Source organism: Alnus glutinosa, chromosome 3 (genome assembly GCF_958979055.1).
Source record: "Alnus glutinosa chromosome 3, dhAlnGlut1.1, whole genome shotgun sequence".
In the NCBI taxonomy this organism is placed as follows: domain Eukaryota; kingdom Viridiplantae; phylum Streptophyta; class Magnoliopsida; order Fagales; family Betulaceae; genus Alnus; species Alnus glutinosa.
Window position 1 is genome coordinate 6,675,495 of NC_084888.1, and position 142,146 is coordinate 6,817,640.

Below are 142,146 nucleotides of genomic sequence, written 5' to 3' on the forward strand. Positions count from 1 at the left end.
ATTCTAGTTCTGCTTCATCTAGGCCTAGTCTATTGGATACCAATATGGGTTCTAGTTCTTCAACTATGGGCCCTCAAAATCCTAGTGCAGCTCTCCCACCAAAACCTAAAAAAAATGAGCAAACATCATCGGTTTGGGAACATTTTACCAAGTTAGAGTCGACTGACCCCGATGATCATAAATCACAGTGCATTTATTGTAAGAGGGAGTTTAATTGTCACCCTAGAACCCATGGTACTTCATCTATGCTACAACATATAAGGAAAAGTTGTAAAAAATTTCCTGATAGGTTTGATAAGACACAATCGAAGTTGAGCTTTGAGGCTAAGAGGGAAGGACATGCGGCAATGGGTGAAGGATCTAGTGGTAACCTTGTGCTTGCTAAGTTTAATGCTTCAAAAATAAGGGCAGCACTTTCTAGGATGATCATAGTGGATGAGTTGCCATTTAGATTTGTGGAAGGTGAAGGGTTTCAGGACTTTATGAAAACAGTTGAACCTAGGTTTTCAATTCCTTCCCGTTTTACTATGATGAGGGATTGTTTTAAGTTCTTTATGTCTGAGAAAGAAAAGTTGAGGGGAATGTTCTTGACATCTGGTGTTCGGGTTTGTCTTACCACTGATTGTTGGACTTCAATACAGAACCTTAATTACATGTGTATTACTGGTCATTTTATTGATAATGAATGGAACTTACACAAAAGAATTTTAAACTTTTGTTTAATTCCTAATCACAAAGGTGAGACCATTGGGGGAAAGATTGAGTCGTGTATGCATGAATGGGGCATTGGTAGCATTTTCACTATCACGGTTGATAATGCTTCTTCCAATGATGCTGCTTTGGAGTACTTGAGGAAGAGAAGTGCTCATAAGCCTAGTGCCGTATTAGAAAATCGGTTTATGCATGTGAGATGTTGTGCACACATCTTAAATCTTATTGTGACTGAGGGGTTGAAAGAGGTTGATGAATCCATTATGAGGGTTAGAAGTGCGGTTAAATATGTGAAGTCTTCTCCTGCAAGATTTGAGAGTTTTAAGATTTGTTTGGAAAGAGAAAACATTAATTTCAAGGGGTTGTTGTGTTTGGATGTTCCAACTAGATGGAACTCTACATTTAAGATGTTGGAAGGTGCAGAAAAATGTCAAAGTGCTTTTGAACTTATGGAAGAGTTGGATGGATATTATTGTCCTACGTTGTTGGATAGCAAAAACGGTTTAGGACCTCCTAATTGTGATGATTGGGCTCGTATTAGGGTTTTTCTCAAGTTCCTTGAAATTTTTTATGAAGCCACAATGCGACTTTCGGGGTCTTTGTATGTGACATGTAATATGTACATTGAAGAAGTTTCTGCCATTCAACTGCATTTACAAGAATATTGTGACAGTGATGATTATATATTGAGTTCTATGGCGGAGAAAATGATGTTGAAGTATAAAAAGTATTGGGGGGATCTTGATAAAGTTAATGTGTTGTTGTTTGTTGCTATTATTCTCGATCCACGGACCAAGTTGGTATCATTAGAATGTTGGTTCAATGATATTCTTGGTGCTGAGCAAGGCAATGATATGATATTAAAATTGAAGAACTACCTTAAGAAATTGTTTGATCACTTCAACACTGGAGAAAACTCTCAAGGTGAACATAGTGGTGCACTTCCTCAAGGTTCCTCGGGAGAAACTGGGAAACGTGCCTATACATTGATGAATAGGTACAAAAACCTCATGACTCCTAATAGTGATGTTCAATATAAATCGGAGTTAGATCGGTATTTGATGGAGGAGAATGAAAAACCGAATGAGAACTTCGATATTTTAATTTGGTGGAAGGTGAATTCAACCAAATTCCCAGTACTATCCCACATAGCACGTATTGTGTTAGCCATTCCCATTACTACAGTTGCTTCAGAGTCGGCATTTAGCACTGGAGGGCGTGTATTGGATCCTTTTCGAAGTTCATTGGCCCCAATAACGGTTGAAGCATTGGTGTGTACACAAAACTGGTTGAGATCAAAACCCATCAATGGTTATGACACAGAGATGGTTGAAGATCTTGAAAGTTATAAGCTCGAGTCAGGTAAGCTTTTAGGCCTTTAGCTTTCTATTATTCACTTCTTAATTTATTTTGTTATTTAAATATTCTAAATTTCTAATTATCGGTTCCAATTTTTGTAGAAATCAATTTGAAGAACATCAATCTTTTGCTTGAGGAGGATTAGTGAAGTGAAGATTCAATCCGATTGGGAGATGTAGCGGATGCTTGATGCTTTGGAACATTTAATATTTGGGTTTTATTCATCTTGTAATATTATGTTATTTGCTTTGTCAGTAATTTGTTCATTTTATGGGATTGAATTTCTATTCGTAATTAGCAGTTATGTGTAATATTTGTAATATTATGTTTTTGCTTTGTAATCTGTTTTTTTTTTTTTTTTCAATTTTTTTTGCACTAAGTGATTGAAAACATTGCAAGCAAAAATGCTTTCTTTCTTCTTTTTAAGTTTTTTTCTCCTCACATTTTAATAGATGTTGGGATTTTAATTAAGGTTCAATTGCAACTTGCAATTTGCAAGGGTGACAGGGAGTACAAATAATGGATTATTAATTTGGATTAGTAAATTTTGAACATAGGGATACTTATAAAAAAAAAAAAAAAAAAAAAATTTGAACACAAGGTTAATGGGTCAAAACCCGCGGGGATCCCCGCATACCCGCGGGGATCCCCGCCCCGCAACCCCGCCCCATCTACACCCGCCCCGTGCGGGTGGAGGGGGTTTCCTGCGGGGTGCGGGTTCACTTTGGGGAACCCGCACCTCTGCGGGGCGGGGTCAAAAAATCCCCATCCCCTCCCCCCCCCGCCCCATGCTCAGCCCTACTTGCACTTATTATTTTCTCTCTCTCCCTTTCTTTTTTTCTTTCACACTATCTCTCACACAATTTGTTAGTGTATGTTAAGGAATCTGATTTAAGAGATTTATTATAATTATTGTTATCTCTTATAAAACAGATTTGAAAGTAATCAAATTTGATTGTAATAAGATTTTATGGTAATTTACTCTACTTATTTACCTAAACTCACTCTTCTCAATTCTCCTATAAATAGGAGCATCATGTATTGTGAATTCATCAAGGAACAAAAATAAAATGTAGCCTTATTTTATTATTTTCGCTATTGTCTTTATTTTTCTATGTGATTATCTTTTCTTTCATAAACAATATTTAAAGCAAATAGAGAGTAGAATAAAGAATCTATTGAAATGTGCATGAAAAAAATGAATAACTAAAATAAAAATTTATATTTTTTTCGTAGCTATTTGGCTAATCCTAATGGGGATGCTATTAGAGAATGGCTAAGTCTGAACATGCAAAGGGTTTTAACCACAATGAGAGGGACATACTGAATTGTAGCGAAGACAAGAAGGAAAATATATAGGGTTGGTCCCCTCTCTCGGTGCTAAATTTCTAGCTACAAAGAAAAACAATGCAGGGTTGGTCCCCTCCATCGATGCTAAATTTCTAGCTACAACAGAAAAACAAAATGTAGAGGCAGTGACATTCATTTTTGGTGGTTCTTCATCATAAAACTAACTTCCAAGATGGAAAACAAAATGGCAAGGAATTAGAAACAGAAAGGTGATGGCATCGACTGTGGCATTTCTCCTAGCATATCTTGTCCATGTCCATGACATGTTGCATTGTCATTGTGCCCGATCTATTCTTCTTTCCACACTCACGTGAGTCTCTCTTTTGTCAAGACATGTTGTATTGTCATTGTTTCCTCTAGCTACCGGCAAATACCACCTACCCAATTTATTCTTGTTGAAAAAAAAAATGCTCAAAAAGATTTCATGCCCATAATTTGCCCAATTCCAGCCATAGTAGCCACTTCCAATCAAAGTTAATTAACGATGTCCAAATATCGGCCATAGTAGCCGATATTGGCCACACTCACCGATGTCCAAGTCCCGACCATAGTACACTACAAAAATTTTTGCATTTAGTGGCGTGTCTACAGTAATGCACTTTTTGACACCTAACTAATTAGTGGCGTGTCAAAAAGTAACACCTCACTAAAATAATTAGTGGCGTGTGGGACTGACATGCCACTAAATTTGTGGCGTGTCTAGTAGCCACGCCACAAATTTAGTGGCGTGTCACTCCAACACGCCACAAATTAGTGGCGTGTCTCTCCGACACGCCACTAATTTAGTGGCGTGTCACTCCGACACGCCACAAATTTAGTGGCGTGTCACTCCGACACGCCACTAATTAGTGGCGTGTCTCTCTGACACACGCCACTAATTTTTCGTTTTCCCCCCTTTTTTCCTCTACTCACCCCCTATTTATTTTCGTTTCCCCCCCTCCCCATTTTCTCCTTCTATCTTCTCTCTTCTCTCCTACACAGGTACGCCTTTCTTTTTTCTTGTCTTCCTTTTTTTTTTTGTCTTCCTATTATATGTGTTTACAGATAAACAAATTTTCTGTAAACAAATTTTCAGGATTTTGAATACATAAAGGAACTCCGAAGAGCTAAGAAACACGTAAAGGAGCTTTACTTTGCAAATTATTTCTGATTTTTCTCGTCAAATGGGTGAATGTGACAGTGAAGATAATTATATCTCTAAGGAAAAGAGTCAGAAAAATGCTTTTATTTGAGGAAAAGTATGGCAAAATGATGGCTTACGACGGCTAATGTCAGTTTGAAAGAAGCAATGCATACGTTCCTTTCAGTTTTCCTATAACAATTTTGGCTTCAATGACTCAGTACACAGCATATCCACACAAGTGCAAATCCAAATCTTTCGTTTCTCAGCACTTTTAACTCATTGATCGAATGAGTGTATAACAAATTTTTTTTTTGGCCACGCCAGAATTAGTGGCGTGGCTGTATAACATACAGGCCACTAATTAGTGGCGTGTCAGAACGACACGCCACTAATATTTAGTGGCGTGCCAGAATGACACGTCACTAATTAGTGGCGTGCTGACCAGTGACACGCCACTAAATAGGAATTACTGACTCCTCGATTACTGACCTTCTAGAAAGGCCACTAATCAAAGGTCACTATTGTTTAGTGACCTTTCAGACATCCTGAAAGGCCACTAAAGCTATGTCACAAAACCTATGTATTTTTGTAGTGGTAGCTGATGCCGGCTAGAGTCGCCGAAGTTAAAGTTTCGGTCATAGAAACCAATGTTTCAATTTAGGCTATAGTAGCCATTTTTCTTTTCTAGCCCTTTGATGTTCAAGACCAAACCTCGACGTCTGTGATCTACCGTTAGATTTGCGAGGGTGTATTAAGACAAGAGTTACAATAACTCAAGAGATAAGAGTTACAATCATTCAAGATACAAGGGTTTACATGCACTCAAGAGACAAAAGTTACAAGATGATAAATTCGATTTATTGTTGTTAATGTAGAAGTAGAAGAGAATTGTAACGTTTAAACTTTCTCTATAAATAGAGTCTTGTATACATCAAATAAATCAAGCAAAAATATTGTAGCAAGAAAAAGGCTTTGATGTATAGATGTAGACCATACGCTGAATCTCTGTCTCTATTTATTTGTTCTTATCTCTTTGCTAGATTATATGATCTTACATCCTTGTCTTCCATTTTCATCTGAAATTCTGGATACTTCGATTGTAGATATAGAAACAATATATATTTAGTATATATATTGCTACAAGGTAAATTTGTTGCTATGTCATTTAAAATTTTTAAATGACATGACACCGTATACATTATTAGATGTAATAAAACAAAATGTGAATTGTTAAGGAATTCTCTCAAAAGTTGGATGCGACAAAACAAGAGTTGGATCAAAAAATGAATCCTCTTTATTTCAAGCGGAAAGAAAAATAATGATGACCCTAAATAAATGAGTTGATAGACGTAAGTTTAAAAGGTTTGCAACTTTTTAATAATGAGTTGCCAGGTCCTACGTCACCATATAGTGTTCAAGTTTGCTGCGTCATATGATCGATGTTACTAGATATTACTATGATATCATTTGTTACAAAAAAATGTTAACCACATATGTGATATTACCTAATTAAAAGAATGTTACAACTAAAAATCCTTGGAATCATTTAAATAACCTAATTGCACTTAATAAGAAATTAATATTGTAAGACTTAACATCTATGTAATACCTTCACAATCCTTCAGCTCGGTGTGAAACTTGATTTTTCAGGGTGTTATACAGAAGTAATATTACAAACTACACTCTCATCTAACTCTCATCCCACTGGACTGATGTGGCATTGTCATGCCCATCAGCCTAATGAGATGAAGGTAAATCGACTAAATAAAAATATAGTATGTAGCATTTACCGTTACACAAATTATGCCTTAAGAAAACAAAAAGAAAAAACAAGAACATTGGGGGGCCCTTGGTTGACCCTATAATCCACAAATTAGAGCCGGGCTCTCTCTCAGCTAAGAGGTAGATCGAAGACATTTAGGGTCCTCTTTCATGCCCCTATCATGTTTGAAAAGTTCTCTCTTCTTTTTCCTTTGCTTTTTTATTTTGGTCTGCAGAGCAATTAAATGAATCCAAACCATTACTGTATATCCCCTGTAAGTAACCAGATGCCTGAGGTTCCTGACTCATGGATTCACCTCGGGAACCACATTAAATAATAAATAGCCCAGCACACACACAAAAACACGCATGGAAGTGCAACACAAACACATATAGCAAGAGTGAAATTGAAATGATCTTATTTTAACAAGACGAAGACAACAAATAATATTATTTGAGCTCTCCATCCATATCACAAGATGAAGGAAACAAACAACATCCGATTTTCATATTGTTTTTGTCAGCACAGATATGTATCTGTGAAGCTTGTCTTGCTTCACAAGACAAAAATTTACACAAACAACCACAAGAAAGAGGCCAGTGAAATAGGACAAATTAGTACAAGTTGTGCTTGATCTCCTACCAAGTACTTTTAGCTCCCTGCAGCTCCCTGCTCGCTTCCTTCTCTTTCTTTCTGTGCAAAATAATCATTTTTCTGAAAGTAAAAAAGTAGAAGTTCAGGCACCCAAAAGTTTAGTTAGTAATAAAGTTATTTTTCTGAAGAGGGAAAAAAAAACAAAAAAGAAAGAATATATATATATCAACAAACCTATTGATCTTTTGCAATGAAGAACCGCCTCATAAATCGAGCTCTCCATATCACAGCAATCACCTGTTGAATAAACTATACTTTGTCGCGGAGATGCCTGTGGTGAGTTGCTCCAGCTCTTAACTTCCGACACTCTCCTATCAATATCATCAACTCTAGTACATTTTCTTGAGCCCTTTAATATTTTATGGCATAAAGGTCTGAGACATCCAAAACACTTCTGCAAGATTCGCTCCAACGGTTTTTTCCATCTTCTGAGAAAATAACAGTTATCTTGAACCACTTGATCAATAGCAGTTCCGGAAGTAGAGGATGAAGATAAAGGCATGGCGGGATTGTTATTTGAGGCATTGGACAGCTCTATCCTTGATGGGTCGACAAATACAGGTTTCATGACGCCGTTGAAAAAAAGCTCATCAGCATGAGCAAGAGGAAGAGATTGGGATATGGGAATTTCGAAATCAAAGTCCTGGGATTCTTCCGAGCATCTCTTCGACTTTTTCATCTTGTAGTCCGATTGTTTCGAGGTGGCTGCATGAGAATTATCAAGTGATGCTCTAAATGGCCTGTCAAGTCCATCCAAAGTGGGTCTTACGTTTGACAACCAACTGTATGAAAAACTTTCAGTCGCTAAAGGCTGTGAGGCTTCCATGGTCTTTAGCAACTGTTTATGCATAAGGATAAAGAATGACGAAGACCTTATATACTCCTTGAGGGACAAGCTCACATGATTGGTATCTTAAGAGTGACCACAAGACCATGGTGACCACAAGTGCACGCATTGTCTATGCTACCAAATGCCAAGCAGCAGACAGATGGAACAAGAATAAATATGCAAACTAGTTTCTCACTGCTCCCTATCTATTAACGTGTTATTATTTTATCTTTTATTTATTTATCACTAAGTTATATTTAATTCAAGCAGAATATCATTCATCCTTATTGAAATCCATTCATATATATATTTTTATATATAAGTACTCATATTCTTTTTCCCTTTTAAAATTAACTTTTCTCTAACATAGAAACAAAAAAGAAGAGAGAATGGATTACCTGCAACAACTTTACACTAGCTAGTAGTATGCTTTGACAATCCAACTTCCTCACATAGCAAACTAAGCAGGGAAACTAAGAGTCCTTTGTCTTCTTGGTGTTGAAGTATTAGATTTTGAAGTGGGTGTTCAAGAGGTGCTTTTAAGATTGTCAGAAACTTATCTACAGCCAACACTTCAGACCAAATCCACAAGGACTCAAACACTGTAGCAGCTACAACTCTACGCCAAGATAAGAGGAAGATCGAGTTCAAAGTCTTGTATTTCATACTCATCTACCATAACAGACTTGTTTATATATACAAAGCCTTCACCAACGTTTGTGGTAAGACAGTACACTATAAAAACAGATCGAGAACTTCATTTATGGTACTAAGATTTTTTATATGGTGGTCTAGAGGTCATCTCAAATTTTTAGAACAATTTTTTTTTTTCAAATTAGATTTTGGCCATTAAACTGTATGTTAAATTCCAACTTCATCCTTTGAATTATCGATTGTGTCAATTTCGTCCTTGATATTTTGAAAATGCAATGTTATATACCTTTGTCTTGCCTTGCCCTTATAATGTGAATGCTAATGTCAATATATATATATTTTTTCCCAATCTCATCTATCTTCGTATTGTTAACATGACATGTTAGGACACAATAGGGCTCACAAAGTCAGAGAAGACACCAGAAGCCCCAAGCGAACAGTGTGTGCCACTGACTCTTCTCTCTGATTTTCTGAGTCTTCCTGTAGCTTAACATGTCATGTCAATAATACAAGCGCATGTTAAAAAAAGGAAAAGAAAAAGAGAGTCTACCTAGCTTGTCAATAATTGCCATTTGCATAGCAATAGGCTAATAGCAAGAGAGTGGAAGAGTAGCATTAAAGCATTTTCGAAACATTAAGCGTTCAATTAATACAATTGATAGTTCAGAGACAAAATTGCAGTTTAATTACATAGTTAAGGGACCAAAATCATCCAGGCGACTAGAAATGGAAACCGACTAAAACCAAATTTGTTTGCTTTTAGAAATTAATAGGTGAGAGTGATAACTGTTGCATCAGATTTAAGGGATATGTTATGTGCTCCTACCAAAATAAAAAAATAGGTGAAAGACATAATCAATCAGCACTATATAGAAGACAAAAGGTGACAACTTTTCTGTATATAAATATGTTCCGAAGAACCTCTGAAAGATCAATATATGGACATTTAATTGAGTAGAATGAGGAGCAGAGCCCCCATAAACTACAGGAAGAGTCAGCCGAACACAAAGTGCCTGCAGTCATATAGCTCTAAGGAGGATTTTAATGAAACCATTTTGTCATCAATTACCAACTTGCTCACCAAATCAGACTGACACCTGACAAGTCCAAACAAAAGGGTTGTGCACAGCACATTTAACAGCCATTATAGCAATATTGAATTTGAACATTAATACAGAAGAAGACCCTGAAAGAGACAAGTTCTACACCGACGCTTTATTTGGCTGATGAGGAAAAGTAGGAAAGTCTATGAGTACAAGTTCTGTTCGATCGCTCAGGTCCTTGATAGTAAAAAATTTTTTTTAAAAAAAAAAAGAAGAAGAAGAAGAAAAAAGGACTTTTAATCATTTGCTTAGCAATCAAACAGTGCCCATTAACAAGACCGTGAAATTTCTCATAGCAAGCAAAGAAGCATTAATCAAAAGCAGCATAAGCAATTATTCCACTTCGAGACTATTACATGCATACATTAGAGGGTATTCAGATTTCTAGACACTGCTCTCGATGGAAGAACTGTATCCTGTTTGATCATCATAGAATTTGGACCACAGCATCACACCTCCATACTTGGCGGAACCTTTAATGGCCGGAAGCACTTTAGAAGTTAGATCGGCAACAGGAATGAAGCCACTTCCAGCTGCTTTAGGTGCTGCAGGAAGTCCTAACAAAATTTTGGTGGCAGGAATAGAATTCCATTGCTTCCATGCGTTTACAAGTTTGTCAATACTGCCTGATGTGTATTGGCATGGAGGGTTGTTATAGAACTGCACCCATACATAATCAAATAGGCCTGTCTTAAGGGCACCTCCCATCCATTCATCAGGGAAAGGGCACTGAGGGGCTGCTGTTAAATATACTTTCTTTCCTTGTTTGCTGTAACCAGAAATATACCTTGCAAGCTCATCCCAGTGTTGGGCTGTTCCATGTAGAATAACAAAGTCAATTCCATCCAAAACAGCGTCTCCAAGAGGGCGAGATGAAGAATGGCCCCCCAAGAAGTTATTCCAAAGATAGTCTGCAACTTGTCTAGCATCGTCAGTTGAAGAAAGGGCATAGCTCCCTGCGTCTCCTCCAATAGAGAGCATCACCTTAATTCCTTTTGCTTGACACGCTTTTATGTCAGAGCTGAATCTGGTGCATTCGTTATTGCGTGGATCACAGTGGCCGGCAAGGTTGATCATTGGTTTTTGACCATTGCCAAATGTTGGAAGGAAAGCTATGTTAACAAAGGCATACTTACCAGTGGCACAAGCCTGTGCCAAACTACCCTCATTTCCATTCTGACCCCAGTAGATTGCGATTTCACCAGCACCAGCTCCTACCACTAGAATTGAAATTAGTGATAACATGGAAGCCAGTGAGATTGATGAATTTGATGCCATAGTGCACTGGATTTTGCAAGTGTCAGAGAAGCACATCTTGTATATATAGGAGGAAAGTGATCTGATGACTCTGTGTTTCTGCAGAAGTGAGCGCGGTTTGGCAGTCACTTGGTCCCACTAAATTTGCTTCATTTCCATGGTTGTGGATTAAGACAGGCGACTTACTGGAAATGAGTCCACTAATTTCCACATACTTTGATGCTAAGTCAAGAGAATCAAGAAAAACACACCCCATCATGGCCAAATTCTGTGTTGGCAGTCACTTGGTCCCACTAAATTTGCTTCATTTCAATGGTTGTGGATTAAGGCAGGCGACTTACTGTAAATGAGTCCACAAATTTCCACATACTTTAATGCTAAGTCAAGAGAATCAAGAAAAACACACCCCATCATCACGTGACTCATTACTGGAAAAAGAGAAACACTGCCGTATGAAGGAGAATTCTAAGCAGATATTAGCTGATATTTCAATCGTTGGCCTTATTTTCCATGCGAAATTTACTTGGAAGTTAACAGCTGAGTCTACTTCCAATAAAATGCGGTACGAGGTTTTAACAAATAGTTCCATGTGTCGAGAAATATTCTCGATAGTTAATAAATAGGCCTGACAATCTATGTCAGCCCATTTTTTATTTTCAGTCCCCAGAAAGGTCAGCTATACGAGCCCATCAATTAACCGGGCCACGTGATCCACCACATGGCAAAGCCCAAGTCCGAGTAATCAGCGAGAGGCCACGAAGAGATTGAGATCCTGAGATATCCGAAAGTGTTTCGGAAATGTTGAGGCCCACGTTCCGGATACATGGGAATCCCATGTTCTGGACCGTGGAGACCCACATTGCAGATGCATGAAGACCCATGATCCCATGTTCCGAGTTCATGGAAACCCACGATCACAAGATCAATTCCCTCCATATCCAGGAGAAATTGATTCTCACCCTTACTATATGTTAGAATATATGGAAAATATATTATATTTTCCGAATATTCCATAATTGGTTGATTTAACACTATAAATACACACAGATATTCAGGTATACCCTAGTTGAAATTATTGTGTTTAAAGCATTACTACATATTCTCTCCAAAACCGACTTAAGCATCAGAGTAGGCATTCATGTGTGGAGGTCGGATGCATGTATGTGTGAATTTTGCAAGAGAAATTCTAAAATAAGGGAAGAGGAAAATTGATAGTTTCATGGTGGAGTTGCTGCAAAAGATTTCACAAGGTATGCAAGCAAGCTTTGACATGTTGGAAGGTGAAATTTTAATGGAGAGGCTTGGAGATGGAGTCGAGACTGGGGTTCGTCCCTTCAGTGTCTTCTCTGCCATTTTTTAGTATAAATTTATTGTGAAACAGTTTTGTAAGAAATTTTTTACAAATTCATCTCTACAAGTAACATGTATCTTTCAGCATATAGAAGAACCACCTTCCTTCCCCTTCCTCTGCTGCGGCCTGCGGCGCCTGCCGGTGTGTGACGTGTGTCCGTGCGTGCGGGGAGGGCCGATGACTGGCGACGACTAGCGAGGTGGCTAGTGGCACGGCTGCGGCGCTCAGGGCAGGGCTGGTGAGTGCACTGAGTGGTGGCTGGTGATGCGGGCTGGCTAGTGGCACTGTGGCAGGGCTGCTGCGGCGCTCAGGGATGTGGTGCTCACTGCTCAGGGCTGCGGCGCTCAACGGCTCAAGGACTTACAAACCTAAAGAAGAAAAGTTTAGGGTTAGGTTAGAATTTAGAGACACTGCCTGCTGTGTTTTTTATGTTTTTCGCCGCCCCCCCCCCCCCCCCCTTTTCCTTTTTTTTTTTTTTTTTTTTTAAACCTGCGGGGCGGGGGCGGGGACCCGCAAAAATTCAAGGGTCCCCCCCGCAACCCGCCCCGCACCACGCGGGGGGGCTAAAAAAAACCCCTAAACCCGCACCATGGGTGCGGGTTTTGGGCTCTACGGGGCGGGGCGGGTTTTGCGGGGATTTGCTCACTCTTAAGTTTGGTCACTCCCTGAATCCTTGAGTGGCTAACAGAATTACCCCGTCAACCATTTTTTTTTTTTTGAAAGAAAAAAATGTAAAATTAGTACTTGTGGCTTACTTGATTTATAATTAGTTCTATGTACTATCAAACTGCAAAAACAAAACAAAAAAATTATACAAATATTAAAAAAAAAAAAAAAAAAGGAAAGAAGGGGGGGTCATGCGCCACCACCGGCCTTTGGGATTTCCTTTCGAGTCACGCCCTTTTATTATTATTATTATTATTATTATTAGGGTTAAATATATTTTAGCCCCCAAACTACCACCCTTTCTCCGGATGATCCCCCAAACAACCAATACTTAGATTCTGGCTCCCCAAACTACCACTTTCTGATTTTTTGGCCCCATCCGTATATTTATTCCGTCAATTCTAACAGAAATTGGCAAAAAACCTGAAAATACCCCTCCCTTAACCGTAGGAATTTCAAAGTGTAGGAGGGATATTTTCGGATTTCTGTTTAAAATTGACGGCATAAATGGACGGATGGGGCCAAAAAATAGAAAGTAGTAGTTTGGGGGGCCAGAATCTAAGCATTGGTAGTTTGGGAGGCCATCCGGAGAACGGGTGGTAGTTTGGGGGGCTAAAATATATTTATCCCTTATTATTAATAAAAAAATAAATTTTTAATTTTTTTTTAATTTTTATATATTTTTTATTAAGAGCGACACGTGTCGCCATTTTATTAGTGCTGAAGTGACACACTAATGGAATACGTAAAATGTTTTGACGGAATTTAACTGCAGGGAGTAAATTAATTTTTTGGCATACTCCAAGAACTTACGAATTCATTTTGATACAACAAAGAGCTAATTGTAAATCAAGTAACGATATAAACTGATTTTGTATCTTTTTTTCTTCTATCTTTTTTTCCTAATTTTTTTTCTTTGGTTGAAAGGTAAATTGGGTATTTCAAGTAAAAAAAATTGCACATGTAATGTAAGCCACGTGTAATGTTAGACACTAACAGAATGTGCCAATTGAAAAGAACAGGCAGTTTGAGGGCATCAAGTGTCACAAATGATAGTTTTGACATTCATGGGAGTTAGTATATATTTTCTCATATTTTTAAAAGACCAATATATATATAGTAAATACTTAGGTGATGAATGGTGATCAGTTGATAGAGGTGATCATAAGAGCATTCCTAATAAGCTCTTTAATTTTATTTTATTTTTTTCTAAATTTTAGCTAAACAATCTACTTTTCTTATTTTATCTATTACTTTTAAAAAGCTTCATATATCAAACTCTCTAAATATTTTTTTTTATTTTAAATATATATTATTTTTTTTATTGATTTTGATAGCAACCACTTTAACAACTTTAACTACCATAAAAAATTACTCCAAATGTGTAAAATAAATTTTATCCCAAAAAAGGATACCCACAAGATTTATCTTTTCAATGTAGAAGCAAAAAGTCTGTTCCTCCTTCATCATGAAATTCTGTTCTCCTCTCCCCCTTCAAGCACATCTTAAATTAAAAATCACCAAATATGAGAAAAGACAAAAACTCATTTTCCAAATTTGAAAAATTCAAAGAACATGGGTTTGGGTTTGGGTTTGAGATTTCAAAAAGTACGATTTAAAATAACGATTCGAAAAAATGATTTTTTAAAACACAGTTAAGCGTTTGACAAAATCGCAATTTAACCTTTAAAATCGCAAATTAGTCTTTAAAATTATGCATTTTAAAAAAAGCATCATCTAACCTGTGATTTGAAAAGACAGATTTTCTGTGTTTTCTTTTTTGGATAAAAGATTTTCTGCGTTTTCAAATCGTAATTTTTAAAAACGCAGTTTATAAACGATTTACGTTCTACGATTTGATTTAAAATCCCACTTATTGTCTACAAAATCGCAATCTCAAACGCATACAAAATCGCAATTTAACTTTTAAAATCGTAAATTAGCCTTTAAAATTATGCGTTTTCAAAAAAACATCTTACATGCGATTTGAAAAGGCAGATTTTCTGCGTTTTAAAATCCCAATTTTTAAAAACACAGTTTCTAAACAATTTATGTTTTGTAATTTAGTTTAAAATCGCATTTACTGTCTACAAAATCACAATCTCAAATGCATCGGAAGTCTAAATCTCTTCAAGAATATTACATGGTACACTAAATCGAATCCAAGACAGGGAAAGACAAAGTTGAAGAAACAAAAACCTTTCTTGGCCAGCAGTGTCCCAAATCTGAGCCCTGATAACCTTGCCATCGACTTTCAAGGTCCGACTGGCGAACTCGACGCCAATGGTGGACTTGGACTCTCGAGGTTAAACTCGTTCTTGGTGAACCTGGAGAGCAGATTCGACCTGCCGACCGAGTCCCCGATCAGGACCACTTTGAAGAGGTAATCGTAGTCGTCGTCTGCTCTGTACCCCGCCATTGTCAGCTATCGTAACAAGCTTTCCTCAACAAAATGGAAGAGAGAGAGATTTGCAGGAAAAATGAAGAAGGGGGAGAGCCGGAAACAAACAAAAAAATTATAAAATATTGAATAACTTGTGAAATTTGTGAGCCAAATTTAAAGTAAAATTCTGACCAAGTCAATAGAGAAATTATAAAGAGTTTACTGAGAGCATCTTTAGTGAGCTCTTTATTTCAAAATTTTCACCAAAATTTGGTGAAAATCCCAAAAAAGTCCACTCCAACAAACTCTCTATAATTTTTCTATTTTAGCTTTTATTAGAATTTCACTTTAAATTTGGCTCACAAATTTTTTGAGTTGTTGAATATTTTATTATTTCTCTTTCCTTTTACTTTACTTTCACTTTTCCTCTCTCTTCATTTGTTAAAAGTGCTTGCTTAAAACCAATAAAAAATGGGTTGTGATTCATGCACAACTCTTAGCACAACTAGTGCACAACTCTAAGACACAATAGGGTGGGGTCCACACTTGGGTTTCACTCCATTGTACATTGGAGTTGTGCTAAAGCTGCCTTTTTAACATTTCCCATAAAAAATTAATATTTAGTTGAAATAAAGAAAGATTTAGAGAGTTTGATGTAGAAAGACATTTTAAAGTGATAGATAAAATAAAATAAAAAATAGATTCTTGAGCTAAAATTTAGAAAAAATTTAGAGAGCTCACTAAGAATGCTCTGAAGTAGGCTTTTTTGAGATTTTCATCAAATTTTGGTGAAAAATTTGAAATAGAGGGCTTACTAGAAATGCTCTAAATGTTATATGTTAAAATTCTATAAAGATGTGCTATATATTATTCTCCTATCTTTCTCCTATTCTCTCTTATAGACTAAGTAAACTCACAAAATCAATGGTAATTTTAAAAATTGGAGTACAGAAGAAGAATAGAGGAAACTCAGGAAAGAATGAATCATTTCTATTTCTCTTTCTCTTAACTATTCTAGGCCGCACGTCGGCACATGGACCTCAAAAACTTCCAAGAAAGCAGTGAAGTTCCAGTTCCTCCCTCAGTTACTAACTTTCCAAGTAAATTTCGCATGGAGAAAGTATCTGCTTAGAACTCTTCTCCATACGGTAAACGGTAGTGTTTGTCATTTTCCAGTAGTACGTGAACCACTTTAAGATGGGGTATGTTTTTGTCGATTTCACTGTATCTGGTCCAAAGGGAAAGGATGAATAAAAGCATCTTATGCGTGGCCTTCATATTCACCTAAGTTGCGTTGTTGTACAAAAATAAATTAGGATAATTGCACCGTTGATTTTTAGGGTTGGTTATAATTATTTTTCACTCTCTATGGTTCAAAAAGTTCATGAAATGTCATCATGCATGCAGTGGCTACTGGTGCTCCACAAATCACTCATGTTCCTATAAGGTGGATACCACCACCCCTGGAATTTTCAAGACCAATTGGGATGCATCATTGGATTCAAAGACGCAGAAAATGGAGTTAGGGTTGATAGTGTGAGACACTAATGGCCACGTGCATGCTGTGGCTTGTTATACAGTGGATGCTTGGGTGGAGCCAGTCATTGCAGAGGCGCTTGCCGCATTGTGTGTTGTTGAGTTTTGCCGGAACCGTGGAATGGGTTGTATAGTTTTGGAGGGGGATTTGTTGTGCAAATTTATTTAACTCGCAAATGTACGAATCGTTTGCAATATAGCATTTTGCAAGTGCGAGGTTGATCTCATAGGAAATTGTGTTGCTAAAAATCAATCTCTATTCAAACTAATCCAATTTTAACCTAATTCCAAATTTAGGGTTTTTAAACAAAATAAAACATGAACTTAACAAATCACAAGATAGGGTTCTAAGATTTTGAAATCCACACCCACCAAATTATAGCAACATATTCTCTTATTCATCAACACATATTTGAAGTTCTCACATACAAATCTTAGGTATGCTCTACTTTGCTTCAAAAATCGTTGAAATCATTCAATGAATCCATTTTTTACACAAATCACAAAAGATACTCGGTATTTTCCAAATCATCCATTGTATCCATTCAAAGAACAAATCACAATATATACCTGGTTTTTCACCAGATCATCAAATGTACCTGTTGAATGAAACAATGAATACCCAACGTTTTGATAAATAAAACCCAAGCAATCAATTAAGTGAGACAACTTCAAGTCATCATTTTTATCCGGAAATCACAAAAGATAACCAAAAATCATCTCAAAAATTGAATGGAAGTAGAACAATGAGAAATCAAAAGCCTATAAACTCAAATAGCATAAACAAGCATGAAAACATAGTTTCTCTTCAATGGTGAAGTTTCATCATCAACGGTAAAGTTTCATCATCAACCCTAGATGAGAGTTTAGCTATACAAGACTAAGGAAAGCGTAAATAAACAACAATAATCCATTAAAAATCAAAAGAACTTACAAAATATGGAAGTTCTAGGTGAAAATCACCCAAGAACCCTAAAATCTACTGAAAACGGCACCTAAGGCGCTCTCCAAGCGGCCTCCCCATCCAAAAAAATGGGAAAAAAATGGTATTTATAGAGTTAGTTAGAGTTTCTGCGAATCCAAGTCAGCACAAAATCGATTGATCGATAGGCAAAATGTGCTCGATCGACTTGAGATGCGATCGATCGACGTCGATTGAGCACATTTTTCCCGACATCCCAGCAATTCTGGATTTCCCAGCTTTCTATGTATTTTCATTTGAAATTTGCCATTTTTCTCTTAATGTTCTGCAAAAACACCAAAACTAACTAAAACTTTATAAAATAACAAAGCCAAAGGTCTAACTAGTGTAAATTAAAGGGTTCAAATATATAACATTTAGAACTCATCAAGATTCTTTACAGGTGGTCCATGCCGTCCATCAGCCCGGTTTGATCAGGAACATGCATGGACAAATTCCGGGAGATATCAGAGGGATCCTGAGGTCTTTTTCTTCATCATATGAGATATGCCATACTAAAAGGGGAGGTAACAGTGCAGCTCATCTTCTTGCTAAAGGGGGAGTTCATAGTGCTACTGATAGTGTATGGATAGACTGTCTACCGGATTTCCTTAGGGATGTTGTAATTTCAGAGTCCTCGACTCTGCCTCTGTAGAGCATTTTTGCTCTTTGGTTTTCATGATATGAATGGAAGCAGTAATTATTTAAAAAAAAAAAAACTATTCTAGCTAGCTAGGCCGCACATCGGCACATGGACCTCAATAACTTAAGTTCCAAGTAGAGAAGTTACAGTTCCTCCGCCAGTTGCTAACTTTCCAAGTAAATTTCGCATGAAGAGAACAAGGACAAAGATTCCAATATCAGCAACCGGCCAGTTGGAGTTGGGTTAAAAATAAGTTTCTGCTTAGAATTCTTCTTCATGCGGTAGTGTTTGTCATTTTCCAGTAGGGAACCACTTTAAGATGGGGTATGTTTTTGTCGATTTCATTGTATCTGGTCCAAAGGGAAAGGATGAATAAAAGCATAATTCTTATGCGTGGCCTTCCTATTCCATGAGCAAAGCTTTCCACAAATTTTCCACATCCTTCAATGCTAAGTCAAGAGAAAGTAATCTACTTTTTCACACTATATTTTCACACTTAATGGTTAATGTGGCATGTTTTTAGTGATCAACACTTTTACTTTTATAAATAATTAATATAAAAATACACTCAAAAAATGTTATATCGACCGATATAAAACTGGTGTGATAATCTAATATGAAGAGTAGCGTTAATTTCTCTTGACTAATTAGCATTAAAGGATGTGGAAATTTGTGTAGATTTCCAATGAGTCGCCTGCCTTTGTTCACAACCATTGAAATGAAGCAGAATTAGTGGGGCCGGCTGGAAAACCACTCTCACTTTGCAAACACACAGAATTTGACCAGTAAGTGATCTGAACACTATTTTCCTATCCTATATATACAAGATGTGCTTCTCCGAACACCACAAGCAAAATCTACTGCACTATGGCATCAAATTCAGCAATCTCACAAGCTTTCCTGTTATCATTAATTTCAATTCTAGTGGTTGGAACTGAAGCTGGTGGAATCGCAATCTACTGGGGTCAGAATGGAAATGAGGGTAGCTTGGCACAAACTTGTGCCACAGGTAAGTATGCCTTCGTTAACATAGCTTTCCTTCCAACCTTTGGCAACGGTCAAAAACCAGTCATCAACCTTGCTGGCCACTGTAATCCAAACAGTAATGGCTGCACCAGATTAAGCTCTGACATAAAATCATGTCAAGCAAAAGGAATTAAGGTGATGCTCTCTCTTGGAGGAGGAGCAGGGAGCTACTCCCTTTCTTCAACTGACGATGCTAGACAAGTTGCAGACTATCTTTGGAATAACTTCTTGGGGGGACAGTCCTCATCTCGCCCTCTTGGAGATGCTGTTTTGGATGGAATTGACTTCGATATTGAAGGAGGAACAACCCAACACTGGGATGAGCTTGCAAGGTATCTCTCTGCATACAGCAAACAGGGAAAGAAAGTATATTTAACAGCAGCCCCTCAGTGCCCTTTCCCTGATGAATGGATGGGAGGTGCCCTTAAGACAGGCCTATTTGATTATGTATGGGTGCAGTTCTATAACAACCCTCCATGCCAGTACACATCAGGTAGTATTGACAAACTTGTAAATGCATGGAAGCAATGGAATTCAATTCCTGCCACCAAAATTTTCTTAGGACTTCCTGCAGCACCTAAAGCAGCTGGAAGTGGCTTCATTCCTGTTGCTGATCTAACTTCTAAAGTGCTTCCGGCCATTAAAGGTTCTGCCAAGTATGGAGGTGTGATGCTGTGGTCTAAATTCTATGATGATCAGACAGGATACAGTTCTTCCATCAAGAGCAGCGTCTAGAAATCTGAATACCCTCTAATTCGATGCATGTGATAGTCTAAAAATGGAAGATTTCCTACATCTTCCATATGTATTTTCTCCACGGCTATATAATGCCACGAATAAAAATATGCATCTGTTTGGACCATCTATTCATCTCTTTAACCAACGTTTATTTATTTATTTTAAAAAAAAAAATCATTAACGAACAATGCAAAGCACTCAAAATTATTTTTACATGTATATCAAATCTAAACGCTTTTACAAGCAAAATCAAAAATCAAAAACTTTAACAAACAACTCAATGTTATTTTTACATTTACATCAAATCAAAACACTTTTTCAAACAACAATTTGATATGAGTATATTACTAATCAATTAATTATCCATAGGTGATGGGCATTCTAGTCTAGCCCAACAAAATATAATTTAGGGCCATTAGGGGCTTATTATCCCACTCACCAAGCCCAGGCCAAACAACTAGTATAGTGGCCTAACCTGCCTTAAATTGCATTTATATTTTCAATCCTAACTCCTAAGATTAGAATAGTTTTGAATATGGTATAATAAGTTTACTGGTTTGACTGTTGAGTCAATGGTGCAACCGCTGATTCAATAGTTAATTCTATTAAATATATGTGTAAATAAATTAATTAAAGAATATATTAAAAAAAATGTAGAAAAAAGTTGATCAACGGGTACTCGATCCAACCATTAATATGCAAGTATACTATCAGCACTGTTTTAGTTTGATTTGAGTTTATTATTAGGGAACCCACCCCTTTTTCATTTATACGATCGTCCACTTCTTCTATCACAAGTGGAAAGGATCTTCCCATGTAATCATTTTCCTTATTCAATTAGAAAAATAAAAAATATATATATATATATACACATGCAAGTATATTACATATTTGAAATTAATAAAAATTGACAAAAAAATAAAAAAACGGTTGTAGTTTGATCTTTGAGAATTAGGCAAAAAGAGCCTTAGAGCTGATCCTTTTAGAGGAAAGGATGAGGTTGAAGAAAAAATGATCCAGAAAAAGCCTGAGATTTATTTCTAGTATTGTGGAGGTAAGTAAAACAAGTATTTAAACCTAAATTTTAAATTGGGTTTTATCTATTGGATTGCTTAATTGCTTAAACAAAAACAATAGATATCTATGGACTTCCTTATTTATACTGTATATTACAATAGTTAGAGGTTTTCTTCTCATAATTTACTTATAATTAATAATTTGTTATAGAGATTGAAATTGTTTTTGGCCTTTTGAACAATTGTGCATTTGGGATTTCGTGGCCCGAAATTTACTTGGAATAATGGGCGGACAGATCATAGCTTTACAAAGAAAAGACTAGACAGAGCTGTGGCAAACAAGGAGTTGTGTGATTTCTTTGGTGAAGCTGTTGTACAAGTGATGGCTGACAGAAGCTCTTATCATAATCCTATTTTCATCTCCTTTAACCCAGCTGGGGCTCACAGAAGGTATAAGGACAACACTTTTCGTTGTGAGGCCAGTTGGGCCCTGCATGCAGATTATAGAAAGGTTATCAAAACAACTTGACAGGAAAGGCCTCGACATGGAGATGCGTGGAGGGTTGTACAAGGGAAGCCCACAAGATGTCAAAACACACTTCAGCGATGGGTGCGAAAAACTGTGAAAACAATGGCGGAGATTGTCAAACAAAAAACAAAGAAGCTGGCTAAGGGACAACAGCAGGATGGGCCAACAGATGTAGCAGGTATAAAACTCCTTCAAAAGGAGTTGCATGTAATTATGGAGCAGGGGGATTTAAAATGGAAACAAAGAGCGAAAGAGAATTGGCTTAAAGATGGAGACCGCAATAAGTAGTACTTCCTTGCTTGCGCAAATAGAGGAAAAAAGGTAACTTGATATCACAAATCCTGGATGAAAACGGTCAATTGTACACTTGTAATGATGATATTGTTAGAGGTTTTGTCCAATACTATCAGCATTTATTTACTACAGCAGCACCGAATAACATTGGTGCATGCACCCATGCAGTTAAAAGCACAGTGAGCCCAGAGATGAATTCGCAGTTCCTTTCTGTATTTACTGTGGAAGAAGTCGGTCACGTTTTGAGTCAGATGGAACCGCTAAAAGCCCCTGGGCTCGATGGATTTATGTCTGGTTTTTATCAGCAAAACTGGGCCACAGTTGGTGGGGAGGTATTTACAGCTGTCCTTAGCTTTCTAAATTATGGAAATTCCGATGAGACGATCAATGCCACCAATATAACACTTATCCCCGAGGTGAAGAAACCAACATATGTCTCGGAATTCTAGCCTATTGCTCTCTATAATGTGATCTACAAATTGATAGCTAAGGTGTTAGCTAACAAATTAAAAAGGGTTTACCCCAATGTTATTTCGGCGAATCAGAGCGCTTTCATCTCTGAACGATTGATTTCTGATAACATTTTTGCAGCTTATGAGACGCTTCATTCTATGCAAACCAGATTGTGAGGCAAAGTGGGGTATATAGGTAATAAATTAGATATGAATAAAGCATATGATCGGGTGGAATGAGATTTCCTATAAGCGGTAATGCAAAGAATGGGTTTTGCGAATAAGTGGATCAGTTTACTCATGACTTGTATCCATACGGTTTCCTATGCTATTGTGGTGAATGGTCAACCTGTGGGAAGAATTACACCGTCCAGGGGAATCAGACAATGGAATCCTATGTTTCCTTATTTATTCCTGATGTGCGCCGAGGCATGGAGCTCTCTTCTTCATCATGCTGAATCCTCTTAAGTATTTTTCAAGTGTTCCAACATCTAAAAGGGATCCCCACCTTAGCCATCTATTCTTTGCAGATGACAATCTATTATTTTGTAAGGCAAATTCAATGGAGTGGCGCAAATTGATGAGACTGCTAGAAAAGTATGAAGGTGCATCTGATTAGAAGCTTAACAAGGCAAAAACTTCCATATTTTTTAGCAGGAATACAAGTTCAGCTCGACAGCAAGAGATTTCCCTGTTATCTGGCTTTCCAGCCGCAAATTGGTATGAGAAGTATCTGGGAACCAACTTTAGTAGGTAAGTCTCGATTTAAGGCCTTCAAGAGTATCAAAGATAGAGTCTGGCGTCTACACACTTGGAAGGTTAAATTCCTTGCACAAGCCGAGAAAGAGATTCTTCTGAAAGCTGTGATCCAAGCTATTCCAATGTTTAACATGAGTATCTTCCAACTTCCACTTGATCTTTGCAAAGAAATTAATGGAATGATGCAGAAATTTTGGTTGGACCACCTGGAGAACAAGGCTAAGATGCATTGGATGAGCTAGGAACGAATGGGGATCTCAAAGAATCAAGGAGGTTTAGGGTTTAGAGATTTGGTGTGCTTCAACAAAGCTCTTCTGGCCAAACAATGTTGGAGACTTTTGAAGAACCCTAATTCACTAGCTGCTCAAATCATTAAGGCAAAATACTATCCACAATCCTCAATTATGGAGGCCACTTTGGGTACACGACTATCATTTGCATGAAGAAGCCTGATGGTTGCATATGGTGTACTGAAAAATGGGCTAGTATGGAAGGTGGGAGACGGAAGGTATATTCGCATATGGGGCGACAAATGAATTCCGATCCCAATATCTTACTCAATTCAATCCCCACCACGAATTTTACCAGTGGATGCCAAAGTGGTAGAGCTCATAGATCAAGATACTAAGTGATAGAATACAACCCTTATTAATGGAATATTCTAAGAGGGGGAGGCTCACACTATATGCCAAACCCCGTTATGTCCTATGTTGATAAAGGATTCCCTCATTTGGCACAGGACATCAAGTGGAGAATTTTCAGTTCGCAATGCGTATCATGTGAAGAAGGATTTGCAAGCCATTCGTCGTAGTGGAAGATTTCAAAAAGATGATGAGAATTTATTTTGGAATCTCAAAATACCCAATGCAAGTAAAATGTTTATGTGGAGGGCTTGTACCGATCTTCTTCCCGCTAAGAAGAATCTATTAAGACGTGGTGCAGTCCCTGATGCCCTTTGTCCAATTTGCACAAGAGAAGAGAAATTTTCCAGCATACTCGTTGAAGCTGTCCTTCGGCTCAAAATAAATGGGGATACGTACCAAAAAAGATTCAAAAAGGTATAGAAGGGGGGCATAATTTTATCCAACTTTTTGAGTACCTTATAGAACGTTGTGACTTGCAGTAAATAGAGCTCATGGTGGTTGTGGCTCAAAAAATATGGTTTTGTAGAAATAGGGTGGTGCATGGAGAAAGCGTTTATTCACCCTAGCTCAACAACTATTTCGAGAAGCAAGTTTGACTCTTGATGAATTGTCAGCAGTTCTATCCCTACAGAGTCTTCCCTTTTATGGCAGAACCCTCCCACAAGTATGTATAAAGTTAATTGTTATGCAACTATTGATTAAAAGAACGGGCGGATTGGAATTGGAATTGTTGTTTGTGATCATGACAGTGTCGTTCTAGCTGGACGCAATGCTACAAAGAATGTTATGGTTGAACTTGTTGTCGTTGAAGCTTTGGCAACTTTTTATGTTATGGATTTGTGTAAGGAACTGAGCTTTATGAATATTATATTGGAGGGAGACGCCCGCCAATCATGAATGAAATCCAAATTGGCTCGAGTCAATTGAGATCTTGAAGTATTGACGAAAATGATTATTATTATTATTATTTTTTTTTAAGTTGTAAAATTTTTGAGAGTATTTATTTACATATTAATAGTAGAGATCCTCTTTTAACCAAATTCGAGTAAAGGAAACTTCCTCAAATCTGTTTTACACCCCGCACGTTGTGGTAAGTGAGCAAATTGAAGTCGTTGAAAGCGACACATGTCCAAAAAAGAGTGGAGCCAGACGAGAAAGTTCTCCATTTTGCTGCCTCGGCGGACCCTACGACAACCAGTGTAATTTTGAGGTCTACGAAGAATAAATAGGGTCCCACACGAGGCAGTTGCCATGTGCGTGCACCGTAGACTGAGCTTTTTTTTTTTATTTTGACAAGTCATTGTTTTTTTTTTTTTTTTTTGGTCTATTGTTTGTGGAATCCAATTTAAATCCTGAATAATAAACCAATAATTATTTTTTATTTTTCTGAGTTTGACAAATGTGGTCTTGCTGAATAGTCTCTAGTCGTCAATGAGGTGCTTCTTCTTCTATTGTCTACAACCAATTTCGACCGGACCAAGTCTGTACGAGAAGCTTCAGGAAACTTCGGGACGAGCCTATTGCTAAAGGACAAAAACAAACCGGTTTATAAATTTTTTTTTACAACTCACTTATAAAATTAATACATATTTTTTAACATATAAAAAATACATATTATTTTAATAAATGTATTTTTTTTCTTTTTTATATGTCAAAAAAAAAAAATTCGAATTAATGACTTCGATTTCGTAAAACATAATTTTCAATCGACTGAACTATCCTTACAAATAATAATTATACGTTTTACATAATTTTTTTAATAATATTAATAAAATAATATATAATCTTCACATACTTAAAGAAAGATATATATCAAACTTTTATATATATATAGTACGAATTTCCTATCAACTTTTAGGAAATTTCTGTACAAAAATATCCTACCTAATACGCTAATTAATGCCTAGTTGCTGAATAATTTTTCCTAGTCGATTAGCAAGTTGAAACGCGCTCCCAATAAGCCATCAATGAGGAAGGCAACTAAAGTAGGAGTGGTCCCCAGTGGTAGAATTGCGTGGTCGTGGTCGTGACTCGTGGCACATGGGAGCCTCTCACATTGCCGGTCAAGTGTCAAGTGGATTAAAACGCGTGATTTGTACGGATGTGATGCGACCGCCTCGCACAAATATCCAGAGCAATGTGGGGCCTCACGCTGCTCAGAGATAGTAGAGAATCTTTTATTGGTCATATACCATTGAAAATAAAAAAATATATACCGCTCACTTTTTTTAAAATCAACTTTCAAATAATAGAATGCCGGTGCCGATTGCCAAACATGGAATTGGCCGTTTCTCAACGTGGTTTCCACTAACCAATATGATTTTCTTTTCTTTTATTTTATGCCAATTGGGTTTGTTATTATAAGCTATATACTTTCATAGTTCCTATAATAATAATTATTATTATTGTTATTGAATAATTGTAGCTTTTTTAGCTGAATACCACTTTCCAATAAATAAAGAGACAATGCGTATATTTAGGAGATACAAATCAACACTTTTGACCCGTATACCACAAAAATTAAGATTCTCAATCTTAATCCAAATAGCGAAGAGTTGATTGGGATCCATATTCCTTGTAATACTCAATGTTGTAGAAGCTGCGTGGGATTGTTTGAGTGCGATTTTTTTTTTATTATATTCTATTACTTTTTACTACATTTAAAATTGTGAATATTGAGAAATAGAATTGTGAATATTGAGAAAAAGTACTTTTTTAAATTATGCTTGAATGACTAGAAAATTTGAGACAAAATTAGATAAAATTTTAATATAATTTAAATTTAAAAAACCTACCTATACATGTTTTTAAAAAATAATCAAAAATAAAATGATATCCAAACATACCCTATATCTTCCAATACAAACTGACATTAATACAAATTAATCACAAGTTACTAAGTTAATGCTCCATAGGTTATAGACTCCTGAGATCTTCAATAGGAGACATAAACTCATTGGCGAGTTTGCATCCATCTCTTAACCTGCAACAGAATCTATGTAATTGTAGGGTTATTACAAATACATAAGCAGATTAATCGGTCAAAGATCTTAATAAATATCAAAATCATTCTTCTTATTATGAGCATACTTTTAGAGTGCATCTCTACTCGTGATTATAATAACAGTTGTTAAAGTAATGATTATATGATTAAATTTGTATCTTTTTATCATTTTAAGTTTTTGGAGATAATCATTTAATAACAAGTATATTTAACTTTTTTATAAAAATAAGTGTCTTTTTATATAAAATCATAACCGATAAAATAAGTACCGTAAATAAAAACTCCATTAGCTTTTCCTTGGCATTTTCTTTTAGTACATATAACCTGACGCCCACTTTATTACGTATCTTATTATTTTTTTTAATGCACTTCTTATTCTTGTTTTTATTCTCAGCACCAAGACTAGTTCTCGCGCTGGCTCCTGGCACCCACACTTAATTACGTGTATTATTCTTTTAATGCAACATGTATGTATTAAGTCTCGTGATCATGATGCATGACATATTTACAAATTTTAAATATCTTGTGATCATGGCACGGCGGTGGCGCGGTAGTCCATGCCTGATATCATGCACGTGAGTGCATGGCCACTAATATGATAGCATAGGCATAATCCTAGGTATTATTTTATTAACTAAATTCTCATTATTTATTTCAAAAAAGTAAAGGTAAATCTATGTACGTCCTCATATTGTCATTAAGGTAGTAACCGTAATATGATTGCATATTTACGTAATCACACTCCTATTAGTGCATTATGACATCATAATATTTACTCATATTTTTATACGTACCGAGCATTACTACAACATATATATATATATATATATATATATATATATATATATATATATCTCAAGAATTATAACAACACTACTTTAAAATTTTCAATTAATTTCACTCACGCATTACAATAAGGCTATTATAATTGTTTTTCTATAATAAATTGAATATATCAGCATTATATGAAAATATAGACATACACATAATCGAATGCAACGATGAGAATAACTCATTGAACCATTTTGTAAAAGTTGTCTTCCAGAGTTCCTAAACACTATATATTCACCAAGCATCGCATCAACAACTCCACCCTCTCTCTCTTGCTCTCACTTTCTTTTTATTTCATCTAAAAATAAATAAATTTAGACTCTTAAGTAATCTCAACCGAACAATTAATCAAATATGTAAAGCAATAAAAAGAATTAACACAGATATTTAATTACGAAGTGAAAACTCTTTGTACCAATGAGAAAAATCGTTCCGGAACAACTAAATTCAGGAAATCAATTATAAAAAAAAAAATAGCTAATTACAAGAAATTCATACTCATAATCTTTTGTAGACTCACTCTCTTGAATTATAACAAACGCCTACTTGTCTGCCTCTCTTCTAGACTCTTCTGGAGAGTTCTTCTATTGATTCCATCATTGGAGCTATTCTCCAGTTAGACTTCAATGGTTGAATGGTTGAACAATAAATACATGAAACACTTTAAGAGAGATACATATAAATGTTTATGCGTAATAAACCTTATCTTAACATAATGAAATTCTTTACAGGAATTTTTAAAGAAACACTGCCTAGAAGACCCGACCCTTTAAATAGGTTCTGAAAATCTTAAAACAAGTCAGGACTGGATTTCTAGGCGGCGATTACATATTCTCAAGAATATTTTGTTGCTGAAAATCCGAATATTTAAAAACAAATAATTATGCAGAATATTTTTCAAATCACAACTTGTTCCTTTTCTTGATAAATATTCTACAATATCCCCTTATTCAACTCTTTTATTTCTTGATTAATATTTAGCAATATTTTTTTTATTTGGCTCTTTCCTTTTTTAATTAATATTTTACAATATTTTTTTTCATTTTCACTTTGCTATTTTTTTTATTGAATAAAACAAATGAGTTTTGACACTGAATTTACCCATATTAAAAACCCAACATCCTCATTTCTCTATTTTCTCTCATATTTCTCTTTTCTTTCTCAATCTTTAGTTCCTTTTTTTTTTTTTTTTTTTTTTAACTCTCCTTTCCTGCGCACAGACTCTCACTCCCACCTCTCAGCTCTCACTTCTTTCAAGTGAAAAATTATCTTCACTTTGGCGTGAGAGAACCTTGGCCCCTTGCACGTGGGACGCATGTCCCACATGCATTTTAGGGGGACCCAAGTCCTGCCACTTGCTGGGGCGCCAGCTGGGCTCTACTGACTCTTTTCTTTTTCTTTTTTTTTTTGGAAGATGATCGACACAAAATTTTACGAGGCCCAGATCTCTTCAAGGAGAATTGATTAAACGGTCCCCCCTCCCCCTTGATTTTTTTCTTTTTTTTTTTCTTATCGATTGAAATTGATTTTTTTAATATTAAAAGGAGGAGATAGGACGTCCCCTCTCTATCAATTCTTCTCTTCAAGATGAATGTTTTGACGTGCAATGCAAAGCGGTTTGAGTTCATTAGTCCTAAATTTCAAGGTCCTGATAATTGTTAAAATGTCTTCTATTGATAAGATTAATTTGATTTGGGTTTTTTTATAAATTATAGATATTAATTTTTTTTTTAAGACGTCTTTTGAGAGTAAGTTAGGCTCATCAAACTTTTACATAATATCATAACAGATTTCTTAGACGATGATGAAACTTTCCCTCTTGATGTTGAACTTGTGTTTAGTTAAAAGTTGTCATACGTGATTGCTTGTTAAAGTATCTTACGTCGCTAAAATATACATGATTTGGGCACTTTATAAATCATGTACACTCTTCTTCTCTTAAAATGTCTTTTAAAAGTGAATAAGGCTTACAAACTTTTCCGATAATTTAAGTTCAATTTTCATTTTTTATTTAATTTGGCCCGTAAATGAACTCCAATCAAATCTAAATTTTGGTAATTTTTTCATTGAAAAATTCACCCGAATTAACCTTTAATTTTAGAGTCGCACTCTTTTTGATGTGAAATGGTAATAAAAATGATAATATTTTATTATCATTTATTTTCCACTTTAATATTTTTCTATGATAATTGATTTTTCTCATGTATTACTTCATTCCATAAATTTCAAATATAGCCTCTCAAAACTTTTCTTATTTTTATACAACCTTGTCACTCTAAGAGAGAGAAGGTCTGTATTTTCTAGTGAGAGAGAGTAAACCCAGTTGAGATCTGTTTCGCCGGGGGGGGGGGGAGGCTCCATGTCTCCCCCTCCTGGTGCTAGTGTTCCCCTGGCCGTTAGGGCATGGGGTTTTTGTCTCCTAGCCTTGGCTGTAGGAGTTTTTGTTCTTCCCAGTGTTTGTACCGGTGGAGGTTGTGGGTTTTTTCCTTTTTTCTGTTTCTGTTGTTTTCTTGTGGCAAACAGTGATTCCAAGTGCTGGCCCGTGAAGAACGGTTGGTGTTGGAGGATTTCCGGTGGAGTTTCGTTTCAACGCCAGATCTATCAACCTCGGCTGGTTATTCTTCAGCAAGAACTTTCCTAAGGCGATGGTCGACCTCTTCTGGTCAGGATGGTCTTTTTTCGAGGCTGTGCTGTTCGTCCATGGTCGGTTGTGACCTGCACGCGCCGACGTTTCAGTTCTTATGCTTTTGCGTGTGTGGGCTACAACTGTTTTCTCCGATCTCGGAAGATGCCGATCTCAGCTTGTGGAAGTCGTCTATTGCCTGGAAGGTTCCCGGCGAGGGGGCGTGTTTTACATGCGCCATCTCCGGCAGTCGTTTCTTGCCGGTGTCTGCTGTCTGGGTTCTGTTTGTATTTGTTCTGTTTGTGTTGGTGTTCATTTGTACATTCCAGCTTGTTAATCACAGTCTACCGGTGGGTAGCTGCTTCAAACCAGGTTTTCCTGGTTTTGTGTTCAGAGATTCTTCATCTCTGTTCACTTCGACGGCCTTCCGGCCCTGTTTCTGTTTAGATTTGTTATTGGTGCCTTGTTTGTATTGTTCTCTTCTCTGGCTTGTACCCCTTTCGGGGAGTTGTTCTTTTGGATTGAATGGAAGAAGAAAACGGCACTGTTCAAAAAAAAAAAAAATATAGCCTCTCAAAAGCACGTATTTGTCCAATTAATAATATATTACTTAGTAAAATATAATTAAGACTGGTAAATATAAATGAATATTTATTTTCATAAATATTCTCACACTTCCTAAATAATCCAAGCATTATTATTTACTCTTAAATTTCTAAATTAATACTTTTATATTTGAAAGTTAAAATTCAGGGTGTTATAGGTGTGTATTGTCATATATTAGTAGCCCAATCGAATTCGACCTATGGTGGCCCACGCTACTAAAAAAGTCGTAATGGTAACCCATCGGTACATGATGCGCATGTCACAAAACAACTATTAGATCCAAGACCAAACATAATGATAAACCTCTTTGAACATAGAGCTAGCCATTATAATAATAAGTTCATGCACGTTATTCCAAACATACTAGCGTACCATGTCATACGATGTAATTTATTATTCACTGTCTTTTACATTAATGCATTTACAAACTCATTATTTTCATCATCTTGTTATTCATCGTTCATTTTTCACAAAATAAAGTTTACATCAATCTAAAATGTATTGCATGTGAGTTATAAACATGCATGTTTAATATATAAAATAATAATGCTATGCAGAAAAGTAATAATAAGTATCCACATGAGTTTTACTAACTTGAGACATATGGTCCACCCAAAAAATTCTCATGAGGCTTTAGACTTTGAAATCTGCGAAACGACCTTATGTAGTCATAGATTTAAAGAAAAAAACCCTTAAACCTAAATTGGGGTCAAAATAGTCAATATGCCTTGCCGTTGATCGTTCGAGTATAATGCCGAACGTTCAACAAGGAGACAACTGAAACTCAACTATACTTTGATTTGTTGATGATGCTAAAGTTAATGACAGAGAGTGTAATGACGAATTGCATTCAAATGGATCACATATCAAAATTGTTATTTCTAGCCTTTTAGGCTTCTGGCTAGGGGTTTTATTCCTCTCTTTTAATTAAAGATTGAATTTAATTAAACGAGTCGTGTCGTGTCGCTTATTTGAATGAATCGTGTCAGAATTAAGGAATTTAACCTGTTTAGATAAACGGTTCATGTTATAATTTATCATTAACGAGTTGACGGGTCAAGCAGGTCGACGCAAACCCGGCATGCAAACCTAGATCCCCAGCCCTAGTTGACCAACATACAATCATAAATTCCGAACGAGATTTTATTGGGTAATTGGCCAAAATATAGCCATAGACCTATATCAAACTACTTGGGGCAAATTGATCAATATGTGGCCATGTACCCCTGACCAACACTGCATAATGGGCAGCCAGAATAGGGCCATGAATGAGGAATCCCGCAACAAGCCATTGAATAAACGACTGCCTATATATTGGCATCTCTCGAAGGGCATCAATGAATTCGGCCATCTGACTCAAGTGTTCGAAGTCAGGCATATTGTCACAAATAGCCTCACAAAGGCAGCCGTTGTATGTCCTTGAGTGACGAGGACAACGAACCATGTTCAAGCTCAATGCAAAAGGGGCAGGAGTACCCCTCTCTCACCTGCCCAAAATGGCCCTATCACGAGCCATGGTGCCTCAGTACCGTTGATCCAAAAGATTGGCATGAGTGTTGGGCTTGATTCTCTTTTCTATTAAGAACTCATGCCCAAATTCAAAAGGTGCCCCAAAATATTTGAATAATTATCTATCTTTAATCTTAGAAAAATTATGTTGCAACAACCCTTTCGTGTTTTTATATATTTTTACGTTAACATTCCAATTTTTAATTTAATGAGAGCATTCACAATGGCTTATTTATTTCTCAATCTAAAATAGCTAACCAAAAACTGACTTTATCCAGTTTAGCTAACAAGTTTTAAAAGGCATCATCTATTCGATTATCTATTCTTAACTTTGAATCATTTAAATATTATTATTATTTTTTATTTATTTTCATATTTCTTTCCTCACCGAAACCACTAGAACTGGAATCAGCCCCAGAAACATCTAGAACCAGAGATGGACACTCAGCCCCAACAAATGGGTATGGCCTCGTCGTCAATCGCTGCCAGAAGGAAGCCCATGGAGCTAGCAGGCGTGTCCATAGAGGTCCCGAGACGGAATGAGAACTTCAAGGACGAGTCGGTTTGCGACTCGCCGGCAGTTCAGAGCGGGTTCAAGTCGCCGATGAACATAGAAATTTTCAGAAAAATTATAGCTGAACGGGGGAAGAGAGAGAGAGAGAGAGAGAGAGAGAGAGAGAGGCCATCTGGTAGGACCGTCCTTTTCGCCTTTTTCTCGGTGAACAAACAATAAAAGAATAAACATATATGTGATGTAATGTTGCACTGTTCGCAAATGAAGGCTAAATCTATTATAGCTTTTGAATAAATTAATGGAGGGCATTTTTAACACTTTTACCATCTATTTTAACCAAAAATAAATTTTACACTGTGAATGCTCTAAAATTAAAATCCTTGTCGTAAATTCAGATGTAAATAACAAAAGAAAATGAGCCATATCATTTGATGTTAATAACAAAAGAAAGACGAGGCATATCAATTTTAGTATTTTACAGTTTCTTCTGTAAAATACACGGTAAAACAATGCCAAAACGTGCCGTAAAATTTGAGAAAATGGCATTAATAATTATAAGAACATTTCTTTCACCTTTTTTCTTTGTGGCCACTACAAGCAAGTGATTATTTGAAGCAAATTTGATAAAGTCATCACGGTGATAATGACTTTTAACACATTCGAAAAAGTAAAAAGAAAAAAATCGGAAAGCTTTTAACACCTTGTTTGGCTGGCATTTGAAAATCGGTCCAAACATCAGGCATGTGAAGCACCCTTCCCAAAAATATCTCAGATACTTCAAACCAGAATGATTTTTTTTTCCTCCTGTAACCGCGTGCACGATAACTTCATCGCCTTCCCAATCTAAGCCGCCCAAGTACCTTCATCTGATACACCATGCGGGTCCCCAAACCCAAATCAATGGTCAAAAGTCAAAACCGTGAGTTAACGAAAACAACAGGTTACTCCCTTGGATAAAACCCCTAATTTCCGTGACCCGCAGGTGCACCCAACATTCTCCTCCTCAACGTTCCGTAGTTTTGATAAAACCACCACGTACGAACACGTTAACGCGTGTCTCGTTGTGAACCTCTGCTTCGCTGTACAGCCTGTACGATATATAAAACCTTCGTAGGGATAGTTGCTCTAAACCAGATTATAACGCTGAGCCCAATTGTTGTTGAAAGACAGAGAGAGAAGGAGACGAATCCAAATCAAATCAGGTATATCCCTGAAAATGGGTTTGAGGTTTTTTTCATGAAAAACCACCCCATTAATCAAAAAGGGTATTTCTTGATTTGATTTGTTTGTCTCTGTAACCAAATCTCTCCGTTTATGTTATATTTTTCGTGTTATTCTCATTCTTAGATTTGCATTGGCATCTACTAACAAAATGGAGGCGGAGAAGAAGTATGTCACCGTCGAGGAGCTCAAGAAGCACAACAAGCCAGGGGACTTGTGGATCTCCATTCAGAATAAGGTTTACGATGTCTCTGACTGGATTAAGGATCACCCTGGTGGCGACGCCCCTCTCCTCGGTTTGGCTGGCCAAGATGTCACCGACGCTTTCATAGCGTACCATCCTGGCACCGCGTGGCAATACCTCGACAGGTTCTTTACTGGGTATTATCTTAAGGATTTCAAGATCTCAGAGGTGTCCAAGGATTACAGAAAGCTTGCCGCTGAGCTTGCCAAACAGGGCTTGTTTGAAAGGAAAGGGCATGGGACTATGTACTCCCTTTTATGCATTGCTTTAATGATGTCCCTTGTTGTTTATGGTGTCTTGTGCTCTGAGAGCGTCTTGGTTCATTTGGGTTGTGGTATGTTGTTGGGTTTACTTTGGATTGAGGGTGCTTATGTGGGTCATGATTCCGGGCATTACCAAGTAATGTCAAACCCCGTATGCAACAGAGCTGCGCAAATCTTTTCTGGGAATTGCTTAACTGGGATAAGCATTGCTTGGTGGAAATGGACTCATAATGCCCACCACCTTGCTTGCAATAGCCTTGATCATGATCCCGATCTCCAACACATTCCAGTCTTTGCCGTGTCCTCAAAACTGTTTAATTCTGTAACATCCTGCTTTTATGGGAGGGAGATGAAGTTTGATTCTCTGGCTAGATTCCTAGTCAGTTACCAGCATTGGACATATTACCCAGTCTTGAGTGTTTCACGGGTTAATTTGTTTGTTCAGACACTCTTGTTGTTGTTCACTAGGAGGGGAGTACCTAATAGAGGATTGAACATATTGGGAATCCTAGTATTCTGGACCTGGTTTCCTCTCCTTGTGTCATGCCTGCCCAATTGGAGCGAGAGGGTGATGTTCGTGATGGCGAGTTTTGCTGTGACAGGGATCCAACACAATCAGTTCACTTTGAACCATTTTTCGGCGGATGTTTATCTGGGACATCCTAATGGGAATGATTGGTTTGAGAAGCAGACAGGTGGGACTTTGGATATTTCTTGCTCGCCATGGATGGATTGGTTCTTTGGTGGATTGCAGTTCCAGCTTGAGCACCATTTGTTCCCGCGATTACCGCGGGGCCAGTTGAGGAATGTTTCTCCTATTGTGGAGGCTTTATGCAAGAAGCACAACTTGCCTTACAGAAGTATGTCCTTCTGGGCTGCCAACGTATCCACCATTAGGACCCTCAGGACCGCTGCCCTACAGGCTCGCGACATGACTGGCCCTGTCCCGAAGAACTTGGTGTGGGAGGCTTTTAATACTCATGGCTGAGACAAAGGCCTTGTTTTTTGGTTGGTATTTTCATAAATTTCCCTGGCTTGTGCCTGTGCCAGTGCCAGTAGGATGACTATTACTTCCAAATTTGATATCATATCTCATATACTGTGCTTCTATTTGAGATCCAGATTTTGAGATCCAGATTTATTTTCTTTGTTTTTTTTTTTTTTTTTTTTTTCTCGTTTAAAACAATATACTAGATGATTTTCCTCCATTACCACAGAGTGCTAAGCTATGCTTGATATTTCTTCACGTTGTGGGAATTCTTAGTACCATAGTGATATTCTCTGACTGGCAGTTTTATATATTCTTCCTAGGAAATTCTACATGTTGATGAGAAGAAAGTTAATTTATTATCTAATGTTTACAGTTTTTCTTTAGCATTTTTCCTTCAATACCCTGTGTTAAGATTGATATCTCCAATTGAGCATACTTTGAAATGCTGTTGAGGTGCCAGGCTATTGGATAGTTTATATTGCAGTAAAACAGAGGACGTGCTTATTTCTTATAGATTTATATATTAGGTCAATGCATGCAGAAAAAATGGAGATAGTTGATACTGGAACCCTTTAGATATTTTTTTTTTTATGTAACTACGAGACTATCATATATCTATGCCTGACTATTGAGGAATGAGTTTTTCACGCCACATTGTATGATAAGCCCTTTGATAGCTGGTAGCACTTCTGAAGTCGCATCTATTGTTGGAAGCAACTCCTGAGCGGCTCAGGGGATGGAAGTTTCCTAAAACAGCGCTGTTGACATCTTTTTCGGATGCCTTTCCAAAATTTAACATTCCCCACAATGCCAGGGGTGTACAGCGTACTGCTATCAAAGGATTTTAACAGACTTTGAACCGAAATAACAGGACCTGTCTATCTTATTGCGGCATTCGAAAGGGTAAAGATTGTCCTTGTGTTGTCCGCACATCTGTTAAAAGGGAAAGCTTAATGTATACTGCCCTACCCTCCAATTCTTTCCCCACGTCAATCCATGGCAAGTTGAGACCTGTTTAGCATCCTTTAAGGATCTATGACAGGCTTGACAGCATTGATCCCATCTCCTCGCCTGATAGTACCACCATCACCTTCGTGCCACCTGCTTAACATAAAATTATGTAAAATCTCATGCTAGTGCACCCACAATTATCTAGATCACAATGACAGGCTAGGTTGATTATATCTCAAAAGGTGTGCGACAAGGTGCCTCTGTTCCTTTAAGACCTTCCAAGTATTAGTAGTCATTTGAAAACAGAACCCTTCTGTCGCAGCACTGGCATTTGTAAATAATGTTGGTAATTACTATCTGGACATTAACATGACACCATTTTGACTGATGGCTGTTAGAGTTGATCTACATGATAGATAAAAGTCTTATTTATATGCGATACTAGGGTTGATCTAAAGATTTCCTTCTACTTTTTTCTTCTTCTACATAGGTGTTTTCTTGTATACTAGAGTTACGTCTCTCTGCGCTTTTGATATGCATTACACTACTTATACAAAAAAAAAAAAGAAAAAGAATTCTTATTTATATGCAACAGAGTTAAACAAATGCCTTCTGCCTATACCAGACCACGCCTGATGAAATTTTCCTGTGTTTCTTATTTTCATCTTCTGTTTGCTTCCATCTCATCCTAAATATGAACTCAACTTCATCTTATGAAACTAAATGTAAACATATGTGGTCAAGTACTGAAATTCTTCTTGTTCAAATGGGAGGTTGTTGTTTAAGCATGCCATCAAGATCTGAGGGAAAAGATAACCAAAGGGAGAAGAAGGTTGATATGCATTACACTACTTATCCAAAAAAAAAAATGATTTCTTATTTATATGCAGCAGAGTTAAACAAATGCCTTCTGCCTATACCAGACCACGCGTGATGAAATTTTTCTGTGTTTCTTATTTTCATCTTCTGTTTGCTTCCATCTCATCCTAAATATCAAATTTAACTTCATCTTATGAAACTAAATGTAAACATATGTGGTCAAGTACTGAAATTCTTCTTGTTCAAATGGGAGGTTGTTATTTAAGCATGCCATCAAGATCTGAGGGAAAAGATAACCAAAGGGAGAAGAAGGTAACATTTATCACCAGTACACAATTCTGCTTATTATATTGATAGAACACAAGTGGAAGAGATACAAAAACACCCATCGAGGAAGTGATCTTGGATACAAATATCAGAGTGACCTAGCTATATATTTAGACATGGCTCTTGATGGAAGAACTATATCCAGATTGGTCGTCATAATACTTAGACCACAGCATAACACCTCCATACTTGGAAGAATCCTTAATGGCTGGAAGCACTTGGGAAGTTAGATCAGATGAAGGAATGAAGCCACTTCCAGCTGCTGTAGGAGCAGCAGGTAGTCCAAGGAAAATCTTGGCAGCAGGGATGTCTGAAGTCCACTGCTTCCATGCATCTTCCAGATTGCCAATACTTCCAGGAGTGAACTGGCAAGGAGGGTTATTGTAGAATTGGACCCAGACATAGTCGAAGAGACCAGTTTTCAGAGCACCTCCAATCCAAGCATCAGGAAAAGGACACTGTGGAGCCGCAGTCAAGTACACCTTCTTTCCCTTCTTGCTGTATCCAGAAAGGTACCTTGCCAAGTCATCCCAGTGCTGGTTGGTGCCCCCTTCAATATCAAAGTCAATTCCATCCAAAACAGCAGCACCAAGTGGGCGGGAGGAGGACTTTCCCCCCAAGAAGTTATTCCAAAGATAAGTAGCAACTTGTCTGGCATCCTCCGACGAGGTAAGGTAGTAGCTCCCCGCCCCTCCACCGATCGAAAGAATTACCTTAATGCCTTTGGCTTGACATGATTCTATGTCGGAGCTTAAGCTGGTGCAACCATTGCTGTATGGATCGCAATGGCCAGCGAGGTTAATCATAGGAGTCTGACCATTTCCAAAGGTTGGTAGGAAAGCTATATTCACAAAGTCATAGTTTCCTGTGGCACAGGTCTCTGCCAAGGTGCCCTCATTTCCATTTTGACCCCAATAGATTGCTATTCCGCCTGCATTTGAACCCATTGTCAGTGTTAGCATTACTAAGCAGAGTAATGCTGCTGAAATTGGTGACTCCAATGCCATTTTTCTGAGACCCGCTGCAATTTGAGCCACTGAGTAGTGTAGAGTTCTTCTTAAGCTCTGTTGCTTTTTTGCTTGGCTATGTTAGTGTAAAACATGCTTTATATAGAGGAATATGGCCCAATAGTGACATTCATCATCTTGTTCTCTTGCTAAAGAGTACCTGGCTGAAGGGTTAATTTCTTCTTAATTTCTTATGTTTTAATCTTAATAGTCTCTGATAAACGTACACGGTGCTGTAGATTTGAGACAATTCCCATTCTCCTTACTTTTGCCTTGTCTAGTTGTTAACTAATTTTTTTCATTTAAGGCACTTTTTTTTTTTCTTTGGAAGGCATGGGTCCCAACATGAACCATACTTAAGTTCCATATCTTGAATTATAATTTGGTGGCCTAGATTTCATTCTTTATGTTGTTTAGCATTGATTAACTAATTCTGACAATAAGATCAGTTTTGCCTCATCTTAAACCTCGTGAGGTTGTATTGTTCTCTAATAGGCTGTGACTTGTTAAATTTTTCTAAAAAGTAATGCTACTCTTTATATTTATTTATTAATATTCATTTTATATATGTTGACATGATGTGCTTTAAGTAGTTTTTTTTTAAAATAATAATAAAATAAAAAAAATTGTTGGGATGAGAAGTTACTTAAAACACGCAACATCAGCCGAATTGAAATAAGTGTGAAAAATAGCATTATACTTTGCTAAATCACGCTTTTGACTTGTCCTCTTCGTTTTCTTCAGCCCTTGTATATGGGAATATAAGAATAATTATGAAGGAATTTTCGAAGGGAAATTAAAATTATAAAATATATAAGTTCTTATAGTTTTCGATATCCAATTTGTTCCTTACAACTTTTGACTCCAGATTAGTAGTTCGTGCAAAAAAAAATAGTCAAGAATCTACTATTCGTGAGATCATGTGCCATTTTTTCTTCTATAATCGCCCTTTGAGAAGAACCGAGTCACTTATTTGACTTATTTTTTATCATTTATATGTATTTATGCACTATTTTACTTTGTGTTAGGTTTGTTGTTGGGGTGTTTATCCTTTTTTCAGTTTTAAGATTGTCAACCCGCTCTTCATTTCAGATCAAGAGTGAGAATGATCATTCTTGTAATCCTTTTCTTTACTCAATTAAGGAAAAAAAAAAGTTTTAGAATGAAGTATTTAATTTTAAAATTGATTGTATTCGAATAAAAAAATAAGATTAAGAATCTTAAATATTCAATTAACGGATAATGCAATATACGGTTCTTTTTCTTCTCTATTTTTTTTTTTAGGGAAGAAGGAAAATATCTTAATATTACTCTAATATGACTTACAAAAAGAACACTACTCAACTCAACAGTATCACACTATGTTGACGTGACATTATCAATCCACCCTTAAGATTAGCCACATGAAAGGTTTTCCAATTTTCAAAACCTCCCAAATGCCTTCTCACAAAAACTCTTTTCTTTGTCTCCGTTCATTTCCCTTTGAAAGATGATTATGGTAATACTGACAGTTTTATGAAGAATTGGGTACAAATACAATCGATTACACAATAAAGGAAGCTCCAATACTTTAGGGATCAAAATCATCTACAATCCCTAAGATATTTTATCCAGTCATTATTTAAATCCTAACAAATTGTTCATATCGAAAGACCAAGATCTTGTCACATCGTCAATCCATTACAACACTCTCAAAAAATGAGTGAAAAATAAAAGAAAAAACAGGCTAACGGGGCTAACAACGTTTGAATGTATTCTATTTTCACACTTTTTACAACACAGCAGCGAAAGAGTCCTATGACTCCTATCATCATTCATCAGCCCCCATTCTCTTCACATACATTAACGTGCCATTTCACTCAGGTTTGTTAGAGGTGATCTACATGATGGATTAGAGTTTTAAGTATCTTGTTTATATGTTCAACAATGTTACACAAATTATGGCTCAATCAGATTTGAACAAGTGTTTGAGGTTTTCATCATTTAAGCCTTTATTGTGCGGCTTCCAGTGACCAAGTTCTACTATATAGTACTACTATATATGGTCACGCTCAAGTAAAATAGCTTCAATTGAATATCCTCCGTGTGCCTTTTTTTTTTTTAGTTGAAAAAAAAAAAAAAAAAAAGTTACACAAATGCCTTGGGCCTTTGGTGGACAACTTTCAATGAAACTTTTTTGTGTTATGACTTTTATCTCTTGTTTGCTTCTGCCTCACCTTCAACATCAACTTAACGTCATCTTACTAATTAAACCAAACTTAGACATTTGGCATAGTGCTGAAACTCTCGTCTCATCTTGACTGATTAACTTGAAAATATCTCCTAGTTATTTTGGAATGGACAAAAATTTTATCAAAACTGGGTTGGAGGTTTATAAAGCTGTCATCTGTTTTTTAGCATGCGAGAAACACATGTTTTTTTAATAACGTGTGAGAAGCACGTACTTCTTAGTTCTTTTATATAATTTCTCTAAACTCTTTTATAATGTTATTAAAAAAATACATTCTTCTCACATGCTTAAAGGACACATGACAATTTTATAAGCTAGGTTGAAAGAAGTTTGGAGAAAAAGTAATGCTAAAAACCAGACCTTCATCCTACTGGGCCGATGGATACTGCCATGTCAATCCGGATGAGAGTGTGGTTTTTAACGTCTCTGATATCTCTTGAAGGAAAATTCTGTCGTAGGTGGAGTATGCTCATACAATTATCTGAACTTCAACAAATATGACATGGCTCTTGATAGAAACAGCATTTGATCGTTAGACTTTACAACAATAGTGCTTGCTAAGCCTAAGCATGCCATCAAGAACAGAGGGAGAAGATAGCCAAAGGGAAGAAGAAAACATGTAGCAAAACACACAACGCTGAATATATTATATATATGCATACATGATATTAGTACATATAGAGAGAACACAAGTGAAAAATGCAGAAGCCCTTCATCTAGGAAGTCACTTGGATGCAAATCTCACATAGTGATCTGGATGTTCAAACATGGCTCTTGATGGAAGAACTGTATCCAGATTGGTCGTCGTAATACTTGGACCACAGCATAACACCTCCATACTTGGAAGAATCCTTAATGGCTGGAAGCACTTGGGAAGTTAGATCAGATGAAGGAATGAAGCCACTTCCAGCTGCTGTAGGAGCAGCAGGTAGTCCAAGGAAAATCTTGGCAGCAGGGATGTCTGAAGTCCACTGCTTCCATGCATCTTCCAGATTGCCAATACTTCCAGGAGTGTACTGGCAAGGAGGGTTATTGTAGAATTGGACCCAGACATAGTCGAAGTGACCAGTTTTCAAAGCACCTCCAATCCAAGCATCAGGAAAAGGACACTGTGGAGCAGCAGTCAAGTACACCTTCTTACCCTTCTTGCTGTATCCAGAGAGGTACCTTGCAAGTCATCCCAGTGCTGGTTGGTGCCCCCTTCAATATCAAAGTCAATTCCATCCAAAACAGCAGCACCAAGTGGGCGAGAGGAGGACTGTCCTGCCAAGAAGTTATTCCAAAGATAAGTAGCAACTTGTCTGGCATCCTCCGACGAGGTAAGGTAGTAGCTCCCCGCCCCTCCGCCGATCGAAAGCATTACCTTAATGCCTTTGGCTTGACATGATTTTATGTCAGAGCTTAAGCTGGTGCAACCATTGCTGTATGGATCACAATGGCCAGCGAGGTTAATTACAGGAGTCTGACCATTTCCAAAGGTTGGTAGGAAAGCTATATTCACAAAGTCATAGTTACCTGTGGCACAGGTCTCTGCCAAGGTGCCCTCATTTCCATTTTGACCCCAATAGATTGCTATTCCGCCTGCATTTGAACCCATTGCCAGTGTTAGCATTACTAAGCAGAGTAATGCTGCTGAAATTGGTGACTCCAATGCCATTTTTCTGAGACCCGCTGGAATTTGAGCCACTGAGTAGTGTAGAGTTCTTCTTAAGCTCTGTTGCTTTTTTGCTTGGCTATGTTAGTGTAAAACATGCTTTATATAGAGGAATTATGGCCCAATAGTGACATTCATCATCTTGTTCTCTTGCTAAAGAGTGCGTGGCTGAAGGGTTAATTTCTTCTTAATTTCTTATGTTTTAATCTTAATAGTCTCTGATAAACGTACACGGCGTTGTAGATTTGACTTCCCATTCTCCTCATTTTTGCCTTGTCTAGTTGTGAACTAATTTTTGTCGTTTTAAGGCATTGTTTTTTTCTTTGGAAGGCATGGGTCCCAACATGAACCATATTTAAGTTCCATATCTTGAATTATAATTTGGTGTGTCCTAGATTTTATTCTTTATGTTGTTTAGCATTGATTAACTAATTCTGACGATAAGATCAGATTTGCCTCATTTTAAACCTCGTGACGTTGTATTGTTCTCTAATAGGCTGCAATGACTTGTTAAACTTTTCTGAAAAGTAACGCTACTCTTTATATTTATTTATTACACTCATTTTATAATTTATATCGGCTGGTATGACATGTTTTTAAGTAATTTTTTTTAAAAAAATAAAAATAAAAATACAAAATTGTTGGGATGAAAAGGTACTTAAAACATGCAACATTAGCTGACATAAAATGAGTGTGAAATGTAGCATTTCTCTTTGCCAAATCTCGCTTTTGACTTGCCCTCTTCATTGTCTTCGGCCCTTGTATATGGGAATATTAGAATAATTACAAAGGGATTTCTGAAAGCAAATTACATATTACAAAATATATAAGTTCCTCTTCTAATTTTCGACATCCAATTTGTTCCTTACAACTTTTGACTCCAGATTAGTATTTCATGCAAAAAAAAATAGCCATGAATCTACTATTCATGAGTTCATGTGTCATTTTTTCTATTGTAATCACTTTGAGTGGCCCTTTGAAAATGATTGAGTCACTTGTTTGACCTATTTCATATCCATTATATGCATCTATGCACTGTTTTATTTTGTGTTGAGTTTGTTATTGGGGTGTTCACCCTCTTTTCGGTTTTAAAATTGTCAACCCTCTCTTCCTTTCCGATCCGGAGCGAAAATGATCATCTTTTGTAATCATTTTCCTTACTCGGTTTTGGTGGGGGGGGGGGGGGGGGCGCTAGAATGGAGTACTTAATTTCACAATTGATTGTATTCGAATAAAAAAATAAGATTAAGAATCTAAAATATGAAGATAGTGGTAATGTACTGTTCTTTTATTTTTCTTTTTTCCAGGGAAGAAGGAAAATATCACAACATTACTCTTATATAACTTACACAAAGAACACTACTCAACACTATCACACTATATTGACGCTACATTTTCAATCCACGTTTAAGATTAGCCACACGAAAGGTTTACCAATTTTCCAACCTCCCAAATATGCCTTCTTTTCACAAAAACTCCTTTTCTTTGTCTCTGTGCGTTTCCACTATGAAAGATGATAATGGTAATACTGATAGTTTTACGAAGAATTGGGGACAAATACAATCGATCACACAATAAAGGAAGCTCCAATACTTTAGGGATCAAAATCATCTACAATCCCTAAGATATTTTATCCTCTGTAATTATTTAAATCCTAACAAATCATATATAACGAAAGACCAAGATCTTGTCACATCGTCAATCCATTACAACACTCACAACAAATGTGTGAAGAAAAAAAAAAAAAAAAACAACAGGCTGACGGGGCTAACAACGTTTGAATGTATTCTATTTTCACACTTTCTACAACACAGCAACGAAAGAGTCCTATCATCATTCATCAGCCCCCATCCTCACAGCCCCTTCACATACATTAACGTGCCATTTTACTCAGGTTTGTTAGAGGTGATCTAGACGGTGGATTAGAGTTTTAACTTTTAAGTATCTTGTTGATACGTTCAACGTAGTTAAGATAAATTATAGTTTAGTTGGACTTGAAAGAGCGTCTAATGTTTTCACCGTTTAAACTCTTATTATGCGGCTTCCGACGAGTGGATGTTACTATATATGGTCACGCCTAGGTAGAATAGCTTCAATTGAATCTCATCCGTCTGCCTTTTTTTTTTTTTAATTAAAAAAAAAAAACAAAGTTAGACAAATGCCTTGGGCCTATGGTGGACAACTTTCAATGGAACTTTTTTGTGTTTCTGACTTTTATCTCTTGTTTGCTTCTGCCTCATCTTCAACATCAACTTAACGTCATCTTACTAATTAAACCAAACTTAGACATTTGGCATAGTGCTGAAACTCTTGTCTCATCTTGACTGATTAACTAGAAAATATCTCCTAGTTATTTTGGAATGGATAAATTTTTTCTCAAAACTGGGATAGAGGTCTATAAAGTTGTCATCTGTTTCTTAGCATAAGATAAACACATGTTTTTTTAATAGAGTGTGAGAAACACATGCCTTTTTTTTTAATAGAATTTCTCTAAACTCTTTTAATGATATTAAAAAAAAAATATCCTTACTTAAGGGACACGTCACAATTTTATAAACTTAGTTAGAGGATGTTTGGAGAAAGAGTAATGCTAAGAACCACACCACATCCAGCTGGGCTGATGGATACTGCAACAGTGCCACGTCAGTCCGGATGAGGGTGTAGTTTAATTTTTAACATTTTTCTTGAAGGAAAATTCTGTCGTTGTGGTGGAGTATGCTCATACAATTATCTGAATTTCGACAAATATGATAAGCCACTGGAGTTGGTACTTATTTTAGAAGTGGTGCCCCAAAAAGTTTTTTAAGCATGCAGAACTTCCCAAATGTATAACTCTGTTGGAAAGTAAATTGATATGCAAGATATTAAAATGATTCCATGAATTTGCAATTATTTTCTGTTTACACGCATCTATTTGGAGATGATTTAAATTTTTGACATGGCTCTTGAAAGAAACAGCATTTGATCGTTATACTTTACAACAATACTGCTTGCTGAGCCTAAGCATGCCCTCAAGATCAGAGGGAGAAGATAGCCAAAGGGAAGAAGGAAACATGAAGCAAAACACACAACGCTAAATATATTATATATATGCATAATGCATACATGATATTAGTACATATAGAGAGAACACAAGTGAAAAATGCAGAAGCCCTTCATCTAGGAAGTCACTTGGATGCAAATCTCACATAGTGATCTGGATGTTCAAACATGGCTCTTGATGGAAGAACTGTATCCAGATTGGTCGTCGTAATACTTGGACCACAGCATAACACCTCCATACTTGGAAGAATTCTTAATGGCTGGAAGCACTTGGGAAGTTAGATCAGATGAAGGAATGAAGCCACTTCCAGCTGCTGTAGGAGCAGCAGGTAGTCCAAGGAAAATCTTGGCAGCAGGGATGTCTGAAGTCCACTGCTTCCATGCATCTTCCAGATTGCCAATACTTCCAGGAGTGTACTGGCAAGGAGGGTTATTGTAGAATTGGACCCAGACATAGTCGAAGAGACCAGTTTTCAGAGCACCTCCAATCCAAGCATCAGGAAAAGGACACTGTGGAGCCGCAGTCAAGTACACCTTCTTACCCTTCTTGCTGTATCCAGAGAGGTACCTTGCCAAGTCATCCCAGTGCTGGTTGGTGCCCCCTTCAATATCAAAGTCAATTCCATCCAAAACAGCAGCACCAAGTGGGCGAGAGGAGGACTGTCCTCCCAAGAAGTTATTCCAAAGATAAGTAGCAACTTGTCTGGCATCCTCCGACGAGGTAAGGTAGTAGCTCCCCGCCCCTCCGCCGATCGAAAGCATTACCTTAATGCCTTTGGCTTGACATGATTTTATGTCGGAGCTCAAGCTGGTGCAACCATTGCTGTATGGATCGCAATGGCCAGCGAGGTTAATCATAGGAGTCTGACCATTTCCAAAGGTTGGTAGGAAAGCAATATTCACAAAGTCATAGTTTCCTGTGGCACAGGTCTCTGCCAAGGTGCCCTCATTTCCATTTTGACCCCAATAGATTGCTATTCCGCCTGCATTTGAACCCATTGCCAGTGTTAGCATTACTAAGCAGAGTAATGCTGCTGAAATTGGTGACTCCAATGCCATTTTGTTGAGACCCGCTGGAATTTGAGTCACTCTCTGTTGCGTTTTTTGCTTGACTATGTTAGTGTAAAGCATGCTTTATATAAGGGAGTTATTGCCCAATAGTGACATTCATCGACTTGTTCTCTTGCTAAAGAGTGCGTGGCTGAAGGGTTACTTGAGTTTCACAATCTTGATAATCACTGTTAAACGCACACGGCGTTGTACATATGCAGACAATTTGTGAGTTCCATATCTTGAAATTTAATTTGCAATTATGTCAGATCTGTCTCATCTTAAACCTTATGGTGTTTGTTCTCTAATAGGGTGCAACGACCTGTATACTGTCGTGAACCTTTTTCCAAATCACTTCTCTGACTTGCCCACTTCATAATCTTCAGCCCACATTTGTCAGAATACATTAATAATTACAGAATATAATGAGATTTGTGAGAGGAAATTATGGACTAATTTTCCATATGCAATTTGCACCTTTCAACTTCTCATTCCACATTCCTAATTCGTGTAAAAGTTAGTCAAGAATCTACTCTTCGTGAGTCCATGTCCTTTGATAGATTATTTAACTTCTAAATTTATTATAGGGTAAATTACGGTTTGTCTTTCCAAACTATCGCAAGATTTTCAAGTTGACCTCTAAACTACACAATGTTTTGAATTGCCCCGTGTCAAAATTGACCACTATTTTGGATGAAAAACTTTAGCATGTGCCTTGCACTTGCGTCTAAGTTTAACTTCCCAAATTAACCTCATTTTTTTTAAAAAAAAAAAAATGACGTAATATTTGTTCAAAGGGATAGTCACACGGCTACTCCCTATGTTTTTAGAAGAGTTATTGCGCAGCCACCATTCACTTATTCAGAGAGGATTGTTGCGCAACCATCCCCTATCAATTTAGAGGAGTGGCCGTGTGTCAATTCCCTACATGTTCAAAAAGGTGACTGTGCAACCAACTCACAGCATAATAGAAAGATGGTCATGCAACTGTCCCATCTATTCAAAGGGGTAGTCGCGCAACCACCCCTCTCACCTATTTAGAAAGAGTGGTCGCGGGGCCACCTCTAATTATTTAAAGAGGTAGTTGCGTGGCCACCATTCTAGCCACTCGCAACATAATAGAGGGGTGGCCACGTGACTAGTCCATAACTTAACAAAGAGGTTGACGGTATTATCACCCCCATCTTTTCAATGAGATTCCTATGCAACCCCTCCTTCATATGGGTGGCCACGCGACCACCCCTCTATCATGGTAGGGGTGGCCATCTTCCCTTGCTATTTTAGAGGCAATTTGGTAACTCGGTAAGCATACAAGGCACATGCTAATGTTTTCAATTCCTAATAACAGCTAATTTTGACACAGGAGGCAACTCGAAACTTTGGTGATAATTTATAAGTCCACGTTGTAGTGAGTTACAATTTAGAGATCAATTTGAGAATGTGATGATAGTTTAAGGAGACAAAAGTGCATTTTACCCCTAATTATACTAAAATTTAAAAAATACAATAAGAATCTACAACAAAATCACTGTCAACTTCAAGAGCATTTTGCAGTCTTAAACAGGTTCCTACGCTGATATACACTGAAGAAGACGCAAAGAAGCTCTAGCTTGATATTTGCTTAATTACTAATTAACGAATAAATCAACTTGCGGCTTTCAACCTGCACTATACATTTCTCTCAATATACATTGCTTAAACACTACTTGACGAAGGCTCAAAGTCATCTCTGAGTAATTACAACATGATAATATAGTTCATATTAGCCAGTGCTAATAATTAGGTCAACCAAGCACCACTCACTTCAAGTTATATATCAAGTTACACAATGTACCAGTTGAGGAATAATACTCGTTTATATACTATACAAAATATAAAAATACCTTATCAATACAATTAACTCAACCAAGCATACATAAGATAACTGTCAAACCTCAACACCATTTTGCAGACTAAACCAGGTTCCTACACCGATATAGATTCAAGAAGATGCAAAGCTCTAGCTTCATATTTACTTTGTCACTAATTCACAAATAAATAACTGGCATTTAACCTGCACTATACATTTACTCAATATACAATGCTTAAATAACACCTGAGTAAGGCTGAAAGTCATCTCTGAGTAATTACAACATGTCAATATCATATTAGCTAGTGCTAAGAATTAGATCAACCAAACACTACACACTTCGAACTGTCAACTGCAAGAACATTTAGCATTATAAACCAGGTTCTCACACTGATTTACACTGAAGAAGATGCAAAGCTCTAGCTTGATATTTACTTACATAGCACAATATATACCAAAATTTGTAAAGCACTTCAGTAATGATAAGTTCTTTCTGAAGATGGAGGAGAAGAAATTTCAAAATAAGTTGGTCTCGGGGTTGAGGGACAACCAAGACTTTGGATTAAATCCTCCACAGCCAGCACTCGAAACTTTGAAGGTGAATTGAAAGCGATGTTGTCAACTCGATGCTCGAATATCTTTCCTTTCTTATCGAATTTGTATTCTGAAGTGGCATCAAATTGACCATGACTCTCCCATGGGACTCGTGGGATGCCATGGACAGTCCATCGAACCATTATGCTGTTCTCCATGGGCTGCCACACACTAACGATGTCAACCCACAAAGCCTTAAAAAATATCCTGCCATGGAATCGTAGTGCCCAGAAAATTGATTTATAGTTCTGAATGCCACTAAAAGTATTGAGAGGATCTTTAAGTACGATGTCATCCCTGTCCAAAGTACAATGAAAATTATTAGCATATACTCGAGATGTTTTTTAACAAAATTCCATGTGATACTGATAGGCACAAATTTTAATGAGAGCTAGTGAAAATAAAAAATGCATACAAGTCTTGTCTAGGTTACTGGCATGTGCGTTAGACAATCAAATATATCATTCTTGCCATATATATGTGGACATAGATCATAACTGCAAACATTATAACTAAAATAGAGAGAGGAAAAAAAAAAAATCAAACATGATAACAACGTCTACATGATAGCCTAAAACGTTCTTACTTTCATCTATAGCCTCAACAACGCAAATAAGAACTTCTACACGATAGCCTAAAACGTCCTTCCTTTCATTGGCATCTATAGCCTCAACAATGCAAACTCATCCCTAAATAATCTGCAATAGCAATAGTTTGATATAATTTTGGAAAATCAACATACAACTAACTGGAACCTAACTGTTATGCAATATATATATAATCCTTCATTGTCTTCCGTGGTGTCATGCATTGAAAATTGGAACCTATCTGCAATTACACCATGACATGCATGTAGATTCAATGTATATCTCTCTATATATAATACACACAGGTTTGAATTTGAACACTGCAGTCTTTTTCCATGACTATTACCTAGAATTATTGTTCTCATCAAGGATAGTAATGACGTTAATCTGTCTGCTATCGTTGTTGACAAGTAACACCAATAATCTATCAAAAGATGCATGAAAAATACAAGCCCAAGATACAGAAGAATGCTACATCTTTTCCATGCTTTCTGTCCACGCATCCTTGTTAAATGAGATGCTCAAAATTACACAGTTATATTTTTTTTATAAGTAACTTTCATTTAAATATCCATATAGAGAAGACAAAGGAAAAAACTCACTACCTATCCTCAATAGCAAAAACTGTAATAAATACAGTTCAAAAAATCACAGCTAAGCTTTAGTAGCAGCGTATCACAAGTTTTTTGACACAGTCATACCCAGCTCCCTCTCCTCAGAGGAGATCCTAGATCAAATTTTTTTAAAGTGAAATTGACACAAATATCTCAACACATACTTTTGTTGAAGTATCATAGGCTATAGCCTTAAGTAGTGTTACAAAATCAAATGACTAACTTTATAAGGCACAATCTGGGTAAGCAGGCAGGCACTAAGACCATTGTGTCAAACTTATTTGTAGTGATGATACCGAATTAATTATAACAGTACTCCTAACAGATACATAAAGCATCTAATTTCTTAGTAAGTTACATGATGAATAAGTTTTACTATGACATAGAAATCAATCTTAACCCTCCCTGCGATTTTAATTTAACAACAAATGTGGTGGGGGGAATATTTCCAATACAATCACCGATCAAATTCACAAATTTAATTTACTTCTTTTTTCCCATCACATAAACAAGCATGATTCAACTATTTAGTAGTTTTTCTTTTATTTTCCTCCATCCTCAGCAACCAAACAGGCAGATTGCAAATGCAACAAACACAAGATGAAACTAAAATATATATATATATATATATATATATATATATAAAAAAAAAAATCATACCTATAGATATCGAAACTGAGCTCCCTGTAAAAGAGCTCGGGAAACTCCTCTCTCAGAGTCCGAATCGCATAGCCCACATTCACATAGTAACTCTGCTTCTCTTCCTCCTCTTTGCTCGGCTTCGAACCTTGCTTCACCGGAGCCGAGAACTGTCCGTACAAGCTCACACCTTGATCCAGCTCCGAAACCCTAACCCTAACCCTACCCCTAGACCCAGCCTTCCCGTTATTCCTCAAAGTAATGAAGCTTTTGGGATTCCTAGGATTAGGGTTACAGAAGAACTTCGGGAGAGTGGAAATTTCAGGTGAATGCATGAGAAGAGCCATCAAAGAGTAAAATTTTCCAAAAATGAAATTTAGAGGTTTCAAAAAGGAGAGATTAGAGCAAGGTCCAACAAGAAAGTAATTCCATTTCTAATGGAACTTGCTTGGCTGGCGAGGAAATGACAAAGGAAAAGGAAATCTGCTTGGATAATAAGTTCATGTTTTCGGATAATTGGAATTATCCAGTAATTAAAATTAAGAAAAAATGTGATTGGCAGTTGGAAATTTGGAATATGTCAGTGCTGAAAATTGACGTTAGGCTAATTTACTCCGATATGGGCCGTACGTCCGGATAAAGATTAAAGACTAATGAAACGGTCAATATCGCATCACAGACACTTAAAGTCCGCTTCCACGGCCCACGTTGCCGTTGAAGGCCCAAATAATGTTGATGTTTTGATCTAGCATTACTCAATTTTTTTTATTTTTTTATTTTTTTAATAATGTTGATGATAGTCATTATTAAAAGAAAATTTTAAAAATTAATTGAGATAATAATGTAACTTCTAACATTACTTTCTCTATATATATAAAGAGAGAATAAATGTGTATTTTTTGTCACTTGATTTGAGATTTTGACTAATAGCTATTTGAAAATTACTTATAAGAAAAAATTTAACAGAATCCATTAAAACGACACATCATCACCAATCATAATGTAACACAAATTACTTATAATAAAAAATTTATTAAAGAGCTATATATATATAAACATAAGCAAAATGTAAGGGTGGTCGAACCATCATTTTAATTAAGATAGAAGGTAATCAAACCACTACATGGCCAATAGAGATGGTTCAGCCATTCCAAACAACCAAATCTCGATTGAAATTAATTTTCAAGAGCTAATAATGTGTGTGAAAACCTAAACTGGAGGATCAACTTTGGCACAACCATTGTTTTCAAAGAGATTATCAATTTTCACTACTTTATAGTCGTTTGTCTGTTGAAGGGCCACAAATTTTCCAAGCAATGGGTACCATAGAATAAAGGTGTCAATTTTACGTAATAATACTAATCCATTGCATGAACCAATCATATTGGGTCCTCCTTATGTTGTGATGGAGCTATATTAGGCTATGGCTCAACCAGAGGATTGAAGCAAAACCATAGCAAGCTTCCAACAAGCAGGTGCTATTGTGATTGTTGCTGATGTGGCATGTTAACGTACTCTATCTGTAATACCCCAAATTTTTATTAGACAACATATTTTTTTTAAAACCAATAAAAATACCTATGTTTATTAATTAGTTTTTATTAAAAAGTAACTCTAGTTAAGTTAACTAGATAAAACTTAACTTGGGTTAACTAGATATTTTTTTAAAAGATTAACTTAGGTTAATCTAACTAGGATAAAAGTTAAACTTGGTTAAAAAAAAAAAAAAAAAAAAAAAAAAAAAAAAAGAAAAAAAGAGAAGAACTTGCACGGCAAGTTGTTTCCTTCTTTATTTATTGTTTTCTTTTTTTTCTTTTTCATCATCTCCTTCTTGCTTCTTTTAGTTCTTCTTCTTTCTTTCTTCTCACACGAGTACAGGGGGAGACAGAGAGTGAGCGAGAGACAGAGAGATGAGAAGAGAGAGAGATTCGAGGGATAGAGAGAGAGTGAATCAGGGAGAGAGATGCCGAGAAAGGGGGAGTGAGAGATCGATGGGAGAGGAGAGAACCGGCGAACCGTTGAACCAGGTGGCACGATTCTCCGGTGGATCGACGCCGGTGGGATCAGAACCCGATTTCCGGTGGTTCTGACATAGGCGAAGCAGAGAGGGAGAGTCGGAGGACATCCGACCGTTGAAGGATCCTCTGGTGAAGCTGCGGTGGCCGACCCTCCAGGAACCGTTTTCCGGCGAGACAAGGCGATTCCGGTGGAGCCCAGGCCGATTTCCGGCCGATCGTGGAGGACCCGAGTGACCGTGAGACCCGTGAACCTAGCCGAACTGTGACCCGAAACACCCAGAAACCCGATCGGCGACCTGAGCCGAAATCCGGCGACATTTCCGGTGGGTTCGACGGAAGGGCGATTTTCGGTAAATCTTGTAATTTTTTTTAGGAGAAAATTAGTATAGTGATTTATTGTGATTTCTACTGATTTTGTTAGCTAGGTTGATGGTGTATTCGGTTAAATGGTTCTTTGACTGTACATGTGGGTATATGAATTTGGGTTGTAAATTGGTTGGACTGAGTGGGCATTTTGGATTGTGTATTTTGGTTGAAATAGGTTTCGGCAGTGTGTGTGGGTAGTAGCTGTGTTCTCTGTGGGTGCTGTTTTGTTGAGTACTGTGTAGAGATTTTTGATTGTTGTGATTTTTCTGCTAGGTGTGCAGTTTGACTAAACCATGTAGTGTCATTTGTTTTGACAGCAGCCGTGTGATGTAGGTGTTGTGAAGTATTTCTGCTTGTGGTAATAATTGGCAGTGGGTGTTTGTGATTCGGTTCGGTGTATGATTTTGGAATGAGGGTCTTGGATTAAGTAGCCGTGTTGGCCGAACAGTGTTAAGTATGGGTGTTTTCTTGTTGATTTATAGTTTATGTGTTCTTAGGGCGGGCTGTATGAATTGCGGATTAAGAATACTTATTATGTTTGAAGATTTTGGATTGTTCAATTTTGTTGGAGATTTGTTAATTTATATTGGTTAATTTGAGAATAAACTCTGATTTTGCTTGAGGATGTTTGTTTTTTTTAATTAGGATTTTTTTTGAATAATTTTTAGTGCATTGAGTCTTGCTTAAAGGTTTGAGGATTATCATGTTTTGGACAAATTAATGAGAAATGAGTTTTCTCGTGATGGTTGGATGATGTTTATTTTGGATAAGGTTCTATTTTGTTGTTATAAACTTTAATGAGTTCAACTTAAAAATTGGTTTGTTTGAATATGAAGTTTCGGACTAAGGATTAGTAAATTCAAGGTAGTTGTTTTGGGTGGTACAATTTGGAGACCTCTTGATACATGTTATTTTTTTTAATTAAGTAGTAGGTTTCAGATTTTAGAATATTCTTCTAAGCTCCTTCTTTCGAATTATTAGGTAAAAGCTCAATCTCGACGCTAATGGAAGTTCAGGTAAGGGGATACAACACCGAAAAACCCCCAACAAGATTTTATTATAAATCTTTTGAAAAAGTGTTGGGGAATTTTACAAAACGTTGCTCATGTGATTTTTAATGCCAAGCTTTATTTCTCATATGATATTGTTTAAGACTTTTGAGCATAAATCACAGTTTTGGTTAAGAGCATTTCTAAGAATTATGATTTACGCATAATTATAGTTAAGACTAAGAGTATTTCAGAAATTGTGAATTATGCATACAGATATGATTAAGAGCATTTTTAAAGTTTTGATTTATGCATATATGATCAAAGGTAGTTCAAAGTTATGAATTATGCATACTTACAATGATGAAAAAGAGAGCATTTGAAAGATATGATTACAGTAAATTCCAAAGTATATGATTCTATTCAAGAATACAGTTTTGAAAGAAAAGAGATTCTAAAGTTAAATTCTGCACATGACTACAGTTATGAAAACGGCTCTTACAGTTTTGAAATAAAGTATACAGATAAAGCAGAGCCCACAGTATTACAGAAAATCGTTCATGTGCAGTAACTGTTTAACCTTGAGGCACTATTACAGCTAGGATTGGTACCCATAGGGTAGCATGGCAAGCATACCATGTGTTGGTGTGTGCTACCAGCCGATGTTGGCCTTCACCTAGGGAAGATCCCCAACTCGGAACCGGCTCTCCCCTGTGACGACAGGCTGAGTCCATAGGTCTGTGTGACAAAAGCCAACGTGCTCCGCTCACGGGTAACAGCGGTTTAGAGTCTATAAGAGGTTAAACCACAGAGAAAGGATTAAAGAGAAAACTGATAAAAAGAATATACTGGAATAAACTGTCATTCTCATTTATAAACTGTCATTCTTATATCATTATTCATATTCTACAAATTCTATTGTTCATATGCTAAGCCACCTGTCCTAAAACAATACATTTCATTTTATGAATCATGCTTTAATATGTGTTTTCTTATAAAACATAAACAGTCTAGCATGTCACTTGTCAGATAATTTTCATAACTTGAATCTCCAACTTATACTCGGTTGAAAATCACATATCATATTCATATTTCTAAACATCATCATAAATCTTAATATATCCAAAAACACTTAAATCATTTAAAATAAATTAAAATCAATATACTATTGGTTTAGGTTGTAATTCAATTTACTTTATGCAATTCATCATATGTGGAATTAATTCTTAACAGTGAGTAGAATAAATCTGTCATTATGAAAATGACTAAAGATTATGGCATAAAGGTTTATAGCATGTTTTATTTCCTCTGGTGTTGTATTTTCCTTACTGAGTTGTCGAACTCACCCCTTCTTCCTCCACCCCTCTCCAGATGATAACCGTAAGACGAAGTCTTTTTCTTGAAAGGGCGTAGACCTCGCTGAGAGCGATAGTTCGTGATGAACCAGCCAAACCCTAATATTGTATAGTATGATTTGTTCCTTTTGGAGTTCATGATTTTGTATAGATTTATAAATAGAAAGTTTTAAGAGGGTAGAAATTTTTTTAAATTTTTAGTTGTAAATGCACGCTTTCATTTATAAAATTTGTTTTTTAGCACTTAAACTCACGTTTTCCCTTATATACCAAAACGGGGGCGTGACACTATCACATTTTTCTAATAGTAAACACATTGAACTATTTTTCAACCCTTCAAGCTATAAGGACCAAAAATGCATTTATCTTTACAAAGAGCAATGCTAAAAATCACATTTTTTATTTTACAACTATTTCACAATGATGACATGTCAATCTCAACTAACCTTTGGATTTGTTTTTGTTACAAAAAAAAAAAAAAAAATTACATATATAAGGATTGGTTGTGACTACCACATTTACATAATAAGAATAAGTGAATACCTTCAATAAGGATGGGCTGTAAAATCCTCACTTTACAGCAACCAATTATAAGTGGACAACTCATTAAAAACCAAAAAATACAATAAACAGAAAAACACCCAATATTTTCCCTACTCATCTTTGTTCTTCTCTAATCTCTCATGGAGCCTCCATCGGATCCTTGCCTAAAGAACTAACAAGGCTGGCTGAAGTTGCCGCCGGAATCCATGGAGCCACCGTTCGAATCCGACGACAGAGACAAATCCGGCTACAAAGAAAGAGAGATCCGTCCAATGACAAATCCCGACCCCGACCCAAACCCCAACCACCAGGCCGACCCAGATCCAAACCCCAATCACCATTTCCCCCATTTCTGCTCTTCAGCCCCTCTTGGTCGAATCTCCGACCAATGCCCATAACAAGATCCGCCTCTTGTGTTGACGAAACTGGCACATATCTGGCCATTTTGGGCCAAACCGGCACAGATCTGGCCGCTCCACGTTCCGGCGTAGATTTGGCCAAAAACGGTAAATGCTCCATTGAGAGAAATGAAAATTTTAAAGGTAAACGCATTTGGCTATGGGTATGGAATTGTGGCTATTGTCTGCGGTTTCTATTTGGTGAAAGTCAGAGGTTTCTTATTACTATGGGCGACTGGAAATTGGAAAGCACAACTACGTTTCTCCTTTGACGGCAGAACTCCATCCATGATGGCGGTGGCCTTCAGCAGAATCTGACGGCGCGTGGGGCTGAAGAGGTGGTGGTTTTTTAAGGCCAGTTGGACTCTTGAAATAAAAATTGGAAAGTTTCCCATGATTCAGTGCTTTCATACATATTGTATTTTAGTCATTTAAATGATGTGTCAATTCTTTATTGGAAGCTGTAAAACATCATTTTTACAGCCCATCTTTATAGAATGGGCTCTCATAAAATAATTATGCGATTAAAATGTAATTTCTACATTAGTCATAATTAAATCCAGATTAATGCAATTTTGTGAACCACTCTATGATCCATATGCTTGCTGAAACGGATGGCTCAATCAATTTTGCTCTTGAGGAGCGTTTTCTTTAGGGAATCGGACCAAAGGTATAATTGTAAATGAAATGCGCCATTGAGATGGAAGATATCAAGTGAAAACAACGGGCTAAGAGAAATTGGTACCGGCAAGGGGATCGGAATACGCAATATTTTCATGCGTGGGCGAGCCAAAGACGTCGAGCCAGTTTTATTAGCTCAATTAAAGATCTCACGGGGAATATATGGACAGACCAGGATGATATAGGAAATGCTTTTTCCAATTATTTTCAGCAGCTTTATTCTTCAGAAGGAGTCTCTGGAATTGAAGAATGTACCAATTTGGTTACCTCCAGGGTATCCCTGGATATGAATGCCATGTTGTCAGCAGTTTTCACACCTGAAGAGGTTGACCAAGCTCTAGCTCAAATGCATCCTCTCAAGTCACCGGGTCCGGATGGTTTTGGAGCGAGCTTCTATCAAAAACACTGGCAGATCGTTGGTGATGAGGTTAGAAAAACTATACTGGATTTTCTTAAGTTGGGTGTATTTGATCAATCTATTAATTCTACTTACATAGCCTTAATTCTTAAACTCACAACAGCCTTTTGTGTTAGTGAGTTTAGGCCTATTAGCTTGTGCAATGTTCTTTATAAGCTAATATCAAAAGTGCTAGCAAATAGATTGAAACAGGTGCTACCTTCTGTTATTTCACCATTTCAAAGTGCTTTTGTCCCAGGTCGGCTAATCACCGACAATGTATTGGCGGCGTATGAAGCTCTACTCTCGATGAATACGCGCATGAGGGGCAAAAAAGGCTATATGGCAGTGAAACTAGATATGAGCAAGGACTACGACCGGGTTGAATGGTCGTTTCTCAAAGCGATGATGAGGCGGTTGGGATTTACGGAGTGCTGGATTTCTGTGATTATGAGATGTGTTTCAAGTGTGTCCTATTCGGTGTTGGTGAACGGTGTCCCTTATGGTAATATTAGGCCATCTAGGGGACTTCGTCAGGGGGATCCACTATCACCCTACCTGTTTTTGTTGGTGGCGGAGGGGCTGAGTACGATGTTGGTATGGGCTGAAAGGGAGGGTAAAATTACTGGAGTTCCATTCTCAGGTGGTGGACTTTAGCTTAGTCACTTGTATTTTGCCGACGACAGTCTCCTTTTCTGTAGGGCCAACTTCACTGAATGGGGCCGTCTGTTGGGGATCCTAAGTTCGTATGAGAAAGCATCTGGTCAGATGCTTAATGCAGCAAAGACTTCGATCTTCTTTAGTAAGAACACTCAAGCAGAATTTAAAGATTTCTTGAGGTCCTCCGCTGGGATTTCCATCACTTCAAGTTATGAAAAGTACCTAGGTCTCCCAGCATTGGTGGGTCGTTCTAAGTACAAGACGTTTGCGAGGATTGAAGGTAGAGTGCGTAAGAAGATGGATGGGTGGAAAGAGAAATTTCTATCTCAAGCCGGAAAAGCTATTCCTACTTACAGTATGAGTGTTTTCCAGCTACCCAAGAAACTTTGCAACTCACTTAATTCCTTAGTGAGTCGTTTCTGGTGGGGTAAGAATTATGAGAGCAAAAGGGTACCCTGGATGAGCAAAAGGCTCACTTAATTCCTTTGGAAGTTTTCAACAAAGCTTTATTGGCAAAACAAGGGTGGAGGTTGATGAAATTTCCAAACTCTTTAGTTGCTCAAATATTGCGAGAAAAATATTATCCAGATGGGGATTTTTTGAAAGCTCTGGTAGGACAGCGTCCTTCTTATGCATGGCGAAGCATAGTTCAAGCTCGAGAAGTATTGGAGAGGGGAATTGCTTAGAGGGTGGGAAATGGAGAACTTATTCGGATTTGGGGGGATAAATGGCTTCCTCCTCCACAATCCAGCTTGATTCATCATCCTCTCCAAGGCTTAGCATGTGATGCTCGGGTCTGTGAGCTCATAGACCCTCATACGAGATGGTGGAATTATGATCTAATACGAACTATATTTGAGCCATAGGAGGCAGGGCAAATCTGCAATTTGGTTTTAAGCCCTTTAGGTAGTGCAGATCAAATTGTCTGGCAGGGTACAAAACATGGGCTATTCTCGGTAAAAAGCGCCTATCATTTGGAGATGCAACACAGGAAGCAGTCTAGAGGTGAAAGTTCAAAAACAGGGCTGGTGGAAAGGATTTGGAAGACTTTATGGAATCTGAATGTGCCGCCAGTTGTGAAGCACTTTGCTTGGAAGGTGTGTAATAATATTCTTCCAACCAAAGTTAATCTATTTGCTAAGAAAATTGTCCCGGATCCTTTGTGTCAATTTTGCTTTAGGGAAGAGGAAACTATTGTCCATCTCTTATGGTCGTGTCCTTCTTCCATGGCTGTTTGGCAAGAATGCTCGAAAAGAATCCAAAAGATGGCTTTCAAGGTTATTGATGGAAGGTGCCTTGTAGAAGGATGGTGGCAACAGTTAGAAGGGGTGGATTTTGTTTTTACTATTTTCTGTGGCAAGACAATTGTGGCTCAGGCGTAATGCCTATATTTTTTAGAATTCTTTTATGCCCCCTCTGCAGGTTATACACAAGGTGAAGGCTATTATTGAGGACTTTGATGGAGCTAGTGCCAAAATGGAGAAGGAAAGGAGGCTCTCAGGTCCTGGACGTGTCAGATGGCAAAAGCCTCCTGTGGGGATAATGAAAATTAACTGGGATGCAGCTTTGCACAAAGAAAATAAACACATGGGAGTAGGGGTCGTTATCTGTGATGATAAGGGAGATGTTGTGGTAGCTCTATCCAAGATTGTTCCCTACATTGTGGATCCTCTCACTGCAGAGACAGTGGTTGTTTGGCACGCTGCTAGGTTGGTTTGTGAGATGGGTTTTCAAAATGTGCTAATGGAAGGTGACTCCCTGAGTGTTATTCAAGAATTGCAAAAGCAGGGTCCTAATGGGAGTGGTTGTGGACAATTGATTATAGATACAAAGTCTATTCTGTCTAGCTTAGATTCTGTTAGTTTTCAACATGTTAAAAGGGATGCTAATAAGGTGGCACATTGTTTGGCAAAATTTGCCCTTTCACAAATGTTAGATAAAGTCTGGGTGGAGGATTGTCCTCCTATCATCCAGCCTATTGTACTTGCGAAACAAGCGGAAGATTATTGATTAATGAAATATCCTCTTTTCTAAAAAAAAATAAATAAATAAAAATGAAATGCACCAGAGAAATGTTGATTTTAACCGTTGGTTTCAGCCGAGGTTTTGTTTCTTAGCCTTTGGATCAAGCTTGTTGTTGTATTGGACTTTTTGGCCCATCTTTCTTGATGGCTCAAGCTTGGGCTGGCTCATTTAGTTATATGGGCCCAAAAAATGTATTTGTGTGAATGGGGGCTTAGCTCTGGATCCCCTACAAATTACAATGACGTGATTCAAGATCTACAAATATTCAAAAAATTTATATTTAGGAGTAGTTATTTTTTTATGCCTATTTTGAAACATATTTGCTTATAATTTTAAGGTATATTAATGCAAAAGCAAACTTTTGACTCCCATTTTTTTTTTTTTAGTATTTTGTATTCTCTTATCGCAATAAACACATTAATTAAATAACTTAAACATTATTGGGATATGGACCGAGTAGGCAGCCCATATCCTTAGGTTAGCCCTAACGACCCCGGAGTCCATTCAAGTGAGGTGCGGGCCCACCAATCGATCACCCATGAGCGGAAACCACTCACCTCTAGATACATTTGGGTATCCATCATAAATAGGCTAGGGTTGAGTATTTGCCCATTCGTTCAAGGCGATCGCTAGGAAGGAACAATGGATTAAAACCCCTTCATGATTGAGTTCTATCTATAGCCCTCTATTACAAATGGAGGGCTCCGACTGACAACAAGGGACACGCCCTGCTATATAAGACCCAATAAACAAAATCGATTGATGCGAGTACGAACCCATTGCCTGATAGGTAAGGGAGGCATTGATTGATTTGACAAGACCTGCTCCTTAAAATACATTTAGGCCATACCCTCCTGGAGCCTCGAGATCTATTGTACTCAATGATTGTTGGATTGCTTCAAACATGATTGATTTGATAGCTAACAAACATCTAATTGGATAGTTAAGCCGCTTAATGTAGGCACAAAGGGGACTAAGGGGCATAGACATGACTAGCTGCCTAAGGCGGGTACGAAGGAAATAGGGTAGACATGGCCACTCAAACGACTGAGGAACTATAAAAGCAAAAATAAAAGATAACGGTAAGGGATCTTTTATTTTTTTCTAACAATTGAACAGTCTACCATTTTTTCTTATGTTTTTTGTTCTCAAACACCATATGACTTAGGCATCAGAGATATCTCCCGCCGGCCCGCTCTGACAAATTCCTTTGTCTAATTTCATTTCTTTTGTATAAATCAAAGGTTAATGATACCCCTTCCAAATGGTGTAACCAAACATCAAGAAAAAAAACATAAAATACTTCTAAAAACATAAAAATGTTTTTTCCTTTTATTTATTTATTTTTTTTTAAAAAAACTTCCCACAACACATTAAAAACTTCCTTTTTTTTGTAATTAAAAAAGAAAAAAAAAATTTCTTCCTCTGACGTTCTCTGTGACTTCGGGGTGAAGCTGTTTGTCCTCTCGTCCTTTAGGGCTGGGAGTTGTGTTCTGGGATGCACTATCTCGTTTTTCCAGAGGTCGGTGACATTCTCCAGTGTTTTCTCTAGAGAAATTCTTGAAAGGTATACTATGGAGGAAGAGTTGTCTGAAATGTGGGGGAAGTTTTCCTTATTAGAGGATGAAGATGTAGGAGTTTCCTTAGATATTTCTGATCTAGACCCGTTGGTGGATCGGGGAAAGGTATGTCTCATTGGAAAAATTCTGGCAGACCGTATAGTGCCAAAGGAGTTCTTTAAGGGCCCTTTACGGAGGGCTTGGAGACCTGAGGGATCGGTCTCATTTCGGGTGATAGGTGAAAATTTGTTTATAGCTGAATTTGAACATGCTTGGAAAAAAGATAGAATTATGGAGGGGCGTCCCTGGTTATTTGATGGAAATCTTGTTTCACTAGCAGAGTTTGATGATATAACACCACCATCTAAGATGAATTTTGACAAGGAATCTTTTTGGATGAGAATGTAAAACCTCTCGCTTGCTTGTATGAGTAGAGAAGTGGGTAATAAGATTGGGAGTTCGGTGGGAGATGTTGAATAGATAGATATGCTGGAAGATGAAGCAAGGTGAGGCGAGTTCCTCAGAGTTAAGGTTCTCATGGATTTATCTAAGAGGTCGGAAGTTGCACCTTCCAAACCAGTCTACTTGGGGGTAGCTTTCAAGTATGAGCGACTACCCAAATTTTGCTTCAAGTGTGGTGTTATGCGCCATGGGAAAGCAGGGTGTCTCAGACAAGGTAACCGGCAATTCGGCAAGAATGAAGAGCTCCCCTATGGGAACTGGTTAAGGGTAAGTTACCCGATACGCCGAAGAAATATTGGTCCTACCCAACCGAAACAAGGAAAGCATGAAAGGGAAGCTGGAATTTCACAATTCTCTGGTAACGATGGGAGTATTCCAAACCATAGCCTGGTTAAGACTTCACCGGTCGGAGTTTTTCAGGCTGGAAGTTCCAGTGGAGTGTCTAAAAGTGCACAAAATTTGAGAAATCTTAAGGCAGCACTACAAACAAGGCCTGAGACGAAAAATCCGGAGTGGCAGAGACAGGGTAGAAACTCTGATGTGATGGAAGGACGGGATGGCCATACCCAGTCCGTTCATATGAAAAATCAGGAGCAGACCCAGACTCTGTGCAAAGTGAGTGATTCGACCAGACCAGAGAAGATTTCCTTGGATACGCAGAAAAGAAAAAATGCGGATAATATGGAAGGACTAGAGGTCCTTCGGGGCTCTGCTCCTCTCATGAGGAAAGTCCAGCTGGATGGAAACAGTAGGAACGAAGAAGAGTCTTGTAACAAGGACGAATTGATGGATATTGAGAAGGGAAGCGAGGCTAATGCAGATTAGAATCTTAGCGAGACTAAAAGTTGTCCTTTGAATAAAAAGGATGTGATGGAGAATACAGAAGCAGATGAGGCATCTAATGGGGGCAACTTGGGAATTTCATCTAGTAAATTTCTAGGCACGTGGGATCAAAAGCTGGGACGTATGACTTGGGAGCGGATGAATGAAGACCAAGATATCCAGCTAGACCTTGATCCTCGAACCCAATCCTACTTTCCACGCGTTAGTTCGTTAAGCTCGGATAATCCAACGCAAACTGAGAACCCCCCACGTAAGACGTTATCTCTGGAACGTTCCTCTTCCCCCTTGAAAGTGCAGAATAAGGCAAGTAGCAGAAGTACTAGAGCTCCAGGTGCGACTTGTAAGAAAAGAAATAGAGCTGGTAGATCAATGGGGAAACTGAGTGTCCCAATAGAAGATGATGATAATCCTAGCTATGTCGAGAGAGTTGATTGTGAGGAAGATGTACACTTTTCAAATAAAGGCAGACAGGTTAGTGGCGTTCTTGGGGTGGCTCAATGTGAAGAGGCAGGAGCTGGGGTACAGCCCCGCCCATTGCCATGATTTGCCTCAGTTGGAACTGTCGGGGGCTTGGGAACCCCCGGACAGTTCAAACCCTCAGAAGGTTAGTGAGGGAAAAGAAGCCCGTTTTGGTTTTCTTAATGGAAACCAAGATTATGCAGAATAAGAGTAGTTTGTTGAAGTCAAAATGGGGTTTTGATAATGTTTTTACGGTGGACTATAAGGGTCGCAGTGGGGGGCTAATTTTGTTGTGGAAGACGGAAATAGAAGTCGAGATCCAAAATTATAGCAGGCGCCATATAAATGCAGTAATCTAATGCTCCAATGAAGAACCGAAATGGAAGTTTACTGGGTTTTATGGTCACCCAGACGCTAATAGACGACGCGAAGCTTGGTCTTTATTGCGCTGCTTGGCTAATTTCTCTCCAGAACTGTGGTTGTGTATTGGAGACTTTAACGCAATCATCTCCTCTGTGGAAAAATATAGTTCATCCTTTAGGCCTTCACCACACAACTTTGAATTTCAACAAGCTTTGGCTGATTGTCATCTGGTAGATTTGGGTTTCCATGGTCCTAAATTTACTTGGACAAATGGTCGTAGTGGCACTGAACTGATTCGAGAAAGACTTAACAGAGCAGTAGCTAACGCAGAATGGAGAAGTTTTTTTAATGTTACAGAAGTCAATATGCTAGCTCGATCAATTTTAGACCACAATCCACTCTTATTATCTTGCTCCAATAGTCAAGAAGTAAAGTGGAAGAAACACAGATTCTTTAGATATGAGGCGGGTTGGGCAAAGCAGAAGGAACATGGGGACTTGATTAAGAGAGCCTAGCAAACTGGGCCTTCGCAGGGTGATCAATGGAAGACAGTACATGGCAGATTGAAAAGATGTAAAAAAAACTCTAAAACAATGGGTGAGGAAGAAGGAAAATCAAACAGAGGTCAAAATTAAGGAGGTATCTCAACAATTGCTTGATGTTCAAATGATAGACTATGGATTTAATAATGCAGACGAGGCTCCTCTCCAGTATGAATTACACTCTCTGCTGGAACAGGAGGAAATCAAATGGAAACAAAGAGCTAGGGAGGATTAGCTCAAATATGGGGATCGTAATACAAAATTCTTTCATGCTTGTGCAAATCAGAAAAGTCGAAGGAAACTGATCTCAAAAATTATGGACAAGGATGGTAGAACTTGTACTACTCAACATGAAGTAGAGAATGCTTTTAAATTGTATTTTCAAGACCTTTTCTCTGCCGGGTCCACCTTGGAAGTGGAACAAAGTTTGGCTGCCCTTGAAAGAAAGGTCACTTCTCAAATGAATGAAAGATTGGTGGCAGACCTTAATGTAGAGGAAATCTCTCAAGCTCTGAATCAAATGGCTCCTTTAAAGGCTCCTGGTCCAGATGGGTTCCCAACTGCTTTTTTTCAACAGAACTGGTCTACTATTCAGGAAGAGGTCTGTTCTGCTATCCTTCATTTTTTTCAATACAGGGATGTTAGATGCTTCTATAAACAAAACCTATATTGCCCTTATCCCAAAAAAAACTTCTCCTGGAAATGTCACTGATTTTAGGCCTATTAGCCTTTGTAATGTCATCTATAAATTAATCTTAAAATTTTTGGCAAATAGGCTTAAAACAATCTTGCCTTATATCATTTCTCCTACATAGAGTGCTTTTATTCCAGGTAGGCTAATTTCTGATAATGTTTTAGCTGCCTATGAAGCTATGCACTCCATGCAAACCCGTATGTGGAGTAAGACAGGATTCATGGGATTTAAACTGGATTTAAGCAAAGCATATGATCGGGTAGAATGGAGCTTTCTGAAGGCTGCTATGCTTAGATTGGGTTTTGATGTCAAATGGGTTCAGCTTGTCATGGCTTGTGTGACCTCGGTGCAATATGCAGTCTTGGTTAATGGCAATCCAGGGGAATTTTTCTAGCCTTCACGGGGAATTCGCCAAGGCGACTCGATTTCTCCGTATTTATTCTTGATTAGTGCTGAGGTTTTCCGTTATCTACTATCACAGGTGGAGAAAAATGGTATCATTTCTGGTGTGCCCACCTCTCCAAGAGGTCCAAAAATCAGTCACCTCTTTTTTGCGAATGATTGTATCATTTTTTGTAAATCTAATTCTGTGGAATGGAGACGAGTTCTGAGAATTTTGGGGATCTTTGAGGCGGGCTCTGGCCAGAAGGTGAACTTGTTGAAGACATCTATTTTCTTTAGTAGAAACACTTGCCAAGATAGAAGAGCTGAGATTCGTAGGCTCTCTGGTTTGACAGAAACTAACAGATTTGACACTTACTTGGGGCTGCTTGCTTTGATTGGAAAGTCTAAGATGAGAGCTTTTAATAGTATTAAGGAAAAGGTGGAACATAAACTAACAAACTGGAAAGTTAAATTCCTCTCTCAAGCTGGCAAATAAGTGTTGTTGAAGGCTGTAGTGCAGGCGATCCCTACTTATAGCATGAGTGTTTTCTTGTTGCCAGCCTCACTTTGCAAAGATCTTAATCGGTTGATGCAACAATTTTGGTGGAAGCATATGGCAAACTCCTCAGGGATACATTGGATGAGTTGGGAAAATATGGGTAGGGCCAAAAAGATTGGAGGCTTAGGTTTTCGGGACCTCAATTGCTTCAATAAGGCTCTTCTTGCCAAGCAAGGTTGGAGACTTTACCAAAATCCCTCTTCTCTCATGGGCTGCATTCTAAAAGCAAAGTACTTCCCAAATTCTTCCTTTTTAAAGGCTCCCTTAGGCAATCGTCCTTCCTATGCTTGGAGAAGCATCCTTTCAGCTCGAGCATTATTACACCAAGGCCTTATATGGAGAGTTGGAAATGGTGCTTGTATTAATATTTGTGGGGATAGATGGATTCCCACTCCTACCTCTTATTCGGTTCAATCCCCTCCAGCTTTGCACTTAGTTGACAACCGTGTTCTTGCTCTTATTGACAAGGATTCTAAAAGCTGGAATTTGCCTTTGCTGCAGGCCTTATTCAATCCAGAAGAAGCCAAAGTCATAGCCTCAATCCCTCTCTGCCCGAATCTACCACCGGATCGCCTAATATGGCTAGGTACAAAAGATGGTAATTTTTCTATAAGGAGTGCTTACCATCTAGGCTTGGAAATTAAGGATCGAAAGAGAGGTCAAACCTCTCAAATTGAGAAGGGTACTGATGTATGGCGTTCCATGTGGAACTTTCAAGTTCCAAATCAGATTAAAATGTTTTTGTGGCGTGCTTGCAATGACATCCTCCCTACTAGGAAAAATCTTCTGAAAAGAAGGGTAATTGCTGATGATAAATGCCCTTGGTGTAACCTAGAGGAGGAATCTACAGCCCATGCTATTTGGTTCTGTCCAGCGACAAAAGATGTATGGAATGTAGGCCACTCTATTTTTCAGAAATGTGCCTTTGTTGAACATACTTTTATGGAGATTTTCCAGCTTTGTCTGAATCGTTTTGATAGGGACGAGATGGCTTATTTTGCTGCAATTGTTAGACGAATATGGCTGAGGAGAAATACTATGGTCTTTGAGGGTGTTCCTGAACATCCAAATAAGACCTACGCTGATGCTATAGTTGCAGTGGACAATTTCAAACGCTGCATCAAGGATGATCAGGACGAAATTCCACTTGAACAGGTTGAAGGTCAAGTTCCTCTTTGTTAGAAGACTCCTCCGGAGGGCACTATAAAAGTTAACTTTGATGCAACTATTAACAAGAAAACAGGTTTTACGGGTTTGGGCTTGACTGCTAGGGACTGTATGGGGAACCTGTTGGGAGCAAAACGTTTGACAAAACCTATGTTGTCTGATGCTCACGCTGCGGAGTTAATGGCAGCCTCTTATGCTGTCACTTTCTGCTTGGAAGTAGGCTTTTTCAATGTGATTTTTGAAGGAGATGCCTTGAATGTCATAAGGGAGGTGAACTCTAAACCCCTATTTCTTTCCAGAAGTGGCCATCTTGTTGAAGGAATTAAGCAAGAAGTGTATCATCTCAGATCCTTTGATTTTGTTCATGTCCCTTGAACTTTAAATGAGGCAGCTCATACCCTTGCAAAATCAGCAGCTACTAGTTTTTGTGATGATGTTTGGTTAGAAGACATTCCTTCTTGTATCTTTGATATTGTTGCTAAGGAACAACAAGTCCCTAGATCCTGAAGTTTTTGTGTTTTTGGGATCTATTCCTTACTGTTTTTTAAGTCAGTTTTATCTAGCTTAGGGTGTAGGGGTCATGTACCCTATTTTCTGTTTTCTGCCTTTGGGCTTTTCAATAATATATGGTAGCACATGCTACTTGTTCGAAAAAAAAAAAAAAAAAAAAACCTTTTGGTCACAGAAATTCATCTTAACAAAATCAAGAAATAATTCTATATACAAAATTCTTTTACAAACTAGTTCTAACCTTTACACTGCATTTAAAAAATATATATATTTTTCTCAAAAACAAACCTTTTAAAAATTGAATCTTGCTGAAGTTCTCCTCGGAGAGACGTTATTTAATCATCATCAACTTCATCATCATCATCATTATCTTCATCATTAATGTCATCATCCATATACGGATTCCCACCTCATAAAGGGGGACAGTTTGGTCATTTCACGGTGTCATAGCTGGACACAGACGATTGCCGTTGTTCTTTAATCAATGAAATCCACCGTCTCAATAACGCCTATCAACTACCCACGTACAACTCATAATAAAATGATAAATGAATAAAGTAGCTATATACTCCACCTGCTGTCATTTTCGCTTCCCATTAACTCCAAAATCGCATTTGCCGAGATTGCTTCGACCTCACTCTCACTCTCTCTCTCTCTCTCTCAAACCACTTGCGTATTAGCTCTCCAACCGGAACCTAACCCCAAATCTAACCCTTAATATATTCCTTTCTTTTTTCTTTTTTATTTTATCAATGCTCTCGAGCTCTTGCATTTCGTTCTTGTAGTTGACCGTGAAATTCATAGCGTCGATGATTGGTACTAGAATGGAAGTGGAGCAAGCGAGGCCAGTCAATCCGGCCATGACCTTCGACGAGGTCTCCATGGAGCGCAGCAAAAGCTTCGTCAAAGCTTTGCAGGTTCAGCAACTCTCTTCGCCTAATTTGTATACTAATGCATTTGTAGACGAGTTTGTTGCCGGGTTTTTGGGGCCAGATCTGGATTCTTGTTGTTTCATTGATCAGCTTTGTTATTCTTGGATTTCTTTAGTGGTCAAATTTTGTGCGATTATTTTCTTTACATTCATGGGTTTGACTTTTGTAACTTACGCCCTGTTTGGCTGTTATGAAATAAATATAAGGAAGAGAAAAGGGGTTGAAAATGATGGAAAATAATCGAGTCAACTGAGTCAAATGATTGTATTAGGTGGACTGGAATTGAGGCCTTTTAACCCATTATTTTTTCTTTATCTATTTTCTTGGCAGTCAGGAGAGGCATTAGTGTAAACTTTCTCATTTTGTGCATTGCATGTGGTCTGTTGTAATCTATGCTTCGTGTCAGTGGCTGCTGGGAAATTACGTGCTAAATTTGATGAATTCTGTTAACGAATAATGAGTGCGTTGCACTACTATGAGGAGATGTAAGGGTTATTTTGGCGCAGAGGGTGGGGCCCGGAGTTTTCCTTGCATACAAAGGATCGATAATTCGAATAGCTAGCCTTTGCAGAAATATTGCATAGATTGGACAAAGGATATATATATATATATATAACATTAGTGTAGTTCAAGATAGATGAGTGGCATTAGTGATGAATGCATCCATCGAGAGCTGGAGATAGCACACTTATTCAGGGACAAATGAGAGTAGGTGAACTGGAATTGCAAGACTAATTGACTTAAATCCGTTTAATGGCTCCATATATTTGGATGACTCTTCTTTCATTGCTGTGTACTATACCAGAATTTGAACCTTCAACCTTTTGATGTGCTCAGACGAAAAAGAAAAAAGAAAAAACTCATTTTGCTACTAAAATATTTTACTAGATGAGGTCTATTTATATGTTCCCTTATGTTCGAGTTATTTTCTACGAGGATATTAGAAGATTTTTTATTTTTTATTTTTTTATATATATAAAGGTTAAAAAAATACTTGAAGAATTAAATGCAAATAGTACTTTTTTAGAATAAAAAATCTTTTTTTTTTTAAAAAAAAAAAAAAAATGTAAAAAAAAGAATATCATATGTTTGCTGTTAGTTATTCCTTTGTGTACAAGGGCATATTAGATATGTTATATCATTTTGATATTTTTATGTGGCACAATTTCCCAAAATAGATTTTACCCATTTAGGCATTTTTAATTTATCTCACTACATGAGTCCTGAAAGGCAGGAAACTCATAACTTGTATCATTAAATTCATGATACACACACACACCACACACACACACACACACACAAAATATGCTATTTGTCAAGCTGTACTTGTTTATGTCACAGCGAGCAATATCAGGTATATGTAATATGGTCAGATACCTTTCATATTATCTATTTTTTTTCTGGGATTGCTTTGATTTCTTCTATTTGTTAAAAGATTTTTGTGCTTATGCCTATTAAACTCTTTCATGTAGTATTCTTATGAATAATTTCTTATGAATAATTTCTCGTCTGCCAATGTGGTTATGTTGTTTGAAGCAAAATTGTTGCTTTGATTCTAATCTAATTCTTTTGCTATTATTCCAGGAACTTAAGAACTTAAGACCTCAACTATATTCTGCTGCAGAATATTGTGAAAAATCGTATCTTCACAGTGAGCAGAAACAGATGTAAGACTACCCATTTCATTGTATGAGAGCTTATGTCATTTCTCACACTGCTGTTGTTGTATGAGAAAAACTGATGACCGTATGATCTTAAATATTTGCATGTAACTAAACCAATATCATCGTATCAAAAGAGATTCCTACGTGGCACTCTCCTAGACTAAGAATATGACTGAACTTCTATGATATTATCACAGAAGAAGTCGGGATGTCAATCAAATACTATCTAGCATCTAATGAAAAACTTAGAATAGATGCACTCAATGATTTTCAAAATTTGCATTTGGCATAAGTTTCTCACTAACATTGAAGAGTAGGACCCAAAAGTATATGAATGCCACTTGAAGAAACAACATGGTGAATAGAATAAGGGATAGAATTTTAAAGCATATGGTCTAACAAACATAAACCTTTAGATTGATTTGGAAAATTTTACAAGATAGGGCACAATTGTGGGAATGTAGGAGGGGCTCATGTTATGTTGGTCCTGACCTTTAATTTGCAACTGATATGTACATGCAATATATGTTAAAGATAGTACATACACATTTTTCTAAATTTTATGATGTGATTCAAAATGTTGAAAATAGACATGATGGTATATCGTTGTCCTAGATAGAGTTGGAGGCTGTGTGGCCAACCCCAAGAACTTAGGACAAGGGATACAAGGCTTTGTTAATTTTTTTGAGAGAGAATCAAAGATATCTTCATGGCAGAAAATTGGTTTTGTCTCAGGGTACTGGACAATCTGAAAGATTATGCTGTTCGAGCCCTGGTAAATGCTGTTGATCACCTTGGCACAGTCGCTTACAAGTTGACTGACCTCCTCGAGCAGCAAACATTAGAAGTCTCAACTATGGAGCTTAGGATTTCTTGTCTAAATCAGGTAAATTCCTCACATTGGTCTAATTGGATGTGCTATTGTCGAGGGATTGTTGAATTGATAGAGCTGAACCAACATGAATTCTTAATAACAGCAACTTCTGACATGTCAAACATACACAAAGAGAGAAGGTCTCAGGCAGCAGCAGTTGCTGGCTTTCATCCCTAGGCATCATAAACACTACATTTTACCAAGTAAGACTAACTATGATTAGCTTCTTTTAGGATTTAGAATTAGTAATATGAGTTTTCTAACTTCTTTTTCTAATTTTCTGGCTTCACCTCCAACGTAGATTCTGTCAATAAGAAGGTGCATTTTAGTCCACACATACAGACTGACGCTAGACAAAACCACTTTCAACCTAGAGCTCATCTTCAGCCGTCAGGTATGTACTTCATAGTTTTTCAGCATGGATATCTTGCTTTTTCAGTTTTATATTTTGGTTTTGACGCTACTTCTCATTTGGCATTATTTATCATGTGTTTTAAGTAGGTGTCCTTGCATCAAAAACTCTTTCCTGGCATTTAGCCTCAGAAACGAAGTCTACCTTGAAAGGGACCCCCCATGCTTCGACCAGGTAACTATAAAAGGTTCTTGTGTAAAGTTTCAATGGTGGACACGGTATCTCCTTTTCTGTATCTTTTGGTCTTGATATTTGAAGAGAGCGTAAAGACTTTTCTCTCTTGGGTTTTTGACATTTTCCTTTTTGAACAGCGCTGAAGACCCAAAAATTTCTGGAAAGACTTCTGGGATTTTCCATCTTGTAGGTATGTAGAATTAGTGTCATACCTTGTCATGTTATCTAGTTAGTTGCTATTGGACTATAGATGGATATAATACTTATGCTTAAAGCTCATGTGCTTGCAGATAATGAAGAGACTACCAAGTCTACCATGAATAAATCCCCAGCAGCTCATCTTCAGCTACCAAGTGGAGGTCCTACTTCTAGTGCAGTTATGCAAACATTGACTGCCACGAGAAGGGTAATGTCAAAATCAAAAAGCTCACAGACATGCGCAGCATTCTTTAAAGTGCATTCTTGATTATCGAAATTGAGAGTGGCCGGACTTTTTCTGTTTGCCATGTTATTTGCTTGAATTTCTTTATAAGCATGTTAAGGAGCAAGAGGCGGAAACTGGGGCCTGCCTCTCTGCACTTGATGAGGAGCATAGGAGCTTAGGGGTTGGGTTATTTTGTGGGTTGTGCTTGGGTCAGGTCGGTGTTGAGGTTGTTGCTTCTTGTATACTCCATGTGTACTAGGAACGCCTTACGCTGTTTTTTAATAAAATTTGCACTTATAAAACAAAAAGTTGTTAACCATTTGTAATTAACCTGGTCTGGGAAGGGTCATCAGTCATGATTATTTATTAATGTTACATTATATCTTTCATGAAAGCGTCTTAAAAACTTCCATATGTATTAGTATTACCATCTGATAGTGTGGTTACCTGTTATCAATCTTGTTGCCTTTTGTTTTCCTACTTTTCAAATTTATATCTTAATGAAAGTTTCTCACTGTGGGTATTAAACAACACGTATAGTCTTGGCATCATTTTAGGCATGATTCTCACCAATTAATCAGCATGACTATTGCACGTGAATGCAAGCAGAGATGTCAGGTGAAGTCTAAAAGGAAAAATACCTCATATGCACTCTGCTATGTGTTCTTGGAGTATTTCAGCTTTTGTGAAAAGCTGATAACTGGGCTGGGTTGGTAGGCTTGGTTATCATTTATAGACTGGCTCTGCAGCAGAACTATTCTATCATCTTTGAGGATAGGGCTGGGGCAGGTAGTGTTCTGAATGAATTTGCTTAGGAAGTCTGGGTTTTGAGTGGTCTGGGTCAGTAGGCAACGTGGTTCTGGTTTGCTTATATCCTGGTTCTGCAGAACTATTTCTATCTTATTTGGGTATAGTGCTAAGGCAGATTGTGATGCAGATGGTCGTGTGATAACTGTATTGCAATGATATTATATAACTGTCTCTGAAACAGTCATGGTTTTACTAATCAAAAAAATTTTGATAGCTTGGCAAGAAACTTCGTCAGCATTGATAGATCTGTGGGTGCTAAAATGCCTAACCCGTAAGATGAACTACCAGAATATGTTTTAAATACTGTGCTTTCTGAGTAAGACTAGAAAGCACTGGTTTTAAAGTCTGGAAGCTTTGGTTTGAGCCAGACTGCTTTGCACAGGGCTGAAGAACACATCGTATCTTTTCTACAAGAAGATACGGTATATGATGTTTGTCAACAATGTGGAGAATCTTTTTGTTTAATCAAACTGGTGGTAATGTGATGCACTCTTACAAATGTCTTAGCTTTAGGCATGTGATTAATGATACTCTTGAAATGGACATTGCTTGTGGAATTGGCATCTTTATGAGTTCACAAGACAACATTATGCACATCAAGCAACATAGTTGCTGTGTGCGTGTGTGCAGCAAAATATGTTTCTGGAGACTATTGATTATATATCAATGGGCTGTATACCATGTGAAAGAGGTTTTAAGCTGATTAGAATTTGTTAGATTTCATCAAAGTTCTCCAGCTAAGCATTTCCTTTTTATACTTACTTCTGCAGGTTTGTCTGATATAGTTTTGGGGAACCACTGGACTATGTAGTTCTTTCTGTCTTTGTGACAATATTTTCTGAAAAAGAATATCTGGTATCTGATAGAAAAATAGCATTAGATTAATATTTTCCAATGGTGTTTGTGTGTATTATCTAGAATGCATGTATTTCAAACATCAGATTGATCATATCAGATAAGCAGACTATTCAGTTGGCGTAGCTGTCTCTAGAACATGGGTTGCATTTGACCAAAACTAGACATTTGTTGATACAAGTCTGTGTTGACAAGGATTTTTGTTTCTTCATTGCACCGCACACTATTGCTTGTTCTGCTGTACCTGTTACCTAACTTAATATGATGAGTGAAATTAGAAAGCTGACACAAGTTATTTTTTTTTTCCCATAGGACACCATTGAGAGTTCCAAAGCGTTGACAGCTCACAGGTCATTTGAAAACCAAAATCGACAGATTGTACGTGTCCCTGTTCGCAGCAAGAGTGTACTATCAGCTTTCTTTGTCAAACAGAAAACACCAAAGCTGAAGGCTGGTTCTGTTGCATAAATCTTTTAAAGAAATCGAAGATGCCGCCCTGCAAACCTTCCCCATTATTGGAGTCAAATTGCCGGGAAATGTCTTCTGTGCTTGATAAGCTGTTTTCTTGGCCATTCGTCCAGAAATTGCTTGAAATGAAATTTACTCTACTCCAACCCTTTGATTTGGCTGCTGATAATGAGCAAATTGTGCCTAAAAGCCCGCTAATGAAGATGGTCAGGATCTGCTCGCCCAAGCATTAGCCCTGATCCATGATGTCAATGAATATTCTTTGTCCAGAGTATGTAAGTTCTATGCCATTGCCTGTGATTTATCACTGTTCATACAGTTGTACATGTAACACTGTAGTGAAGTTACTGTAAGAACATTTTGTGTCAATAATGCTGATTGATGATGGTTAGATTCAACTATATTTGGGACCAGTAATCAGTTAGGATCAAGAGCTTCTAGAGTTCCTTAAATTCTAACCATCATTTTTAAATTATTCAAATTTTGCCACCTCAATGTTTACCACTTTTAACATATTCTCAATCCGTAATGTTGAGGTGGTAATATCTGAATTATTTAACATGAAAACAATTATTGAGATTTTAAGAACTCTATAATTATAGAGTCTTAAGGGAACTCTGGAGGATACAGATGCAATTTTTCAAATCTTGATTGGGGAGTACATACCATGGTACCAAGATAGTTGGGATTTGTTCCTAGAACATAAGGACATGGCTTGATATTCTGAGAGCTTTTGCCACCAATGAAAATTTGCCAGATTATAGCTGTACTTCTTTCTGCAGGTATCTTTCCCTTTTCTTTTGATGAACTATGCCTGCTATACTTTCTACTTTCTAGTGCAGAGTACTTTACAAAGAAAGTATATTTATCATACTTTCTGCATGTTTCCTGTACATACCTCTATTTTTAATGTCACGTTTGAATAAGGAACCTTTAAAAAAAAAAAAAAAAAAAAAATAGGGCATTATACCATTTAGAGCTTTTTAAATCTCAAAAATCTCAACTTTTTATTTTTAAAGTAAATTGCCCAATATTCTACAACTTTTAAAACATATAAGTAATACTATATATATATATAAAGAAAAAGAAGAAGAAGAAGAAGAAGAAGAAGAAAGATTTTAGGAACTTTACTTACACGTATTGTTCTTTGATCAACTGAAAAGAGAATGATCAAAACAAATGAAATGAAAAAAATACTTTAGAACCTCCTTGTCCTTGTACTCTTTTTTAGATCTCAATTTTCAATTTGACTAATTTAAGATCGGATTTTACGAAAATTTTAAATTTAAGACTTCTGTATGTTTTTTCTTCAAATAAATAATAAAAATAATTATCACATCATACTCATAAAAAAAAAAAAAAAAAACGAGCCAGGAAGTTGCTCGTTTTAAAAAAATAAAAATAAAAATAGCATGTGTTTAAGTGTTTGGCATCATGGTTGAATCAGAATTCTTCTTTATTCTTCTCTACTTTTTTCAAAAACAAATAATATTTTATTCAACTTGTTCAAATTTTTTTAAATTCTATCTCACAAAATTAAATCTCGAAATTCGCACAATAAATTAAAATTAAATTCAAATTTTAGAAAATTCAATTGCCAAACATACATAAAATTGACAGAATGTTAAATTTAAAATACTAAAAAGAAAATGAAGGTCCAAAACATAAAATCCGAAAAAGGGAGAAATCAAAACCTCAAACACGTATTTATTTATTTATTTTAAAGTAGTACCTCAAACCCGCACATATGCATTTGCAGCATTTCGATACGCCACATTGAACATCGACACCCCCCTCTTAAACGGAGGAGAAGCACTCATCACTCTCATTAGTCTCGCTCTTACTCCCTCGGATCTCCGGTCTTTCAAAGATTTCAGCAAACCCAAAACTCTCTACTCGACCCAAAGCGTTCAAAATCTATCTTGTTCAATTCCCTTTTCCTTCCGAGCTGAGATTCCCCGAGAAATCCCGAATTCCCATTTCAAACTGAATCCCAGTTCCCCAGATAATGTCAACGTTATTGCACCAAAGACCTATTCATAACCCGTTTACAGATCCATATCCAATATCCCCTCGCTCTTCCTCAATTTCCCAAAGACCCATTTCGATTTTCAACCGGACCGCGCTTCTAGTTCTCCTGTCTCTTCTGGTAGTCCTTGGGGTCTTCTTGCCCTGGGCGGGCATGCCCGACTTCATCTTCTCGAGCACCAGACCTTCACTTTCGAAGTGGCGCGACTACACGCTGGCACAAGCGGCGTCTTTTGTGGCCAAGAATGGGACTGTGATCGTTTGCGCTGTGAGCCAGCCTTACTTGCCGTTTCTTAACAACTGGTTGATTAGCATTGCCAGGCAAAAGCATCATGATAAGGTGCTTGTGATCGCCGAGGACTATGCCACGCTCTATAAGGTGAACGAGCGGTGGCCCGGACACGCCGTGCTTGTCCCACCGGCGCCCGATGCTCAAACTGCCCATAAGTTTGGTTCTCAGGTACAATTTTGGTTTTAACAACTGGGTTTGATTTATTTTGTCATTACATGTGCGTTTAAGATTATATATTATGTGATCGATCAATTCAAGTCTTTGTAACCGGAACTTATTGTGCTTCTTGATTTTTTTTTTTTTTTTTTCTCATCTGCTTTGGCACTTGCTCTTTGATGCTACATTGGTAATTAAAGACTTGCGATTGGTAGTTATGTGATAATCCTTATCGACCGTGAGGCGATTTTGGTAAATATTGAATTGATTTTTGAGCTAAAAACTACTATTCTAGCTGTTGAGGACCCAATCAATGTAATTGCAATGGCTGTGCTTGAATTGTAGGGTGGGCACACCATTTAGTCCTTCTTGTTCACTTGAAGAGGATTTGGGATTGAAGTTAAAAAATGATTGCTGTTATGTTTATTCTTGACTTCTTTCTTTCTTTGTAACTCCCTTTTCTGTTGTGTTTTCAGCTTGATTCTGATAAATAATATGAACAGAAGATGAATTGCTGCCAAGGTTTTAAGGACATGTTTTCTTTAGCAATTTGTTTTTCCCTTTGATGTTCTCTTGTAGTAAGGACTGAGTTTTGTCTTTTCACTTAAATGTTTCCTTTTTGTCCTGCCAACTTGTATAGATTTGGAAATGTTATCCCCATGGTTTATTGAGTTAATTGCATTTTGGAAGTAATCCTTGTTGGTTTCATTGTACAGGGATTCTTCAATTTTACCTCCCGAAGGCCGCGTCACTTACTGCACATTTTGGACCTTGGATATAATGTCATGTACAATGACGTTGATATGGTCTGGTTAGCTGATCCGTTTCCTTATTTGCAAGGGCATCACGATGTGTACTTCACAGATGATATGGCGGCAGTAGGTGCACCAATTTGCTTCTTGTCTTTGCTGTTGCCATTTATGTTAGATTAAGACCAATCCATCCCACATGAACCCAGATAGATAATGAAATTAGAATATGCTGGACATCAGTTGATATTTCTGTGTCTTCTGGATTCCAGTTGAAATTTTCTTTTGTTAATATCTTTTTGTCTTGCGACATCATAACAATGAACACGCTACAATTCCATTTTATAGGAGCCTGCCTTGAAAAGTTGATATCTTGTTGCTGAGATCTTTCAAATGCCCTCTAGATGCCAACTTAATGGCTGCCTTTTCCTGTTCTTTCCCTAGCCCCTGGCTCAAAAAAGCAGAGGAAAACTGCAATAAAAAAAGAAAAGACATTTAATTCCAAAATCTACCAAGATTCCCACCCCACCTCCCCGGGCTAAGTCATTGAAAGTCATTTGGTGGGTTCTAAGCTGAGTCAATATGGCTGGAGAGGAACTCAGAATTCAGTTATCCGATTTCTTTAGTATTCCAATGTATGCTTTGGACTTAAGCAGTAAATTATAATAAGATCATATCAATCTGGCTATGAAACTTCTTGAATGTAATCTTTTCTTATTGTTCATAACTGCAAAAACCACATGTTCACATCATCAATAATTTTTTCTTTCTGGATGACCAGGTAAAACCACTGAACCACTCCCATGAGTTGCCACCTCCAGGGAAAAAAGGGCGCACTTACATATGTAGCTGCATGATTTTCCTTCGACCTTCTAGTGGAGCAAAACTGGTTATGAAGAAGTGGATTGAGGAACTCCAAGTACAGCCATGGTCCAAAGCGAAGAAATCAAATGATCAGCCTGCTTTTAATTGGGCATTGAACAAAACTGCTGGAGAGGTTTGTTGTCTTTGCATTCTATTATCGCCTTGCTAATTTGTTTCATGATCCGGACTTCCCGGAGGAAAAAAAAAAGTGAAACTTTCTCATTTTAATATTTCCATGAAAATTGAATATGAAAAGGCCTCTTGAGGATTTTCTGCTTCTATTGACAGCATTGCCATGTATTGTTCAAAATATATAATGATGAAATCTTGATATAGTGGGTTTTCTGCATGATTTGGTTGATTTAGCTGTACAGAATATGTTCTAGGTTGGACCATGTTTGGTGTGAAAACTTGTGCTTTTTAAGGTCTTGGTTCCAAGCCTCCTGTAAGGCATACTGCAATAATTTTCGCTAAATCTATGCCGCATACAGTGAGAATTATTGGATTTTTTTTATGAATTAAATTTCTGAGATGTCTATATAAGTTGTATTGTTTGGAATCTTCAGATAATGTGTACCTGGGTTGCGCTTTGCGCTTCTAATGATAATCCACTTATAAAAAAATAATCTTCAGATAATGTGATGTTTGAAAGCTTTTCTGCAGGTGGATCTCTATTTACTTCCCCAGGCAGCATTTCCAACAGGAGGATTATACTTCAAGAACCAGACATGGGTGCAGGAAACCAAGGGAATGCATGTTATAATTCATAACAATTATATCACAGGGTTCGAGAAGAAGATAAAGCGCTTCCACGACTTTGGCCTCTGGTTGGTGGATGATCATGCCCTTGAGTCCCCTCTAGGCAGACTAAGATAAAGTGAAAACTTCTATCTCCATGTAGAACCAAGAACACTCTTGTTAGTGATTGTCTATTGCTCCTAGCCAGTGACCTCCACCTTCTTGCACAATTACTACTCCCGTGAACTCTGTGGAAGGAAACCTGGCATTAGCAGCTAACTTCCTTATGTGCTGATGGATTCTTCAAGAATTTAAAGAATATCAATGATCCGAAATTTCCTATGGCTTCTTTGGTGTTTTGGCAGGGCAGGTGGTCCAGTCAGCATAAAGGAGATGTCAACCAGTTACACCACTTAGATAGATGTGATATTGTCCATTATTTTCATTTTCAAAAAAGTTTACTTTTTTCTTTTGAAATTCAGTTATTAACAATTTATTACTCTATGTTATGGACGTCATTTTGTTGTGTAATCTTCACCAAACAAGTCATTATCTTCAAGATTTTATTTGATGTTTTTGGTTACTTGTATAAACCACCAAAATGTAGAAAATTGATAGATCCGGCAGTAATTGCTCTTAAGGTTTTTATTTTCTTTTCCTTTTAGTTTCTTTCTTTTTCTCTTTTTGTTTTAGGGACAAGCAAGTGTCATGTGAATTAAAGCTCTGACCAAATTTGAATAACCTACTTGTACTGATACTGATTAGAAAACATACTCAAACAACATGATCAAGGATAGAGTTTTTCCTTTAAATTGGGTTGAAAGAATTTTTGTTTTAATTCAATCTATAAAATTATAATGTTTTATTAAAATATATTAAAAACATATACTTTTTTAATAGCATATAAAAAGCATACGACTTTGCATTATTAGATTAGAGAAAAAAAAAAAATTCAACTCATTTTAGAAAAAACTTTATTTTTGGTGATAGAGTTTAATAATGCAACTATCTAACTATTTGAACTGGTTACTTTAGGTCTTACCTTAAAATATAGATGCAATATTACTTAAAAAAATATGCCCCCACTCATTTCTGACGTCAAACCTGCACCAACCCAATAAGATATTCTGAGCACTCAGGTAAAATAAATAAATAAATAAATAAATAAATGTTAAAATAAAAATCCATGCGTCTGCCGGGAGTCGAACCCGGGTCTATTGCTTGGAAGGCAATTATCCTAACCGTTGGACTACAAACGCCCAGATGACATAAGGCTGTAGAATTTATATTTAGAATAAAACAAAGAGGGTCGACAAACTATAAAATAAGTAGATAACTCGGTTTATTTTTCTTTTTCTTTTTTATAAAAATCAATAAATAAAATTGCAAAATTAGTCGTGAATTTAAGGCTGTGACAAATAATGTAAAATTAAGACAGTTATTAACCACAAATAACCGTAATTATATAATTAATTAGACTAGTTACAATTAAAAGTTTTAATAAGGATAAATAAAAGCGATTAATAATTGCTAATCGATTTATAATATATATACGCATATCTATCAACATCCTTGTCATCGAATATTGGGTTTTGGATGAATTGGAATTTTCTGAAATTGAGTCATGTATATTATGTAGTGACGAGATAAGCCTGCGGCGTGCGGCGTGCGGCGTGCGGTTGCCATCAGAATCAAAAGAGCATATAAAAGATGATCAAATTTAGGAGGGCAGTGGTTTGCTGCAGTGACTGTCAGTCTGTCACGGATACAGACAATTGTTCATCCATACTCATTACTCACCCTTCAAAAATTATGAAAAATAACTCGGGTTGGCAGACTGATGCCTCATAAATCAAAGGTTCGATCTCTTTTGTATTGCAAACAATTTCAAGTAATAATAGGCACTATTGTAAGCAATGTTACCACAGTAAATATACAGAAATTTTTTGATAGTAATAAGAGGTATTGTTCTAAGTCTAGGGATTATAATGTTTGAAAATACTAAAATAGGCCCAAAACAGTCTAATAACCGGCATAATCGCTAGTTTGTGGTTAAATGCTAACTGCCTTAGCGGTTCCGGTTGCGATTACTTAAAAATGATAATAACCTTAAACGGTTGTGGTTAAGAGGGGATAACCACAATCGTTTGTACACTCATAATTGCGACAAATAACCTCTAATGGCTTAGGATTGATTCGACTGACCACCCCAAGTAGGGTTGTACAAACTAACTGCCCCCTAATCGCTAATCACTTATAACCGTTAAACGCATAACTGCTTTTGAAGGCAGTTATAAATAACCACTAATCAATTAGGGCGGAGCGGTTAGCAGTTTTAAGGTTATTGGTAGGCGGTGGCTAATAACCGCTAACTGCCTACCCTTATATATGAATAGTAAAAATATTTATATTATATATTTAATATCAAAAAATAACTTCGATACATAAAGTTATGTAATTAATTTTATTAACAAAAAAAAAAAAGTCTATCCGCTCTAAAATTTTTATTCTCTTTGATAACAAGCAAATATTATATTTGGGATTACAATTTATTATCAATATCTTAAAATTTGCAAAAAAAGAAGAAGTTCAAATCACTACCTTTTAGCCTTTAAATCTAAGATTCTGGTACATTATTCAATTTTTTCCAAGGTTCTACAATTCATCTTTAAGCTAACAAATTAAGGGGATTTGATGGAAATCTCATTGGCCAAATGGGTATTTGAATTGGTAAGCTTTTAGGCAACTTATAGTCTTATACCGTTTTCTTCTTTCAAGTTCATTTATGTATATGGATATATAATTATTTATACTTTTCTTGGTAGATATTATTTAATTTTATAGGGAACGGAGGATTACAGTACCTTTGTCAATGGATACGACATGGATTATTTCGATTATTTATTTGATACGTCATTTCTTTTGTTTTTCTTTTTTTTTTTTTTTTTAAAAAAAATCAAGATTCAAAAAAGCCAAAAAACCTGCCAAAAAGTTCACATATAAAAAGCGCTTATCAACTGCTGGTTATAGGATTTAATAACCACTAACCGTCTAAGCAGAGCGGTTGTGGTTGTTAACATTTAATAACCGCCTTAGACAGTTGCGGTTAGTGGTTATATCCAATAACCGTTAACCGCAAACGCTTGTATAGCTCTATTTCCAAGGTTATAGGGTGGTTCGGCCATCCCCTTTTACCGATTCAGGGGTGGCCAATTACTCCTCAATAACTCTTTTTTTTAAAAAAAAAAAAATTAAATTTATAATTTTTTTAAAAAGTTCATATACCTCTCTCAAATTGTCACTTTATTGCTAATATCTATTCTAAACTATAGATTGAGTCAATGTCATTTATTAACTATCAAAAAATTGTCACCGACTATTCACAATTTGTTTTTAAAGAAAAATAGAAATGAAAACTAAATTTAAAACAAAGAAGAAGAAGAAGATGGAGACCGTGGTTGGCCATGAGGGTGATTCGTCCACTTTCCATTTGAGAAAATTGTGGGTGGTTGAACAATCCTCATTTGGCCAGGGTGCCTGACACCATTTTTTTTTTTTTTTTTAAAATATTTATGTTTCAATTTTTTTTTTTAAAAAAATTTATAAGAATAGTTTTATCTTATTAAAAAGCTTTACAGTTGGAAATACTCTTAAAGAATCATTTGTCACCCCTTGAAACTCTGCTAACTAATTTTACAATTTTTTTTTTCTTGGACAAAGACGATTAAATATTTGAAGCTGTGAACTAATTCCCAAGTCAAACTGCAGTTGATTAGCAACAAAATCGCAAGTTGGGATGATTTGTCCAATAAATTAAGAAGCTGTACTATATATATATATGTCTTATCCCTTATGTTAAGCGGTTTGAGATTTGAATAAAATATAGAGGAGATATAATTGGCCAATATTAAAAAATTAAATGTGAATTTAATCGTAGATTTTTAGAATCTACGAAATTGGTCAGAATCAGAGACCTTAAGCGGAAAAGGAGTACTGTAGGAGGAGGCCCAGCCAAAAAGAGAAAACTACAGAGGGGAAATAGCAAATAAATACGGAAAGTTCCTATCTTCGTCGCTATGACACGTGAAGGCATCAAGTCCAGTTGTCACACTGTTCGGATACTCCAATTTTTTTTCGCTATTTCTTTTGTTCTTTCATGAGAAAGCAGCTGCTTCTTCAGTTCTTCTTCTAAACTATACACAATGATCCAAGTTTGTTGTTATGCAAATAATAATAATAATTATTCATCGAAAAAAAAAAAATTATCTTTTTTTTTTTTTTTGGCGTTTCATATACTTCAGATGGTTATAATAATTGACCACAATTTGGTTATAATCTAAAAGTTTAAAATTTGAGCTTGAATTTTTACTCCATAGATGGAGTGAAGCATATTGAGATGGTATTAAATTGTTTAGAGAGAGAGGGCAGGGCAGGGCAGGGCATATTATTTGTGTGAAGAACCAGAAAGATTCTTTCAGACATTTAGAAGCAATAAATCAGGGCGTGCAGATGAGGGCCATGAGGCCGAGTTTTTAGCCCGCAAAGTATCTCTTTTTCCAACATCACAAAAAACCCATTTTCTTAAAGTTGACAATTAATGGCAACGACCAAATACACACACACGTCATCATCATCCCCATAATCCAATCGCTTTCTGACCTTTCACTGTTCTTATCTTTCCTCTGCTGAAACTCGCTAGTCCCATACCTGCCCTGTTCCTCGCTCTGTAGAGAAAAAACCCATTAGAAGAACTTGGTCTTAAGTCCCTTTATTTTTTTTTTTTTATTTTATTTTTTATGTTTGTTTGTATTTTTTTTTCCCCTGATATGAATTTGATGTGTTTGGGTCAAGTTTGAAGCTCGTGAAGTAAAATCTGTAATTTGGATGGAACTCTAAATGGGTTCTCTGGAAACCGGGCTTACGTTGAAGAGAGACAACCTTTTCCGGTCTTCATCAGCTGGTAGAACCGAGAGGCACCCATTTCCACAGAGACCCAGATCGAGGTTCTCAAAGTTTTTGCTTTTCAAGAAGCTAGATTACGTCCAATGGATTTGTACTGTGGCTGTGTTCCTCTTCTTTGTGGTGCTCTTCCAGATGTTTCTGCCTGGTTCTGTGGTAGAAAAGTCTGGGGCATCATTTGAAGAGGATGTGGAAGTGAGTTATGGTGATTTTAAGCTTTTGAAAGAGATGGGTGTGCTTGAATTTGGGGAGGATGTTAGATTTGAGCCTACTAAGCTTTTGAAGAAGTTTCAGAAAGAAGCTAGAGAAGCAAATATGTATTCTTCTGCTTTCAACAGGACACTACAGCGTTTTGGGTACAGAAAACCCCAGCTTGCATTGGTCAGTAATCATTTATTATCAGGAGTATCTGTGCGTTCTTAATTTCAACATATTGCATTTCCTTTGTTTATGCATGTAAGATGTATATACATATATACATTCAAGTCTGTGTTGATTTTTGCGTTTTGCTTGGTTGATGTTTACTTGGAGGATAGCTTTTGTTTTTTTTTTGGTATGTGCGTGACTATCTGTTTGATTTCATTTTCTACTTGAAGGTTTTTGCAGATCTGCTGGTCGATTCACACAAATTACTGATGGTGACAGTTGGAGCTGCATTGCAGGAGATCGGCTACGAAACTCAGGTAGTTTCCTTCGCATAATTTTTTTTGGGTAATTTTTACGTCTAGAGTTGGGCTGTGAAGAAAGTGAAAAATGTTTCTTAGAGTATGGCTTTCTACTTATGGGATGAGGGCGACATCATTAGGCTAGGAACTGTCATAGTGCGTACTGTGGACGCGTGGTGTAAACTTTTAACCAGGTGTTACAGATGGTGCATTCGGGCTTGAAATTCAAATTTCCATCTCAAATTATCACTTGAAGTTTGCTTTGGCAACGGCAACCCTCCACTAGTTTTCCTATGTTGTATTTAGTATTCTGCTGTTCCTTGTAACCTGTCATTTGTAGGAACTAGAAGCGAATTAGACCAATATTAGAGTTTTTGAACTTGGACCAATTTTATGTGAGGGAATTTGCGTTTTTCATTTTCTCTCAATGGATGCTGAGATCAGATGGGGGATAAGCAATTTTACTTGAACTGACATGAAATGTAGGATTTGTACCCCAGCTCCCTTATGTCTCGGTGAAAAAAAATAGAATTTGATGGAAGGCATATCATTTTGTGTCATTATTATATGTTGTTAAAGAATTTCCATCTTCATTTAAAGAGTTATACCAGTAGCGCTGGATGCAAATGACTAAAAGACATCTCTCTCTCTCTTTCATCAGCAGACTTGTCACCAGAGACTTGCTCGTCTCCTGAATTACCTGAATCATCTGTTAGCTAAAAGCATTTACCTTTAGTTTTCTGATCATTGCATCAAATTTCTTATAATTTTGCAGGTTTACTCTCTTGAAGATGGCCCTGTGCATGATGTTTGGAGAAAAATAGGAATTCCAGTCACCATTATTCGAACGTGTGATAAGACAGAGATCGTTGTAGATTGGTTAAAGTATGTGTATTATACTAGTTTTCTGACATGCCTCAAACATTCAAGATAATATTTATCTAGGGGATTGTTTGGGTTGAAGCAAAATTGAGGATCTTCTCACTCCAGCTCGCTCAGTCTGTTCATTTAATATAATTAATAACAAACTCTCTGCTCTAACTAACTAGATCCTTGACTCATTGGCAATATGTCAGAGATGTTTCAATACAATTGGCATTTGATTGGCTGTGTTGGGACAAAATCTGTGTTGACATCATGATTTGATTTCTCTGAATTGGTGATCAATTTAGTAGTTTTTTGATCTGGCATCAAGATTCTCGTGCAAATAGAATTGATAATACATGCATTATGATTCAGTTTTATAAGTAATATTAAGCTATAAATAAATATATTGTGTAATTTATGAGTTGTTGGTCACAGTATATGAGCGTGGTTCAGTTTATTGGATCTGATAAATGTTGGATATGTATAACAAACTGTATGTTTTTTCGCAGCTATGATGGCATACTCGTGAGCTCTTTTGAAGCCAAATGCATCTTTTCATGGTAAGATTAGTTATTTCATTTTAGTTTTTAGCGCAATAAACTTCCAACTTCTTGTTGTCACATGAAGTCTTTGCTCTCCTCTCTCCCCTCTCTAAATTGTCTTCAGTATACAAATTAGTTTGGGAAACTATTGGATCTGATGATACTGTTTTACTACAATGGCATCAGATTTAAAGGAATGAAGAGTGAAATGTACACTCATATTATTTGGGAACAGCTTCCAGTATCTTCTATTCATCTTGGTTTATATGTTGGGCGGATAGTTGTCTGGTTCTGCCACATTGTTGTGGTCTTGCCATTGTCGTGGTCTTGCCAATGAGGCATAGGTTGTGAGCTGAGTTGGGAGAGATACATGAAGGACCAGAGGCTATAACATAGGACAGGAGGCATGGCATTGTGGTGCCTAGGGGCACCATTGGTGCTAGTAACTTTCATTTAAGAGCTTAGTTTTGGAAAACATTGTTCAAGATGCTGGCATGAAGGATTAGAGAGCCTATGTGATGTAGCGTGTGTAGTGGATCGCAAGATTAACAAACACAAGATTCACAATTCTTCCCAAACCAAGAAAAATCAAGTATTTGTAGGGAAAACTGAAGAAAACTCACTCCAATAGTTTTTATTTTTATTTTTTATTTATTGAAAACTGATGAAAATACAACATAACATGGAGGCTAAGTCGTCCTTATTTAGCCTATTTAGAGAAAGACTCGTAACCCTACTAAAAATGAAATGAAAAATGATCAACGCGATCTTGTTCGAAGGAGACTTGTGAGGAAGCCCTTAAAACCCTTAAAACCATCCTCGGTCGACCGAGTCATCTATCGAGTGTCTCGAGTTTTTTGTATGGAGACCTTATGCAGCATCCTTGCTCGATCGAGCATCTATTGAGGGTCTATTGTGCTTCCTAAAACAGTTTTTCGTATTTCTATTGATGGCCCGTTTTGACCTAGTAAATGTTGGAGTTTGGAAATCTTAATGAAATATGAATTTGTAGCCCTTTGAGTAAGCTTTCCAACTCTATCAAGATTGTCTTCATCCGATCTTGAGATCTCAAGATACGGCCAATTTAGTATGATTGGTCTGCTCGTAAACTGCCAGGCATCATCCTCCTTGGGATGGAGAGAATTTGTCCTTGAATTCGAGTCGTCCTTGCCTTGATTTTTCGAATGCCCAATCAATTCCTTCCTTCTCGTCCTCAAGCAAAACAACTTGATACCATAAGAGAAACAACTTGCGATCAATCACAAGATAATTATGAATAACAATGCTGAAATCCTCCACACCAACTTAAGAAAACTCAATCTTCACACGTTCCTTATTTATTTTCTCAAACTTCATAAATTTGTTCCAAAAAGTATCAATTATTTCTTGCCCACTAGAAATAAAATTTTCTTTCAACATGATGAAACGAGCATCAAAATTTTGACTAGGAAAACTTGATTGAAAATTTTCAACCCCAAGAAAATCAACAAAATTAATTTCCTCAAAACCCAAACTGAGATACTTCACTATTTGGACTTTCATCAAACATATGATAGACATCATTCTCTTCCACAATTTTTATGGTATCAACTGAAGAACTTACCTTCTCCAATAGATCCTCTTCGTCATGATAGGTGTCATAGGTCGGTGGGGAGTCCCAATCTACTGAAGAATTTCCCTAAACAACTTCATCTTCCTCCACTTGAGATGGATTTAGTAAATGGACTTAAGGCTTGCTAAGAATAGTCAAGGCGGCGAGTAGCTGATTATGCGCATCAAGCCTTACCTCCTTCTGTTGAAATCGCGGCTCTTCAACAGTAAACTCGTCATCTTCCATGTAATGTGGATTTGGTTCTCAGCGACTTGTTTAGTTGGTTCACCAATTTGAGTACCAATTTGGTCAACAAATCGCTCCTCCAAGTGTTGCAAACGTGTCATCAGTTGCTCCTCATGTGTTACCTCTTCATGCTCATGCAAATTTGTTTCCTCATCTGCATCCTCTTTGCGCCGTGGCAGGAAAGAAACCTTGCGCTCTCGTACCAACTAATGCAGTGTAGTGTATTGGATCACAAGATTAACAAACACAAGATTCACAACTCTTCCACAAACCAAGAAAAACAAGAATTGTTAGGGAAAATTGAAGAAAACTCACTCCAAGATGTTTCTTATTAAAATGTGATGAAAATACAACATAGCATGGAGGCCAGGGGCGGAACTAGGATTTGAGATGAAGGAGGACGAAACTAAAAATTGAAGATCTTCAAGGTTAAAAAATTAACTTTCCCCGGGGGGGGGGGGGGGGGTCAAACTCATAAAAAACATAAAATTTAGGAGAATTTCTAAAAAATTTGGGGGGGCTTCGTCCCCCCAAGCTCAGGGGCAGTTCCGCCCCAAATGGAGGTTAAGCCATCGTTATTTAGTTTATATAGAGAAAGAGTCTTAACCTTACTAAAAACAAAATAAAAATCGATCAGTCGCGATCTCGTTTGAATGAGATTAAGTCTCGTTTGACTTGCAATGAAGCCTTATAAACCCATCCTCAGTTGATTGAGTATCAACCGAGTCATCTACTGAGTGTCTTAGGTTTTTTATGGAGACATGATGCAACATCCTCGGTTGATTGAGCATCTACCGAGCTTCCTGGAATTGCTTTTCGTATTTCTATTGACGACCCATTTGACCTAGTAAACGTTGGAATTTAGAAATCTTCATGAAATATGAATTTGTAGCCCTTTGAATAAGCTTTCTAACGCTACAAAGATTGGTTTTAAAAAAAAATAACGCGACCAAGATTGTCTTCATCCGATCTTGGAATCTCAAGATATGGCTAATTTAGTATGACTGGTTTGCCCATAAATCACCTTGCACCACTATGAGTCATGAACTATATGTGTCATATTCAGTAGTGGAGCCAGAGATAAAATTTTATTGGGTAAAGAAAATTTGACCATTTGAAAGTATTTTATTACATTAAATTGGTGTAATTTTATATTTCAGTTTGACCCATTTATTACATTAATTTTTTTTCCTTTTAAAGTTGGTGTAATTTAGAAAATTTCATAAAAAAATATCAATATTCCTTTAGCAATCCCATTAATTATTGATATGTTAGTGAAGGCAATTTGTCTCCACTGAACATGTTAATTTGTATATGATATGTGCATTGTTGGCATAGGCACAAGGTCATATCTTTTTTTTTTTTGATAATTAATTTCATTAAAAGCGCAAGGGGCACAACCCAAGTACATATGAAGTGTATAAGAGAAAAACACCCAGCAAAATCAAGAACGAGAAAAGAGAGCACAAAATTATCCTTAGAGATATTGAGAAGGGCGTTAGTAGAGATCCACTCAAAGAGGGATTTAAGAAAACAAAGTTGTAGATCCAAACTCGTTTTCTCATAATCATCGAAACTTCAATGGTTCCTTTTCTCTCCAAAGGCACTACATTAAACAAAGGGATTACATTCCAAAGAGTTTTAAAATCATTCCGACTAAACCATCTTTTCCAACACGCCAAGAGATCCACCACCTTTTTGGGCATAACCCACTCTACTCCAAACATCTGAAAATCAAAATCCACAAGTCTCTTGCAATATCATAGCGAAGGAGATGATAATGAGTTTGCCCACTATTTTTACAAATATGACACCAATCCATCACTATGATGTGTCGCATGTGAAGATTATCCATTGTAAGAATTTTTCTTAAAGATGTTGTCCAAGTGAAGAAGGCCACCCTCAAAGGAGTCTTAGACCTCCAGATGCTGTTCCAAGGGAATGAAGAGTTGATGTTGAAAAGGAGAACATTGTAAAAAGTTGACCTCAAAAATCATGTTTTCGAAGGAATCCAACAAAACTTATCTTCACTTCCCCGATTCATCTTAATGGAATACAAAGCATTGAAAAAAGAAGACACAGGATCCACCTCCCAATCATGCTCCAATTTTATAAAATTCATGTCCCAATGCACCTCGTCATTGTGAGCAAACACATTAGCCACCAGAGCATTCCTATCCCTTGCAATGCAAAATAATTTCGTAAAGGTTTCCTTTATAGAAAAATCCCCATGCCAAATGTCATGCCAAAACATGGTTCAAGAGCCATCACCTACCTTAATTACTAACAAAACTATAGATTGCATCTGAATCCCTCCTAACATGTTTCCATAGACTCACCCCATGTGACCTAGTGACAACACTAGGGCACCAACCACCTGCCAAACTACCATATATTTTATCCACTACATGTCACCAAAAAGCACCTCTCTCAACAACATACCTCCATAACCACTTTCCCAAAAGAGCCTAATTGAAAGTGAGCGAACTTCTAATCCCCAAACCTCCAAGATGAAGGGGAGTATAAACCTTCTTCCGATTAACTAGATGGAACTTAGACTCGATATCCAAACCACCCCACAAGAAATCCCTCTGCAATTTTTCTATCTGATTTGCAACACCAATCAGGATAGGGAAGAGAGAGGAAATATCTAGGAAAGTTGAAAAGCGTGCTTTTGATCAATGTTAAACGACCCTTAGATAAATAGAGCCTTTTTCACCCCTTTAATATTCTCTCAATTTTCTCAACAATTGTATCCCAAATAAATTTGGCTTTGAATGGAGCATCCAGAGGGAGGCCCAAATATTTCTAGGGCAAAAACGCAACCCTACAACTCAGAATACGAGCCAAAACATTCACATTCGACACATTACCAACAAGAACCAATTCAGATTTAGCCAAATTAATCTTTAACATTGAAACAACTTCAAAACAAGAGAGAACATATCTCAAATAACGAAAATAATGGGGTTCCCACCAGAAAACTAGAAATATGACCCCCATTTACAACGGCTGACATCATTCGACTCCTAGCCTCCATAACAATTACATATAGGACCGAGGGGGGGGGGGGGGGGGGGGGGGGGTCATCTTGACTACGAGAGCTATTGAGAAAACCCTTGGGAGTACTGTTATCATAATAGAGAACCGAGCAATGGATATGCAGAACGCAATCCAAATCCGCCATTTTCCCCCAAAGCCACATCTCCTTAACATGTATAAAAGATCATCTTTGGCAAGCTATTGAGAAAACCCCTGGGAGTACTATTAATCATAATAGAGAACCGAGTAATGGATATGCAGAACGCAATCCAAATCCGCCATTTTTCTCCAAAACCACATCTCCTTAACATGTATAAAAGATCATCTTTGACAATTTGTTGCTACATAGAGATTACTTTCAGCGTAGCTTGTATGGAGACCAAAATCTTGGTGTCACAATAGCCTTTAAAAAAGTTGTTTCTTGAGAAGACTAGTAACATGGTGAGAATGTGATCGCTCGATAAGATCTTTGGTATCTCGTTGTGTTTCTAAGAAGCATTAGTACTGACTCGAGACTCGGATAGATACAATACAGATGTGGTGATATACAACATCTTGAAAAAACTAGGATCTGAGATGTTAGTGACAATTTGATTAATTCATTAATAAATATAGATTTGTATCGATATAGTATATATTACATCAACTTCTGAATTTGCAAAGCTCCATCAATTATGGCAACTTTAAAGCTTCTTCTAGGTGTAGAAAAGGCAAGGCCCAAATGATGTAGGGTCGTATGCCTTGGTGGTTTTTGTGGGTTGTATCTCGGGTCCTTGGGTGTTTTTCCTTTTGTTCTTGTTTGGGTTCTTTTGTGGGTTGTTTTTGGGTGTTCTTTCGGTTTCTAGGGTTTTTTTTGTGGTTTTTGTTGGGTTTTTCGGGTTAGCTTTGGTTTCTCCTGTGTATACTTGTGTACTTACGGGCGCCTTACGTTTTTGTTTTCAATAATATTTTTGCTTACTTATCAAAAAAATATTCAAGGAATAATAGATATGAAAGAAGCGCATAATTTGTGCTTAAGGTAACCATAATCCATATTTAATGTTTTAGAGATCCTTGAAATACACTATTCATAATATCCACAAAATATTAATTTTGCTATGTGGTCCTTCAAATGTTCAAAATAAAGCATCTAGATCCTGTTTTTTGAATTTGAACCCAAAGTATTTTAAAAATAACATTTTGAACCTCATTTTTAGTAAGAATTTTATTTGACCTTAAACGTGTCCCTACCTTATTGCCAAAGTATCTTGCCATGTCCTGAAGGTATCCGACTTTAAATTTTAGTTTTTTTAATTCATGGACACATATTAGACATATGGTGCCATGTCCAAGCCATATCTGTGTCCGATATGCGTCAGACATGGATACCTCAGCCCTTTTGAAGTACCTATGCTTCCTAGTATGAGTGCTTTTTCATTTGATCATCAGGAATCGAGTGTGGAAGCTTTGTTAATGAAATGCATGTGTAATTAAAGCTCTTAAACTGTTTTGCTAGCTGTAATCACTCTGATTATGTTCCATATGAGCTCCCTTCGTATATGATGTATGTGTGTTTTTTTAGTCTTGTTAAGATATTAATTAAATGATTAAAGTCACTTTTTCCTATCAGCTTAAATTTTTGGGATAAGCAGTGATTTAACATGATATCAGAATAAAAGTCATAAGTTTGAACCCTGACTTTATAGTTTAGCCACAATTTTTAGATAAATATTCTACTTGTTAGGTCTTACTTCTTAAGGGAGAGTTGTCCACACGTGAGTGTGAGGAGATTGTTAAAGTATTAATTAAATGATTAAATTCATTATTTTCTATCAGTTTAAGCTTTTGGATAAATGAGAATTTAACATGTCTATTTAGTTAAAAAAAAATAAATTTATATATGTTTTTTTTTTTGTTGCTTTTTTGTTTTTGTTTCAATGAATATGTTGCCAATTATGCTTAGGAATTCCAGTCATCAGCGTTGTCCTTATCCAGTTAAATTGAATGATTTTACTTGTTACAGTTTTGAGCAGGAACCTTTCAAGTCGTTACCTCTTATATGGACCATCCATGAAAGATCGCTTGCTACTCGTTCAAGACAATATGTTTCAAGTGGTCAGATTGACCTTTTAAATGATTGGAAAAGAGTCTTCAACCGTTCTACCGTTGTTGTCTTCCCAAACTATGTCCTGCCGGTAATATTTAATGGACTGTTCTTTTCTTTTAGACGCTCATGAACATCGTATGTAATGATTTATCACATTTGGTACACATGGAAAGGGTGCTTCACTGTATTCAGTTAAAACATCTCCTGTGTGTAACATCCGCACATTCTTCATTTTTTAATTCCCTATATATTACATTCTTTATCAATTAGGAAAGAGTATATCTGATTCAGGAGATATAAGTAATGTGCAGATTGGAAACCATAATCTGATAAATAAATGTTATATTGTGAGAACATTCTAGTTACAAATAGTATGATGGGATGATAAATTGTTATTATCTAATTAATTAAGCTTTTAAACTACGAGCTGAAGCCGGCACTTATTTCTAGTGGTCTGATTTCTTTCTGTTCTTTCAACAGATGATTTACTTCACATTTGATGTCGGAAACTTTTTTGTTATTCCGGGTTCTCCTGCTGAAGCATTGGAAGCAGACACTGTAATTGCCTTGCACAAAGATAATATGCATGTCCAGATGGGTTACGAGCCTGAAGATGCTATTATAGCAATTGTGGGAAGCCAATTTTTGTACAGGGGTTTGTGGCTGGAGCATGCCATTGTTTTACAGGCTTTATTACCAGTTCTTTCAGACTTCCTGTCAGATAATAATTCCAATTCTCAACTCAAAATCATCGTTCTAAGTGGGGATTCAACAAGTAACTATGGTGTGGTTGTGGAGGTACATATCTGCAGAAGTTTGGTTCTATCTATTAGTGGGTGTATTAGTTTAAGCTTCTTATAGTTATCTGGTTGTCCCTAGGCAATTGCTCTTGAATTGAAATATCCAAGTGGCGTTGTGAAGCATAAAGCTCTTGATGTGGATGCAGACAATGTCTTAAGCATGGCTGATCTTGTGATATATGGATCCTTCCTTGAAGAGCAATCTTTTCCAGACAGTTTGATGAAAGCCATGTGCTTCGGGAAACCCATCATTGCCCCAGATCTCTCCATGATAAGGAAATATGTATGCCCTTCTAAATACTGGTCTCTTCTCTTGGCACACTAATTCTGACCAACACAAACACGTGTCAAAGTAACATAGTGTAATACAACAAGAGAAGTTTCATGGGAGGGAAAATGCATTCATTATCTTCATTCAATTCTGCAAAGTCCTATCCCCAGGCATGGAAATCTTTTTTGGCCGTTGAGCTTTTTCTAGGACCTTATCTTAAAAATGATTCCATGTTCCACCCAGACTTGAACCCTGCTCTTTTCCATCTTCTTGTTCTTTTTTATGCCTTTTACTTAAAGCAGAATATCCTCTTTACTGGTGTTGTAGCTCCTCATGCATTCATCTCTTATTTCATTTTATTTTTATTTTTCTCCTTGCTACCCATCTATCAACATCCTCATTTGTGGTCTGCAACTTCATGGACATGTATTCTTTTATTTCCCCCTGGCTGGCCTTACAGTCTTATGAAATTTTATCCCCTACATGGTGGTCCTCAAAGAAGTGGTTCCATGCCCTTTTCTTTTTTTTGACGAAAATTAATTTTCTACCTTAAGGCTTCTTATAACTAGTCGGCTTGGAGACCCTTAAGGAAGGTCCTCTTAGATCTTAAGTTTATTTTAGTATTAAAATTCACCTTCAGTTGTTTATCTTAGTATCGTGCGGCTGAGCCTATTTAGCAACATCAGAATTTTTTACATAAGGAATCTCATATGTGGGAACTAACTGAAATGTAGGTATCAATTTCCTGTCTGTTGCCTGTGCTAGAGTGACTGCTTATAAGGCATCTCAGACATCTTCCCAATCTTATTGTTTTCTTATTTTGAATTATTAGTATGTTGCATATGTTTTTCTAATCAAACTACTAACTGCATTGGCAATAACTACTAGGTTGATGACAGGGTGAATGGCTATCTTTTCCCTAAGGATAATACTAGGGTTCTGACACAAATCTTAAGACAAGTGTTCTCAAAAGGAAAATTATCACCACTAGCTCGCAATATTGCCTCAATAGGAAGAAGTACGGCGAAAAACCTGATGGTTTTGGAAACTGTTGAGGGATATGCTTCGCTCCTTGTAAATGTTTTGAACCTCCCATCAGATGTTGCGCCTGTTAAGGCTATTGCAGAAATCCCTCCCAAGTTTAAGGAAAAGTGGCAATGGCATTTATTTGAAGGAATATCAGATTCGACATATATGAACAGTACTTTGAAAAGTTACACATTTTTAGAAAAGTTTGAGCAGCACCGGAACCATACTCAAAGAGATAGATCTGGTGCTATAAATGCTGATGATGGATCATTTTTATACAGCATTTGGGAGGAAGAGAAAAACTTTGAGATGGCTAATACCAGAAGAAGAAGAGAGGAAGAAGAGGTAAGTGATGTGCTGGACAATAGTATATTTCTGTCTAAGATATGGATTGAATCTTCTGATGACCTTGACTAAACATCTGTTCTTTGCGTAAAAACTAACCTAATTTGGAATTTGATGCAGTTAAAGGATAGAACTGATCAGTCTCATGGAACCTGGGAGGAAGTGTATCGAAATGCCAAAAGGGCTGATAGATCTAAGCACGATTTGCATGAAAGGGATGACGGGGAGCTTGAAAGGACTGGCCAACCGTTGTGCATTTATGAACCTTACTTCGGGGAGGGTACCTGGCCTTTCCTACACATCTCTTCTCTTTATCGCGGGATTGGGCTGGTGAGTTACCAAACTCACTCTTCACCTTTGTTTTTGTAAGGCAGACACAGTTGTAGACAGTTGTAGATCATACCTCTATATAAATATGCAATTACAATACTCCTTTTTCCGAAAAGTATGTTGATTTCCGAAAAGTATGTCAATCTTAGAAATGGCATGCTAGGAAAAAATTGTATATTCATTCCTCTACACAATGAGGTACTATTTCTTTTCCTAATAGTCTCATTTTTTTGCTGTCAGTATTACATATATCTTGTTTAGCAAAATAACATTCAGAGTTCAGTGTGTGGTTTTAATTGCTGGTGACAATTTTAAAATGATATATACTTTTTTTGTTTGTGTTTTTTAATTTCTTTGTACCCTAAAAGGTTGACAGAAATAATGAATTATTAGTATGCTGTGTGTTATAAAGAGGACAGCAGTTCAGTATGCTATGCCTTTATCATGGAGATTGGTTGGTCTACAGGCTGCTCTTCATCTTATATATGCTTCTGCAGTTCTTGCAATGACAACCCTTTGTAGTATGCACATTTTCTTTCAAGATGGGTTCCTTGTGGCTGTGGTCGCTTGTTTTGGTATTCTGGTTCTTTTGTGTGTGTGTGTGTTGTGTTCCTTGGCACCTTTCTGCTATACTTGAGGGTGCCTTGATACTAATCTAATAGTTATTGTACTTGTTTCTCTTAAGTTGGAATTTGGATGAGATGAGCTATATTGCCTTCAATCTCATGTGGATACATGGACTGGGTACTTGCAGTCCAGTAAAGGCCGGAGACCTGGAGTAGAAGATGTTGATGCACCTTCTCGGCTTCCGCTTCTTAATAGCCCTTACTATCGAGATATTCTTAGTGAATATGGAGCCTTTTTTGCAATTGCAAATCGGATTGACCGCATACACAAGAATGCTTGGATAGGTTTTCAGTCTTGGAGAGCAACAGCAAGGAAGGTATGTGGTTGCTCTTCATATTGCTTTATCCAAGGTTTTGTTCCTCTGATCTGCTTTAAAGTACTTTTTCTTAAAAAAAAAAAAAAAAAATTCTATTACCTCTCTTCAAGCGAAAATGATTTCAAAATATTTGAATACCAACTAATGAGCCTCACAAATCTTTCCTTCTGATGACAAAATATGGGATTTACTAAATCAAATCACAAGAAATCTCGAATCAGACCATTTGTATTTACTTCAACAAAAGAAGTGTGGGCCTCTTCCACAGGCCATTTCAAATGCCAACTACTGCCCATCTGTCCTTTTGTTTGACTCTTATTGATCTTTTCGGAAGTTAAAACAGTATCATGTGATGATGTTATGGGGAAAGTTATTCCTGCTCTCTTGATGTGGAGCATTTGGAGAGAAAGGAATCGGCATCTCTTTGAGGATAGCGAGACCAATGTGCTTTTCCTTAAATTCTGATTTCTGAGATCTCTTTTGAATTGGGTTATTGTATATGTTCCTAATTTTGCCTCAGAGAATCTGGTAGATTTGATTTGTTTTTTATATTGTAGTAGCATCTAGGGCTTCGGCTCTCTTGTATACTTTTCGTGTACGAGGGCTTTGCCCCCCCCTTTTTTTTTTCTATAAAATTATTTTTATTCATCAAAAAATGTTATGGGGCATGTCACAAGATGGCACTCCCCCTGCAGAACAGGCCTTGCAACCACTGAACCTATTGGCCTTGCAAAGATAGCGATGTGGATCACTTTATGTCAATCAAACTCGCTTGTATCATGCGATTTATATTTGTTTTAAAATTCCATATTGATTAAAAAAAGTGTATTGAACCTTCAACATTTTGTTTTGTTTTGTTTTGTTTTTTTTTTTTCTTTTTCTGGAGCCCTTAACTCTTGCTGTATATCTAATGTGGGTGCTTAAACAGGCGTCTTTGTCTAGAATCGCTGAAAATGCATTATTAGATTCTATCCAAGCACGGAAGCATGGGGATGCACTCTACTTTTGGGTGTGCTTGGATTTGGATCCACGAAATCCTTTGCAGCTGGATTTTTGGTCATTCTGTGATGCTATAAATGCTGGAAATTGCAAGTAAGACCAGTTAAAAAATCTTTGACATGATTTGTGGTATAAAATAATGGTTTATAAATCCTCTCTCTCTCTCTCTCTCTCTCTCTCTCTCTCTCTCTCTCTCTCTCTCTCGGTTTAAATTCTTAACCTGATTTTCGCCATATTGCTGACAATTGAAGGTTCGCATTTTCTGAGGCTCTTAAGAGGATGTACGGTGTTAGGTATAATTTGGATTTGTTACCTTCCATGCCTGTAGATGGCGGCACTTGGTCTGTGATGCAGAGCTGGGCTTTGCCAACTAGGTCCTTCCTAGAGTTCACGATGTTTTCTAGGTAGGAGAGATTGACAACTTAGTTTCTCTAGCACTATAAGCTTATCTCATGTATTGAGAAAGTAATCTACTGAGAGTTCATTCACTTTTTAACCTGTTGATATGATCCTGTGTGCAGAATGTTCGTTGATGCATTGGATGGGCTTATGTATGACGAGCACCATTCAAGTGGACGCTGTTATCTGAGTTTGTCCAAAGTAACTTGCTCACTTGATCAAATTGTTATGTTTGTCTCTGTCAAGAAATTTTATTTCAAACTGCTTTCAAGTTTCATTCATTAAACACACAAAAATGGGCTCATCATTTCAACATAGGTCATCTGAAGGAACCTACTGGCCATGGAAAAATGGCCAGATGTATCCAACTTTAAGTTGAGTTCAGTCAACTACTTGATTAATAGAAGTTCATCAGTTATTGAGTGCATTTTTGTTCAAAGTCTCATGGGGGAGTTAGGAACCATGTGTAAATGGGATGATCCTATCGGTTTATATATAATTTGGATACACAAAATTTGTCTTGTATAATTTAGTTTATAACAGCTAAAGTTATTGAGTTATGAAGTGTCCTTATTCCAAATCACTGTTAGACATTCAAAATATTAGTTTTTGAGAAGGGAAATGGTTTTCTTGGGAAGAATATGGATGGCGTCTCCTGTGAAATGGTATGAAAGACACCATTACGCATGCATATGCTTTTTGTTAGTATGGCGGACTTATTTCTTGAATTCTGGATTCGCTGCTTGACTTGCCCTAAAGCTAAAAGAAAAATAAAATAAAATAAAATAGTTCTATACCCTTTAGAATAAAAAATTGTTTGGATTGACATTCTTAAATTTTAGTTTTCCAAATTATATGGCTTGCTATTGGTCTATTTTATGGTGATTGAATTGAGTGTATTTATATTTGCAGGATAAACATTGCTATTCGCGGCTTCTCGAGCTACTCATAAATGTTTGGGCTTACCACAGTGCAAGGCGGATGGTGTATGTGAACCCTGAGACAGGTGCAATGCAGGAACACCACAGATTTAAGAGCCGGAAAGGTCAAATGTGGATACGATGGTTCTCATACACCACACTTAAGAGCATGGATGAAGATTTGGCGGAGGAGTTCGATACTGATCGCTCTACTAGACGGTGGTTGTGGCCATCAACTGGTGAGGTCTTCTGGCAAGGTGTATATGAGCGAGAACGGAATTTAAGGCATCGGCAAAAAGAAAATAGGAAGCAAAGAAGTAGGGAAAAAATTGATAGAATTAGGAAGCGAACACACCAAAAAGTAATAGGGAAGTATGTGAAGCCCCCACCAGATTCAAACACGACTGTGGTTACAGAAACGATTTCAGGATCAAACTAAAATATCATGGGGTTTTGGCATCATTTAAAGTAGAGTGTAATTTGCAAATTCTTTTCTTTTTGTAGATTTTTTTTTTTTGATTGGAAGGATGCATAAATATGTGTTCTGTATGAGGGTTTTGTATGTAAAACTGCATCCTTCTGGCCATTGATCTTATTTAATGGCTAAAAATGTATTATAGTATACCTTTTTTGCTTTTCCTGACCCCATTTTTTAAGATGATACATTCTTTGGAGGACAGAAATTGGAGAGGCTGAGACATTTCTAACCATCGAGCACTCTTCGCTGTCTTTTGTGGGTAAATATGATTAGATTCTTTACCTGCAACTTTGTACTCAATTCATATGTACGGATGCAAGCATATAATATATTCGTAAATTGTGATTTTATGAGAGATATCAGAGGAAGTAAAAAGTTACTCTAAAAAGTGTGTTGTGTTTTATTTTTTGAAAATTGTTTTATTTTGTGTTTTGAAAATTGAATTTTTTGTTTAATGTTTGAGAAAAAGAGTGTATTTTATTTTCGAGAAAAAAAGAAAAAGAAAAAGAAAGACGTTTTGAAACCATTACCAAGCATATACCAAATTTTTCTGATAACAGTTTTTCATCTTATCAATAATGTAGTAATACTTGGATAGGTAAATAAAAACTGGATATGAACGTTCCACGTATGGATTATAATCTATATGCTTATTACCAATTATCCTTTGCCAAAAAAAATGGGGTATCAAAGTGATGCTTTCTATTGGAGGCGGTACTGAGACCTACACCCTTTCCTCGGCTGCTGATGCCAGGCAAGCATTCCTTTCATTATTATAATCTTATTGATATTATATTTCATGTTAAAAAGTATTGATTAAATTTACCTTTTTCTTATTAGCTTAAGCTTTTAGTACAAATAGTTCATTTAACATTTCAAATATGAAACTGCAAAATTCCTGTTCATGTCTTCAATGGTTTGTGAGCGAGAGTAGTGCATGAAAGCTAAGGGAATAGCGTTCATTGATACTGTGCAGGAAGCTTGCAAACTACTTATGGAACAATTTTCTTGGGGGCGTATCTTACTCCCGTCCATTAGGTGCTGCGATCCTAGATGGCATTGACTTTGCCATTGATACAGGCACAAACCAGCACTGGGACGAGCTCGCAAAGGCCTTAGCAGAGTTTAGGCCACAGAAGAATGTCTTCTTGACAGCGGCTCCACAATGTCCTTTTACAGACGAAAATCGTCTAGCAGCTGCACTAAACACTGGCCTGTTTGACTACGTTTGGATCCAATTTTATAACAACGCTCAGTGTGAGTATCTGGGCAGTGCGGACAAACTTAAGAGTGATTGGAATCTATGGGCCACTAGGATTTCAGCTGGTAAAATATTTTTGGGGTTACCTGCGGCCCCAGATGCAGCTTACAGTGGTGGCTACATCCCGCCCTCTGTGCTTATTAGTGAGGTGTTACCTTATATTAAGATTTCTCCAAAATACGGGGGTGTTATGCTTTGGGATAGGTATCATGACATATTGAACAACTATAGCGCAATTATTAAGCCCTATGTTTGAACTCCTTGACATTAACAACTACCTGCATTAGTTTCTCTGTTAGTTATCTTCTTCTTCTTTTGGATGAATAAGCAGTACTGTCTACTCTGCCTTACGTTACCAATTACTACCGTGGAAGAGAAGAGAAGTGCTCTGTATTTGAAGTTGACTGTTCCATCGTGTATTGTAGTCCTGTACACGAGTTATCTTTTATCATTTCCTTTGTAATCCTTTTAAGTTTATCGTTATCTTCAATAAGCAGGTAGTGAGTTATATAAGTTGATGTATTAATTCCAGTTCTTTGGATTAATCAATGAAAATTATCAGCTCATTAATCAATAATCAATGGTGAGACTCCATTGACGTGTGTGATCTGTTCTTTATCCGTTAACTCTGTATTTTCCCAAGAATATACTGTTCACGTGTGTGCCGTGCTTTTAAATTCCCCAATTTTTTTTTTCCTTCTCTTTATAGATACATGAATAGAAAATTACATCAAATTAGGATTGGGCGGCCCAAAATTAAACATTAAGAATGCAAGTACATGAAGACAATGCATCAAATTAAGACGCGAGCCTAATGATTCTTAGCACGGATGCCAAGAACCCATGCCACCAGTAAATGTGGTTAAAGGTATATAAAAAGTTAAAATGACCCAAACACCAATTACGTAACAAATACATGGGACACATAAAAGGTATATAAAACAAAAAGCCCCGAAGAAACTAGCGAAAGCATGTAAAATAAAGGAACAACACATTGGCATCTAGCGGAGCGGCGGTCGTTCGCCGGCACGTGAACTCCATGCGCCTGCAAAGTTGGCCAAAATCTCCACTGGAGGCCGACAGCAGCTGTAGAAGGCGAAGGTAACCGTCACGCGCGACTCTACGCTGTCTACGTGTCGGCGTATGTTGGACTTCAGGTGATTTTAAAGGCCAAACTGTGATTTTGTCAAACGCCTAACTGCGTTTTTAAAAATCATTTTTTTAAATCGCACATTTTAAAATCGTTATTTTAAAATCTCACTTTTTGAAATCGCAAATCCAAATGGACCCTAAGAGTACTAACAACAGATTCTCAACATGGTGTTGGTTGCAAGTGACACCCTCCTGGTTGAGGACAGGGGGGTGATGAGGAATATCCGATATCTCGGACGGGGACACCCCCCCCCCCCCCCGGTTGAGGACAAGGGGGGGTGATGGAGAACATGAGGCCTTAGCAAAGTCGACCTCAGGTAAGGAAGTCAAAGGAGACCGTCCTGAAAGTAAAGTTGCCGGCGTCAGGCCGAAATCGACTTCCCATAAATTATTTGAGTTGGGGGTTATGCCAAAGATAAGGGATTTTCGGTCTAACAATCTAGAAGTCGAGTAAAGAAATCGGAGTGATTGCCTCTTCTTTGAAGAAACAGAAAGGGACACAGTGCCCCCAGTGGTCCCGGACTTCAGAAATGCCGGCCAGCGGAAATCCATCTACCGGAGGAAGTTGACGGTCCGGCGATGGATTTATGACTATTGAGAGCGATGGATATGTTAAAAGTGCTATCAGAATTACTGTCCGGGGTAGCACGATGCAAATACTCGACACAATGTTGTGTGGACATAATTTTATGATTTATGAGACGTCCATTTCGGTGGTAGTCCAAAGAGATTATTGAAGATTGATTTGAAATTCATGTTGCCAAGAAGATTTTATTAGATTTGCTCATAGTACACACATGCATGAAGACAAGAAGAACGGACAACCCCGAAGGAACACTGTGAAGGGTAGTCATCTGGCTACAAAGATGAATTGTCTGAAAATTTTGAAGGGTTCACCCGCGCAAAGTTCAAGTACAGCTTGAATGGTTGAGCTCTCGTGAGCAGTCAGGGCGAAATTGAGGTGTTACACAATTCCTGCGGGCTGGACAGGAACAGGTTGGCGTGAGGCCGGAGGTCACACACCCTTGTGTGTCTAAAGCCGAAGATCGCACATTCAGTGAAACCGTTGTGAAGAGTGAATACTCCAGGGCCATCCATGATGAATTGGTGAATATGCTCAGTCGTGAGGACCGCACCAGGAACGAGGAGTATTGCGAGAAGATCTGGAGAATTCAAAAAGAATGAAAGGGAAAATCCCATTTGGATTTGCGATTTCAAAAAGTGAGATTTTAAAATAACGATTTTAAAATGTGCGATTTAAAAAAATGATTTTTAAAAACGCAGTTAGGCGTTTGACAAAATCACAGTTTGGCCTTTAAAATCACCTGAAGTCCAACATACGCCGACACGTAGACAGCGTAGAGTCGCGCGTGACGGTTACCTTCGCCTTCTACAGCTGCTGTCGGCCTCCAGTGGAGATTTTGGCCAACTTTGCAGGCGCATGGAGTTCACGTGCCGGCGAACGACCGCCGCTCCGCTAGATGCCAATGTGTTGTTCCTTTATTTTACATGCTTTCGCTAGTTTCTTCGGGGCTTTTTGTTTTATATACCTTTTATGTGTCCCATGTATTTGTTACGTAATTGGTGTTTGGGTCATTTTAACTTTTTATATACCTTTAACCACATTTACTGGTGGCATGGGTTCTTGGCATCCGTGCTAAGAATCATTAGGCTCGCGTCTTAATTTGATGCATTGTCTTCATGTACTTGCATTCTTAATGTTTAATTTTGGGCCGCCCAATCCTAATTTGATGTAATTTTCTATTCATGTATCTATAAAGAGAAGGAAAAAAAAAATTGGGGAATTTAAAAGCACGGCACACACGTGAACAGTATATTCTTGGGAAAATACAGAGTTAACGGATAAAGAACAGATCACACACGTCAATGGAGTCTCACCATTGATTATTGATTAATGAGCTGATAATTTTCATTGATTAATCCAAAGAACTGGAATTAATACATCAACTTATATAACTCACTACCTGCTTATTGAAGATAACGATAAACTTAAAAGGATTACAAAGGAAATGATAAAAGATAACTCGTGTACAGGACTACAATACACGATGGAACAGTCAACTTCAAATACAGAGCACTTCTCTTCTCTTCCACGGTAGTAATTGGTAACGTAAGGCAGAGTAGACAGTACTGCTTATTCATCCAAAAGAAGAAGAAGATAACTAACAGAGAAACTAATGCAGGTAGTTGTTAATGTCAAGGAGTTCAAACATAGGGCTTAATAATTGCGCTATAGTTGTTCAATATGTCATGATACCTATCCCAAAGCATAACACCCCCGTATTTTGGAGAAATCTTAATATAAGGTAACACCTCACTAATAAGCACAGAGGGCGGGATGTAGCCACCACTGTAAGCTGCATCTGGGGCCGCAGGTAACCCCAAAAATATTTTACCAGCTGAAATCCTAGTGGCCCATAGATTCCAATCACTCTTAAGTTTGTCCGCACTGCCCAGATACTCACACTGAGCGTTGTTATAAAATTGGATCCAAACGTAGTCAAACAGGCCAGTGTTTAGTGCAGCTGCTAGACGATTTTCGTCTGTAAAAGGACATTGTGGAGCCGCTGTCAAGAAGACATTCTTCTGTGGCCTAAACTCTGCTAAGGCCTTTGCGAGCTCGTCCCAGTGCTGGTTTGTGCCTGTATCAATGGCAAAGTCAATGCCATCTAGGATCGCAGCACCTAATGGACGGGAGTAAGATACGCCCCCAAGAAAATTGTTCCATAAGTAGTTTGCAAGCTTCCTGCACAGTATCAATGAACGCTATTCCCTTAGCTTTCATGCACTACTCTCGCTCACAAACCATTGAAGACATGAACAGGAATTTTGCAGTTTCATATTTGAAATGTTAAATGAACTATTTGTACTAAAAGCTTAAGCTAATAAGAAAAAGGTAAATTTAATCAATACTTTTTAACATGAAATATAATATCAATAAGATTATAATAATGAAAGGAATGCTTGCCTGGCATCAGCAGCCGAGGAAAGGGTGTAGGTCTCAGTACCGCCTCCAATAGAAAGCATCACTTTGATACCCCATTTTTTTTGGCAAGCTTCAATGTCGGAGCTTAAACCAGTGCACCCATTAGCGGTTGCGTCACAATGGCCGGCTAGGTTGATCATGGGGTCCTGACCATTAATGCCAAATGTGGATAGGAAAGCTATGTTCACAATACCATAATAGCCACTGGCGCAAGTATCAGCCAAGGTGCCCTCATTTCCATTCTGACCCCAGTACACTGTGATTACACCCGCTTGTGAGCCATTGATCAGGATAATGAGCAAAAGGTAGAACAATGCTAATGGGGTTTGTAATTGCCTAGCCATTAATTACTAGTGCGCTTTGCTTATAACTTGCCGCTTCAATTCGCTTGAGAGTTGAGAATCAATGGTGAAGGAACATCCACTTATATAGGCATATGTGGGAATTGAATACCAAAGGACTACGTAAGCCCACACGTCTCTAGAAGAATATTCCCTCCAAAATGCTAGCATTCACATCCGTTCTACAAATATTTAGTTAAACAATCATTTGTTTTTTTAACTACTCACTTTTTTAAAGCACTTAGCTGCATCGATCAATTGTGATTCTAGTTTTAGTTATTTACTTTTACTATTACATTTAAATATCATTTCTCCAACAATCTTATACGGAGAGAGAATCAGACAAAAAATGTGAACTATATTCAATAGTCGAATACTGCATTAAAGTATTCAGTAGTCAAAAACCACATTAACTAAGTTTAGACCAGTAGGAAACTGTCCTGGCCGAGATGATAGATTTTCTATGACCTGTACATACGCGCGCGCGTGTGTATATATATATATATTCATCCTCACAACTTGAAAGTGTGCTGAAATCTCTTCGTGATGGGTTTAAATATACTACGAGAGATTAGTCTCTGTGAAATTAATTTAATCTGAGGCTTTGGCTTTTGTACTGCATATATAGCTTTACACTTGTTTGGCTGCCTAGAAAGTTTGGTAAATGACTTATTACTTGTCACTTCCCCACATTTTTCAGCAACCAAGCAGAGTGTTTGGTAAATGCTCGGAAGATTGTTTTTTGTTCTTTAATTCTTTGTTTGTTCCACAGATCAAGTTTCTTTGGTAGGCGCAAAAAATAAATATTTTTTTTAAAAAAATAATACCCGGTCCGGATATGTGGTTTTATCCGAGATGATCGGATAACCCTCGATTAACCGGGGTACCCGGATCCGGATCAAGTTATTGAAATCCAATAATCGGGGACCCCAATTCTGATTCCCAATTTTGGTCAATAACCAAGAATTGGAATCAAATTTACATCCCTATATTTTCAGCAGAGGAAAGGAAGCGACTAGCGGCGAAGATGCGAGCCTACTCTTCTCAAGCCTACTAAAATAGCTTAGGCTTACCAAGCCTAGTCTACAACAACAGGGCTACAACAAGCAAGCTTTCACCGTAGGCACTTTTTTTTTTTTTTTGAACAAATAGCATGTGCTATTTAACTTCTAGAAGCCCAAAGGCTACATCGTGAGCAATGAGGGACATACCCCCCACACACTCTTAAGTCAGAAGGATCTGACTTAAAAAACAATTACATATGTAGAATCTCAAATTTCACTAAAATTACAATCAGCCCCCTAACAAAGAAAATTCTAATAAAACTTGAGCCACACATAAGCAATTGTACCTAGAAACAAGAGAATACACAAACACAACTAGCAGAAAATACAATCCAAAACATCAGAGGGGAAGCACTGTCTACGCCGGAGACCGGCGCGTGTACAACACGCACCTCCCCCGAAACCGCCAGCCATCAGATCGGCCTCCCAGTGCCCAACCGCCGCCTTTGCACGGCAAAAAAATGTCGGAACGAGACCTCCACGCGCCGGTCGAAGAGAAAACTTCACTGGTGCGTGACAATCACGCGCCGGTCACCGATGATCCCGACAGCCGGAAACAAACAGCTGCGGAGCAAGAAGACACTGGTGAACCCATCTGAGCGGCGCATGTCTCTAGAAAGCCAATGGAAAAACGTAGATCTAGCATCAAAAGTTGAAACAGTTTAGGCACAAATACGCTCCACCGGCGAGACAAAACGAAAACAAGAACACCCCGCCAGACGCCTCGGGAAGGACCTCCTGTCAGAGAACGAGAAGAACAGAAAAGAAAACAAACACAAATAACACAAGACTCCAGAGCCCAGAGGACTCGGAGAACAAAACTCCACAGCCTAAAACGACTGTAAGAAAGACTACCTTCCCCATGGTACACACCATGGAGGAAGCAAAAAAATTTCACCGGGGAAGGGAGGCTTAGAAGCCCCCCTTCCCAGCGATCAACAGATTGCTAGTTTTGTATTCAGAAGAAGACTCCCACGAGAGACAGAGAGAGAAACTGGATGAGAATAAACTTGAATGAAATGATCAGTAGAAACCTTCCTTCCCCATGAAAATAATCAAGAACTTCGTTGCCATTGGAGGCGAAGACAAATTCTACCATCCTACCCAAAAACAAGCTTACTGCTTATGGCATCCTGTTTGGACCACTTATTTTGTTTCTGACTAATGCTATGTTTGTTTTGACGTAAAATATTATTCGTCGTAAAATATTTTTAGAGAAATTATTTTTTAGAAAAAATGATTTTCCTTAAAAATATTTTTTAGCGTTTGACTCTTATGAAAAAATTACCAACTACGAAAAACAATTGGCAACGAAATTCCGACAATGATGGCTGGAATCCGACAACGGTGGGCCAGATTTAAGCTAGGACTATATTTTTATTTGTGGTAAAGTATTCATCCTCACAACTGGGTCCAAAGGTTTAATACCTCCATTCCATGCCCGGTTAACTTGTTTTTCTTTTGGGTTTGGTTTTTCAAACCTTATTCAGTTTGAGTTTGGGCTAAAAAACCCATGAAACTTGGCCTGAATACGATGCTCAGCCGGCATCCTTGTTTGATTTTGCGATAAAAAGGGTGTGTTTGGGATTGCGATTCCGTAGTGAAAAAGTGCGATTTTAAACCAAATCGCAGAAAATGAACCGTTTGAAAATTGCGTTTTGAAAAAACTGTGATTTGAAAACGCAGAAAAGTGCTTATTCAAATCGCAGGCAATGTGGTGCTTTTTTGAAAACGCAGTATTTTAAAAGATTAACCTGCAATTTTAAAGGCCAAACTGCGATTATACCAAACGCTTAACTGCGTTTTTAAAAATCATTTTTTTAAATCGCACATTTTAAAATCACACTTTTTGAAATCACAAATCCAAACGGACCCTAAAAGTACTAACAACAGATTCTAAACCATTTTCTCTATATTTAGGAAATAAAACTATTTTTTACTACCCTATAAAAAACACTTCCCTTATCTTTTCCAATATCAATTAAATATTATTTTTTACCCTTATTTTATTTTTTTTCTCTCTTTCCTACTTTTTCTCTCTTCCCTATATCAATTAAATATTTTTTTTTATATTAAAATAATACATAGGAAATGAATAGTAGACATGTATATATAGGGAATTACTATTCATTTTCAACATCCTCATCTAAATATAGGGCATCTGCTGTGGGAGGTTTTTTGATGTTTTTCATGAAATTTTCTCTAAAAGGAAGAGATCCAATATAAGCTAACTGCTACTAGTGCTCTAATGTACTAAGTCCTACAACCTTTTGATTGAAATCAACGGTCATGTTTAAACCATCACATGACAAGTTTCAAAAGACAATCCCACTGCATCCCAACTGAAGACGTGGCGAGCAAAACATGTGCAAACGCACGTACCATATAACTGCATCCTTAATTGCCAATTTGAAAGTGTGCTAACAACCCATTAGAACACTCCCATCAAACTCCCTAAAATGGTTTCCTTCCCCATGTTTAGGAAAAATATCATAAAAAACACGAAAAACTAACCTTCAGCAGATATCCTAAATTTGGGTTTTTTGGTTCTCAACCCATTGGAAAGTACTGTTGCTTCCCAACCCATTATTTTAATAATGATAATAAAAAAAAAAAAAAAAGGGCTCTCTCCTCTCTCCTAGCACCGTAGCACGGCCAGTTGCTCCAATCGCGGCATCTCCGGAGAACAAACCATCTCTAACCCAAACCCTAAACTCTCAACCTTCCACTCCTCTCCAAATGGACAGGGACGATTCCACCACCCAACAAGAACCATCCATTCCCGAACCAACATCGGCGGATCACGTCGTTTCATGCGGCGAAAAGCGACCGGATAACGAACCATCTTGAACTCAAACCCTAAACTCTTAACCTTCCACTCCTCTCCAAATGGACAACGACGATTCCACCACCCAACCCCTTCGCCCACCCCAACGAGAATCGTCCAATCCCCAACCAACATCGGAGGATGACGCCGTTTCATGCGGCGAAAAAGCGAAAGCAAGAGAACTCGTACCTCCACCCACTGTGGAAGACCAGCCTCTGTTCCTAAAATGGATCGTGTCTTCTACTTGGAGGTGAGAGGACTAATAGAATTTGGGGAGAGGATTGAGGAGGTCGTGGAGGGTGAGGGAGGCGGAGGCGAGAGAAGAGGGATTTGAGGAAGTTTCTGGAGAAGACGAGAGAGAGGAAGAGAGAAAAAAAGAAAAAAGAAATAAAATAAGAAAGAGAAAAAAAAAATAATAAAATAAGATAAAGAAAGAGTATTTAATTGATATATGAAAAATTTAGGGAATCTACTGTAGGGTGTTTTTTTTATAGGGAAATGAAAAGTGGTTTTGTTCCCTAAATATATGAAACATGATTGAGAAACTGATGGGAGTGCTTTTATATATTAACACCTAATCATTCAAACCTAGACTCGGTTTAGAGTTCATTCTAACGGTATTCTCACCTATTTTTTTTCTTTTCTCTTTCATATGTAAAGGAAAACATCGACCCTGAGTTTTGCTTTGTTTGTTGTTTGGTCTGTAACTCATTTTGTTGAATGAACTTTTTAAAATAATAAACGGATAATTGCATCATTGGTCCCTATGGTATATCATAATTACAAATCACTTCCTATGGTTTAAAAAGTTCATGGAAAGTTCTTGTGGTAAGCAATAATTACTAATCGATCTCTGGAGTCAAATTCCATTAAAATTTTTGACATAAATGTCACATCAAACCAATAAGATGACGACACGTGCCCATCTTAATAAATAATTAAAAAAAATTTAAAAAAAAAAACTTATTTTTTTTCAAAAAAAGAAAAAACAAAAAAATGGGAAGGGCAAAGGTGTGGCCCAGCTACCCCTATAGTAGATCCAGGGGTGGCCCAAAGGCCACCCCCAGGCCATTGGGGGTGCCTGGGCACCACCCCCGGCGGCCACCCCCATAGGCTGGGGGTAGTCCAGCCACCCCTCCCCATTTTTTTTTTATTTTTTTTAAAAAAAGTTTATTTATTTATTTTTTAATAATTTTTTTTCTTCATGTTAGGGAAATATTTGTCCCCACTTTGGAGTGGGCCAGGTTGGCCTCATTCATGGGATTTCAGACCCCGGAAATGTTTAGTCCCCGGACAGTAACCTTGGTCGCAATAAGCCATCAATATTTATGAGACCAGTAAAATCAAGTCAGAGAAGAAATCAGACATTTCCATTGGGCCTTGTGCTTGACAGGGGCAAAATGGACATATAACACGTAGGGATATAAAAGGGAGTACAAAAATCATTTGGGTGGAATCTATTATTCTCCGAGCCCTCTCTCCCTCTCTTTCTCTCTTCTCTTTACAAACACTTGACTGACTTGATCGTCGGAGGAGGTTCCGCTGGCCAACCCCCGGCGGGTCTTTCCTGTTTTGCAGGTCAGGGTGCGGTTGAAAGGACGTCTCTGATGATGCCACGTCACCGCACCAAAAATGTCATCAACAATTGGCGCCGTCTGATCTCGGACTTGGCCCCCTCCTGGTTTTGGACAGAGGGGGTGGAAAGGAGTCCGCCCTTAATAGGGGACTAACGGGAGGACGTCCGATCTCGGACTTGGCCCCCTCCTGGTTTTGGACAGGGGGTGGAAAGGAGCCCGCCCTTAATAGAGGACTAACGGGAGGACGCCCTTAATAGGGGACTAACGGGAGAATGTCCGACCTCGGACTTGCTACCCCCCTGGTTTCGGACAGGGGGGTGACGTGGAGACCACCCTTAAGAACGGATTCACAGGAGAATTTCTGACCCCGGTGCATCCTAGAGGCCCTAGCAACATCGGCATTTGGTTTTTTGGTGTTGATTCCTTTTCAGAGGCTTTGTGTTCCCAGGACAAATCACTCCGGCCAGATCCCCTCAGCCCGGCGTGCTTTGGGGGGGTAAGAGGTTGGAAGATTGGTTGTCAAATATTTGATATGTAAAATCCCGTTAACATTTCTGATGACATTAACTTCCGAGAACATCACCGGATTAATTTAAGGGGCGAGGAGAAACAACCTCGGTAAAAAAATATGGCGAGGAGAAATAACCTCGGTAAAAATCTGGCGAGGAGAAACAACCTCGGTAAAAAATCTGGCAAGGTGAAGTGACCTCGGTATAAATCTGGCGAGGAGAAACAACCTCAGTAAAAAATCTGGCAAGGTGAAGTAACCTCGGTAAAAATCTGGCGAGGAGGAATAATCTCGGAATGTCGGTAAAAATCTGGATTAATTTAAGGGGAGAGGGATGGACCCCTCCCCTCGGATTTGGACAGGGGAGTGGGAAGGGAACTCGTATGGGAAATGTCCGACCTCGGACAAGGACACCCCTCTTGCTTGAGGACATGGGGGTGATAACGAGCCCGGATGCTTAGCAATTCTCCCCCATCCAAGCTGTTGATCTATTTGATTATTGAATATTTGCTAGGGATATTTCCGGGGGAACAGAATTATCTTCCGAGATTGACCTTCGTCCCCCGTCCATGTTTTTCTGGCGAACCAGATATTTCTGGGGTTGACTGTCGTCCCCCGTCCATGCAGAACTAAGAAAGAAATTGTGACCGATGACGACCTGCGTTTCCAGGTCTATATTCATATATGCGTAAAAGGAGGAATGCCTCCCGAGGACCAACCTCTTTAAGTTGGGTGAGAATACTCATAGAGTTCTTTCTTGAATAGAAGACTCTTCTTTCGGATAAGGAGATGAGAAAAATGTTGACTTGGCATATCGCCTATATAAAGTTGAAAAGGGAGCAGTCCGAGACTGTCTTCCTCTGGAGAATGAAGGGTAGTGTCGGGTCGGGATAGTGAATCTCTCTTGAATAAAGAGGTAATCCCGGACACCACCTCCCTGCCTAACAATGTGAATCTCATCCATGAACTGTGAGGAAACCTTTTATTGGATAAGGCCGAAATGCCTACATCCCGACCTTCGGATGGCTCTAACGGGACCGGGAACTTAGATAGAAGCAAATCGGTCCACGGATGACACCAAAATGATTGTTTCTCCATTTTCCCTTGTGAAATCCCACTTATCACCGAAGCACATCGGAATGATTGCTGGGAAGGCCGAAAAAGCTGATCTACCGAGTGCCGTAGATTGACAATAACAGATTCGACGTGGGAAATTATGATTTCCCATCTTCAAGACCATTTGTTGCTCAGAAACCCTCGAGGACGGGGAGTGAACCCCTTTAACAAATCAGGCTAGGGAAACATCCCCTACAGCAGACTTTGCTCCCGGGACGCCATTGATATTCGGACTCCTATGGTAGGATAACACAAAAAGGAATGGGATGTTCCGTGGACTATTCCTCCTTAGATAAGGGGGTTTTCCTAGGATAAGGAAACTAGAAAATTTCCCTCGGATGAAACGTCCCCTGTTGGATAAGGGAACGAATCGAGCGTCTGCTCATTGCAGACTGGATCCACTAAGGTGGAAAGGAAGTAGCGAGTAAAGCTCATCTTGGGATGGAGTGAAGACTTACCTCGGATGAGGAGACCGATGTAGTCCCCAGAAAACACGTGGTGAAATAAGGATAACTATGATGGCTGGCCTCCTTTGGGTAAAGGACCATGTCTTTGGATTTGGACGATTACCTTCTCTCGGATGGAGAAGCAACCCCGATAACTATTTTTCTTTGAACAGAGAGGGGGGTGGCTCAGGGATATCTTCGGATGCCACTCCCCTCCGGATATGGGGTTAGAAGGAAAATCCGCGCAAACTTTGCTAATTTGAGCAGGCGGGCTCCAAATTGTGAATCGATGTACCCTTTTTGGGTTCAGGTTACCCTATCTAACCAAAATAGATTCCTTGAGCATCACTGACGTAGGGGTCATAACTTGAAAAGACAATTGACCGAAGCCTACACAATTGATCAGACCCATCAGAAGAATTATCCAGTGGTAGAAAAATCCGACAAGGATACGATTGGGGACTGAAGGTGTTGATATGCTTGCATGTTTGTAGCATGAATTTGGGAAAAGTAGAGAACCCGAGCTGAGAGTAATAAAAATATTTGCAGCATCTATAGGGCCGAGAAGCGGCTATGGGTCCGACCGACCTTCCGAACGTAGAGGGCACTCACTAAGGGAGGTCGTTCCCGGAGTCTCGACCTTTTATCGCACTGTTATCCCTCATCGCAGTGCCAGGGAAATGCTTGAAAGAAAGGAGGGTGGAGACCTCGGAACTGCCGTCTGTGTTCGAAATATATCTCAGACAAGCAGAAGGATTGACGGGCTAAGCCCATGATTTAAGTAGAGAAACCCCGCACAACGCTCGAGATCTATGATAGCATTCCAACTCTTCAGTGGCTGATTACCCCTATGCTAGACCATCGTGGTCGGAGACTGTGACACTCAGTCACTTGGCTTAGCCGGCACCGGATAGAAACAGGACGAGAATGCCCGAGATGTCTCGGACAGTGACACCCTCCTGGTTGAGGACAGGGGGGTGATGAGGAATATCCGATATCTCGGACGGGGACACCCCCCCCGGTTGAGGACAAGGGGGGGTGATGGAGAACATGAGGCCTTAGCAAAGTCGACCTCAGGTAAGGAAGTCAAAGGAGACCGTCCTGAAAGTAAAGTTGCCGGCGTCAGGCCGAAATCGACTTCCCATAAATTATTTGAGTTGGGGGTTATGCCAAAGATAAGGGATTTTCGGTCTAACAATCTAGAAGTCGAGTAAAGAAATCGGAGTGATTGCCTCTTCTTTGAAGAAACAGAAAGGGACACAGTGCCCCCAGTGGTCCCGGACTTCAGAAATGCCGGCCAGCGGAAATCCATCTACCGGAGGAAGTTGACGGTCCGGCGATGGATTTATGACTATTGAGAGCGATGGATATGTTAAAAGTGCTATCAGAATTACTGTCCGGGGTAGCACGATGCAAATACTCGACACAATGTTGTGTGGACATAATTTTATGATTTATGAGACGTCCATTTCGGTGGTAGTCCAAAGAGATTATTGAAGATTGATTTGAAATTCATGTTGCCAAGAAGATTTTATTAGATTTGCTCATAGTACACACATGCATGAAGACAAGAAGAACGGACAACCCCGAAGGAACACTGTGAAGGGTAGTCATCTGGCTACAAAGATGAATTGTCTGAAAATTTTGAAGGGTTCACCCGCGCAAAGTTCAAGTACAGCTTGAATGGTTGAGCTCTCGTGAGCAGTCAGGGCGAAATTGAGGTGTTACACAATTCCTGCGGGCAAGACAGGAACAGGTTGGCGTGAGGCCGGAGGTCACACACCCTTGTGTGTCTAAAGCCAAAGATCGCACATTCAGTGAAACCGTTGTGAAGAGTGAATACTCCAGGGCCATCCATGATGAATTGGTGAATATGCTCAGTCGTGAGGACCGCACCAGGAACGAGGAGTATTGCGAGAAGATCTGGAGAATTCAAAAAGAATGAAAGGGAAAATCCGATCTCAGGGAAAGGAATAAAAAGAAAGAAAGATCTATTCAAATGGGCAATATGAAGACCAATGGCATTCTAGCAAAGGAAAGTGCGAATATATAGAAAAACAATAATGATCACTGCATGCACGATTTACGGGGTATTAGGGCACCTAACTGATGGTGAATTTATGACGGAAATAAATTCTCGATTGCCTGCCGTAAATGGCTTGGAGCCGCGTAATACGGCAGTAGAAAAAACACTTGAGTTTTCCCGGGATCCGAGGAGAGCACTACGTGAATTGGATGAAGAATGGCCGGCGGGATCGGTCGGATTATAAAGGCTTCATTGGTTAAATTCTCTCTACCTTTATAATAAAGATAGGAGAATTGAAGGGTAATTGTTAGGGAAATATTTGTCCCCACTTTGGAGTGGGCCAGGTTGGCCTCATTCATGGGATTTCAGACCCCGGAAATGTTTAGTCCCCGGACAATAACCTTGGTCGCAAGAAGCCTTCAATATTTATGAGACCAGTCAAATCAAGTCAGAGAAGAAATCAGACGTCTCCATTGGGCATTGTGCTTGACAGGGGCAAAATGGACATATAGCACGTAGGGATATAAAAGGGAGTACAAAAATCATTTGGGTGGAATCTATTATTCTCCGAGCCCTCTCTCCCTCTCTTTCTCTCTTCTCCTTACAAACACTTGACTGACTTGATTGTCGGAGGAGGCTCCGCTGGCCAACCCCCGGCGGGTCTTTCCTGTTTTGCAGGTCAGGGTGCGGTTGAAAGGACATCTCTGATGATGCCACGTCATCGAACCAAAAATGTCATCAACAATTCAAATAGACACGTGTCGCTATTTTATTGGTTTGGCGTGGCGCTGGCATAGCATTTAACAGAATTTGTCAAAAAATTTAACGAAATTTGACTTCAGGGATCGATTTGTAATTATTGCTTACCACAAGGACCTCCCATGAACTTTTTGAACCATAGGGAGTGAAAAATAATTATGGCATATCACAGGGACCAATAGTGCAATTATTCCAAAAATAAATAAATAAATAACAAACAAATACAAATAAGCTTAGACAAACTTTTTAACATAACTCTTTTCTAATTTTAATTTGCATTGAGAATTTTGAAAAACAAAAACATTTCCAAAGGAAAGTTGCCGGGTCCATAGCCCAAATCCTTTTATCCAAGCCGATTGGTTCAGCTCGTGCGCCATATTTTCCATATGTTCCACCTCTATCATGCTACTACGTGCCTTCTTCTATCAGCCTTTCTCTACATAGTATACACATTACCCGTACAATCATAAGGAAGTAATGCGGTCCTAATAATAATAATAATAATAATAATATATGCGGTGGTTCAGCAATCTCAATTTTTTTTTTTTTGATGTGATTGAATATAGGGGCGGAGAAGGTGGGGCCAGTATAGACCATGGCCCCATTTCTAAGAACAAAAATTTTTTTTGGTAAAAAAATAAATTAACCTACTAGCTCCTAGTAATAATTTTTTTTTTTTGACTAATGGTCCCTGGCCATAATAGTTTTTAGCTCCGTCCCTAGCTAGTTGGATATGTACTAGAGTGAAAATTCTACTCTCAAAATGAGAATTCTCAATCCTATTAATATTAGCGGCTATGGATTTTATTGATGTCCTAATGAGGTTGAGTCAGGCTACGGCTCAATTGGACTTGAGTAAGCATTTCAACGTCTGCGATTCCCACCGTCTAAGTCCATCATGTGCGGCTCACGCCTAACTAAATATAATTAAAAATAATAATATCGTGATAAAGAAAGGAAATCCTTGCTTTCGGACAAGGATTTCTTTTGTTTTAAATGAAATTAATACTATATGTTTTATGGTTATAATTTAAAGTTTGTGCATTTAACATTATATTTTATTTTATATTATTTAAATTTTTTAAAAGACTTGCTAATATTAAATTTATATATACCCTTAAATGCACTAATTTTTAGTCCTTATCAATTTAATTTGAAACGAAGAGAATTGTAATATTACTTCAAAAAAACAAAAACACAAAAAACGTGGTCGTTTTTTTTGTGGTCCTGTAATACGTACAACAACATCAACAAAAGTGGTCCAGATAATACTTACAAAAAAGAAAACACTTGGTCCTGATCATAATACTTTTTTTTTTTAAAAAAAAAAAAAACATACAACAACAACGTGGTAGTGATAAAGAAAGGAAGTCCTTGCTCTTGGATAAGGATGATCTTAATTCTAAATAAAATTATCCATTTCATGGTTAGGACTTAAGATTTAAAATTTATGCATCTAATGATTGATATCATTCTATCTTATTTAACTTTTGTTTTTAAAAATAAAAAATTGTTAACATTGAATAAAATTACTCTGTTAAATGTACTAATTTTAAATTATTACCATGACAGGAGAAAAGTCACCCCGAGCCTTGAGAGACTTAAGGGCTTCCCCAAAAAAAAAAAAAAAATAAAAAAAAATAAAAGCCTATGTGAAACGTGGCATTTTAAAACTTCAATTGCCATTTCACGCAACTCTCATGTACGGACTAGTGGACTTTGAAGCGTTGTCATTCAGGAAAAAAAAAAAAAAAAAAAAAAAAAAAAAAAAAAAAAAAAAAAAAAAAAACCCAACTCACGGGTTTAATTGAAACGGAGCGTTTCTATCGTATAACAAAGACTAAAGTGTAAACGACACCATTTGTAACCGTACGTATATCTTCTTTTTCGTAACTAACCTAATTTCTAAATGTCTGAAATAGTGAAACTGAAAGTCTGAGAATCGTTTGCTACTTGCTGCTGCCAAAAATGTCGATGCCTCTGATTAGTGGCTGAGGGTGGGCATCCAGAATATCCAAGAAAAATGTACCGGAGGTAGACCCCCTCCTCCTGCCCTTGCACGTTGTTCCTTTTCAATTGTCAAAACATGTTTCAGGTTTATAAAAATAAACATAGGATCCACTTTTCATGTGTTTTTCATTCGCTAATTGTTATTTTTTCTCTTATTTTGGGTGACTAATATATATTAGTTTTGCTAAATGGTTAGTTAAATGATACATAGAAAGGAGGGCCAAATTTATTATTGTCCGAGCTAGGCTATGTTTGTTATTATTCCTACTTAATTCCATAGATTCTAATGTTTGAAAACACTAAAATGGTCCCAAAATAGTCTAAAATATGATCAAAGAAGGCCATTAACACTAAAAGAAACCAAAAATGGCCATTACTTGACAGACGGTTAGCATCGCTTTTTGGCATTCAATAATTGTATAACAGTTGGTTAATTGCTAATCGGCTCTAGCAAGGCGGTTATTGTTACTTAAAAGTGATAATTGCGTAAAGCAGTTTCGGTCAAGACGAAATAATCGCGTTGCGATTATTTTCAAGACAAAACAGTTGCAATCGCAACTATTTGTACACCCTTGACTTTAAGTATATTTTTTCAAAGCAATTACACACCCTCACCCCTAGTATTAGGGGTGAAAATGCGATTATTTTCAAGACAAAATAGTTGCAATCGCAACTATTTGTACACCCTTGACTTTAAGTATATTTTTTCAAAGCAATTACACACCCACGCCCTTAGTATTAGGGGTGAAAATGCGGGCGGATAATCATCGCCTACATCCCGTTATTCACATATGCGGATGCGGTTAGAAAAAATACTATCCGCATATACAGGCGCGGATAGCGGTTTTAAGGTATGCAAATGCGTTTAATAACCGTATTCACATTCCCTTTGTATATAATATATATTTTATATATTTAAGTAAATTCACTAAAACAACGTCGTTTTGAATTTAGTAAGTTTAGGACTTTTAGGTTATGTTATGTTTTTTTCACTATCATCTTAGAGTCATGTCTCACTACATTTACTTTTATTTTCTCTTTTTCCTTTCTTTAGGTAATCCAAATCTCAATTACTCTATGAGACAATGATCATCTATGACCGATAATCGTGAATTATGTAACAAATGAAATCTTAATTTATTTAAGCTTGCATATAGTAATAACTGCATTATTTAATCTTACATATAAATTTAGATACTAATCCAAAACGCTCATTATCTGATCATATACAGATATCAGATAATAACTGCAACAAATACACGGATGTGGATGGTTATTACATGATGCAGATTCGAATACTTAAAAATAATAACCGCATTATATGAATGCTGATATTACTAATTACTGCATCTGAATCCACATTTTCACCCAAAACTAATATAAATTTATCGAGTCCGCCAACTTATAAAATCAACAACCTTCATGTGTTGTTTGTAATCACATGACATTTATTATGACAACAGGGACGGTCCATAGTTCTGGAAATATCTTTTAAATGTTTTTTTTTTCTTGAGGTTTTTATTTTTATAATTATAAATTTAATATAATCAGCTTTTTAGGGGCTTTTTATAAATTAGGACCTTAATTTGTGTAACAATCCAGCCGGCCATGCGGAAGAGTCAAATCCAAATCGCAACGAAATGATATTCTGAACAAATCAAGAAACATGTGCGACGGGAAAAATATGAAATTGTCAACTTCATGTTCCTGCAAAATTTGGCGTGACGAAAAAGAGATATTATATATTTATAATTTTTGTGTAATTTTAATAATATTTTTTTAAAATTAATTATTAAATATGTAAGATCTATACGTAGAAAAATAAATTCAATAATTATATTATTTTTTTTGAAAAAAAAAACAATATTAAAATTGTACAAAGATAATAACTGTATCACAACTCGGCCAAAAAACCTTGACTCATTTTTTTAGAATTCATGGAACCAATGAACCTCGTCTATCCAAGCGCGCCAATTCTTAATATATAGGGCTTCCGGCTTCTCATGCAGCTATAGCCAATGGCTACGTGCCTACACAAGCTCTCATAATACAAGTTTAATCTATTTTTGTTAAAAAAGTTTATTAAATTTTATCAAAATTTTTAAAATATTTTTTATTTTTTATTTTTAAAAAAATTACTATGATTTATGTGTTTGTTAGATTTTAACAGAATTTATAAAAATACTTATGCTTGAATCTTTGAAAATTTTATAAATTTTTTTTAATTTTTTATTGCAACTTTCGCTTCAGTTTGAATCTCATCTATTTATGTGTTCGTCAGTTTCTCTGCACTTTTTGTTGTTTTTAATTGATAAAAACAATTAAAAACAACAAAAAGTGCAGAGAAAATTACAGAAAACATAAACAAAAATGGATTACACAAAAAATCTCATAATTGAGAAGCTTACCACGAAGAAGAGAATTGCGTTGTGATTCTTGTGAATGGTGAATGGTGAACGGCGGCGGGTCTCCGTGACTAAAGCCCGTTTTCCGCGTTTCGTGCTGTCACCCACTTCCCTTCAGTCGTGCTGTACGCGTTTCTCTCTGTCATTTAGCTGTTTTGATTAATACTATTTTAGTTATATAAATAGAATAATAAAAGTAAAATAATTATGCTCTGTAGTCTACTATTAACAGTCTACTAAAATTACTTAGAAAAATTTTACTTTCGTCTAAACAAACCAATTAAATTACAATTAAAACTCACTAAAATCACTCTTAATAACACTATAAATAATGCCTTTAATAATTTAGTCGATGTGACTCTCCTCTTCGTGCCTGTCACTCTCGCCCACTGCCTGTAATCTTTGTGAGTTTGTGAGAAAAGCGCTCTTAAGCTTTATTTTCTTTACAAGGAATCAAAGAGTTAGCTCTGTCTCTCTCTCTCTCACGCCCAAAGAAGACCCAAAAATATGGAGTCGAATCGCTGTTTATGTGTCGCCTCTGCAATTTTCTTGTCCTTCCTTTGGATGGCTCTCTCCGTTTCTTCTTCTTCTCCTTCAGCTTCCATTTCAGGTGCTGTTAGTTTTGCCTAATTCTGTCTTTTCGTGAATATGTATGTGATTCTTAATATATATACATTTTCATTAATACCCTCGAGTCTCTCAAGGCTCGGGGTGACTTTTCTCCTGTCATGGTAATAATTTAAAATTAGTACATTTAACAGAGTAATTTTATTCGATGTTAACAATTTTTTATTTTTAAAAACAAAAGTTAAATAAGATAGAATGATATCAATCATTAGATGCATAAATTTTAAATCTTAAGTCCTAACCATGAAATGGATAATTTCATTTAGAATTAAGATAATCCTTATCCAAGAGCAAGGACTTCCTTTCTTTATCACTACCACGTTGTTGTTGTATGTTTTTTTTTTTTTTTAAAAAAAAGTATTATGATCAGGACCAAGTGTTTTCTTTTTTGTAAGTATTATCTGGACCACTTTTGTTGATGTTGTTGTACGTATTACAGGACCACAAAAAAAACGACCACGTTTTTTGTGTTTTTGTTTTTTTGAAGTAATATTACAATTCTCTTCGTTTCAAATTAAATTGATAAGGACTAAAAATTAGTGCATTTAAGGGTATATATAAATTTAATATTAGCAAGTCTTTTAAAAAATTTAAATAATATAAAATAAAATATAATGTTAAATGCACAAACTTTAAATTATAACCATAAAACATATAGTATTAATTTCATTTAAAACAAAAGAAATCCTTGTCCGAAAGCAAGGATTTCCTTTCTTTATCACAATATTATTATTTTTAATTATATTTAGTTAGGCGTGAGCCGCACATGATGGACTTAGACGGTGGGAATCGCAGACGTTGAAATGCTTACTCAAGTCCAATTGAGCCGTAGCCTGACTCAACCTCATTAGGACATCAATAAAATCCATAGCCGTTAATATTAATAGGATTGAGAATTCTCATTTTGAGAGTAGAATTTTCACTCTAGTACATATCCAACTAGCTAGGGACGGAGCTAAAAACTATTATGGCCAGGGACCATTAGTCAAAAAAAAAATTATTACTAGGAGCTAGTAGGTTAATTTATTTTTTTACCAAAAAAAATTTTTGTTCTTAGAAATGGGGCCATGGTCTATACTGGCCCCTCCTTCTCCGCCCCTATATTCAATCACATCAAAAAAAAAAATTGAGATTGCTGAACCACCGCATATATTATTATTATTAGGACCGCATTACTTCCTTATGATTGTACGGGTAATGTGTATACTATGTAGAGAAAGGCTGATAGAAGAAGGCACGTAGTAGCATGATAGAGGTGGAACATATGGAAAATATGGCGCACGAGCTGAACCAATCGGCTTGGATAAAAGGATTTGGGCTATGGACCCGGCAACTTTCCTTTGGAAATGTTTTTGTTTTTCAAAATTCTCAATGCAAATTAAAATTAGAAAAGAGTTATGTTAAAAAGTTTGTCTAAGCTTATTTGTATTTGTTTGTTATTTATTTATTTATTTTTGGAGTAATTGCACTATTGGTCCCTGTGATATGCCATAATTATTTTTCACTCCCTATGGTTCAAAAAGTTCATGGAAGGTTCTTGTGGTAAGCAATAATTACAAATCGATCCCTGAAGTCAAATTTCGTTAAATGTTTTGACAAATTCTGTTAAATGCTATGTCAGCGCCACGCCAAACCAATAAAATAGTGACACGTGTTTATTTGAATAAAAAAATTTATTAAAAAATAAATAAATAAACTTTTTTTTAAAAAAAAAAATGGCGAGGGGTGGCTGGGCTACCCCCAGCCTATGGGGGTGGCCGCCGGGGGTGGTGCCCAGGCACCCCCAATTTCCTGGGGGTGGCCTTCGGGCCACCCCTAGATCTACTATAGGGGTGGCTGGGCCACCCCTTTGCCCTTCCCATTTTTTTGTTTTTTTTTTTTTGAAAAAAAATAAGATTTTTTTTTTAATTTTTTTTAATTATTTATTAAGATGGGCACGTGTCGTCATCTTATTGGTTTGATGTGACATTTAACAGAATCTGTCAAAAATTTTAACGGAATTTGACTACAGGGATCGATTAGTAATTATTGCTTACCACAAGGACTTCTCGTGAACTTTTTAAACCATAAGAAGTGATTTGTAATTATGATATACCATAGGGACTAATGATGCAATTATCCGTTTATTATTTTTAAAAAGTTCATTCAACAAAATGAGTTACAGACCAAACAACAAACAAAGCAAAACTCAGGGTCGATGTTTTCCTTTACATATGAAAGAGAAAAGAAAAGAAAAAATAGGTGAGAATACCGTTAGAATGAACTCTAAACCGAGTCTAGGTTTGAATGATTAGGTGTTAATATATAAAAGCACTCCCATCAGTTTCTCAATCATTTTCCCTATATTTAGGGAACAAAACTACTTTTCGTTTCCCTATAAAAAAACACCCTACAGTAAATTCCCTAAATCTTTCCTATATCAATTAAATACTCTATCTTTATCTTATTTTATTATTATTTTTTTCTCTTTCTTTTTTTATTTCTTTTTTCTTTTTTTCTCTCTTCCTCTCTCTCGTCTTCTCTAGAAACTTCCTCAAATCCCTCCTCTCTCGCCTCCGCCTCCCTCACCCTCCACGACCTCCTCAATCCTCTCCCCAAATTCTATTAGTCCTCTCACCTCCAAGCAGAAGACACGATCCATTTTAGGAACAGAGGCTGGTCTTCCACAGTGGGTGGAGGTACGAGTTCTCTTGCTTTCTCTTTTTCGCCGCATGAAACGGCGTCATCGTCCGATGTTGGTTGGGGATTGGATGGTTCTCGTTGGGGTGGGCTAAGGGGTTGGGTGGTGGAATCGTCGTTGTCCATTTGGAGAGGAGTGGAAGGTTGAGAGTTTAGGGTTTGAGTTCGAGATGGTTCGTTATCCGGTCGCTTTTCGCCGCATGAAACGACGTGATCCGCCGATGTTGGTTCGGGAATGGACGGTTCTTGTTGGGTGGTGGAATTGTCGCTGTCCATTTGGAGAGGAGTGGAAGGTTGAGGGTTTAGGGTTTGGGTTGGAGATGGTTCGTTCTCCGGAGATGCCGCCATTGGAGCAACTGGCCGTGCTACGGTGCTAGGAGAGATGAGAGAGCCCTTCTTTTTTCTTTTTTTTTATTATTATTATTAAAATAATGGGTTGGGAAGCAACAGTACTTTCCAATGGGTTGGGAACCAAAAAATCCAAATTTAGGATATCTGCTGAAGGTTAGTTTTTCGTGTTTTTTATGATATTTTCCCTAAACATGGGGAAGGAAACCATTTTAGGGAGTTTGATGGGAGTGTTCTAATGGGTTGTTAGCACACTTTCAAATTGGCAATTAAGGATGCAGTTATATGGTACGTGCGTTCGCACATGTTTTGCTCGCCACGTCTTCAGTTGGGATGCAGTGGGATTGTCTTTTGAAACTTGTCATGTGATGGTTTAAATAGGACCGTTGATTTCAATCAAAAGGTTGTAGGACTTAGTACATTAGAGCACTAGTAGCAGTTAGCTTATATTGGCTCTCTTCCTTTTAGAAAAAATTTCATGAAAAACATCAAAAAACCTCCCACAGCAGATGCCCTATATTTAGATGAGGATGTTGAAAATGAATAGTAATTCCCTATATATACATGTCTACTATTCATTCCCAATGTATTATTTTAATATAAAAAAAGTATATTTAATTGATATAGGGAAGAGAGAAAAAGTAGGAAAGAGAGAAAAAAAATAAAATAAGGGTAAAAAATAATATTTAATTGATATTGGAAAAGATAAGGGAATCTATTGTGTGTGTTTTTTATAGGGAAGTAAAAAATAATTTTATTTCCTAAATATAGAGAAAATAGTTGAGAATATGTTGTTAGTACTCTTAGGGTCCATTTGGATTTGCGATTTCAAAAAGTGAGATTTTAAAATAACGATTTTAAAATGTGCGATTTAAAAAAATGATTTTTAAAAACGCAGTTAGGCGTTTGACAAAATCACAGTTTGGCCTTTAAAATCACCTGAAGTCCAACATACGCCGACACGTAGACAGCGTAGAGTCGCGCGTGACGGTTACCTTCGCCTTCTACAGCTGCTGTCGGCCTCCAGTGGAGATTTTGGCCAACTTTGCAGGCGCATGGAGTTCACGTGCCGGCGAACGACCGCCGCTCCGCTAGATGCCAATGTGTTGTTCCTTTATTTTACATGCTTTCGCTAGTTTCTTCGGGGCTTTTTGTTTTATATACCTTTTATGTGTCCCATGTATTTGTTACGTAATTGGTGTTTGGGTCATTTTAACTTTTTATATACCTTTAACCACATTTACTGGTGGCATGGGTTCTTGGCATCCGTGCTAAGAATCATTAGGCTCGCGTCTTAATTTGATGCATTGTCTTCATGTACTTGCATTCTTAATGTTTAATTTTGGGCCGCCCAATCCTAATTTGATGTAATTTTCTATTCATGTATCTATAAAGAGAAGGAAAAAAAAAATTGGGGAATTTAAAAGCACGGCACACACGTGAACAGTATATTCTTGGGAAAATACAGAGTTAACGGATAAAGAACAGATCACACACGTCAATGGAGTCTCACCATTGATTATTGATTAATGAGCTGATAATTTTCATTGATTAATCCAAAGAACTGGAATTAATACATCAACTTATATAACTCACTACCTGCTTATTGAAGATAACGATAAACTTAAAAGGATTACAAAGGAAATGATAAAAGATAACTCGTGTACAGGACTACAATACACGATGGAACAGTCAACTTCAAATACAGAGCACTTCTCTTCTCTTCCACGGTAGTAATTGGTAACGTAAGGCAGAGTAGACAGTACTGCTTATTCATCCAAAAGAAGAAGAAGATAACTAACAGAGAAACTAATGCAGGTAGTTGTTAATGTCAAGGAGTTCAAACATAGGGCTTAATAATTGCGCTATAGTTGTTCAATATGTCATGATACCTATCCCAAAGCATAACACCCCCGTATTTTGGAGAAATCTTAATATAAGGTAACACCTCACTAATAAGCACAGAGGGCGGGATGTAGCCACCACTGTAAGCTGCATCTGGGGCCGCAGGTAACCCCAAAAATATTTTACCAGCTGAAATCCTAGTGGCCCATAGATTCCAATCACTCTTAAGTTTGTCCGCACTGCCCAGATACTCACACTGAGCGTTGTTATAAAATTGGATCCAAACGTAGTCAAACAGGCCAGTGTTTAGTGCAGCTGCTAGACGATTTTCGTCTGTAAAAGGACATTGTGGAGCCGCTGTCAAGAAGACATTCTTCTGTGGCCTAAACTCTGCTAAGGCCTTTGCGAGCTCGTCCCAGTGCTGGTTTGTGCCTGTATCAATGGCAAAGTCAATGCCATCTAGGATCGCAGCACCTAATGGACGGGAGTAAGATACGCCCCCAAGAAAATTGTTCCATAAGTAGTTTGCAAGCTTCCTGCACAGTATCAATGAACGCTATTCCCTTAGCTTTCATGCACTACTCTCGCTCACAAACCATTGAAGACATGAACAGGAATTTTGCAGTTTCATATTTGAAATGTTAAATGAACTATTTGTACTAAAAGCTTAAGCTAATAAGAAAAAGGTAAATTTAATCAATACTTTTTAACATGAAATATAATATCAATAAGATTATAATAATGAAAGGAATGCTTGCCTGGCATCAGCAGCCGAGGAAAGGGTGTAGGTCTCAGTACCGCCTCCAATAGAAAGCATCACTTTGATACCCCATTTTTTTTGGCAAGCTTCAATGTCGGAGCTTAAACCAGTGCACCCATTAGCGGTTGCGTCACAATGGCCGGCTAGGTTGATCATGGGGTCCTGACCATTAATGCCAAATGTGGATAGGAAAGCTATGTTCACAATACCATAATAGCCACTGGCGCAAGTATCAGCCAAGGTGCCCTCATTTCCATTCTGACCCCAGTACACTGTGATTACACCCGCTTGTGAGCCATTGATCAGGATAATGAGCAAAAGGTAGAACAATGCTAATGGGGTTTGTAATTGCCTAGCCATTAATTACTAGTGCGCTTTGCTTATAACTTGCCGCTTCAATTCGCTTGAGAGTTGAGAATCAATGGTGAAGGAACATCCACTTATATAGGCATATGTGGGAATTGAATACCAAAGGACTACGTAAGCCCACACGTCTCTAGAAGAATATTCCCTCCAAAATGCTAGCATTCACATCCGTTCTACAAATATTTAGTTAAACAATCATTTGTTTTTTTAACTACTCACTTTTTTAAAGCACTTAGCTGCATCGATCAATTGTGATTCTAGTTTTAGTTATTTACTTTTACTATTACATTTAAATATCATTTCTCCAACAATCTTATACGGAGAGAGAATCAGACAAAAAATGTGAACTATATTCAATAGTCGAATACTGCATTAAAGTATTCAGTAGTAAAAAACCACATTAACTAAGTTTAGACCAGTAGGAAACTGTCCTGGCCGAGATGATAGATTTTCTATGACCTGTACATACGCGCGCGCGTGTGTATATATATATATTCATCCTCACAACTTGAAAGTGTGCTGAAATCTCTTCGTGATGGGTTTAAATATACTACGAGAGATTAGTCTCTGTGAAATTAATTTAATCTGAGGCTTTGGCTTTTGTACTGCATATATAGCTTTACACTTGTTTGGCTGCCTAGAAAGTTTGGTAAATGACTTATTACTTGTCACTTCCCCACATTTTTCAGCAACCAAGCAGAGTGTTTGGTAAATGCTCGGAAGATTGTTTTTTGTTCTTTAATTCTTTGTTTGTTCCACAGATCAAGTTTCTTTGGTAGGCGCAAAAAATAAATATTTTTTTTTAAAAAATAATACCCGGTCCGGATATGTGGTTTTATCCGAGATGATCGGATAACCCTCGATTAACCGGGGTACCCGGATCCGGATCAAGTTATTGAAATCCAATAATCGGGGACCCCAATTCTGATTCCCAATTTTGGTCAATAACCAAGAATTGGAATCAAATTTACATCCCTATATTTTCAGCAGAGGAAAGGAAGCGACTAGCGGCGAAGATGCGAGCCTACTCTTCTCAAGCCTACTAAAATAGCTTAGGCTTACCAAGCCTAGTCTACAACAACAGGGCTACAACAAGCAAGCTTTCATCGTAGGCACTTTTTTTTTTTTTTTGAACAAATAGCATGTGCTATTTAACTTCTAGAAGCCCAAAGGCTACATCGTGAGCAATGAGGGACATACCCCCCACACACTCTTAAGTCAGAAGGATCTGACTTAAAAAACAATTACATATGTAGAATCTCAAATTTCACTAAAATTACAATCAGCCCCCTAACAAAGAAAATTCTAATAAAACTTGAGCCACACATAAGCAATTGTACCTAGAAACAAGAGAATACACAAACACAACTAGCAGAAAATACAATCCAAAACATCAGAGGGGAAGCACTGTCTACGCCGGAGACCGGCGCGTGTACAACACGCACCTCCCCCGAAACCGCCAGCCATCAGATCGGCCTCCCAGTGCCCAACCGCCGCCTTTGCACGGCAAAAAAATGTCGGAACGAGACCTCCATGCGCCGGTCGAAGAGAAAACTTCACTGGTGCGTGACAATCACGCGCCGGTCACCGATGATCCCGACAGCCGGAAACAAACAGCTGCGGAGCAAGAAGACACTGGTGAACCCATCTGAGCGGCGCATGTCTCTAGAAAGCCAATGGAAAAACGTAGATCTAGCATCAAAAGTTGAAACAGTTTAGGCACAAATACGCTCCACCGGCGAGACAAAACGAAAACAAGAACACCCCGCCAGACGCCTCGGGAAGGACCTCCTGTCAGAGAACGAGAAGAACAGAAAAGAAAACAAACACAAATAACACAAGACTCCAGAGCCCAGAGGACTCGGAGAACAAAACTCCACAGCCTAAAACGACTGTAAGAAAGACTACCTTCCCCATGGTACACACCATGGAGGAAGCAAAAAAATTTCACCGGGGAAGGGAGGCTTAGAAGCCCCCCTTCCCAGCGATCAACAGATTGCTAGTTTTGTATTCAGAAGAAGACGCCCACGAGAGACAGAGAGAGAAACTGGATGAGAATAAACTTGAATGAAATGATCAGTAGAAACCTTCCTTCCCCATGAAAATAATCAAGAACTTCGTTGCCATTGGAGGCGAAGACAAATTCTACCATCCTACCCAAAAACAAGCTTACTGCTTATGGCATCCTGTTTGGACCACTTATTTTGTTTCTGACTAATGCTATGTTTGTTTTGACGTAAAATATTATTCGTCGTAAAATATTTTTAGAGAAATTATTTTTTAGAAAAAATGATTTTCCTTAAAAATATTTTTTAGCGTTTGACTCTTATGAAAAAATTACCAACTACGAAAAACAATTGGCAACGAAATTCCGACAATGATGGCTGGAATCCGACAACGGTGGGCCAGATTTAAGCTAGGACTATATTTTTATTTGTGGTAAAGTATTCATCCTCACAACTGGGTCCAAAGGTTTAATACCTCCATTCCATGCCCGGTTAACTTGTTTTTCTTTTGGGTTTGGTTTTTCAAACCTTATTCAGTTTGAGTTTGGGCTAAAAAACCCATGAAACTTGGCCTGAATACGATGCTCAGCCGGCATCCTTGTTTGATTTTGCGATAATAAGGGTGTGTTTGGGATTGCGATTCCGTAGTGAAAAAGTGCGATTTTAAACCAAATCGCAGAAAATGAACCGTTTGAAAATTGCGTTTTGAAAAAACTGTGATTTGAAAACGCAGAAAAGTGCTTATTCAAATCGCAGGCAATGTGGTGCTTTTTTGAAAACGCAGTATTTTAAAAGATTAACCTGCAATTTTAAAGGCCAAACTGCGATTTTACCAAACGCTTAACTGCGTTTTTAAAAATCATTTTTTTAAATCGCACATTTTAAAATCACACTTTTTGAAATCACAAATCCAAACGGACCCTAAAAGTACTAACAACAGATTCTAAACCATTTTCTCTATATTTAGGAAATAAAACTATTTTTTACTACCCTATAAAAAACACTTCCCTTATCTTTTCCAATATCAATTAAATATTATTTTTTACCCTTATTTTATTTTATTTTTCTCTTTCCTACTTTTTCTCTCTTCCCTATATCAATTAAATATACTTTTTTTTATATTAAAATAATACATAGGAAATGAATAGTAGACATGTATATATAGGGAATTACTATTCATTTTCAACATCCTCATCTAAATATAGGGCATCTGCTGTGGGAGGTTTTTTGATGTTTTTCATGAAATTTTCTCTAAAAGGAAGAGAGCCAATATAAGCTAACTGCTACTAGTGCTCTAATGTACTAAGTCCTACAACCTTTTGATTGAAATCAACGGTCATGTTTAAACCATCACATGACAAGTTTCAAAAGACAATCCCACTGCATCCCAACTGAAGACGTGGCGAGCAAAACATGTGCAAACGCACGTACCATATAACTGCATCCTTAATTGCCAATTTGAAAGTGTGCTAACAACCCATTAGAACACTCCCATCAAACTCCCTAAAATGGTTTCCTTCCCCATGTTTAGGAAAAATATCATAAAAAACACGAAAAACTAACCTTCAGCAGATATCCTAAATTTGGGTTTTTTGGTTCTCAACCCATTGGAAAGTACTGTTGCTTCCCAACCCATTATTTTAATAATGATAATAAAAAAAAAAAAAAAAAAAAGGGCTCTCTCCTCTCTCCTAGCACCGTAGCACGGCCAGTTGCTCCAATCGCGGCATCTCCGGAGAACAAACCATCTCTAACCCAAACCCTAAACTCTCAACCTTCCACTCCTCTCCAAATGGACAGCGACGATTCCACCACCCAACAAGAACCATCCATTCCCGAACCAACATCGGCGGATCACGTCGTTTCATGCGGCGAAAAGCGACCGGATAACGAACCATCTTGAACTCAAACCCTAAACTCTTAACCTTCCACTCCTCTCCAAATGGACAACGACGATTCCACCACCCAACCCCTTCGCCCACCCCAACGAGAACCGTCCAATCCCCAACCAACATCGGAGGATGACGCCGTTTCATGCGGCGAAAAAGCGAAAGCAAGAGAACTCGTACCTCCACCCACTGTGGAAGACCAGCCTCTGTTCCTAAAATGGATCGTGTCTTCTACTTGGAGGTGAGAGGACTAATAGAATTTGGGGAGAGGATTGAGGAGGTCGTGGAGGGTGAGGGAGGCGGAGGCGAGAGAAGAGGGATTTGAGGAAGTTTCTGGAGAAGACGAGAGAGAGGAAGAGAGAAAAAAAGAAAAAAGAAATAAAATAAGAAAGAGAAAAAAAAATAATAAAATAAGATAAAGAAAGAGTATTTAATTGATATATGAAAAATTTAGGGAATCTACTGTAGGGTGTTTTTTTATAGGGAAATGAAAAGTGGTTTTGTTCCCTAAATATATGAAACATGATTGAGAAACTGATGGGAGTGCTTTTATATATTAACACCTAATCATTCAAACCTAGACTCGGTTTAGAGTTCATTCTAACGGTATTCTCACCTATTTTTTTTCTTTTCTCTTTCATATGTAAAGGAAAACATCGACCCTGAGTTTTGCTTTGTTTGTTGTTTGGTCTGTAACTCATTTTGTTGAATGAACTTTTTAAAATAATAAACGGATAATTGCATCATTGGTCCCTATGGTATATCATAATTACAAATCACTTCCTATGGTTTAAAAAGTTCATGGAAAGTTCTTGTGGTAAGCAATAATTACTAATCGATCTCTGGAGTCAAATTCCATTAAAATTTTTGACATAAATGTCACATCAAACCAATAAGATGACGACACGTGCCCATCTTAATAAATAATTAAAAAAAATTAAAAAAAAAAAAACTTATTTTTTTTCAAAAAAAGAAAAAACAAAAAAATGGGAAGGGCAAAGGTGTGGCCCAGCTACCCCTATAGTAGATCCAGGGGTGGCCCAAAGGCCACCCCCAGGCCATTTGGGGTGCCTGGGCACCACCCCCGGCGGCCACCCCCATAGGCTGGGGGTAGTCCAGCCACCCCTCCCCATTTTTTTTTTTTTTTTAAAAAAAAAAAAGTTTATTTATTTATTTTTTAATAATTTTTTTTCTTCATGTTAGGGAAATATTTGTCCCCACTTTGGAGTGGGCCAGGTTGGCCTCATTCATGGGATTTCAGACCCCGGAAATGTTTAGTCCCCGGACAGTAACCTTGGTCGCAATAAGCCATCAATATTTATGAGACCAGTAAAATCAAGTCAGAGAAGAAATCAGACATTTCCATTGGGCCTTGTGCTTGACAGGGGCAAAATGGACATATAACACGTAGGGATATAAAAGGGAGTACAAAAATCATTTGGGTGGAATCTATTATTCTCCGAGCCCTCTCTCCCTCTCTTTCTCTCTTCTCTTTACAAACACTTGACTGACTTGATCGTCGGAGGAGGTTCCGCTGGCCAACCCCCGGCGGGTCTTTCCTGTTTTGCAGGTCAGGGTGCGGTTGAAAGGACGTCTCTGATGATGCCACGTCACCGCACCAAAAATGTCATCAACAATTGGCGCCGTCCGATCTCGGACTTGGCCCCCTCCTGGTTTTGGACAGAGGGGGTGGAAAGGAGTCCGCCCTTAATAGGGGACTAACGGGAGGACGTCCGATCTCGGACTTGGCCCCCTCCTGGTTTTGGACAGGGGGTGGAAAGGAGCCCGCCCTTAATAGAGGACTAACGGGAGGACGCCCTTAATAGGGGACTAACGGGAGAATGTCCGACCTCGGACTTGCTACCCCCTGGTTTCGGACAGGGGGGTGACGTGGAGACCACCCTTAAGAACGGATTCACAGGAGAATTTCTGACCCCGGTGCATCCTAGAGGCCCTAGCAACATCGGCATTTGGTTTTTTGGTGTTGATTCCTTTTCAGAGGCTTTGTGTTCCCAGGACAAATCACTCCGGCCAGATCCCCTCAGCCCGGCGTGCTTTGGGGGGGTAAGAGGTTGGAAGATTGGTTGTCAAATATTTGATATGTAAAATCCCGTTAACATTTCTGATGACATTAACTTCCGAGAACATCACCGGATTAATTTAAGGGGCGAGGAGAAACAACCTCGGTAAAAAAATCTGGCGAGGAGAAATAACCTCGGTAAAAATCTGGCGAGGAGAAACAACCTCGGTAAAAAATCTGGCAAGGTGAAGTGACCTCGGTATAAATCTGGCGAGGAGAAACAACCTCAGTAAAAAATCTGGCAAGGTGAAGTAACCTCGGTAAAAATCTGGCGAGGAGGAATAATCTCGGAATGTCGGTAAAAATCTGGATTAATTTAAGGGGAGAGGGATGGACCCCTCCCCTCGGATTTGGACAGGGGAGTGGGAAGGGAACTCGTATGGGAAATGTCCGACCTCGGACAAGGACACCCCTCTTGCTTGAGGACATGGGGGTGATAACGAGCCCAGATGCTTAGCAATTCTCCCCCATCCAAGCTGTTGATCTATTTGATTATTGAATATTTGCTAGGGATATTTCCGGGGGAACAGAATTATCTTCCGAGATTGACCTTCGTCCCCCGTCCATGTTTTTCTGGCGAACCAGATATTTCTGGGGTTGACTGTCGTCCCCCGTCCATGCAGAACTAAGAAAGAAATTGTGACCGATGACGACCTGCGTTTCCAGGTCTATATTCATATATGCATAAAAGGAGGAATGCCTCCCGAGGACCAACCTCTTTAAGTTGGGTGAGAATACTCATAGAGTTCTTTCTTGAATAGAAGACTCTTCTTTCGGATAAGGAGATGAGAAAAATGTTGACTTGGCATATCGCCTATATAAAGTTGAAAAGGGAGCAGTCCGAGACTGTCTTCCTCTGGAGAATGGAGGGTAGTGTCGGGTCGGGATAGTGAATCTCTCTTGAATAAAGAGGTAATCCCGGACACCACCTCCCTGCCTAACAATGTGAATCTCATCCATGAACTGTGAGGAAACCTTTTATTGGATAAGGCCGAAATGCCTACATCCCGACCTTCGGATGGCTCTAACGGGACCGGGAACTTAGATAGAAGCAAATCGGTCCACGGATGACACCAAAATGATTGTTTCTCCATTTTCCCTTGTGAAATCCCACTTATCACCGAAGCACATCGGAATGATTGCTGGGAAGGCCGAAAAAGCTGATCTACCGAGTGCCGTAGATTGACAATAACAGATTCGACGTGGGAAATTATGATTTCCCATCTTCAAGACCATTTGTTGCTCAGAAACCCTCGAGGACGGGGAGTGAACCCCTTTAATAAATCAGGCTAGGGAAACATCCCCTACAGCAGACTTTGCTCCCGGGATGCCATTGATATTCGGACTCCTATGGTAGGATAACACAAAAAGGAATGGGATGTTCCGTGGACTATTCCTCCTTAGATAAGGGGGTTTTCCTAGGATAAGGAAACTAGAAAATTTCCCTCGGATGAAACGTCCCCTGTTGGATAAGGGAACGAATCGAGCGTCTGCTCATTGCAGACTGGATCCACTAAGGTGGAAAGGAAGTAGCGAGTAAAGCTCATCTTGGGATGGAGTGAAGACTTACCTCGAATGAGGAGACCGATGTAGTCCCCAGAAAACACGTGGTGAAATAAGGATAACTATGATGGCTGGCCTCCTTTGGGTAAAGGACCATGTCTTTGGATTTGGACGATTACCTTCTCTCGGATGGAGAAGCAACCCCGATAACTATTTTTCTTTGAACAGAGAGGGGGGTGGCTCAGGGATATCTTCGGATGCCACTCCCCTCCGGATATGGGGTTAGAAGGAAAATCCGCGCAAACTTTGCTAATTTGAGCAGGCGGGCTCCAAATTGTGAATCGATGTACCCTTTTTGGGTTCAGGTTACCCTATCTAACCAAAATAGATTCCTTGAGCATCACTGACGTAGGGGTCATAACTTGAAAAGACAATTGACTGAAGCCTACACAATTGATCAGACCCACCAGAAGAATTATCCAGTGGTAGAAAAATCCGACAAGGATACGATTGAGGACTGAAGGTGTTGATATGCTTGCATGTTTGTAGCATGAATTTGGGAAAAGTAGAGAACCCGAGCCGAGAGTAATAAAAATATTTGCAGCATCTATAGGGCCGAGAAGCGGCTATGGGTCCGACCGACCTTCCGAACGTAGAGGGAACTCACTAAGGGAGGTCGTTCCCGGAGTCTCGACCTTTTATCGCACTGTTATCCCTCATCGCAGTGCCAGGGAAATGCTTGAAAGAAAGGAGGGTGGAGACCTCGGAACTGCCGTCTGTGTTCGAAATATATCTCAGACAAGCAGAAGGATTGACGGGCTAAGCCCATGATTTAAGTAGAGAAACCCCGCACAACGCTCGAGATCTATGATAGCATTCCAACTCTTCAGTGGCTGATTACCCCTATGCTAGACCATCGTGGTCGGAGACTGTGACACTCAGTCACATGGCTTAGCCGGCACCGGATAGAAACAGGACGAGAATGCCCGAGATGTCTCGGACAGTGACACCCTCCTGGTTGAGGACAGGGGGGTGATGAGGAATATCCGATATCTCGGACGGGGACACCCCCCCCCCCCCCCCCCCCCGGTTGAGGACAAGGGGGGGTGATGGAGAACATGAGGCCTTAGCAAAGTCGACCTCAGGTAAGGAAGTCAAAGGAGACCGTCCTGAAAGTAAAGTTGCCGGCGTCAGGCCGAAATCGACTTCCCATAAATTATTTGAGTTGGGGGTTATGCCAAAGATAAGGGATTTTCGGTCTAACAATCTAGAAGTCGAGTAAAGAAATCGGAGTGATTGCCTCTTCTTTGAAGAAACAGAAAGGGACACAGTGCCCCCAGTGGTCCCGGACTTCAGAAATGCCGGCCAGCGGAAATCCATCTACCGGAGGAAGTTGACGGTCCGGCGATGGATTTATGACTATTGAGAGCGATGGATATGTTAAAAGTGCTATCATAATTACTGTCCGGGGTAGCACGATGCAAATACTCGACACAATGTTGTGTGGACATAATTTTATGATTTATGAGACGTCCATTTCGGTGGTAGTCCAAAGAGATTATTGAAGATTGATTTGAAATTCATGTTGCCAAGAAGATTTTATTAGATTTGCTCATAGTACACACATGCATGAAGACAAGAAGAACGGACAACCCCGAAGGAACACTGTGAAGGGTAGTCATCTGGCTACAAAGATGAATTGTCTGAAAATTTTGAAGGGTTCACCCGCGCAAAGTTCAAGTACAGCTTGAATGGTTGAGCTCTCGTGAGCAGTCAGGGCGAAATTGAGGTGTTACACAATTCCTGCGGGCTGGACAGGAACAGGTTGGCGTGAGGCCGGAGGTCACACACCCTTGTGTGTCTAAAGCCGAAGATCGCACATTCAGTGAAACCGTTGTGAAGAGTGAATACTCCAGGGCCATCCATGATGAATTGGTGAATATGCTCAGTCGTGAGGACCGCACCAGGAACGAGGAGTATTGCGAGAAGATCTGGAGAATTCAAAAAGAATGAAAGGGAAAATCCGATCTCAGGGAAAGGAATAAAAAGAAAGAAAGATCTATTCAAATGGGCAATATGAAGACCAATGGCATTCTAGCAAAGGAAAGTGTGAATATATAGAAAAACAATAATGATCACTGCATGCACGATTTACGGGGTGTTAGGTGCACCTAACTGATGGTGAATTTATGACGGAAATAAATTCTCGATTGCCTGCCGTAAATGGCTTGGAGCCGCGTAATACGGCAGTAGAAAAAACACTTGAGTTTTCCCGGGATCCGAGGAGAGCACTACGTGAATTGGATGAAGAATGGCCGGCGGGATCGGTCGGATTATAAAGGCTTCATTGGTTAAATTCTCTCTACCTTTATAATAAAGATAGGAGAATTGAAGGGTAATTGTTAGGGAAATATTTGTCCCCACTTTGGAGTGGGCCAGGTTGGCCTCATTCATGGGATTTCAGACCCCGGAAATGTTTAGTCCCCGGACAATAACCTTGGTCGCAAGAAGCCATCAATATTTATGAGACCAGTCAAATCAAGTCAGAGAAGAAATCAGACGTCTCCATTGGGCATTGTGCTTGACAGGGGCAAAATGGACATATAGCACGTAGGGATATAAAAGGGAGTACAAAAATCATTTGGGTGGAATCTATTATTCTCCGAGCCCTCTCTCCCTCTCTTTCTCTCTTCTCTTTACAAACACTTGACTGACTTGATTGTCGGAGGAGGCTCCGCTGGCCAACCCCCGGCGGGTCTTTCCTGTTTTGCAGGTCAGGGTGCGGTTGAAAGGACGTCTCTGATGATGCCACGTCATCGAACCAAAAATGTCATCAACAATTCAAATAGACACGTGTCGCTATTTTATTGGTTTGGCGTGGCGCTGGCATAGCATTTAACAGAATTTGTCAAAAAATTTAACGAAATTTGACTTCAGGGATCGATTTGTAATTATTGCTTACCACAAGGACCTCCCATGAACTTTTTGAACCATAGGGAGTGAAAAATAATTATGGCATATCACAGGGACCAATAGTGCAATTATTCCAAAAATAAATAAATAAATAACAAACAAATACAAATAAGCTTAGACAAAATTTTTAACATAACTCTTTTCTAATTTTAATTTGCATTGAGAATTTTGAAAAACAAAAACATTTCCAAAGGAAAGTTGCCGGGTCCATAGCCCAAATCCTTTTATCCAAGCCGATTGGTTCAGCTCGTGCGCCATATTTTCCATATGTTCCACCTCTATCATGCTACTACGTGCCTTCTTCTATCAGCCTTTCTCTACATAGTATACACATTACCCGTACAATCATAAGGAAGTAATGCGGTCCTAATAATAATAATATATGCGGTGGTTCAGCAATCTCAATTTTTTTTTTTTGATGTGATTGAATATAGGGGCGGAGAAGGAGGGGCCAGTATAGACCATGGCCCCATTTCTAAGAACAAAAATTTTTTTTGGTAAAAAAATAAATTAACCTACTAGCTCCTAGTAATAATTTTTTTTTTTGACTAATGGTCCCTGGCCATAATAGTTTTTAGCTCCGTCCCTAGCTAGTTGGATATGTACTAGAGTGAAAATTCTACTCTCAAAATGAGAATTCTCAATCCTATTAATATTAGCGGCTATGGATTTTATTGATGTCCTAATGAGGTTGAGTCAGGCTACGGCTCAATTGGACTTGAGTAAGCATTTCAACGTCTGCGATTCCCACCGTCTAAGTCCATCATGTGCGGCTCACGCCTAACTAAATATAATTAAAAATAATAATATCGTGATAAAGAAAGGAAATCCTTGCTTTCGGACAAGGATTTCTTTTGTTTTAAATGAAATTAATACTATATGTTTTATGGTTATAATTTAAAGTTTGTGCATTTAACATTATATTTTATTTTATATTATTTAAATTTTTTAAAAGACTTGCTAATATTAAATTTATATATACCCTTAAATGCACTAATTTTTAGTCCTTATCAATTTAATTTGAAACGAAGAGAATTGTAATATTACTTCAAAAAAACAAAAACACAAAAAACGTGGTCGTTTTTTTTGTGGTCCTGTAATACGTACAACAACATCAACAAAAGTGGTCCAGATAATACTTACAAAAAAGAAAACACTTGGTCCTGATCATAATACTTTTTTTTTTTTAAAAAAAAAAAAACATACAACAACAACGTGGTAGTGATAAAGAAAGGAAGTCCTTGCTCTTGGATAAGGATGATCTTAATTCTAAATGAAATTATCCATTTCATGGTTAGGACTTAAGATTTAAAATTTATGCATCTAATGATTGATATCATTCTATCTTATTTAACTTTTGTTTTTAAAAATAAAAAATTGTTAACATTGAATAAAATTACTCTGTTAAATGTACTAATTTTAAATTATATTATTTTTTTTGAAAAAAAAAACAATATTAAAATTGTACAAAGATAATAACTGTATCACAACTCGGCCAAAAAACCTTGACTCATTTTTTTAGAATTCATGGAACCAATGAACCTCGTCTATCCAAGCGCGCCAATTCTTAATATATAGGGCTTCCGGCTTCTCATGCAGCTATAGCCAATGGCTACGTGCCTACACAAGCTCTCATAATACAAGTTTAATCTATTTTTGTTAAAAAAGTTTATTAAATTTTATCAAAATTTTTAAAATATTTTTTATTTTTTATTTTTAAAAAAATTACTATGATTTATGTGTTTGTTAGATTTTAACAGAATTTATAAAAATACTTATGCTTGAATCTTTGAAAATTTTATAAATTTTTTTAAAATGTAAACACAGGTATTTTGAAAATTTTAATAGAATTTAACGAAAAATTATTAAGGAATACTGAAATTAAAACTTTCTGAAAAATAAATACTTTAAAATAAAACATTTTAAAGTTTAAATATATTCTTAAAAATTGAGTAAAATTTTAAGAAAAATTATAAGTAAAGTTTCCACCACTACCATGTGTGTAAATACATCTGAAACACCCGCCAATGGAAAAGTCTCATCTCACAATTATGGTTGATTTTCATTTATTAATCCAAAGAACTGAAATACATCAAATCAAACTTATTATTCACTACCTGCTTATTAATTGAACGTGGTGCGGATAATACTTAGTTATTTACAAAGAAAAAATCGATCCTTCCTCTCTTTCTTTTTCTTTTTTTTTTTTTTTTTTTAAAAAAAAAAAAAGAACTTTTCATTCAGAAAAAACCGATTCTGTTAATACTTGCACAAAAAAACCTGATCCTGATCCTGATAACACTTACGACATATATATATATATATATATATATATATAAAATATGCTAGAGATACTAAATCTTTTATGAAGAGATGGATATCAAGATGATGTGGAGTTTATTCATTGGTACCTATAGTATTTTTTTTTTTTTTATTAATTGTTTTGATAATCTTTAATGAATAAGTTATACATCATTTTAGCAATCATTTCTTAATAAAAAATTTAATACCTTATCATTTTTAAAAAGAAAAAAAAAACCCTAATCTTGACAATACTTCGAGAAAATAACGTGGTCTGTTTTTTTTTTTTTTTTTTTGTCCAGATAGTACTTACAAAAAAAAAAAAAAAACGTTGTACTTATAATACTTTAAATAACCAAACAATATATAATACGCTCTTGTCTGTTTATTTTGCAGGAACATGAAGTTGACAATTCCATATTTTTCCCGTCGCACATGTTTCTTGATTTGTTCAGAATATCATTTCGTTGCGATTTGGATTTGACTCTTCCGCATGGCCGGCTGGATTGTTACACAAATTAAGGTCCTAATTTATAAAAAGCCCCTAAAAAGCTGATTATATTAAATTTATAATTATAAAAATAAAAACCTCAAGAAAAAAAAAACATTTAAAAGATATTTCCAGAACTATGGACCGTCCCTGTTGTCATAATAAATGTCATGTGATTACAAACAACACATGAAGGTTGTTGATTTTATAAGTTGGCGGACTCGATAAATTTATATTAGTTTTGGGTGAAAATGTGGATTCAGATGCAGTAATTAGTAATATCAGCATTCATATAATGCGGTTATTATTTTTAAGTATTCGAATCTGCATCATGTAATAACCATCCACATCCGTGTATTTGTTGCAGTTATTATCTGATATCTGTATATGATCAGATAATGAGCGTTTTGGATTAGTATCTAAATTTATATGTAAGATTAAATAATGCAGTTATTACTATATGCAAGCTTAAATAAATTAAGATTTCATTTGTTACATAATTCACGATTATCGGTCATAGATGATCATTGTCTCATAGAGTAATTGAGATTTGGATTACCTAAAGAAAGGAAAAAAAGAAAATAAAAGTAAATGTAGTGAGACATGACTCTAAGATGATAGTGAAAAAAACATAACATAACCTAAAAGTCCTAAACTTACTAAATTCAAAACGACGTTGTTTTAGTGAATTTACTTAAATATATAAAATATATATTATATACAAAGGGAATGTGAATACGGTTATTAAAGGCATTTGCATACCTTAAAACCGCTATCCGCGCCTGTATATGCGGATAGTATTTTTTCTAACCGCATCCGCATATGTGAATAACGGGATGTAGGCGATGATTATCCGCCCGCATTTTCACCCCTAATACTAAGGGCGTGGGTGTGTAATTGCTTTGAAAAAATATACTTAAAGTCAAGGGTGTACAAATAGTTGCGATTGCAACTATTTTGTCTTGAAAATAATCGCATTTTCACCCCTAATACTAGGGGTGTGGGTGTGTAATTGCTTTGAAAAAATATACTTAAAGTCAAGGGTGTACAAATAGTTGCGATTGCAACTGTTTTGTCTTGAAAATAATCGCAACGCGATTATTTCGTCTTGACCGAAACTGCTTTACGCAATTATCACTTTTAAGTAACAATAACCGCCTTGCTAGAGCCGATTAGCAATTAACCAACTGTTATACAATTATTGAATGCCAAAAAGCGATGCTAACCGTCTGTCAAGTAATGGCCATTTTTGGTTTCTTTTAGTGTTAATGGCCTTCTTTGATCATATTTTAGACTATTTTGGGACCATTTTAGTGTTTTCAAACATTAGAATCTATGGAATTAAGTAGGAATAATAACAAACATAGCCTAGCTCGGACAATAATAAATTTGGCCCTCCTTTCTATGTATCATTTAACTAACCATTTAGCAAAACTAATATATATTAGTCACCCAAAATAAGAGAAAAAATAACAATTAGCGAATGAAAAACACATGAAAAGTGGATCCTATGTTTATTTTTATAAACCTGAAACATGTTTTGACAATTGAAAAGGAACAACGTGCAAGGGCAGGAGGAGGGGGTCTACCTCCGGTACATTTTTCTTGGATATTCTGGATGCCCACCCTCAGCCACTAATCAGAGGCATCGACATTTTTGGCAGCAGCAAGTAGCAAACGATTCTCAGACTTTCAGTTTCACTATTTCAGACATTTAGAAATTAGGTTAGTTACGAAAAAGAAGATATACGTACGGTTACAAATGGTGTCGTTTACACTTTAGTCTTTGTTATACGATAGAAACGCTCCGTTTCAATTAAACCCGTGAGTTGGGTTTTTTTTTTTTTTTTTTTTTTTTTTTTTTTTTTTTTTTTTTTTTTTTTCC

General features: G+C 37.6%; 15 protein-coding genes, 1 long non-coding RNA gene, 1 other non-coding gene and 1 pseudogene across 18 annotated transcripts; 9 read left to right on the plus strand and 9 right to left on the minus strand.

The window, feature by feature from the left end:
- Window positions 1-6,703: 6,703 nt before the first annotated feature.
- Window positions 6,704-7,820, minus strand: LOC133864582 (probable membrane-associated kinase regulator 6). The gene is made up of 2 exons (XM_062300961.1): window positions 7,134-7,820; window positions 6,704-7,019 (listed from the first exon to the last, which is right to left on the minus strand). Exons 1-2 carry the CDS (start codon window positions 7,807-7,809, stop codon window positions 7,012-7,014), a joined length of 684 nt encoding a protein of 227 aa, XP_062156945.1. The 5' UTR covers window positions 7,810-7,820; the 3' UTR covers window positions 6,704-7,011.
- Window positions 7,821-9,814: 1,994 nt separating this feature from the next.
- LOC133864370 (acidic endochitinase-like) lies at window positions 9,815-10,873 on the minus strand. Its single transcript, XM_062300677.1, has one exon. The coding sequence runs from the start codon at window positions 10,857-10,859 to the stop codon at window positions 9,930-9,932; it is 930 nt and encodes a 309-aa protein (XP_062156661.1). The 5' UTR covers window positions 10,860-10,873; the 3' UTR covers window positions 9,815-9,929.
- Window positions 10,874-19,173: 8,300 nt separating this feature from the next.
- Window positions 19,174-20,230, plus strand: LOC133863657 (acidic endochitinase-like). The gene has a single exon (XM_062299697.1). The coding sequence runs from the start codon at window positions 19,210-19,212 to the stop codon at window positions 20,101-20,103; it is 894 nt and encodes a 297-aa protein (XP_062155681.1). The 5' UTR covers window positions 19,174-19,209; the 3' UTR covers window positions 20,104-20,230.
- Window positions 20,231-33,941: 13,711 nt separating this feature from the next.
- Window positions 33,942-35,989, plus strand: LOC133862433 (delta(8)-fatty-acid desaturase 2). Its single transcript, XM_062298251.1, has 2 exons — window positions 33,942-34,089; window positions 34,235-35,989. The coding sequence occupies exon 2, from the start codon at window positions 34,260-34,262 to the stop codon at window positions 35,601-35,603; it is 1,344 nt and encodes a 447-aa protein (XP_062154235.1). The 5' UTR covers window positions 33,942-34,089; window positions 34,235-34,259; the 3' UTR covers window positions 35,604-35,989.
- Window positions 35,990-37,628: 1,639 nt separating this feature from the next.
- LOC133862434 (hevamine-A-like) lies at window positions 37,629-38,770 on the minus strand. The gene has a single exon (XM_062298252.1). The coding sequence runs from the start codon at window positions 38,708-38,710 to the stop codon at window positions 37,814-37,816; it is 897 nt and encodes a 298-aa protein (XP_062154236.1). The 5' UTR covers window positions 38,711-38,770; the 3' UTR covers window positions 37,629-37,813.
- A 2,788-nt stretch (window positions 38,771-41,558) lies between these two features.
- Window positions 41,559-42,681, minus strand: LOC133864217 (acidic endochitinase-like; annotated as a pseudogene).
- Window positions 42,682-45,648: 2,967 nt separating this feature from the next.
- Window positions 45,649-46,730, minus strand: LOC133863992 (acidic endochitinase-like). Its single transcript, XM_062300172.1, has one exon. It carries the CDS (start codon window positions 46,693-46,695, stop codon window positions 45,799-45,801), a length of 897 nt encoding a protein of 298 aa, XP_062156156.1. The 5' UTR covers window positions 46,696-46,730; the 3' UTR covers window positions 45,649-45,798.
- Window positions 46,731-48,874: 2,144 nt separating this feature from the next.
- Window positions 48,875-51,460, minus strand: LOC133862361 (uncharacterized). Its single transcript, XM_062298145.1, has 2 exons — window positions 50,991-51,460; window positions 48,875-49,426 (listed from the first exon to the last, which is right to left on the minus strand). Exons 1-2 carry the CDS (start codon window positions 51,314-51,316, stop codon window positions 49,009-49,011), a joined length of 744 nt encoding a protein of 247 aa, XP_062154129.1. The 5' UTR covers window positions 51,317-51,460; the 3' UTR covers window positions 48,875-49,008.
- Window positions 51,461-53,195: 1,735 nt separating this feature from the next.
- Window positions 53,196-55,879, plus strand: LOC133863993 (uncharacterized). Its single transcript, XR_009899457.1, has 3 exons — window positions 53,196-53,337; window positions 54,335-54,369; window positions 55,714-55,879. It is a non-coding gene; the product is annotated as an uncharacterized LOC133863993 (long non-coding RNA).
- A 2,605-nt stretch (window positions 55,880-58,484) lies between these two features.
- Window positions 58,485-60,386, plus strand: LOC133863104 (uncharacterized). Its single transcript, XM_062299099.1, has 3 exons — window positions 58,485-58,826; window positions 59,243-59,473; window positions 59,799-60,386. The coding sequence occupies exons 1-3, from the start codon at window positions 58,485-58,487 to the stop codon at window positions 60,384-60,386; spliced, it is 1,161 nt and encodes a 386-aa protein (XP_062155083.1).
- Window positions 60,387-64,945: 4,559 nt separating this feature from the next.
- Window positions 64,946-67,940, plus strand: LOC133863105 (uncharacterized). Its single transcript, XM_062299100.1, has 6 exons — window positions 64,946-65,230; window positions 65,445-65,687; window positions 65,805-66,146; window positions 66,228-67,428; window positions 67,510-67,703; window positions 67,821-67,940. The coding sequence occupies exons 1-6, from the start codon at window positions 64,946-64,948 to the stop codon at window positions 67,938-67,940; spliced, it is 2,385 nt and encodes a 794-aa protein (XP_062155084.1).
- A 612-nt stretch (window positions 67,941-68,552) lies between these two features.
- LOC133864585 (protein ABIL1) lies at window positions 68,553-74,957 on the plus strand. The gene is made up of 9 exons (XM_062300965.1): window positions 68,553-68,860; window positions 70,460-70,542; window positions 71,275-71,425; window positions 71,517-71,616; window positions 71,715-71,807; window positions 71,915-71,999; window positions 72,137-72,189; window positions 72,290-72,405; window positions 74,401-74,957. Exons 1-9 carry the CDS (start codon window positions 68,753-68,755, stop codon window positions 74,554-74,556), a joined length of 945 nt encoding a protein of 314 aa, XP_062156949.1. The 5' UTR covers window positions 68,553-68,752; the 3' UTR covers window positions 74,557-74,957.
- Window positions 74,958-76,290: 1,333 nt separating this feature from the next.
- Window positions 76,291-79,918, plus strand: LOC133864805 (UDP-D-xylose:L-fucose alpha-1,3-D-xylosyltransferase MGP4). The gene is made up of 4 exons (XM_062301222.1): window positions 76,291-77,044; window positions 77,749-77,910; window positions 78,563-78,778; window positions 79,309-79,918. Exons 1-4 carry the CDS (start codon window positions 76,565-76,567, stop codon window positions 79,519-79,521), a joined length of 1,071 nt encoding a protein of 356 aa, XP_062157206.1. The 5' UTR covers window positions 76,291-76,564; the 3' UTR covers window positions 79,522-79,918.
- Window positions 79,919-80,570: 652 nt separating this feature from the next.
- TRNAG-UCC (transfer RNA glycine (anticodon UCC)) lies at window positions 80,571-80,642 on the minus strand. The gene has a single exon. It is a non-coding gene; the product is annotated as a tRNA-Gly (tRNA).
- Window positions 80,643-83,845: 3,203 nt separating this feature from the next.
- LOC133862954 (uncharacterized) lies at window positions 83,846-100,270 on the plus strand. 2 transcript variants are annotated; one of them, XM_062298880.1, is made up of 14 exons: window positions 83,846-84,723; window positions 84,939-85,025; window positions 85,783-85,892; window positions 86,384-86,434; window positions 93,298-93,469; window positions 93,862-94,179; window positions 94,261-94,464; window positions 95,341-95,826; window positions 95,947-96,156; window positions 96,911-97,099; window positions 98,028-98,191; window positions 98,350-98,502; window positions 98,620-98,698; window positions 99,410-100,270. In XM_062298880.1, the coding sequence occupies exons 1-14, from the start codon at window positions 84,280-84,282 to the stop codon at window positions 99,854-99,856; spliced, it is 3,114 nt and encodes a 1,037-aa protein (XP_062154864.1). In that variant the 5' UTR covers window positions 83,846-84,279; the 3' UTR covers window positions 99,857-100,270. The 2 variants fall into 2 exon arrangements, with proteins under 2 accessions (XP_062154864.1, XP_062154865.1); XM_062298881.1 differs by having other exon boundaries at window positions 84,584-84,723; window positions 84,949-85,025.
- A 296-nt stretch (window positions 100,271-100,566) lies between these two features.
- Window positions 100,567-101,657, plus strand: LOC133863983 (acidic endochitinase-like). The gene is made up of 2 exons (XM_062300163.1): window positions 100,567-100,649; window positions 100,872-101,657. Exons 1-2 carry the CDS (start codon window positions 100,591-100,593, stop codon window positions 101,410-101,412), a joined length of 600 nt encoding a protein of 199 aa, XP_062156147.1. The 5' UTR covers window positions 100,567-100,590; the 3' UTR covers window positions 101,413-101,657.
- Window positions 101,658-104,289: 2,632 nt separating this feature from the next.
- On the minus strand, window positions 104,290-105,704 carry LOC133862376 (acidic endochitinase-like). The gene is made up of 2 exons (XM_062298162.1): window positions 105,298-105,704; window positions 104,290-105,075 (listed from the first exon to the last, which is right to left on the minus strand). Exons 1-2 carry the CDS (start codon window positions 105,657-105,659, stop codon window positions 104,535-104,537), a joined length of 903 nt encoding a protein of 300 aa, XP_062154146.1. The 5' UTR covers window positions 105,660-105,704; the 3' UTR covers window positions 104,290-104,534.
- Window positions 105,705-125,643: 19,939 nt separating this feature from the next.
- LOC133862362 (acidic endochitinase-like) lies at window positions 125,644-127,058 on the minus strand. The gene is made up of 2 exons (XM_062298147.1): window positions 126,652-127,058; window positions 125,644-126,429 (listed from the first exon to the last, which is right to left on the minus strand). Exons 1-2 carry the CDS (start codon window positions 127,011-127,013, stop codon window positions 125,889-125,891), a joined length of 903 nt encoding a protein of 300 aa, XP_062154131.1. The 5' UTR covers window positions 127,014-127,058; the 3' UTR covers window positions 125,644-125,888.
- Between the last annotated feature and the right edge of the window lie 15,088 nt (window positions 127,059-142,146).

Coding starts and splice junctions, on each gene's coding strand:
- LOC133864582 (XM_062300961.1), bottom strand. CDS start 7,809: ATGCATAAACAGTTGCTAAAGACCATGGAAGCCTCACAGCCTTTAGCG.
- LOC133864370 (XM_062300677.1), bottom strand. CDS start 10,859: ATGTGCTTCTCTGACACTTGCAAAATCCAGTGCACTATGGCATCAAAT.
- LOC133863657 (XM_062299697.1), top strand. CDS start 19,210: ATGGCATCAAATTCAGCAATCTCACAAGCTTTCCTGTTATCATTAATT.
- LOC133862433 (XM_062298251.1), top strand. CDS start 34,260: ATGGAGGCGGAGAAGAAGTATGTCACCGTCGAGGAGCTCAAGAAGCAC.
- LOC133862434 (XM_062298252.1), bottom strand. CDS start 38,710: ATGGCATTGGAGTCACCAATTTCAGCAGCATTACTCTGCTTAGTAATG.
- LOC133863992 (XM_062300172.1), bottom strand. CDS start 46,695: ATGGCATTGGAGTCACCAATTTCAGCAGCATTACTCTGCTTAGTAATG.
- LOC133862361 (XM_062298145.1), bottom strand. CDS start 51,316: ATGGCTCTTCTCATGCATTCACCTGAAATTTCCACTCTCCCGAAGTTC. Junction 49,427..50,990: donor CTCAGTTTCGATATCTATAG/GTATGATTTTTT, acceptor TACTTTGGACAG/GGATGACATCGTACTTAAAG.
- LOC133863104 (XM_062299099.1), top strand. CDS start 58,485: ATGCTTAATGCAGCAAAGACTTCGATCTTCTTTAGTAAGAACACTCAA. Junction 58,827..59,242: donor AGAATTATGAGAGCAAAAGG/GTACCCTGGATG, acceptor TTTGAGCCATAG/GAGGCAGGGCAAATCTGCAA. Junction 59,474..59,798: donor TGAAGCACTTTGCTTGGAAG/GTGTGTAATAAT, acceptor CCCCCTCTGCAG/GTTATACACAAGGTGAAGGC.
- LOC133863105 (XM_062299100.1), top strand. CDS start 64,946: ATGGACAAGGATGGTAGAACTTGTACTACTCAACATGAAGTAGAGAAT. Junction 65,688..65,804: donor CGGTGCAATATGCAGTCTTG/GTTAATGGCAAT, acceptor CTACTATCACAG/GTGGAGAAAAATGGTATCAT. Junction 67,704..67,820: donor CCTTGAATGTCATAAGGGAG/GTGAACTCTAAA, acceptor ACTTTAAATGAG/GCAGCTCATACCCTTGCAAA.
- LOC133864585 (XM_062300965.1), top strand. CDS start 68,753: ATGATTGGTACTAGAATGGAAGTGGAGCAAGCGAGGCCAGTCAATCCG. Junction 71,426..71,516: donor GGATTTCTTGTCTAAATCAG/GTAAATTCCTCA, acceptor TCTTAATAACAG/CAACTTCTGACATGTCAAAC. Junction 72,000..72,136: donor ACCCCCCATGCTTCGACCAG/GTAACTATAAAA, acceptor CTTTTTGAACAG/CGCTGAAGACCCAAAAATTT.
- LOC133864805 (XM_062301222.1), top strand. CDS start 76,565: ATGTCAACGTTATTGCACCAAAGACCTATTCATAACCCGTTTACAGAT. Junction 77,911..78,562: donor TCACAGATGATATGGCGGCA/GTAGGTGCACCA, acceptor CTGGATGACCAG/GTAAAACCACTGAACCACTC. Junction 78,779..79,308: donor TGAACAAAACTGCTGGAGAG/GTTTGTTGTCTT, acceptor GCTTTTCTGCAG/GTGGATCTCTATTTACTTCC.
- LOC133862954 (XM_062298880.1), top strand. CDS start 84,280: ATGGGTTCTCTGGAAACCGGGCTTACGTTGAAGAGAGACAACCTTTTC. Junction 96,157..96,910: donor TTTATCGCGGGATTGGGCTG/GTGAGTTACCAA, acceptor GGGTACTTGCAG/TCCAGTAAAGGCCGGAGACC. Junction 97,100..98,027: donor GGAGAGCAACAGCAAGGAAG/GTATGTGGTTGC, acceptor GTGCTTAAACAG/GCGTCTTTGTCTAGAATCGC.
- LOC133863983 (XM_062300163.1), top strand. CDS start 100,591: ATGCTTTCTATTGGAGGCGGTACTGAGACCTACACCCTTTCCTCGGCT. Junction 100,650..100,871: donor TCCTCGGCTGCTGATGCCAG/GCAAGCATTCCT, acceptor GATACTGTGCAG/GAAGCTTGCAAACTACTTAT.
- LOC133862376 (XM_062298162.1), bottom strand. CDS start 105,659: ATGGCTAGGCAATTACAAACCCCATTAGCATTGTTCTACCTTTTGCTC. Junction 105,076..105,297: donor TCCTCGGCTGCTGATGCCAG/GCAAGCATTCCT, acceptor GATACTGTGCAG/GAAGCTTGCAAACTACTTAT.
- LOC133862362 (XM_062298147.1), bottom strand. CDS start 127,013: ATGGCTAGGCAATTACAAACCCCATTAGCATTGTTCTACCTTTTGCTC. Junction 126,430..126,651: donor TCCTCGGCTGCTGATGCCAG/GCAAGCATTCCT, acceptor GATACTGTGCAG/GAAGCTTGCAAACTACTTAT.